Here is a 127,282-nt window from a genome sequence, read left to right on the forward strand (position 1 = left end):
TTTGGTTAGTCAGCATATAGGTGAGAGTATGGATGAGATCCTCAGAGAGCCCGTGCAGCCTGGCTTGGGGAGGGGATCTTGGGAGCACATTAAAACTGTAGAGGGCAGGCACAGGCAGAAAACACCACAAAGTGGCCCATGAATTTAGGAGAACTGGGAGAAAGAGGTGTGTGAAAGCTAGAATAATAGTATTTCAAAAACGGGTGAGAAGTAACTATGTCAACTAGAGCAGAGAGCTCTAGTAAGACAAGCACCAGGAAAGCACCCCCATTGAATCTGACACCATTTGCCAGGGCAGGTTCCGTGGCAGCATGCTGAGCAAAGACTGATGTGCAAAGAGAATCCCAGCAGAGAGAGAAAGAGGACACTTTTAAGTGCCAAGTGTTTTGGGTTTTGACTCATTTTGTTTTAGGCTATTTGACTTAAGCTTGTTTATTAACTGAGGGGGGAAAATGTAATTAAAAAAAAAAAAAGGAAGGTTATACTCTAAAGGGATTTTTTTCCAACTTTTACTTTTCTAGCTTTCATGAAAAATCGTATTTGTATTTAGGTTTTACAATGTCAGTCTTCATTTCAATATATATTGGTTAAAATTCACAGATTTGTTTGCTTTTACCATTACAATTTTTAGGTTAGCTGATTCCTGATTAAATTCCAGAGGGATAAGGGGTGCCTGGCTGGCTCAGTTGGTAGAGCATGTGACTTGATCTCAGGGTTGTGAGTTCAAGCTTCATGTTTGGCATAGAGTTTACTTAGAAAAAAAAGTTGGGGAGGGACGGGATTTTTCTCACTTGGAGCTATCTTCAAATCACAGAGGAAGTATCTGGTGTTCCAAGAGTTCCCAAATGATGCTAAGAAGTGAAATTCCCTAGTCAAGTAAATTTGAGAAAGACTGTACATTTAAAATCTCCCTCTGAGAGACTGACAAAGTACATTAGCATATTAAAGCCCTGAGACATCCTACGTTAAGTAAAACAAACAAACAAAAAACCTGTTTAACGGTTTAACAAATTAATTTCCCCCAGGTAAATGCTTTTTATTTTGTATGTTATTAGCATGGCAGAAGAATTTCCCCTTAACACCAGTTTAGGAAACCCAGTCATAGCAAATTGATTCTACCTATGTTCTGTGGATTCCTGTTCGGTTTTAGAATACAGAAGTTCTTCTCCATCTTATTTCTATATTTAGGGATTCACATTACCTCAGGGACTTAGAGCCATCCCTAGACTTTCTATAGTGAAGAATAGTGGTGACACCACCAATTACCTTGGGGACCCCTTTATAACACCATGGTGAAGGGAATTAACAAAAGATCGGACAGAGAAGGGCCACCTGGGTGGCTCAGTCGGTTGAGCATCTGACTCTTGATTTTGGCTCAGGTCATGTTCTCAGGGTCCCGAGATCAGGCCCCACATCAAGCTCTGCGCTCAGAGCAGCGTCTACTTGTCCCTCTCCCTCTGCTCCCCCCTACACATCCTCCCTTCATGTTCTCTCTCTCTCAAATGAATTTTAAAAATCTTAAAAAAAAAAAAAAAGATTGGACAGAGGATAAAAGTGGTTGAGGAGAGGTCAGCAAGAGACAATATCTTTAATTAATGTTAATGAAATTTCCTGCTCTGTGAAAGGATTGGTAATTTGTTAGAAACTTTTCTAGAAGGATATGATTGAGGACAGGATCAAAGTGCCTCCTTACGTGTCTGGAGGAAGCGATCAACTAAACTACAATTACTTTAAATTAAGACATACAGCTGGAGATGGTAACATATTTTGAGGTTCCAATGAAATAATCATGATATAATCCTCCCAGAAATGGGTGATCTAATTATGGACTGAAAGGGGAAAATGGTGGAGCACAGGTATGTGAGTATGGCAGTGTGCAGGCTCCAGCATCACGCAGAGAAGAGCAGAAAACAATGGGATTCAGGGTGGTCCCAGTATGAACCCTGATGGGGCTAGCTTGAACTGGCAGCCAACCTTATCCTGCCCATCTTTTAAAGTGATTACTTAAGTACAACTAGTTAAGTACAACTTTTTTTTTTTAAGATTGCTATTTCACATATATACTAGTATTTAAATTCATCCACACATCAAGAATTGGAAGACAATCATCATTAACATGAGGCCTAAAATAATGTTTTGGCTCCAGGCTCCCTCTACTGTCTCTACAATAATAGACAAACATTTTATGGCACTCTCCTGACTAGATTCCAATATTTGTGGAAGTTGAATAAACACAATACTTGTGCAATGATAAAGGATATCCTCAGTATGATAATCAGCAAGTTCAATATTTGGAGAGAGTTGGAAAATTATAAACTAGTTAATGAAATATTTACATAGATGGAACCATATAAAGTTGTCATTATTTGACTGTGTTTAATCCACAAATGGCTATTTCATATGGTTCAACCTTATATATGAACATTTAATTGTCAAAGATTAGTAAGAGGTTTGTGTGTGTGTGTGTGTGCTGGGGAGTTGTTACTGCTTTTAATCTCTATTATGAAATTCCCTAAATACATTGGCTAATTTACATGCTTTTTTTTTTTTAAATTTACATGATGCTTCTTGATCAAAATTAACTACAGGATATGTTAAATCCTGTGTCTTATATACAATATAGTATATCCTATAACTTGGGTTTAGAAGAAAGAAATCTGCTTTCAGCTTAAAAAGTGTGAAGATACAAAATGTTTCACACGGGAAAGTAAATGAAACAGATGTAAAAAAGCCTTATGTTTACAAGAGGAAAGCTGGAAATAAAATAGTTAACATTTTAACTGTGAAAGGAGGAAGTAGGGCAATTTGCATATACTTCAAACAATCTCACACTATTGTGAAAACCTGCAAATCCTGGAAAGAATTAGAGGTAGAAGCCAAAGTCAATACACTTCAAATACCCTTGATGTTTCACAGTCACTAATGAGAAAGCATCTTCTGAGTAAGTTCACACTTGGCACAAAATAAATATTAATTCTGTTTTTGGTAATTTTCCAAAAAAGTTAATATTTTACAGTTCAGAGTTTTATTTCTTAAGTCTGCCTTTGAAGCTGGGAAAATGCTTTTTGAAGTTCTGTTTTCATCGTCCTAGGAATTTAGTCCAAGAATGAAAGATGCTATCAAAGATTTATTTACAAAGATGTTAATCAAAACCTTATTTTTATAGTTACTGTCCTCTACTTTAGTTCTATGTCTAGCACAGTGCCTAATATATAGCAAACACTCAATAAATGTTCTTAAAGAATTACTGGAGAAAAGTTGGAAATTTCCACATTGGGGACTGATTAAATTATGAATAAATTGTGGCTTATACGTATTATATAACATCACATGGCCATTAAAAATGTTTTGAAGACTTTTTAAAGGCTTCAGGGAAATGTTAAGACATTGGAGAGAATGTCAAGCAAAGAGAGATGCTAACAATATGTGCACTAATACAAACTTTATAAATATATGCACATGAAAAGGCTAGAAGGAAAAAAAGAAATTACTGACTGATGTGGGTTTTTTTTCTTTGTGCTTCTATGTTGCAAATTTTCTATCATGAACATGTATTACTTTTGTAATCAGAAAAACACCAAATGTTGAACATTTTTTATGATGTTCTGATAACATTCGGATCTGTAATAAAAATTTATCCATTAAAAAACCTGGAGTGTAATAAGAGATAGTTGTTATGGGGTGATTCAGTATTTGGATGGGTGTTTGACTTTGTCCCTTCACTTTGTCAGAACAAATCCTCACTACATAGATACTTTGGGCCTGAATGCAGGAGCCAGAACTAAACTATGCTCTACTTTTGAGTATTACACCAGTGATAACTTCTGCACAAAGGTTATAGAGGGAGGTGAATTATTTCTAAAGTTATGCAAATATGAAATGTGATATTTTTTCATCAGAGAGAAATAAAATAACCAGCATGGGTTCAAATAGGCATTTTACCTAAATGATCTTTAATCCTGGATATAGGCACTTTTATTCATATACATAATATTATAGTATAAGTCATAATAGCGAAGTGTTATTGATCAATTGTCATGTGCCATGCTCTATCAGAGGCTTATTTTCGCTCATTTCATATTCTAAGCTACCAGGGCAAGTAGTGTTATTATCCCCACTTAGCATTTGATGACTCTGAGGCCCAAGGTGGAAGCCAGATCTGTCTAACCCCTTCTCCACGCAGAGACAATATTTTTATTCTCCAAGGTCATTAAACCATTTTTGACCCTTCTTTCAGAAAAAATAAATAAACATTGAAAACACTGCATTCTACAAATGGACTTGAGCTCTTCTGTTGGGGGAAGAGGGGTTAGGAAGAGGAAGTTTAATCAGTTAAATATGGGGTTTCTTTACATCTCTGTGGTGTAGGATAATGGGAATAGCCAGTCAGACATTACTCATTTATCAATACTAAGCAAATTCATCAAACTAATGTTTTAAGCCTATTGATAGAAAAATATAATGACTTTCCCTTTGTCTTGATTGAACAAAAAGTCTTCAAACTTAATACATCAGCGATGTAATGGTGCTCCTATAATAGCAGAGATAGTGGTTTTCTATGTCCTTATCAAACTGGGTATGTATCTGTCAATAACTCATTGAGTTCTTTAAAAAACTTCCATTCTGGGGCGCCTGGGTGGCTCAGTTGGTTAAGTCACTGCCTTCGGCTCAGGTCATGATCCTGGAGTCCCTGGATCGAGTCCCGTATCGGGCTCCCTGCTCGGCACAGAGTCTGCTTCTCCCTCTGACCTTCCCCCCTCTCATGCTCTCTCTATCTCATTCTCTCTCTCAAATAAATAAATAAAATCTTAAAAAAAAAAAAACTTAAAAAAAAAAAACTTCCATTCTGGCTTTCTTCCTTTGGCTTCCTCCCTCCATCCAGGAGTCTCAGGAGATTGAGTGAACATGGACAGATGATTAAGACAATTTAAAGACAACTAAATCTCTATATACCCTTGGTTCCTGAAATGGTCCAAGCGTTCAAATTTGATGAGGATGATGATAAAATTTACCATTTTTAAAGCATCTTCTACATGTCAGAGCTTTATATACTTTGTTATTTGAAGCATCTACCAAATCTACACAGTCTACACAGTCATCTACACAGTCATCTACCAAAGTACATATTCCCAAAAGGTACCTAACCCCAGAGGTTAAATAGCGATTATACCTCATATCATGTGGCTACTTAGTGAAATTCGAATCCGGATTTGATTCCAACAAACGGGCATCCTTCAAAACCCGTTGCCTAGCAACAAATCGATCCTAGAGACTTCCCAAGTGATGAAAAGCAACCAATTCCTTCCTAGAAGCCAAGCGTGAGGGACTATTAGAATTTTCTAATAGAAGTGCTCCCCACCCCCTTTTGTGACCCAAACAGTTATTTAGGCCGTAAAACCTCCCATTGGCCGAGGTCAATTTCACATCCTAAGACCTTCCCCCCCGCTGGGGGAAGAGGAGGGTCCAAGACTCCCAGGAAATTCATAATTTTCTTGGAGCGACCTCAAGTTAGGGACCAAGTCCTGCAGGCGACGTTTGTTCATCCACATCTAGGGATAAACCTCTCTCCAAACTCAAGACTTCTTTTACTTCACAATTTTAAAACAGGAACGAGGCCACCCCGCCCTTCTCCCTCTCCCTGCCAAGAAAAGGATCAGGTATGGACAACGACATTCCAATTCCCCTCCTTTCTTCATTTCTCAAAGTAACGGGTGCAAGTGCGGACGTGTGTCCGAGATTTTATACACCCAAAGCGCGGCGCGGCGGAGCAGCTGCGCTCTCCCGAACCCGGGTTTCTCGCCGCGTCCCCTTCGTGATTCCCCGAGCTTGCTCCGCCCCCGTCCCGCCCCCGCCCTGCCCCTCAGCCCCGCCCCGGGCTCGCCCCGCCCCGCCCCCTCAGCCCCGTCCTCGCCTTGCACCGCCTCCCCAGGCTAGCCTCGCAGGCCGGCGGGAGGCTCGTCTCGTCCGGCCTCTCGCGTCTCGCGCCCTCCAGCGCTACCTGGGCGCGTCCCGCCTCCTCCCCGCCCCTCAGCCGCTCTCCCAGCTTGCCCCGCCCCCGCCCGAGCGTTCCTTCCGCCTCTGCCCTCCACTGCTGCCCGGGCTCCAGCGGCCCGCGGTCTCATCTCCATGGCGACGCTGTGTCTCCGGTTCCTCGCTCCGAACTCCGCGCGAACCGCGAGCGGGGCTGGCCTGCGGTGTCTGCCCTGCGGACCGGCGGTGTGAGAGGACCACGAGCCGGTAAGAGGCGCTGCGGCGACTGCGGGTCGCCCCCTCCCCACCCTCGCGTGCGGACAGACCCAGCCCCGGCCGCCGACTCCCCCGGGCCCCGCGCCTGAACACGCAAACTTCTCTGTCCCGGCTCCGGAGCTTCACGGCTGCCGAGGCGGCGCGCGAGAAGGTAGGCTCCGCGCGGCTGCTGGGGCACCTCGGACTTGGCTTCCTCCTTTGGCTGTAGTCAGGCACTCAGGAAAGGATATAGTATTTGTGTCTACATGGGTGTGAGTGATAACTAGGCAGTTCTGACCACCATTCTCTGACCTGCCGATTCGCATGCGCAAACTGCTCCCCATCCCCCAAAACAGTGAACATAGCCTTGTTGCATCTCAGAGCTTCCAGCTACTTCGCTCCATGCTTGACCCCCACTCCCCTCCTTTTTTAAAAAACATTTTTTCTCTTATTTGTTTTTTTTTCTTACTTTTTTGGGGAAGCAGCTTAATGACCAGTAGGAGCCAGCATTCACTGATTGTACTTAGGATGCCATTACTTGCTAGACATAACTTGCTCGGCCCCCAAAAAATTCTTGTGGAATTTGAACAAATCATTGGATCTCCCCGGGCCGTGTTTTCATCTTGTGTAAAATGAGGGGCTAACAGTGGATCACTTCTAAGGTCCGGTCTTCAGCCTTCTGTGAGGTGACAAAACTGACTTGAGATTTCCAAAATCAAGATGTGTGGCCTTTGATTGCTACTACTACTCTGCTCGGCGCCGCTGTGGCACTTAAGTTAACACAGGGCATAATTACAAATTTATCGTTTGACTTCCCAGAGGGCATAGGTGAGTTGGGCCAATTTGTTCTTACCCCAAGAGACCCCTGGGAGTGGCTTTTAAAAAATAAACCTGAAAAAGACACTGAAAATGTCTTTTGATTTGTTTCATTCTCCTAAAAACCAAATGGAATGACCCCCAAATCCACATTTATCTATTTAATCAGTCAATCTCAGGAAAATAAAGTTAAGATTTTTCCAGAGGTGCATTCCCACACCTTTGTAGGGATTCCACTGCACTACTCTAGAATTCCAGAGCGTCCTATCCCTACCCCTCACCGCCACCGTTTGAGCTAAATGCTCAGTGTTTTCTCCCCCTTATTTGCTCTGTCCAGTCTCAAGTGTGCACTTAGAACTGGCTCTCTTAGAGTTCACCTTCAGCACCGTCCTTGCTAGGTGGTAGGTAATAATGTAATAGGAGAAGGAGTTGTAGTAATTATAATTGTAGTAGGAGATAGGTGTTATTATTTGTTATAGCTATTTATATTAATCTTCCCAGTAACTCTATGAGGTAGGTAGTATTTTTGTCCTCATTTTACAGTTAAGGAAAGTGAATCAGAGAGAGGTTAAAGAACTGGCTGAGTTCACAACAATTTGCTGAGATATGAACATAGACAATCTGACTCTGGAGTCTGGGCTCCTAGCTCTACATTGTACTGTAAAGGAAATACATAAAATTTATATGTTGTCACTTTTAAATATGAATGTAAATGATAGATGATCATTGAAACCATTTTTATACACATTTGAGACTATGCAATGAGGATTGCCCCTGAATCCTTTTGTGTCCACACTAGGCTCCCCGACGTTGGAGGATGGTGCTTAATCAGCTCTGTCTCCTCATCAGTTGCAGGGCCTGAGCATGTAGCTATCTATTTCTTAATTCATTCTTTGCCTAGTAGAATTCTAGGTGGCTTATAAAAACAAATAGTACAAAAGGATAAATTGCACAAATGGGATGGAGGAACATGTATATATCTTCCAGTATTACAAGAGAAACCTAAAATGAGAATTTTGTGAAATCTGAATTTTGAATGCTGGTAACTCATTTTATGAAAGTTTTTCGAAACCTATAGAATCCAAATAAAACCTATTTGGCCCTATTGGCTGCTGGTTAGTGAACATTTACCTGGAGAAGTAAGGGGATGAGATGTGTTACGCTCTTTTTTTAGTACTAAGTCCTTATAATCTGGTGTGCATATCTTAAATTGAACCAATCAGATATCAGGTGTTTAACAGACACATATGTCTAGTGGCTACCATATTGGATAGCAAAGATCCAGTTTAATACTTTATTTTTCTTGCTTTCTTTCTATTTAACAAATATTTATTGAGCACCAGTTTATGTGGTACTTGAGTTTTTCTGTTCTTTGTAGCCAAAAAAAACCCTAGCTGAACTAATTGGGCCTTTGACTGGGGTTTTTGTTGAGTCAATTTTTCCAAAAGGCTACAACTATATCACACAAAACTCATGTTTTGTACCATGTGTATAAGATCTGTCTGGAATGAGAGAAGAATGAGGCCCACCTGGAGGGAGAAGCTGAGATGAACAAGGGAAATCCCATGCCCCTCCTTGAACACAGCTATATCCACTATTCTGACTTAACACAACTTGGCTATTTAACCTTGATTCTTTGAGCCAACCCTTTCTTCTTTTGCCTAAGCTAACTTGAATATGGTTTCTGTAACTTAAAACCAAGAGTCCAGACTAATATAGCTAAGAAGTCAAGAACTAAGCCCTTTCTTTTAGAAATGAGCCCATAATTGGGGCACCTGGGTGGCTCAGTTGGTTAAACATCTGCCTTCGGCCTAGGTCACGAGCCCAGGGTCCTTGATTGAGCCTCACTTTGGGCTCCCTGCTCAGAGGAGAGTCTGCTTCTCCTTTTCTCCCTCTCCCTCTGCCCTTCTGCACACAACCCCTCCCCCCCCCCCCGCCGCTTGTGTTTTCTCTCTTGCTCTCTCTCAAATAAATAAATAAAATCTTAAAAAAAAAAAATGAGCCCATAATGACCCCTACCCTGACCTCCAAAGTACATCTTAATTTACAAAATAAACAGAATATTTTCAAACACATATAATCACATAATTATGCCTTTATAAATCACTTTGTCATATACAGTTTATATATTTAATGAGATACATTTATCTTCTGATTAATACTACCCATCTTTCTATATTAGTCATTCAGTATATTTTTCTTAATAAAAATAAATTTATATCTGCTTGTCCCCAAGTCTTTTCTCAGAATCATCCCTCCCAATTCTATGGGCCTTTCTTTTTAATTTTAAGAGTATTTTAAGCCAATTAAGTTACTTATATCATTCCAGTGGTTTTATTCATTCAGTCAATATCTGAGTGCCTTTAAAATGGTATGAGACCCACACTCATGAATAAGAACAAGTCTGTGCTCTCCAGAAACTTCTATGCTGGTGATATAATCATTCCACCACCCTGTAGTTATCTGTCTACATATTGCTTATGGGTGTTTCCTGGACTGATTCTTTTACTCCACCTGCTTCTTAATGTTGGTATTTCCCAGGATTCTCTCCTGGGCCTTGTCTCTTATTCTACATGGGCCATGCCATCCATCCATCCATCCATCCATCCATCCATTACAGCCATCCCACACGTGATCTTTTCTCTTGAGTTCTAACTCTCTTTGATAGAATTGAGCACCACTTAATTTCAGATGACCTACAGACATCTCCAACTCAGAATTTCCCCCAAACAAACTCATTGTCCACCCCCCAAGAATGTTCCTCCCCTGGTACCCTCATCCTAGTCATCCACACTAGAACCATCAACTTCTTTTCTTCGCCCTCACTTCTATGTCTAATGATCTTCAGTTTTACCTCTCTTTTGGTTCCAAGTGTACCTTCTTGGCTTTGTACATCATCTTTTTTCCCTGGACTAGGGTTTGGCAATTTTTTTTCTGTAAAGGGCCAGATAATATGTATTTGAGGCTTTGTAGGTCATACAGTCTTTGTTGTAACCATTTAACTCTGCCGTTGTAGCCTGAAAGCTGCCATTGACAATGTACAAACAAACAAGCATGTCTGTGTTCCAATAAAATTTCATTTATAAAAGTAGGCAACAAGGGGCGCCGGGATGGCTCAGTCGGTTAAGCATCTGCCTTCGGCCTCAGGTCATGATCCCAGGATCCTGGAATGGAGCCCCACCTCTGGCTCCCTGCTCAGCGGGGGGCCTGCTTCTCCCTGTCCCTCTGCCTGACACTCCCCCTGCTTGTGCTCTCTTTGTCAAATAAATAAATAAAATCTTAAAAAAAAAAAAAAAAGTAGGCAGCGAGTCATATTTGGCTCATGGGCTTTCATTTTCCAGCCCCTGCTCTGGACTGTTACAATGGCCTTGTAACTGGTTTCCCCACCTCCCATTCTCTCAGATTTACCCTCCATAGCATTTCTTTTCTAAGATAGATCTAATCATATGATTGTTTTCAGAGCCTTGGTTTGCTTTCCATTGACTACTGGTTAAAACCCCACATCCTTTGCACATGGTAATTAATGACTTTTCAAGTTTGCTGCCACATACATATCCAACTCCATCTATTGCCATTTTCTAAGACATTGCTGTTCTTCCCCTTCTGTTGACTGTCTACTTGGCTAAATAAATGTCACCTTCATCGTGAAGCCTGACTCTTGCTTCCTATAGCAGGCAGAATAATATCATATTCTAGGGATACTTATAGAAATCATACCTGGAGGAATATAGCAAATGTGGAGGACAGTCCTCAGAACTGGATTCTGGAACTGGAAAGTTGTTCAGTGTCAGCTCTGTTGACTAGATTCTCTCTTCCTTTGTCTTTCCAATTCTGTCTTCACTGCCTGTTGACTCCCCTTGGGTATCCCTAGTCCATGAGCTCAAAAGAAGGGATTTGATTGACCCTGTTTGGGCAGTATGGAAAATTATATTAGAGGGAAGCATTTAGTACAGTACTTTGAAGCTTGGTCTGTCCTGTATATGGGAAGTTGATACTTGTTTCCCCTATAAAATTCTGAGCTTCTCTTATATCCCCAGAGCTTATCACAAACATATCTGTGCTAAGGTACATGGTAGGTGCTCATCAAATATTTGTTGTAAATAGACATTGAATATTGGGACATGAAGTAGACATGGAAGTCGGGAACTATCATAACTGTGTTTTTCCCATTACCACTGGGACTGTTGAAATACATCAGAAGAGGGCGCCTGGGTGGCTCAGTTGGTTAAGCGACTGCCTTCGGCTCAGGTCATGATCCTGGAGTCCCTGGATCGAGTCCCGCATCCGGCTCCCTGCTCGGCGAGGAGCCTGCTTCTCCCTCTAACCCTCCCCCCTCTCATGTACTCTCTCTCTCTCTCTCATTCTCGCTCTCTCAAACAAATAAATAAATCTTTAAAAAAAAAAAGAAAAGAAATACATCAGAAGAGTCTGCCCATGTTCAAAATCCAGAGTCTAGAGACTCAAAGGCTGATTAAATGAATGTTGTGATGTTAACATTAACCATATGCAATGTAATGAATATACAAGGTGTGCATCTCTATACCATTCTTTCTGGATACCATGACCCCAACTTGAATAGCGACCACTGGATGGAGAAGAGAATTAAAGTAGCACAAGGCCAATATACAGCTTAGATACCTGTAAGAGATGGATAAACATAGGGATAAAAATAGTGTTGCAAATTTTAAATGGTATTTTTTTAATAGATAATATATTTATTTTGTTCAAAGATCAAGAGATACAAATGGACATAAAGTAAAAAACTCCCTCCCACCGCAGTCCTGCAGCCATCCCTTTTTCCCACTCACAGTCAACCATTATTATGTTTCTTTTCTGAAAGCATTTCCTTTCAGAGATATTTTTTGCATACTGATAGTTATTTGAAAAATACATATTACTTATACAACGGCTGGACCTCGTTCTGCTCAGCTTATCAGTCACTGCTTTCATTCTACCTGTGTTCTCAGATTACTCTGTTTTTTCCCTGGAGTCAGTGATCTTTTTAAGCAAGTATCATTACTTTGGAGCTTATGTGATTTTTTAATTAATTAATTAAAAGTCTTCAGAGCTAGTCTGCTTGTCTCAATCACAGTAAAACCTTTTTGGCTCCCTAAGCAATCTTAACCAGCCCTATAGGACATCTTCCCAGTTTTTCCTTTAGATAAAACATCACATTGTTTCTACAGCATCCCTCCTGTGTGCCAGGTGCTATGCTAAACACTTTACCAGATCATCCTATTTAATTCTTACACTGATCCAATGAAGTTGGCACTATTGTGATTCCTGTTTTACAGATGGAGGAACTGAAACCTAAAGAAGTTAAGTAACCTACTGAAGCTTACTTGGGAAATGGTAGAACTGGGCCATGAATCCAGTCTCTTCCTCTAAAGAGCCCCAACTCTTGAGTATCACCCTGTACTGCCCCCCACCCCATAGAATTCAATTTTATGAAAGGAGATTAAATGGACATTTCCTAGGTAATGATAAATCCAGACCTAGCAGAGCCTGGGTTTCCATCAAGGGCTGGGATCTGCCCATCCTAGGTTTTTCTTTTACCAGGTGAAAATGGGAGAATTATATGCCCTGATGTTTCATCCAGGTAAAAGGTAGAATGTAGCAATTCATAAAGATCCTAGAGCTAGAAAGGAGAGAATATAAATATAAAGAGGATGTCTACTCAGACATATGGGCTGCGGAAATCTGTGGAAAGTACCTCTCAGGACAGGTCATCTTGGATTTCTTTTGTTAGGGCCTTATTTGGTTCATTATTGCATTGTTTCAGCCTTTGAGCTCTACTGCCCTAGAGAAGTAGGGCATTTATCCTAGAGTCTGGTCTTCTGCAACTTTTTTTTTTTTTTAAGATTTTATTTATGTATTTATTTAGAGGGAAAGAGCGCTCATGTGAGTTGGGGGGTGGGGTGGGGGCAGAGCAGAGGGAGAGGGAGAGAGAATATTAAGCAGACTCTATGCTGAGTACTGAGCTGGACACCACTGGGCTCCACCTCAGGCGACCCTGAGATCATGACCTGAGCCGAAATAAAGAGTTAGATGCTTTACTGACTGAGCCACCCAGGCACCCCTGGTCTTCTGTAGCTGTTTTTCCCGAAAAGATGCCTCGCTTTTTTGATGGACTTCAGCTCTCTCTGAATTTCTCAGAGGGATAATCAGATTAATAACATATATAATGTCTGGCTTGATCAGGATTTCCCGGAAAACAAAGCCTGGGACAAAAGTTTATGTACCAATGCTTTATTCCAGAGTACAAATCAGTACAAGGGAGACAGATTTTAAAAGAGAAAAACTTAATACAAAATAGAAGCTTCTCTTTTATTGTCCACAGTTTTGGCCTTGAATTTTGTATTCCAGAAATCCCTAGTATGTACTTCTACTACTAATTTTTGAAGTCTTGCTTGGGATGTGGGGATAGCAAGTGTTGGGGAAGGAGAGGGCAAGTGAATTGTTATTTATGAAAAATTTAAGTGTGGCCTCTCTCATACTTAAAAACCGTTAAAAGTTGATTTTTGTCTTAACAATTAAAATTAAATTTGCCCAAATATGTGAAGAGCTAACTTACAGGAAAATCTGTTTAGGGTAACCTAAGAAAGGTGAACATTCACAAAGAAAACATTGTAATTTGTAAGTATTAATAAATACATAGGGGAACTTATAAGGTAAGAATTGTATTTTAAAATGTATCTTTGGATAAAAATCAAAGGTTAATTTCTAAATGTATTTATTGAAATAAAAATATTTTATTTAAAATATCTCTTATCTTGAAATACCATGCAAAAATTTCTTGTTCTGGCTTAACTACGCTGTTTTTCATAACACAGATGAACTGGAATGTGGCACAGATGAACTGGAATGTGGTTTATGTTGTTTTATTTTGTTAAAGTAGGGGAGAAACATGGCTTTGGAAGGATGAGCCAAGCTGAATTTATGATTTCTAGGGTCAGCTCAGTAGGAAAGGGGAGTCCTTAACCTACTGTTGATTGTATTTGGATCTGGATCTAGAGTCCAAGTTATGTAAAACCAAAACAGAAGCAGAGAATTAGAGGCTTATTTAATATCTCACTTTTCTAACATGCAAAATTATTCCTATAGCTCTTTTTACATAAGCTCCAAGGTGAAATGGGGAGAAGGGAAGGGCTACTTTCTCTAGACTTTTTTTTTTTTTAACCCAATTTCATAATACAAAAGAATGAGGTTTTTCAGTTAGGATGGCAGTGACACTACTAAATAAAAAAGCCAAAATATTTAATATCCTTCTGACAGAGTTCTGCATTGTTTTATTTATAGTCTAAATTTATACAGTGTTTAAAGACTCAGGAAGTCAATATTTTGTTTTTTGCAAGAATTATCTAGACAAGAAAGATGCTGTAAAGATAAGACTATATAAATTATTTTTAGGATGCTATAGATCTCTTTTACCACTAATTTACATAGTTTCTGAATAATTGGCTTTAGTATAAAATTATATTTTAGTGTAGATAATAGAAATGTTTATATAAAGGCTATTTATAAATTATTTCAAATATCTCAAACTAAAATAATAATGATAATGCTAGTTTTTATTTTTGCTTCTATTTTAGGTACCAAAATATAAACAGAATGGCAGATTGCTAGTGTTTGACCCAAAGGGTAAATGATTCATTACTTAAAAAGAATATGTTTCATCACCATTTTGTCCTAAATATTAAGAAGATAGTCTACTTGAGTGGTTGAATGTGGTTGAAGTCTTAGCAGTTAAATCCTTTATTAGATTGCTTGTCATTCAAAAAATGCTGAAGTGTATTTGCCAATCAGGAATTTCTGTTAGGAACATGACTACAGAAAAAATACTGAGTTGATTTTTTTTCTTCTCTTTCAGAAAAAGTGATAATTGAACCAAATGAAGCAATGTCAGAGTAAGAAGATGTCTCTGGTTGTGCAGCTGATCTATCACATGCCTTTTGAGCAATTAGAACTAGATAATGCAGTCATTTGTCACCCAATTAAATTTGAAAGGCCAGAAATGCATGGATTAGCACTTGAGCTTTTGCTTCAGTCAAAGCAGTTGTTACTTAGACAAAAGAACATTTAAAATGAAAAATGAATTTTGATAAAAATTTAGAGGTATAGATAATAGTCATTTCTACTTTTTAAATGCTTAAATACCAAGTAGTCTGTATTTTACTTACAGAACTTTCATTGTTCATTTTTATTTCCTTTTGATACTTGCTCATGTCTTTCAGAATATCCCTTTAAATGAATATTTACTTTAAAATTAAAGATTTACTATGAGATGAATCATTACTACTAAATAAGGGAAACTGATCACCCCAATTAGTTGAAGGGACTAGAATCATGGTCCAGTTTCAGTATAGTAGCTAAATATTAAGTACCTGCTTTGTTCAAGGCACTGATTATGATAATTCATCAAAACCTTTCCTGATCTGATCATCTCCTACCTCCTGAGAAAAAAATTGTATTATTAATTCCATGAAAAATTGTACTTTGAAAGTTGATCATAAAACACATTCATAGTGATCAATTATTGGCAGATTGGTAGAAGGGTGCCAAACTGATATTACTTTGGTTTATTCTGAATAAAATTGGCTGGGAAATTTTTCACCTCATGCAACATATATTTTAATTTTCATACTGTCAAAGCTAAAAATTAAAATTAGAGTCCACCTTGGCTTTGGTTGTAAATTATATATTAAATACATACTTTTATATTAAAGAGAAAGAATGTATGACAGATCAAAGACAGAGAATCTATGTTTATTTCATATTGTTATAGCTAATCAGAAAAAAATGCCCCATTAAGTATATTAAGCTATATGTAAATAAGTATCTATATCCAATTACATGGTTTGAAACATTTAAATTTTAAAAATGTAAGAAAATTTTTGTAGTCTTTGAAGGAAGTATGATATAACTTTCAATAATAATAATAGTAGGTCATTAATGAAAATAAATTACTATTGTGTCTGTGAATACTGATGTTCACATAGATTGTGATAAGCAGTGTTGGAACTGAAGCAAAGGGTAATCCACATCCTGAGTTAAACGCCAGGGATAAATCAAATGCAGCCTGGGCCAAAATGAAAAAGCAGAGTGATTACTTGTTCTCTTGATCTCATTAATAATTGCATCTGCTTATCAAACTAATTTTTGCAAGGACAAAAAGATCATGTTCCCTTCAGTTCCCTTGCAGAGAAGAATTTGGGTTTGGTTTGATTGTTGTTTGGAGTGAGGGAGGAGGAGGAATGGTTAGTGTAGCCAGTAAGCTTCACAGGTGTGTGACTTTGTCACCTTGAACCTTACCCAGAGTTCAAGGTAAAGAGGGCCAGTCCTGGAAAAAAAAAATGATCAAGTAGGAAAATAGAAAATCAGAGGACCTTTGCTGAAGGAGCAGTGTGACCTGGAAAGTTGATGAATTTTCTCAGTATAGCTTTCATTCTACTCTCTATCTCCCTGCTGGCGGCACCTCCTCCTCTACCCTCCCCCCCCCCAACTCCACTTCCTCCTTTGTCAGGTGAAGCAGTGGGAGTGCATTTGCCTTAGTCTTCTGATTGCTTCTTTAGTCTGAGGCATAAGGAGTGTATGGACTTAGAAACAAAGAGGGGCGCCTGGGTGGCTCAGTCGTTAAGCGTCTGCCTTTGGCTCAGGTCATGATCCAGGGTCCTGGGATCGAGCCCCGCATCGAGCCCCGCATCGAGCCCCGCATCGAGCCCCGCATCGAGCCCCGCATCGAGCCCCGCATCGAGCCCCGCATCGAGCCCCGCATCGAGCCCCGCATCGGGCTCTCTGCTCGGCGGGAAGCCTGCTTCTCCCTCTCCCACTCCCCCTGCTTGTGTTCCTGCTCTCACTGTCTCTCTCTCTGTCAAATAAATAAATTAAAAAAAAAAAAATCTTTAAAGAAACAAAGAGTTTCAAATTGGGGGGCATGCAAAGCCCACATTTATTATTTCCTCTTTTCCCCATGGATCCCATGTGTGAAAGATTTTGTCTACCCAACAAATTGCACTTAATTAATAATTTTCAGCAAAGAAGTACAATATATCTTTAATGCTAGATGAAGTTTTATAGATCTCGGACCTTTGATCTCTTGGGTTTGGGGTCAAGCTTTCAAGCATACTTAAAGATGTTGAGGGGAATGGCTAAAGTAAATCCACAGCATTCAATTGAAAAAAATGTACCTATAGGTTTTCCATAATCATATGTTTTATCTCTTCTAAAATGAATGACAAGCTATTCTTTTAATTTCTGTTTTTATACCTTAAGTAAATGCCTCTTTGGACGTAGAGCAAGATTGGCAAGCAAACTTTGTACCTTACCGACACAAGTCTCTCTAAATGTAGGTAGGACATTCTCAGAAAAGTAAGTTTTAATCAATTTCAGTTTTAAGCCTATGTTTGACAAGTTTAAATGATTTTTTAAGCAAAGTTTAAAATCTAAACTTACTGACAAAATTATTAATTCCAATAGAAATTTGGGGCCACTTCATAAATATGCCTAAAGCTCTTAATAGATTTTTAGGAACAGTCCTAAAATCTAGGTTATCTGTGCTCTAACATAAATATGTTTCAGTAGGATATCTAACTTGACTGACTCTCTGACCTAAGTAGAAACTAAATTAAATATCTTCCATTTCCGGGGCACCTGGGTGGCTCAGTTGGCTAAGCAACTGCCTTCAGCTCAGGTCATGATCCTGGAGTCCCGGGATCGAGTCCCACGTCGGGCTCCCTGCAGGGAGTCTGCTTCTCCCTCTGACCCTCCTCCCTCTCATGCTCTCTGTCTCTCATTCTCTCTCTCTCAAATAAATAAATAAAATCTTTAAATATCTTCCATTTCCAAAGAATATTACATAAAGTAAAAATTTGAATCTTTCCTCAACTGTAACTATTTGAATTAAAGAAAACAAATCTTTTAGAGTATACTAGTTACCTATTTTTCTTAAATGGTTAGAGGCATTACCGTAAATAATATCATTTTCTCAAATGGAAGTCAAAAGATTATAGTTGAAGAGGAGGTTGGACTTTGAGACTTTGATTCTTTGAAACTATGTATGAGAAAGACTACAGAAAGTGAGCAGAAAAGGAATTCATATTTTACTGTTAAAATGATGATTTTGTCAATTCTCATATGTATTTTTGATGGTATGTTCACTGCTTCCAAATAGTAATATCCCATTTAATATTGGGCATTGGCTTCTTCCATGTTGTGTCATTAAGGTTATTAGAGGCATTTCCAATTATCTAAATACCCAGAACTATACCAGATAAATTCCCTCTTAGGGATATAATTAGTGAATATGTAAGTACCATATCTCATAGATTCTAAAGCACACATATTCTCTTACAATTGATGGCATCTTACACTTAAATTCGGCAGTGCTTTTTCTTTCTTAAATAACAGTATATCTTATAGTAAATACATGGTGTCTTAGATTCAACGAAACACTAATTTGTTGTGGGGGGAAGACAGCAAAGTTCTTTGATTTAGATTAGATAGAGCATATAAATTCTAGTAATCACTTGTGGCAAGCTTTGACATAACAGGAATCTCACTAGAAATTAAATACTTAACTGACTTCTCAACTTTTTAGATGTAGAGTTTCATCTTGGATGCTTTTTTTTTTTTTTTTTTTCATAATTAGAAAGTCAAGGAGGGCAGAGGCACAACAAATGTAAATCAACTTTGCATTTTTCATTACTAGAGAGGGGTTTTGCTTTAGGAGCATATACTGAGGAAGTGAGATTCCGTTCCCTCCCATAATATTAAGAATATAACAAGCTATTCAGCCTGTTTGCTAAATCACTATACAAGATCACTGACTTAACTATACTCATGTTCTGGATTCATATGGCAGTGGGTAAAAGAGCCACCATAACTGGGGAAAGAAAATAGTTCACATCTTTTTATATCTTGACATGCAAAGTAGAAGTTGAATTTTTTTAATTTGGTAAAGGAGACTTTTTTTAAAAGAATCTTAAGACCACAGAAAAGAGACTTGGGATTATTTTTTCACCAGCATGAGTACCTGTCTTTGTAAACAGTGCACCACACATGAATCCTCTGTCTTAATGCATTATTATTGACATGAAGTTTCAGGGCTTAAAGGCTAAAAGAGAAAATTAACCCATTTTTATTTCAGCTACTTAATGAAAAAGCAGGCTACTTTATGTTATGACCAAGGTTTGATATTCGTCTTGGACTCTCTCTGTAAGTGTAGCATTTAGCAATGGTGAGAACTGGTCTATAAATCTAGAAAAAACCTCAAGGCTAGTATTCCTAGTTTTATTCCAACATATTACAATGATATGGCAAAAACATTCATATAATTGATTGCTTGTATGCTCTATGTTAAAGAACCCTGAAAAGATTTTAAGGGTCATTACACAATGACAAATGCCAAGTAGAAATAGAATTTTAATCATCAGTAAAAATGATTTTTAATGCTTTTCCACAAAAAAGATACTACATTTTAGCTATTCAGTTTATTGTTGATATATTCTGTGTTTATATTAAGTGTGTGTGTATGAATGCATATGAAGCTTTAAAAAGAACTGTGACCTAGGAAAGTATTTTTTCACTATTTACTTTAACATTTAGGAAGGAAGTCTCTTCAAAAAATATTGAAAATACAGCTTCTTTAAGGAATAATGAAAATAGAGTATCTTCAAAGTGTATTGAAAATAAAGATACAGAAATGAATCTACAGTCTAATCTATGGTTATCTTCCTTCTTAAAGGAAAACACAGGTGATAACATTTGTTTCGTGCGAGTAAATGTAGCTTCTAAATGAGCCCTCCTGCGTGACCTCTGGGATACTGACAACTCTATAGGTCTGGAGTGGGTCATAGGAACCAGTAATTTTTGAAATTCATGTACCACATGATTCTGATATGCAGTCAGGTATGGCATCCATAGTATACATTATATAAAATGATAATGATGAGGTATTAAATTTTAAAATGAATTAAAATACCTATGAAAGCAGTAAGTTCCATTCATTCAACAATGGTTTATTGAGTGCCAGGACTGTTTTAGAAGCTATGGATACAATAGTTGGCAAATAGACAAGGTCCTTACTTTTATGAGGTTCACATTCTAGTGGGAGATAGTCAACTATTAAAAATAAATAATAAAAAATAAAGCAGTGACATGTTGTGGGGGGTGCTATTATAGAAATAAATGGCACCTAGGGGAGGACTATCTTAGCTCTAGGGAATCAGAAAATTTCCCTTGATGCTCAGTGTTTGTGAATTGAAGGAGACAGTTCCTGTGACATCACATGAAGTCCTTAATTCCTTATTATGACCTTCCCCTGATGACATCAGTGTGATGAGTCTGAGCAGGCTGGGTACCCACTGGAAGATTGATCAGGGTGGCTGTGAGGTGAATGGAGATTGTAAATGAAACAGAAGCAGGTAGATGGCCTGAAGAGCCCAGCCATTCTAGGACCGGTATCCCTTTCCAGGGTAGCATTTTTTTTTGTTTAGTCAGGAGTTTCCTTTAGAGTGGGGAGTTTTTATCAGCTTTTCCTTTTTTTTTTTGGCCTGGGTTTTCTTAACATTGTCCTCTCTTGAACTCTCCTGGATTTCCTCATTTTCTTTCTAACAAGTGTTTCTACATGATTTGGAGTAGCTAATGGCCAAACTCCCATGTCACAAGACTTCCCAACACTCAAAATCTTACACAAAAGCGAGGTGTCACACAAGCTCAGTTTGAAACTGTTAAGACGTCGGTAGAGCCAGACCAGTTGACAAGCTCACTCAGTAGTCTTTCGCAAAGAGATAATTTTTGGAAACACACAGTAAACTTTAAAAAAAAAAATTAGTTTAATAGTACTGTATTTCCATATGTGTCAGAAAAAAGTAAGACATGGTTACGAATATGGACTTGAGCCACACTGACTCCCAGATCTGCCACTTAAATTAGTAGTGTGAAGTCGGGTAGGTTATTTAACGTCTCTGTCCCTCAGTTTCATCTATGAACAGGGTGACGACAGTATACACCTCATTGAGATGTTGAGAGAATTAAATGAGTTAACATATGTAATGTTCAGAAGAGTAATGGTATATAATGTTTGTTAAGATTATTGTATGTTACTTTTATTCATACATATATCCGTTTCATGGATAGTAATGTTATGCTCTGATAAAATCTATATGTTAAAGTAGATGCAAGGAAAAATACTGAGTAAATAGTATTGGTGATACTCATATATCGCAAAATGAATGAAGATAGTGTAAGAATTAAACTATTGGAAAATGTTCCAGTAGATTGTATCATGGAGATTTTACTTCTTAAATATTTCTCTAATCTGTCCTTCCTCTCCATCCCTGTTTTACCAGTGCCCTATCATTAATCATCTCTCTCACCTGGACTTTTTAAAGAGACCTATAGCCTCTCTCCTTGCTCTTTTTTTTTTTCAGTCTCCTCTCCACTATACTGTCACCCTGCTAGCCAAGTGTTCCTTCAGAAATGCAGAATTGGTCATACTTGTTTTCCTACTCAAAATCCTTTATTAGTAGCCCCTTTATTCTTAGAATATGGTCCTAACTCCAAGACTTCCGGTCCATAAGACCCCATGATCTACTCACCCTTCCAGACACATCTGTCACCATTGCAGTCTCAATCTTGACCCCCAAGCAGCGTCAGAGTGCTTTGTCGCGCCACACACATTCTTGTTTCTGCATTGGCTCATGTTGTCCCTCTCTCCTTGGAAAAACTGATCCACTCAGACTGGACAATTCCTGACTACTCTCCAGAGTGGCAGGGGGCCCTCCTTTGTGCGCACATTTACCTAGCACACGTCTGTCACTGTACTTCCATACCGTTTTATAGCTATCCATTATGTTTTGACTCCCCACTTAGAGTGTGAATGAGTACCTGAGGACAAGAGCTGTTCATTTTTGTGTTCCTATGACTCCTCATAGTGCTGGGCACTGAATGGGGTAGTCATTAGTGCTTATTTTTATTTTTTAGTCATCTGCGTTTGGTCATAACTCCTGTGTCTTGACATTAAGAAGAATCACTAATAATGTTCTGTAGCCTCTGGTTATATCTAGAATACTTGACATGTCTCTTCCTAAGTTGTCTGTGTGTGTAGAAAAAGAAAGAACTTTATTCTCAAGTATCCAAGCAGTGACCTGACCTGCCTAAGAATTATTTACTGTTCAGCCTCTCCAGTCTTATTTTAGTCTCCAGACTTTATTTCATATTTACTTTCCTATAAGAACAGTTTAGGAAATGTATTTCTGGAGCTAGAATAGCATTAATTTCTTTTTTCTTGAAATCATTACTTTTTTTATAAACAAATTGTTTTCCATATATTAAAATTTTAAGCACCAACCAATTAACACTAACATTTATTCAGTGTTACTGGTTTGGATTTTTTCATCATGGCAGTTTTATTACTTTTTTTGGAAATGGAAATCACATAAGTTTATTGTGGTGCTAGTCATGAAAAAAATAAACTCTAGGAAACAATAGAGTAAACATGTCATTTGTTACATTTTAATTTAGGAGTAACCATTTTTAATGTTTGAACTTTTCAATATTTATTGATTAAATTATGTATAATTTAGGTCAAGTGAGCAAAGATGCAGTCCTTGCAGAGCAGGAGAAAAATAACAAACATTGCCTTCAGGATATTGATGATAAGTTGTCTGAATCAACGGACAATGATGGTGAAGATGATACCAATGATGAAGATAATGATGAAGATAGTAACCCTAAAAAGGATACTCATGCCCCATTAGAATTAATGGCAGAAGTAAGTTTAACTTGCGCATTGTAATTTAAGAAACTTAAAAATATTAAAATTACTAAATAGTGTATAGCCTTGAAGATTTAAAAAATAGTAAAGAGATCCTTGCCCATATACAGATGCTTACCTAGCTACTCATCTCTCTCACTACTTCATGAGGTTAGAGGTGAGAGAAGATTCTGGAAGTGACTTACAGTATTTGGTAAAGGCAGAAGCAGGAATCAAGTCTTGGCATAAAACTCTGCAAGGACTGCTTTAAGGAATGCTTTCTACATAACTGGGCACCATGCTAGTTTTGGGGGATATTTAGAGGTAAATAAGAAAGATAGGTCCTTACCCTTGAGAACTAACAGTTACATATTATGTATATAGTACAATTTATAATAAGGTGAAATGTGTGCTAGCAGAAGGATTTATGAGGTTCTCCGGGAATAAGGAGGATTAAGTGACTAATTGAGAATAGAAGTAGGAGAAACGGGATAAAGGAAGAATTTTTAGAGGAAGAGACATGGAGTCTTAGAATCTTGAAGGAAGAGGGAAGCTCAGGAATTCATCTGGTAAACAAGTGGAGAAGGCATTCCTGGTATAGGAAACAATATATACAAAGGCACTGAAGCCTGAAAGATCACATGCAAAAATTATACATAAACATTTACTGATAATTCTGTGGAGAGCAAAACACTTTTACCCCACTTGTGTCACAGTTAACATTATACAACTTCACGTGTATTGTAAGAACTTCATAACAGTACATTTTAACCTCCCCCTTCTTATCCTTTGTATTATTGTCATACATTTTACTTCCATATATACTGTAAGCCCTATGATATATTGTTATTATTTTTATTTTTAATGGTCAATCTTTTAAAAAGTTTTTTTTAATTGGAAAATATCTTTTTTTGGAATACATTTCTGGTGTTCTCTGTAGCTTTGTGTAGATCCAAATTTTCACCTGATATTATTTCCTTTTACCTGAAAAACTTGCTATAGCATTTTTTTATAATGCAGTTCTGCCAGCAGTGAATACTCTCAGCTTTTGTCTATCTGAAAAAGTCCTAATTTTATCTTCATTTTTAAAGGATGCGTGAGCTAGAGATTTGTAGGTTGCCAGGTATTTTTCGGTACAGATGGTCCCTGACTTACATAGTTCAACTTAGAATTTTTTGACTTTACAGTTATGTGAAAATGATACGCATTCAGTAGAAACTGAATTTTGAATTTTTATTTCTTCCTTGGCTAGCGATGTGTGGTATGATTGCTCTCTCATGATGCTGGGCAGCTGTAACTCCCTGCCAGCCATGCCATCATGAGGATAAACAAGTGATACACTTACAACCATTATGTTTTTCACTTTTAGTACAGTATTCAATAAATTACATGAGATATTCAGTACTTTATTATAAAATAGATGATTTTGCCCTAATATAAGGGTTCTGAGCATGTTTAAGGTAGGCTAGGTTAAGCTATGATGTTTTGTAGGTTAGGTGTATTAAATGCATATTTCAACTTATGATGTGTTTATTGGGATATAACCCCATCGTAAGTTGAGGAAGATCTGTACTTTGAAAGGTTGCTTCATTGTCAAATAGTTTGCATAGTTTCAGACAAGATGTCTGTTGCTGTTACTATTTTTGACCACCTGTATATGTCTTTTTCTGACTTTAAAGTTTTTTTCTTTTGTATTTTTATTTTTGGCAATTTGATTATGATATACCTTGATGTGGTATTCTTCATGTTGCTTCTGTTCATTGAGGTTCTTGGATCTATGAGTTTATAGTTTATACCAGATTTGGAAAGTGTTCAGCTTTTAAGTCTTCAAATAATTTTTTTTGACCTCTGCTCTCCCTCTCTTCTTCTGGGCTACAAGTTACATGTATGTTAGACCACCCAATGTTGATCCAAAGGTCACTGATGTTCCTTTTTTGTTTGTTTTCTCTATGTATTTCATTTTAAAAATTTCTGTTGTTCTGTCTTCAAGTTCTGATCTTTTCTTTGTAATTATAATCTGCTGTTAATCCCATCCTCCCGCCCTTCCTCTCTCCATCTTTTTCTCTCTCCATATGTGTGTATATATATAAAATTTCATATATTTTGTCATCTGTACAGATTTTATTTAAATATTTTTATATCTATTCTCTCCTCATGTTCATATTTTACTTTTGAGCATATGACATATTTATAATAGCTATTTTAACATGCTTGTCTGCTGTGCTATCATTTTTGTAATTCTGGGTCAGTTTCTATTGATTAAGTTTTCTCCAGTGTATGGGTCATATTTTTCTGCATCTTTGCATGCCTGGTAATTTTTTACTGAATCCTAGACATTATAAATTTTATGTTCTTTGATACAAGTTTTGTTGTTTTTCTTTAAATATTTTTGGATTTTCATCTGGGATATAGTTGAGTTTCTTGGAAGGAGGTTTCTCTTTTGGAGTCTTGCTTTTTAAGCTTTGTTGGGAGGGTCCAGAGCAGCCTTTACATTGTAGGGAGACTACTAAGGCAATGCCCTAATGAGGACTCTTCCCAGTACTCTGTGTATTAAGAGGACCTTCCACTCTGGCTGGAGAAAACATGAGCTCTGTTTAGACCCTGTGTGAGATCCAGTGATTGTTCTACCTGATCATTCCAACAATTCTTTCTCTAGCCTCAGTTAGTTTCTGCATACTCATGCAGATGAGTTCCAGCCAAAGACTCAAAAAGACACCTCTGCAGATTGCTGGAGCTCTCTTGAAAATATAACATTGGCCTCTCTGAACTTCAGACTGTCTTATTTCAACTCAGATCACTGGTCTCTGGATGCTCCCTCTCTGTGCTGGTACCTGGAGACAGCCCACAGCTGTAAACTGAGGCAATCATAGGACCCACCTGTTTCCCTTCTCTCAGATCATTCTCCTATGACACCTGCTGTGAATTACTGAAAACTTGTTTCATATATTTTATACACTTTTCTGGTTGTTTTATGAAGGAGAGTAGATCTGGTCTCTGTTAACTTCATCATGGCTAGAAGCCTCAATTAGAGTTTTAGCATAAAGAAAATACTAATGTGCTTGCCTTTTTATATAATTTGACCCAAATGCTAGCCATGGAATCATATAAAGAAATCAGACACATTTCACTGTATTTTCCTCCTAGAATAAAGCATATATAGTTTTGAAACTATCTTAATATTATAAGTTGCTTTTACCAAGGGAGAAAAAAATTGATGCCAAATATTGGAAAGATTTTACTTAACCACATTTCCTTTGACTAAACATCTAAATTATTCATGAATCATAGAGCATTCAAAGACCCTATTTGCCATAACCAAACTCTTTGGAGTTTGTTCCTTTTATTTCTTTTCTATTTGTTTTTTGACATTTAATTATAAAAGTAATCCATGACTTCATTTTCAGATAAATATTCAGACAATATGAGATTGCTTATTTTCATATCTTATCTATACCTGTGCTTAAGCTCTTCTGTTTTCAGAATGCATCCCTTTTTAATTTCTCAACTTATAATTTTTTAATTTTTTTAAGATTTATTTATTTGAGGGGCGCCTGGGTGGCTTAGTTGTTAAGTGCCTGCCTTCGGCTCAGGTCATGATCCCAGGGTTCTGGGATCGAGCCCCACATCGGGCTCCCTGCTTGGTGGGAAGCCTGCTTCTGCCTCTCCCACCCCACCCCCCGCTTGTGTTCCCTCCCCCACTGTCTCGCTCTGTCAAATAAATAAATAAAATCTTAAAAAAAAAAAAAGATTTACTTATTTGAGGGGGGTGCTGAGGCAGAGAGAGAGAATCTCAAGCAGGCTCCCTGCTGATCTTCGAGCCTGGTGCAGGGCTTGATTTCATGACCCATAAGTTCATGACCTGAATTGAAATCAAGAGATGGACCCTTAACTGACTCAGCCACGCAGGTGCCCCTCAACTTTTTATTTTGAAAATTTTCAAACCTATAGAAAACTTGAAAGATTAGACACAAACCAAGAAACAAACTCTGAACTGTAGAGAATAAACTGATGATTACCAGAGGGGAGGTGGGTGGGAGTATGGGTGAAAGAGGGGATGGGGATTAAGGAGTGCACTTGTGATGAGCAGTAGGTGATGTATGGAATTGTTGAATCGCTATATTATGCACCTGAAACTAATATAACACTGTATATTATCTGTAATGGAATTTAAAAAAAAATAAAGGTAGTTAACAAAATCAAAACATGAATTTTCATGGAATCCTGACTGAAAAAAAATCCAGCTATAAAAGCATTTTAAAGACAAATTGGGAAGTCTCAATTTAAATGTAATATTTTATTACAGATTAATTATTAACATTTTTAACATTATTAACATAATAATATTAATTAATAACATTAATTATTAACATTTAACATTAACGTAATAATATTAATTATTAACAGAAAATTCTGTTAATTTTCTTAGATGTGTTAAGGATATGATGTTACATTGAAGGATAAACTTATTCTTAGGAGACCCATGCTTGAATATTTCCGGGTGAAGTTTAACAATGTCTGCAACTTACTTTCAAATGTTTGTGTGAAAAATATATATGTAGGCTATATCTACATCTTATCTATCAAAAGAGAGAAATAAAGCAAATGTAGCACAATGTTAAGAAGCGTTGAATCTAGGTAAAATGTATACATGTATTCATTGTTAGAATCTTGCAATTCTTTTTTTATCATGATAAGTATACTCTTTAATCCAGAATATTCCATTGTATATATATACCACATCTTCTTTATCCATTTATCTATCAGTGAACACTTGGGCTACATCCATAATTTGGCTATTGTAAATAATGCTGCGGGCGCCTGGGTGGCTCAGTTGGTTAAGCGACTGCCTTCGGCTCAGGTCATGATCCTGGAGTCCCTGGATCGAGTCCCGCATCGGGCTCCCTGCTCGGCAGGGAGTCTGCTTCTCCCTCTGACCCTCCTCCCTCTCATGCTCTCTGTCTCTCATTCTCTCTCTCTCAAATAAATAAATAAAATCTTAAAAAAAAAAAATAATGCTGCAATAAACATAAGGGTGCATGTATCCCTTTGAATTAGTGTTTTTGTATTGGGGAGGGGGCAAATACCCAGTAGTGCAATTACTGGATCATAAGGTAGTTCTGTTTTTAACTTTTTGAGGAACCTCCATACTGTTTTCCAATGGCGGCACCAGTTTGCATTCTCACCAACAGTGCAAGAGAGTTCCTTTTTCTCCATATACTTGCTGTTTCTTGTGTTTTTTATTTTATCATTCCAACACGTATGAAGTGATATTTGTAGTTTTGATTTACAGTTTGCATCATCAGGGGATGATGAGTGATATTGAGCATTTTTTCATGTGTCTCTTGGTCATCTGAATGTCTTCTTGGGAGAAATGTGTGTTCATGTCCTGCCCATTTTTAATTGGATTATTTGGGGTTTGGGTGTTGAGTTGTATAAGTTCTTTATTACATTTTGGATACTAACCCTTTATCAGATTTGTCATTTGCAAATATCTTCTTCCGTTCGGTAGATTACCTTTTAGTTTTGTTGATTGCTTCCTTTGCTGTGCAGAAACTTTGTATTTTGTTGTAGTCCCAGTAGTTTATTTTTGCTTTTGTTTCCCTTTCCTCAGGAGGCATATCTAGAAAAATGTTGCTATGGCTGATGTCAGAGACATTATTGCCTGTGTTCTCTTCTAGGATTTTTATGGTTTCAGGCCTCATATTTAGGTCTTTAATCCATTTTGAGTTTATTTTTGTGTATGGTGTAAGAAAGTGGTCCAGTTTCATTCTTTTACATTTATCTGACCAGTTTTCCCAGTGCCATTTGTTGAAGAGATTGTCTTTTTCCCATTGGGTAGTCTTTCCTGCTTTGTTGAAGGTTAATTGACCATATAATTGTGGGTTTAGTTCCTGGTTTTCTATTCTGTTCTGTTAGTCTATGTGTCTGTTTTCGTGCCAGTACCATACTGTTTTGATTACCATAGCTTTGGAATATAATTTGAAGTCTGGAATTGTGATACCTCTAGCTTTGCTTTGCTTTTTCAAGACTGCTTTGGTTATTCGGGGTTTCCACAGGTGGTTGTGTATTTCTGATGAGGGGCAGGGGAGGGAAATGGAGCCTGCCAGCACCTTTGTTCCTGGAGAAGTTCCTCAGCAAACTCTGAGCTTGGTAACTAACTCTCCCTCCCATAAGCCCCAGACACCTTTCAAACTGCTGTTTCCAAGCCTATCTCTGCAGGCTCTTTGCTGTGCTGTCTCTTTAATGGTAGGGGTTCAGCTTCCTATTGCCCTCTGGGCTCTCCCAGAGCCAAGCCTACTGATTTTTAAAGTTTCAGGCTTTAAGTACTGATGGTTGTAAGCACTCACCGATTTCAGCCCCTCTGATTTTCAAAGTCAAATGCTATAGGGATTCCTCTTCCCCTTGCAAGCTCCCCCATGTGATAGTCTTGTTTCTCACCCCTCTTCATGCCCATGGCTTCCTCCCTCCAGTGTTCAGATCCATGGAGTTTGAGTTCCCACCGAGTCCTTGCCTTTCCTATTTTCTTCGATGTGGCCTCTTCTCTACATCCAGTTGTGGAGTTTGTTTGGCCAGTCTTTGGGTCATTATCTCTGTTGTTTGCAGGGATGAGTGTTATCTAGTTGTATTCGTGGGATGAAGTGAGTGTAAGGACTTCCTACTCTGCCATCTTCTCTAAAGTCCCAACTCTTTATTTTGAATGTCACAAATAATTTAAAACCAATTTGTTGAAGCCTCTCTTCTCATTTAACTTTAGCTTGATTTTGAAGTTTTAAGCAATTCTCATGAAAGTCTTTAGCCAAATATCCACTGCATGAATTTCTTAATTTCACTGCATTTTGAACTGTTAAAAGGAAATATGTATATTTTTGTTAACACACACACACAAATAGGTCAATGCAAAGGACACTTATTGATTCCCTGTTCCTTGTCATTTTCTGAGGCTAGTATTATTAATGTGATGCTTTGTTAAATAGACTAGATCTTAGTTGATATTGAGAAATTCTTGTTAATTTTGTTAGGTGTACTAGCCATAGTGTCATTGGGTTTTTAATCTAAAGTGAAATGAGATGATATCTGTAAAAAGCTTTAAAATAATCTAGGCAAAATAATAATAATAAGTAATCTAGGCAGTGGAGAAAAGAGTGTGTGGTGATATTAATAAAATCAGATTGGCAAAATATTAATTTTTGAAGGTGAGAATTGGGGCTATGTACTTCTTACTATTTTTTCTATGTCTGTGTATATTTAAATTTTCCATAAAGATTTCAAAACAAACAATAGCTGTATATTATACTGGTCACATTCTCTGACTCTGATCAATTAAACTACACATTGAAAACAAAAATGACTACAATAACAAATTAAAACTACTTAAAACTAAAAGATACTCTTCTAGATGACATTTGACTTAAAAATCAAAATCAAAACTAAACAAACTATTTAGAAAATAGTGATAACCACAACACCAAATATTGAAACTTTCAAAAAGAGCTCAAAGTTTCAAATGCTTTGATGATGATGATGATGATTAAAGGAGGAATGACAACAAATGAACTAAATATTAATGCTAGAGCCCAGAAAAAGAACAAAATAAACATAATGTAAATAAGAAAAAGAAATAAAATTCAAAGTAAAAACCAAATTAATATATCTGTTTAAGAGCAGGATATTTGAAAAAAGAATGACATAGATAAACCATAAGATAGCATAATTAAAATGGAAGGAAACCACAAATAGGAGTAAAAATGGACAGATCTTAACCTTAGACAAAAAGAGGTTTTAAAAATCTCTTATAAGAGAATTCTATTTAATGAGTTTAATGTAGCATTTATTAATATGGCAATAAGTGGGGATTCTGGTGAAAGTAATGGCTTATAGAAAAATCTTCAGAAGAATTCTGTTTACTTTAGAAAAATTAAATAATCTAATACTCATGGAAGAAACCGAGAAAACTGGTAGAGAACTTCTTAAAATGGTACCTGGGTATGTATCACATGTCTGGAAACGTGTGGGAAGTGTCTTTTCTAATACTCCATGCCCCTGTCTCTTGCCCAGTAAGCCTAGTGTACCTGCCTGGGTTCAGAATATATCTCACACAAGCAACAACAATCATCCAAGTGTAGGGTTATTTTTTAATGGAAGCAGTCTAAATAAGTTAGAATAGGAGATTCGTAAACTGTAGCCTAAGTAAAAAATACAAGAATATTTAATTCTATGGGGAGAAAGAGATCATGATATGTGGTTTATTTTTAAAAAGTTACTGAGTAATCCTAGTTTTTGGAAATATGTGTTCATTGATGGAAAAACACTAAAACAATACACATGAAGATGCTAAAAATAAACATCTCTGGATGGTAGAAATATAAATGCTTTTTAATTGGGGACAGAATGTGTTTATTTAGCTTTTAAATTTCCTACATACAAAAATATGTACTACTTTGTAACAACAAAAATAGAATAAAATAGTAAAACAAAAACTGGATGGTATAAGAGCTGGAAAATATTAAATATACATCATTGTAAATCTACATTTTTTTAAACTTAATATTGTCATGTAATCATGGATGAAGCTTACAAATAAAAGTGTCTGAACCAAAGGGATATTAAGGTGATTAATGTCTTTACTATCTCCGCCAGTTGAATCAACCTATTTATTCTCAAGTTGTTAAGTGGTAGGTACGTAGTCTGGCTGCAGCAACATGGAGGTGTCCTACTTGTTCTCTGTTGCCTTGCCATGGGAAGTCCTTAAATCATAGATCGATTGATTATAGACTCACTCCTGGAAAAACATGTAAATGTTAAAAGCCAAATAGTTCGACATTAATGGAATATTTTTTAGGGAGTTTATAATTGACATTTAAATTCTCTCTGGGGAAATTACTTATCTGAAGAATTTCTTAATATTTTCCAGTTCCTGAGAGCAGAAATGGGCCAAGACTACCATTTGGCAAAAAAATTATGTCAGATGAGTAAGTACAAAATACTTTTCTGTTTTCTAATTTTTTCTTTGTTTCTAAATGCATTCCATAGTATGTAAGATGGTCTGATGATTATAGCCTAGTGAATTCCCTGATACTATCTCAGTTATCAGTTATTTTCTTATTAATAAGTTAAGTTGATTGGTATAAAGACTAATTTAGACTTCTAGAATAACTTTGAGTGGGATAAACTAACAAAAACTAATCACCACTGGAAAATAAGTCAAAATCTTTACCTTATAGATAATGGGTTAGTAACTTTATGCCTTTAGTTTCAAAGAAGTGTGAGGGAGTGCAGCAAACCTTACTTAACATGCATTTATTTCACAACATTTGAGTGCCTACATGTGCCAGGCACTGGTTTAGGCACTGGAAATACAGCAGTCAATAAGACAGATAATCCCACGTTTATATCTAGTATCCAGCAGATAACAAATTCATATATAATTAGCGTGTCATAAATGATAGGTGCTGTGGTGAAAAATAAAGTAGGGAAGAAGGAAGAGAAAGTACTAGAAAGAGGCAAAGCAGTTTTGAATAGGATGGTCCAGGAAGGCAGGGTTCATAGCAAATGTGCCAAGATGTGAGTGTGCCTGAGGAGGAACAGCAAGGAGGACAATGTAACCAGAGTAGAATATGCAAGGGGAAGTGTGACAGGGGTTGAGGTCAGAGAGGTTATGGTTTGGGGGTTCTGTAGATTGCATAGTACCTTTTCACAATTTAAGGACTTTGGCTTTTTCTCTGAGCAAGGTGGGAAATCATTGGATGCTTTTGAGTAGAGGAATGATCTGATCTACCATATTTTTCTTTTTCTTTGATTTTTAGTGATTTGGCTGATGTATCTTATACTCAGCTCTTGTTTTTCCATTTCTTTTTATTTCTATCCTTCATTTTGGAATTTTTCTATTCACCTACCTGTTTTTGAGTTAACCTATCCTATCTTCTGCTGTGTTCAATCTGCTGTTTAAACTATCTAGTGACAGTCGGTTAAGCATCTGCCTTTGGCTCAGGTCATGAACCCAGGGCCCTGGAATCGAGCCCCAGGTTGGGCTCCTTGCTCAGCGGAGAGCCTGCTTCTCCCTCTGCTGTTCCCCCTGCTTGTGTTCCCTCTTCCCCCACCGCCCTGTCCAATAAATAAATAAAAATCTAATATATATATTACATTATATATATATACATCATATATATATATAATACATTAGTCATAATTATTTTGAAAGAGAAAATGGCAACTCTACAATTAAACTTTATTGATAATAGGACTCAAAATATTAGCTAGTGTTAGACCTAAGTCTTACAGTGCAAGTCCTTCAGTGAAAATGTAGTATAGGGCTCGTGAGGACCTACTCTCACTTGCCTCACACAGACTCTCCACTGTGGATACAGTACTTCTTAAATCGTTGGCTGATTTTTAAAAGGGGTTTCTTGAATGCTTTTACACTACTTATTTATTATCCAAAATAATTTGCCTTGTGCAATCCTTTCAAGCATTTTGACCTTTAGAGCCATCAAATAAATATTTGGGTTAAAACTATTTGGGGGTGGTACACAAACATACAATTTCTGATCAGAAAGAATCCTTCCAGAGCACCGTGTCCAGTTGTCTTATTTTTGTAAATAAGGAAGCAGAGAGAGGATAAGCCGCTTGTTTAGCACTCTTCGCGGGGCTAGCGGCACAGCCAGAACCCGAATTCAAGCTGCCGCCTCCCACAGCACCTTTCCTCTTTGCGGACTGCTGTGGAAGGGAGTGAGTCCGCAGCTTTCCCTCTCAGTTCTCAGAGTCTCTTTGGAGCCTAGTGATGGGAAAATGTATATATTATATTTCCATATCCATCGGTCATTTTAGAAAGCCTCTGGCTGAAGCTTACAAAATATATGCCCTGACATCACCACATCTGTCATTCAGTTTTGGCTGTTAGCCCTGCAGTATGCTACATAAACAGTAGGTGCTCAATAAAATGCTTATTGATCTGACTCAAACCAGTGAACACACATTAAGTGCCAGGTCAGTGGGGATGAAAAAGTTCAAGCTGATCTATCCTAATGGGGTTATGTCCCTGTAAAACATTTCCCTCCCTCCCTCCCTCTCTCTCTCCCTCCCTCCCTTCCTTCCTTCCTTCCTTCCAACAACAACAACTACATATCAAGCACCAGCTCTGTACCAGACATTATGCTGGGAGCTGGAGAGAAAGCAGGAATCCTAGCACACATGCTCTAAACCATTTTGGGTTTGACATTAACTATGGTTTGGTTTGGTTTTTACCCCTACTGGCTCATCCAGAAATACTAGTCACTCTTCTCTGTCAGTGTCAAATAGCAGTGCCTCAAACTCAGGATTAGACTATAGGAAAGGACGTGTGGAGAGCCCTAAGACAGGCTCTATGATCCAGGGAGCCAGTTGGGAAAGAACGCTGCTCCCAGGAGGAAGGGGAATGACTGGAAACTTGGGCAAAGAGGCTCAGAGATGGGAGTGCAGGCTGGGTGCATGCAAAATAGGATTGGTTATCCCTGAGGCAGATTCCAGCCAACCGTATGAAATTAGGGAGACCCAGGATTAGCAATGTCAAACAAGTTCAAGAAAGAACAGAGAGTTGGAGGTGCTCTGTCTCAGGGAGGAGAAAGTACTAGTTTGATGCTAATAGGAAACACTTGGCTGAGGACTGCCCAAAGTTCCTCTCTGTATTCAAAACAACAGACAAAATGAATTTTTTTCATCTAGGATGGACCCCAAAATATTTTACATGTAAATGCTCACAGTATACTGTTTTGTCTTTTTTTTTTCTATCTTCTAGCTCTTCTACAGAACACTTACCCTTTTCTCTCTATATGTATTTGTATATTTATGTATGTAAACAGATTATTTACATGTTTATATATTTATATATATATATATATATATATATGTATTGACCACCTACTAATAATGGGAGCATTCTTGAATACCTTGTTTAATTCTTAAAACAATTCTATGAGGCAGATATTAGGAACCCCACTTTACAGATGAGGAAACTGAGTCTTAGCAAGGAATACTAATTCACCAAAGTCACACAACTACTAAGAGGTAGAGTTAGGATTAGATCCTAGGTCTGGCTTGAAAGCCTCTGATATCCTACTATATTTCCATTTCCTCATTTGATTCATAAACTTATATTTCTGGTCAAGGAGGCAGGGACTTGGAAAGGGGGTACTTTTATGGGTCAGTCAGGCTTAAAATGGCTCCTGTGGTCAACTAATATATTTTCTTTGTATCGAAGGCTATTAGTTTATATAAAATAATGCATCCTTGTCCCTTCTAAAATGTTTTGTAAACTCATTTTCTGAATAAAGCTGCTGGTTGCTAGTATGTTTCCTTGCTGTCCAATCACAGTCAAGTCATTTATATCTCCATTGGGCTTCAGGGCTTCCCACCTGGCAGTCCACGTGCCTATGGTTTTTCTCTTTGTCCTGACTTAAAAAAAAAATTTGTATTGGGTTCCCCCAAGAAATTTTATTTGTCAGTGTAGGCTTGAATTTTATCTGTCTTCCACACACAATTTCTATATGCGCCCAGTATTTCCTCAGCTGTTTTCCTGCTATGTTGTGCAGAACTGATATCTCAGCTGTATGCCATTTCTTGCCAGGCATTGGAAGCATCCTGGAAAAGTGGTTTTTATATTAGACAAAGTCAAGAGTTCCAGGTACTTTTCTTAGTTCAGCTCATAATTGACTATGACATTTTGTGCCAATCTTTCTGTTTATTGGTCTCTTTACCTGTAAGAAGGGAACCTGCAGCTCACTCTCCTCAGAGCACAGCAGTGCTGCTCACAGGCAGCCCAACATTTTACACCAAAGAAACATTTAGGCCTGGAAGACCTACTTCATCAATTATAATTTTAAGTGTTTAAAAATAATGGTCGCAAAACCAAAATGTTTCTCATCACTTTGGTCTAACAAAATACAGATGGATATATCTTCAGAAAGGATAGTTACAATGAAGTTTCCTTCCTTTTTTTTTTTTTTAAGATTTTATTTGTTTATTTGTCAGAAAGCGCACAAGCAGAGGGAGTGGCAGGCGGAGGGAGAAGCAGGCTCCCCTCTGAGCAAGGAGCCCGATGTGGGAACCGATCCCAGGACTCTGGGATCATGACCTGAGCTGAAGGCAGACGCTTAACCGACTGAGCCACCCAGGCATCCCATCTTTCTTTTTTTGGGTAAAATAAATCACTTTTTCCTATTAACCTACAGTATAATTTTATCTAGGCATAAAAGGACTGCTTTCTACTATTCACTTATCCCATTTTTTAATGTTTTGAGGGCTCCAGCTCTGTGTCAGGCACTCTCCTAGGCATGCAACAGTGAAAAAGACCAATGTTCTGTCTACCCTAGACTAGCCTCCAGTATGAGGGACTGAGAGCCCTACAGGCAGCAGAATCCCCTGGCTCCTGCCCCAGCTCTTTAGCCAGAAGGAAACATCCACTGAATGTTTGGGAAGGAGCCAAGTCTTTCTCTAGGTCCAAAACCATTTCCGGAAAACTCACCTTGCACCAAGGACTGGATTAAGTGCTTTATCTACATGATCTCATTGATTCATCAGAACAGCCTAATGTGGCCAATAGTTTTATTATAGATAAGGAAACTGAGATGCAGAGATATTAAATATTTTCCCCAAGGAGACCCAACTAGATAGTGGCAGAACCAGGATTCACATCTGAGTCTTTCTTCAGGGCCCATACTGGGATCTGCTTATGGGCTCAGGTTGGGAACAACTCCCAGACCCTAACTGAGTGTGCTAGAGACTTTTCTTACCCTTTTACAAACCCTACTAGCCTGTGAAAGAGTAAGGAGAATTTTGTATTCATCACCTAGAATACATATTTCTGGGCTAAGTTTCAAAGCAGGTACATACCTTTCCCTCACTTTGAAAATTGACATTTGCCAGTGGTTTTTGTTAAACCATAAGCGTAGCAGATTCTATACTCCAGTCCCATGGAATAATCCTAATTCCAACATGAAATTTTCTAAACTGTATTTAAGATTTCTTACTGAGTGTTACATCAAAAAGTATTCCATGGGAATAATAAGTTGGGGAAACCACATTCTCCACTCTATAAGATTCATAATAGTTGTGAGCATATTAGTGGTTCTGTAAAATCCTGCAGTTGCTCCTATTGTAAACTTTCCCTGATTAACCTCATTTGACCTAGTTTCCCAAATATGTATTAACATCTTAAGAACCTAGTATCTCAAGGGGCGAGTTAGAGAAACTGCTCTAAGAAGAGGCTTGGAGAAAGATTTAGACTGCTAATGATAAGCATATTTGAGTCCCACTTAAAATGAATTAAAAGATACTTTTATTAGAAACCTTAAAAGGTGTCTAAATACCTATAGGATCCTTAAAAGCAGCTTCCGAGCAGGTGCACAGTCATGCTAACCCAGATCGATAGTAAATTGTTATGTAGGTAGATTAGGAAAGAAAGACACTGGTTTGGTGTGTCAGGAGGAAAGCCATATGGGATGATGTCCTATAAGCCCCGGAGCCTAGTTGAACCATCCACAATTATTTGTCTTACTCTTAGTCAGGTGAACGGCACACTTGATGTTTCAGTGCCCCCTGGGGGCCATCAAGATATTACATGGGAGTCACAACATTAAACGGATAAAGCAGAATTATGAATACTCCTCAAGGTGCACAGTCTTCTCATTAGCGAAGCCTCCACATTTTGCAGGATATGTCCTTTGTTTGGTTTTAGTCAAAAAACACTTTGGCTACAAGGCCTGTGGGGAAAGCCTCATAGTGATGGAGATTGCATTCTTTAGACAGGATGTAGAAAATATAATGAGAATTATTTCTCTTACAGTGCACCTATGATAAGTAGAGCATTTTCTCTATTTGCACTTGGGTATTCCTGTGGAATAATTGTTGGTATTTATTGCTTTGTGCATTTTCACTTACTCTGACAACTCCAGTCTTATTCTGAGGAACCTGTTTGCTGAAACGCTTTGTTAGTAACAAACCTTCTGTTGTCTATTTTCAGTCCTAATCTATGAACCAGAAAATCCTGAGGCCAAGGAGTTTTTCTTACTTCTTGAAGAAATGTTGCTGATGGGTAAATTTAAAAATTGAAATTCCTTCTTTCTCAAAGAACTATGAGCAGTCACTATTTAGAAACCCATTATCCCAGGAGATTGGTGAAGTACACCCTTAGGAAGTGGTTAAGAAAAGGCTAACTGGTTGTCTTTGGATGGTTTAATGAAACCAGCTTGGTCTTTATGGGTGGTCAAGGTGACTCCCTTTTCTCCGTGGGGTTGTGGAACTGCCCAAGTGAAGCAGGTTCCTGGACACCAGGCATCGGGCACTGACAGAGTCTTCACAGGGCACAGAACATGCTCATTGCCACACATGTTAGAGGAGCTATCCCACAATTCCAAGGAAAACCAGTACCCTCTAAATTACCCTGCATCTCACTCCTATTTAACTAAGAATTATGGTAACAATAGTAAAATATATATATATATATTTTTATAGACCTATGTTTTAAATTTACTCTAAGTCCATAAACATCTTTATACCAGTAAGAATATAGTCTTCTTTGTACTACTACTTTGAATCCTACATACAGTCAGCAAAGTTTGGCTCAGTTCTCATGTTCCAAAGGTGGGTATTTCTTAGTGGAGGGGGAAGCAAGGAGAGTTACAATTTTTCAAAGAGTAGAAATATCAAGAACATTTTAAGCAATTCTCTTCCTTTCCATGGCAGAGAAACCCCAAAATCTTGAGGAAGATGATGAAGATAGTGAAGAAGATAGTAGTGGTGAGAGTGAAGGAGAAAGCAGTGAGGAGCTAAGTGAAGAAAGCTCTGATGAATGTGAAGACGGGTGATGAAAGTTGCTGCTATGCTTCAATCTTCATGTATTTTCATTACTGTATACCATGGAAATATAAAGAACAATGCTGCATTTTAATCTGATTGTTCTTTATTTGTCACACAGTTCTTATAGTTTATCCATATTGGTTTGAGCTCCTTCTTAATATTTAGGTCTTACCTCTGTGAGTTACTCAGAGAGGAAATTAATAATGGAAAATACTTACATAGCACCAACTGTGTGCCAGGTACTGTTCTGCACATATTAGTTTATTTAATCCAACAAACCATGAGGTTCAGCTTAAAACAACACAAATTTATTATCTTACAGTTCTGGAGGTCAGAAGACCAAAATGAGTGTCACTCAGCCAAAATCAGGGTGTCAGCCTGCACTCTTTCTGGAGGCTCTAGGAGAAAATCTCTTTCCTTGCTTTTTCCAACTTCTAGAGCTTATGCACAGTCCTTGGCTCATGGCCCCTTCCTGCATCTTCAAAACCAGCAACATCTGGCTGAGACGTTCTCATGTTGCCATCTCTCTAATCCTCTCTCCCCTGTGTTGTGATGTTTGTTAAATTAACATTTGTTAAGGAGACCCCTGGTGTGTCAGATGGCAAGTGATGCTTCCACAAAGACCACAAGGGAAAGTAAAATAGAGAAGTTTATTACAGTTCCTGGGGAAGGTACATGGCATGCATCAGAGGGGCCACATAGGGAGGTCAAGGCGCAGACAGAAAGTGGAAAGCAGGACCTGGGGCATGCCTTTATTAGGGCCATGAGTGGGTGCTTTTGGGGTTCCCAGGCTAAGGCTGGATTGGCCAGTTCAAACCAAAAAGTTCAGGGTTTTGGTAAGCTCAGTGGGGGTCTTATCTAAGGGGTGCACAGGGGAAGCAGTTGGGAGGCAGAAGAGATTGTTTATCACCAGGGGCATTGGGGAAGTCATATCAGTTTACACTTGTGATTCTGTAGGCTATTATCTATGGGTGGTTATCTCATGAGCTTGAGAGGCTAGTGTGTTTAGGCACACAAAATGGATGCCAAGGCAGCAATAATATGGAATAGTTTAGCTAAACTCTCAACACCCTATCTCCTCCTTCCACTTTTAAAGATTTATTTGGGGGCCCCTGTGTGGCTCGGTTGGTTAGGCATCTGCCTTCAGCTCAGGTCATGGTCTCAGGGTCCTGGGATCGAACCCCACATCTGGCTCCACACTCAGTGGGGAGACTGCTTGTCCCTCTCCCTCTGCCCTCCTGCTCGTGCTCTCTCTGTTTCTCTCTCAAATAAATAAATAAAATCTTAAAAAAAAAAAAGATTTATGGGGGAGTGGCAGAGGGAGAGAAGCAGACTCACTGCTAAGTGGAAAGCCAGACTAGGGGCTCAACATGGGGCTTGATCTCATGACCCTGAAATCATGACCCTGAGATCATAACCTGAGCTGAAATCATGAGTGAGATGCTAGGCCAACTGAGCCACCCAGGCACCCCATCTTCCATTTTTATTTTGTTTTTTATTTTTTTAAAGATTTTCTTTATTTGGCAGAGAGCGAGAGAGGGAACACAAGCAGGGGAGTGGGGGAAGGAGAAGCAGGCTTCCCGCAGAGCACGGGAGCCCAATGCGGGGTTCGATCCCAGGACCCTGGGATCATGACTTGAGCCGAAGGCAGACGCTTAATGACTGAGCCACCCAGGTGCCCTATCTTCTTCCATTTTTAAAGACACTTATGTCTGAATAATCCAGGATAATCTATAATCTTCCCTATTTTAGAGTCAGCTGATTAGCAACTTTAATTGAATCTGTAATCTTAATTGCTCTTTGCCCATGTAACCTCACATACTTATGGGTTCTGGGGATTAGGACATACATACACATCATTGAGAGTGGGGGGAAGTATTGGGTAAGTATTCATATTTTCGAATTCATGGTATGGAGCTTGGAAGAAACACTTTGGTTGGAAATAGATGCCTTAATTAGGACTCATCAGTTTAGACTCAATTAGATAACACATAACAGAAGTATCTCTTTGATTAGAGATAGTAATCAAAGATAAGGAAGTGATGGCTCACAGAGAAAGTATAGTCTGTATAGAAGAGGACTGAAAATAAAATTATCTTAAATGATAAACATTTAAGTGGTAGTCTAAGAAAGAGAAGTGCACAAAGAGACAGAAGAACAGCCAGCAGGAAAATCAAGAAAGTGAATATAGTGGGTGCTATTGGTTGCCCACTCAGCATCTATCCCTCCCTGCATCTTTGCTAAGAGAGCTCTGATTCTGTTAGGATATTCACTCTGCACACACATAGCCATGGGACTCAAGAAAGGTACCCTCAGCCAATCAGTACATGGCATTTCTTTGGTGACTGTTACTGTTCCAAAGGAGGTCATGTGACCTACATTGGCCCAACCAGACCAAGGACTTTATTTCATGATTGGAAGGAGAGATTCCTCCATCCTTCTGGTTAAGAACCAGGAAGGATGCTGCCCTTCTTACTGCTGGCAGCCATTTTATGATGATGAGGGGACTGAATCTTAGGATGAAGCTAATGCTGTGGATGGCAGAGCAAAAAGAACCTAGATTTCTGGTGATGTTCAGCCACGCAGTTAACTGCTCTGGAAGCCAGCCCTCTGTTTGTGCTTATTATTATGTGAGATAGCATTCTTATTATTTAAAATGGTTTGGATTGAGGGTTGTTTTTTTTTTTTTTTTTTTTTTGCTGCTCAAAACATCCTACCTAATAATGAATACTACCACAGAAATGCAGGAAAGCTTCTAGGCCCGGAAAGATCTGCTTGGCCAAACATTGTAAAGAGGACAAGTAAGGTAAAAACGAAAAAAGGTGTTGGATAGCAACAAAGAGGTGGTTGGTGACATTAGGGAGAGCAGGGTCAGTCGAGTGGGGTGGGGGAGAGCCATATTTCAGTGAGTTTGAGTGCACTGGAGTTGAAAAGGAAAGCAAGGAGTTTGATATAAAGGAGAAGATGAAGCGTTGGAAGACAGGGAAAAGGAATATAATTTTTTTAAGTGTTTAAGGTGAGCAGGTTTAGTAGGAAGGATGATTATATGTACTGATTAGCTGTCATGCGTTGTGCATATTGTGGGATGTACTAAGCATGCCGTATGTTAATGTTTTTCATCTTTATAACATCAGTACAGGGTGGGCATTATTATCTCCCATTTACATTTGAAGTAACTGAGGCCTAGAGAAATTGAGAGTATCTTTCTAAAGATCACACACCTGGGAATTAGCAGATTCAAATCTAGGTCTCTTTTTTTGGTGTGTGTGTGTTAGGGTTTCATAACTATTTGACCATCTGGTCATTTCTTATCCACACTGACTGACTAGGTTTTTGAAAGTGGTGATAGGTACCTAAGTGACGTATATAGAGTTTATTTGGCAAATCTTCGTCCTCATTCCATTTTCTGGATGACTGCACGTAAACACAGTATATTCCTTTATGGGGCATTCCCTATTTTCTTTGGCCCAGACAGCTTTGTTGAGCCTGGTGTCAATGAGCACATCTGGAGTTCCCATCTCTTTCATGGCAAATTTTCAGATCTCTGTGAGTGCCTGAGGAGCATACCTCTTAAAGCCTATTCCATGGATGATGCACTTGTGAATGTTGATGGTGTGTTCTCTGGTCTGGTCACTAGCTCACTGGTGACAGAGTGGCCCTACTCACTGCTCTTCTTTGTGAGAGAGCCATTCTGCTGGGCCCAGGTTGGAAAGGGAGAGTGCCAGGTATTCCAAATCCAGGTATTTTAATCTAATGCTACCCTACCCTTCACCCCTGTGCTTTCCTCCCTAAAAGGTCAGTAGAGAGAAACAGATTGAAGAAAGGGAGATGATTTGTCAAGTAAAGCCTATCTAATACCTCAGAAAATGCATGTAACATAACCTTGGTTTGTGGTGGTTGGTTCTGTTTGGACCACTGCCCCAGCAGTCCAAGCGTGGAATCAGAGATGCCTCTCCTTTGTTCCCCAGTATTGGTCTTTATAAAGCCTTCAGTTATCCTACAGTTCTTTATATATTAAACAAGGTGACAACCTGCATTCCCTTTCATTGTGGTGTGGTTTTTCCCTTTAACTTTACCCTGGTTGACCTGTAAGATATCTGTAATTTTGATATTTGCCTAAAATACTGATGTTCAATAAGAGTGAATGCTTGATCATAACTCATAGTGCCAGATGTGAAGGAAAGCCTAGATCTATTGGAAATGTTTTGGGGTTCTGGGCAAGTGTCCAATGTCATGAGGTACTGAGAGTTCACAGTAGGGGTAGGATAAGGCTGCCAAGGCCAGACTAAGAAGGGAAAGGTCTCTCTGATTGGCTTTCCTAATAAACTCACCAGCTGCCATGGGTTATGAGTTATAATGGGGCTAACTCTGGTTTCATACCTGCCCTATCTCTGAATATCCTATGTAAGACAATATATTTTCTTACCATTCAAGCCTATTTGTTTCAGATTTTCTATTACTTATAGTCAAGAGAGCCCTTCCTAATGTCCATGTCACAGCATAGCAAACATGATGACCGATAACATCCTCTTAAGACTGTAAGCCAAACTGGGCTCTTAAGGTTACCCTCAGGTCTCCAAGGGGTCATGGCCACTCAAAGCCAAGGAAGGGGAATTGGTGGACCCTTGTGCCAGTTCACAGTATGTGTAAAATAGAAATATAGGCATACCTCATTTTATTGTGCTTTGCTTTATTGCACTCTGCAGATACTGCATTTTTTTACAAATCGTAGATTTGTGGCAACCCTGCATTGAACAAGTCTCTTGGTGCCATTTTGGTAATTCTCACAATATTAAAACTTTTTCATTATTATTGTATTTGTTATGGTGATCTGCATGTGATTTGGTGTCACTATTGTAATTATTTTCTGGTGCCATGAACTATGCCCATAGAAGACAGCAAACTTAATTGATAAATGTGTGTGTGCTGACTCCTGTACCAACCTACCCTTCTCTCTCTCTCTCTCTCTCTCTCTCTCTCTCTCTCTCTCCCTGTCCTCAGGCCCCCTATTCCCTGAGACACAGTAATGTTGAAACGAAACCAGTTAATAACCCTACAGTGGCCTCTAAGTGTTCAAGTGAAAAGAAGAGTCACATATCTCTCACTTTAAATCAAAAGCTAGAAATGATTAAGCTTACTGAGGGAGGCATGTTGAAAGCTGAGATAGGCTGAAAGCTAAGCCTCATGCACCAGTTAGGCCAAGCTGTGAATACAAAGGAAAAGTTCTTAAGGAAATTGAAAGTGCTACTCCAGTGAACATAAAAATGATAAGAACGCGCAACAGCCTTACTGCTGATATGAGAAGGTTTTAGTGGTCTGGATAGAAAATCAAACCAGCCACAACCTTCCCCTGAGTCAAAGCCTAATCCAGAGCAAGGCCCTAACTTTCTTCAATTCTCTGAAGGCTGAGAGAGGTGAGGAGGCTTCAGAAGAAAAGTTGGAAGCTAGCAGAGGTTTGTTCCTGAGGTTTAAGGAAAGAAGCCTTCTCCACAGCATAGAAGTGCAAAATGAAGCAGCAAGTACTGATGTAGAAGCTGCGGTAAGTTAACCGGAAGATCTGGCTAAGATAATGAATGAAGATGGCTACCCTAAACAATAGATTTTCAGTAGACAAAACAGCCTTCTTTAAGAAGAAGATGCCATCTAGGACTTTCATAGCCAGAGAGAAGTCAATGCCTGACTTCAAATAACAGGCTGACTCATTTGTCAGGGGCTAATGAAGCTGGTGGCTTGAAGTTGAAGCCAATGCTCATTTGCCATTCTGAAAACCTAAGGGCTCTCAGTTGGCGAGGATGCAGATAAAGGGGAGCCCTCTTACACTGTTGGTGGGAATGCAAACTGATGTAGCCATTCTAGAAAACAGTATGGAGTTGCCTCAGAAAGTTAAAAATAGAACTACCCTACAACCCAGCAATTATACTATAAATATTTACCCAAAGGATACAAAAATAATAACTCAAAGGGATACTTGTACACCTATGTTTATGGCAGCATTATCAACAATAGTCAAATTATGGAAAGAATCCAAATGTCCATGGCTGATGAGTGGATAAAGAAGATGTATACACACACACACACACACAGGAATATTACTCAGCCATCAAAAAGAATGAAATCTTGCCATTTGCAATGATGTGGGTGGAGCTAGAGAGTATTATGCTATGCAAAATAAGTCAGAGAAAGACAAACACCATATAATTTCACTCATATGTGGAACTTAAGAAAAAAAAACACAAATGAACATGGGAAATAACGAGAGGAAAACCAAGAACAGACTTTTTTTTTTTTTTTTTTTTTGAGAGAGAGAGAATGAGAGACAGAGCATGAGAGGGAGGAGGGTCAGCGGGAGAAGCAGACTACCTGCTGAGCAGGGAGCCCGATGCGGGACTCGATCCCGGGACTCCAGGATCATGACCTGAGCCGAAGGCAGTCGCTTAACCAACTGAGCCACCCAGGCGCCCAAGAACAGACTCTTAATGACAGAGAACAAACCGATGGTTATCCAAAGGAAGGTAGGTGGGGGGATGGGTCAAATAGGTGATGGGGATTAAGGAGTGCACTTGTGATGAGCACTGGTAATGTATATAAGTGTTGAATCACTAATATTATACTGTATGTTAATTAACAGGAATTTAAATAAAAACTTGGGAAAAAAATAAGGGCCTTTAAGAATTATACTGCAATTAAGAATTCCTCATATCAGTGAGATCATATGATACATGTCTTTCTCTGTTTGACTTATTTCACTCAACATAATACCCTCCAGTTCCATCCACGTCGTTGCAAATGGCAAGATCTCATTCCTTTTGATGGCTGCATAATATTCTATTGTATATATATACCACATCTTCTTTAGGGGGGTGGGGTGGGAGGGATGGGGTGACTGGGTGATAGACACTGGGGAGGGTATGTGCTCTGGTAAGCGCTGTGAATTGTGCAAGACTGTTGAATCTCAGATCTGTACCTCTGAAACAAATAATGCAATATATATTAAGAAAAAAAAAAAGAAGAAGAAGGTAGCGGGAGGGGAAGAATGAAGCGGGGGAAATCGGAGGGGTAGACGAACCATGAGAGATGATGGACTCTGAAAAACAAACAGGGTTCTAGAAGGGAGGGGGGTGGGAGGATGGGTTAGCCTGGTGGTGGGTATTGAGGAGGGCACATTCTGCATGGAGCACTGGGTGTTATGCACAAACAATGAATCATGGAACACTACATCTAAAACTAATGATGTAATGTATGGGGATTAACATAAGAATAAAAAAAATAAAACAAAAGAATTATACTAAATCTACTCTGCCTATATGCTCTATAAATGGAACAACAAAGCCTGAATGACAGCACATCTGCTTACAATATGGCATACTGAATATTTTAAGCCTACTGTTGAGACCCACTGCTCAGAAAAAAATCCTTTCAAAATATTACTGTTCATTGACTGGTTACCCAAGAGCTCTGATGGAGCTGTATAATGAGATTAATGTTGTTTTCATGCCTACTAACACATCTATTTTGCAGCCCAAGGATCAAAGAGGAACTTTAACTTTCAAGTCTTTATTGTATAAGAAATACATTTTGTAGACTATAGTTGCCAGTGATTGTGATTCCTCTGATAGATCTAGGCAAAGTAAATTGAAAACCTTCTGTAAAGTATTCACCATTGTAGATGTCATTAAGAATGTGGGTGATTCATGAAAAGAAGTAAAAATATCTAACAGGAGTTTGAAAGAAGTTGATTCCAAGCCTCATGGATGACTTTAAGGGTTTCGAGACTCAGTGGAGGAAGTAATTGCAGATGTGGTGGAAATAGCAAGAGGACTAGAAGTGAAGCCTAAAAATGTGACTGTATTGCTGCAATTTCATGATAAAACTTGAACTGATAAGGAGTTGCTTTTTTTTTTTAAGATTATTTATGTATTTATTTGAGAGAAAAAGATTGAGAGCACAAGCAGGGAGGAAGGCCAGAGGAAGAGGGAGAAGCAGACTCCCCACTGAGCAGGAAGCCTGACATGGGGCTTGATCCCAGGACCCTGGGATCATGACCTGAGCCAAAGGCAGACGCTTAACCGACTGAGCCACCCAGGCGCCCCTGAGAAGTTGCTTCTTATGGATGAGCAACGAAAGTGGACTCTTGAGATGGTATCTATTCCTGGTGAAGACGATGTGAAGATTGTTCAAATGACAAACAAGGATTTAGAATATTACATAAACTTAGTTGATAAAGCAGTAGCAGGGCTTGATAGATTGACTCCAATTTTGAAAGAAGTTCTGCTTTGGGTAAAATGCTATTGAACAACATTGCATGCTACAGAGAAGTCATTCATGAAAGGAAGAGTCAATCAATGAGGCAAACTTCCTTGTTTTATTTTAAGAAATTTATTTTAAGGGTGCCTGGTTGGCTCAGTCGTTGGGTGTCTGCCTTCATCTTGGGTCATGATCCCAGGGTCCTGGTTTCGCATCGGGCTCCCTGCTCAGCGGGAGGCCTGCTTCTCCCTGTCTCACCCCCCCCCGCTTGTGTTCCTTCTCTCACTTTGTCTCTCTCTTTCAAATAAATAAATAAAATCTTTAAAAAAAATAAAAAAGAAATAAAAATAAAAAGAAATTTATTTTAAGAAATTGCAAACCTTCACCAACCACAGCCCTTATTAGTTAGCAGCCATCAACATCTAGGCAGGAAGCTCCACCAGCAAAAAATCATGACTCACTGAAAGCTCAGATGATGGTTAGTGTTTTTTAACAAAGTATTTTTAAGTTAAAGTATGTACGTTAGATTTTTTAGACATAATGCTAACACTTAATAGACTACAGGATAATGTAAACTTAACTTTTATGTGTACTGAGAAGCCAAAAAATTCATTTGACTTGCTTTATTGTGACATTTGCTAAATTGCAGTGGTCTGGAACTGAACCCTCAATATCTCCAAGGTATGCCTGCATGAAACTGGTTTGAATGGTTATCCCTGGGTTGTGCAATTGAGGAGGGGAGGTAGGTAAGAAAAGTTTATTTTTTAATTTATAGTTTTTATTTGTTCTCTTTTTTTTTTTTGTCATGGGCATGCATCACTTTTATTGTGGTAAAATATTCATAACATACATTTTACCATTTTAATCATTTTTAAGTGTATAGTTGAGTAGCATTTAGTATTTTCATATTGTTGTGATAATATCACCACTATGCATCTTAAGAACTTCATTTTCTCAGACTGAAACTCTATACCCAGTAAACAATAACTTCTATTCCCCCTCCCTCCAGCCCCAGGCAACCATTGTTCTACTTTCTATCGGTATGAATTTGACCATTCTAGGTACCACATATAAGTGGAATCTTAAAATATTTATCCTTTTTTGACTGGTTTATTTCACTTAGCATAATGTCTTCAAGATTCATCAGCATCATAGTATGTATCAATACTTCATTCCTTGTTATAGCTAAATAATATTCCACTGTGTATATATCACATTTTGCTTATCCTTTCATCCATTGTTAGACACTTGGGTTGGGTCCACATTTTGGCTATTATGAATAACGTTGCTCTGAACATGGGTGTACAAATATCTGTCCAATATGAAAATCTTTTTAATTAAGCCTATACATGAAGTGGGGTGGGGGGGTGGAAATCTGGGAAAAAAATAAAATGTTTAACTATGGTTGAGTTTGGGTGATGAGGTTATTTCAATTCATTATAGAGTCTTATACTTTCTTCAACAATTACATATTATCTTAAAGTAAAAATTATGTATTTTTTAAAATAAAGAAACTTTTAAAAAGAGTTAAGGTAAAACTGACCTGAGGTACAGAAAAGTTAACACAAGGCAAAGCAGAAACGAGAGATTAATATTTGTGGAGTGCCTATTATATGTGAGCCATTTTAGCAGGCCTTAGTATTCTTTTTGGTATGCTAGAAGCTTCTAATGAGGATAAATACTGATAAGTAAATAAATAGGCCATTATGTTCAGAAAAGAAATGTCATCTGATATAGAAACTTGCTGATCTTCATAGAACAGTTAATATACTCACAAAGTTGCTTACCCTTACATTTAATTGGATAATTTAAGTAGCAAAAATTGCAATCCAACATCAATAGCACCCCCCAAAGTCCCTATTTTCTTAGAACTTATTATTGCTCCTATTCCTGAATAACTGTACAAATATATTTTTAATTATAGGGGCCAAGGGCAGGCCACCCCAAGAGGCCACTTTGGCAGAAAGATTCTTTTGAGTTAAAAAGAAATAATAACAATAAATTTAAAAAACCCCAGCAGATGCAGAAAAAGCTCTTTACCTCCCCATCAACTGCCTAAAAAGAATTTAGATAGAGGACCCAATCTAAGAAGAGAGCTATCACCATACATAACTACAGTATAATATGAACTAGGTGTGGTAGACAAGGAGGAACCTAACAAAGTCTATTTGATCAAATCCTCTATGTCCCATTGTTCCTGAGTGGCTCAGCAAACATTTGTTGGGTTAAACAGTGTTTACTCTTTTTCATCTTCCTGTGAATTGCATTCCTTCCCTTTGAGGTCCCAGACCCCTAATCTCTTCTCCTTAGTTCAGGATGATATATATTCCTCATTTTGCCTGCCTAGCTTTGGAATTTCATGTCTGTGTGGATTTCCTATGTACAAAATGAAATTTGATTTTCTCCTGTTAATCTGTCTCATATCAATTTGATTCTTTGTCCAGCTAGGAAGACCTTGAAGAGCAGAGAAAATTATTTCTCCCCGACAAATAGTTGGTTAACTTTCATGAGCTCCTTTCCTCCTTTATTAATACTGTAACTTGCCTCCTCTCCACTCTGAAATGCAGTTTTTTTTCTGTTTCATGCTCTCAGGTCCTAAGTTTAGCTTCATCTCTAATAAAAATTATTTTAAATGCCTTTCCATAAAAAGGATTATTTGAAAAGGATCACTCTGTAAAGATGATAAATTTCACAGTACCCTGTCTACCACTGGACAGTGTATTAGGAAAATCTCTTCCTCATCATAACAGGCACCAAGTTCAGTTTCTTCCTATTGGCGTCAGAAGAACTCATCTAAAGGTGAGGCAGAATACACAAATCAGCAGGCAGCAGCAGCATCCCAAAGCCTCCTTCTCTTAGTTTGTAACTCACCAATGAAAGAAAATAAGAAGAAAAATATTAAAAATCATGTACTAAACAGAATTAAAAGAATACTTTGAGAAAGATGTCTCAAAATAAAACTTGCTAAATTGAGCTCTTTTACAACCTGTTAAAGCGATGGCTTAAATACTAATGTAACTGGTGGCTCCGTAGGCTAGTTGAGGTCCTGTAGATGGTTCTGACCTTTTGAGACTTATTTCTTCCTTCTCTACATTTTCTTTTCAACTCATCTGAATCCAGATATAACAAGAAAAACAACTGGTGCAAAATGACTCTGCACACTCATTCCTCAGTTGCTAGGTGCCTTCCAGATGGCCACCTGAAGATTTTAGGAATATATTATCTATTCAGCAGCTTGTCTGTGGCTTGTCCCTGGCTTTGAAGTTGAGATAATGTGCCTATAGCCCCAGTGAGAAGATATTATCATTTAACCCACATATTTAGGCATTGCTTGAGGGGTTCCAGACTTACCCAAAGGCAAAGAAAACAGGACCTCAGTCTTGGAACTGAGGGTAAGATAGAAAGAATGAGCTCCAGATGACTAAGTGCTTTGGGGAAACCCATGGTACTGATTTGCAGATGATACAGGTGAGAAATTTGGCTGTGAATACATTCCAGTGAGCTCTTACATGTAAGTTCTTGACATAAAAGGGATTGAGTTACAACAGCTCAGATGAATCCCTCCCATTAAATTTACAGTTTTCTTCCCTGAGTAACTGGCCAGGATTAGGAAAGGAACCCAATCTGAAACAGAAATTTAAATTCGCAGATTTTCCATGACTGAGTCAGAACCTTCCAGAGGCTTCTCATAAACAATAGTCCAAGTCACCTACATCTAAAAACAAAGGCTAACTTCCTGTTATTTTAAACAGTAAGAGCTTCTACACTGAAATAAATGGATAAAATATTATTGTAGCCACTCTCCCATTCCATACCATTTCACCAAAGCATCTCATGTGGGAGGGAAATCAACTTTGTTGCATCCACTCTTTTGGGAAAAGACTGATTTTGCCTTAGTTTTTGTTGAAAGAAGAGTAGAAAATATAGATACATCTTAAAAGCTCTCAGTCAGAATTGCAGTCCAGATCTGTTATTTCCTTGGTCTCCACTTTTGCAGTGAAATACCTTGCCTCTATCAAAGAGTTCTTTTCCTAAGGCTACCTTTGGGGTGAAGCTCTGTGGGGAAAGAAATGGATATTCACATTCCTGTCTCTTTCACCAAAGGGACAGAGACCCTGGGTGTTTCAGCCCACTTCCGGCAGCATCTCTCAGCATTTTAAACAGCCCTGCTTTGTGAAATATGGCAGGGTATGAATGTGAACGGGGACGGGCCTGCAGTTTTCCTTGAAGAACTGCTCCCTTGTGGGGCTGTTGTTTCCTCTCAGAAATTGTAATCTATCGCCACCTGCTGGTCCCTCGTCTGCGTGTTTGGAATAGCAGGAATTGGGTTTAAGATTTACGCAAGATTTGCCCAAATACAAATCACTGTGTCCTCCTTGATTAATTTCTTTAATATTAGAATATTTTCATCTTTTGAATACCAAGGAGGAAGGGACCATTTGACGATTATCTGAGGAACTCAGCTCTCTTCATTAGGAGAAAAGATTGTAATTTCCGGAGTCCTTTCCCTCGTTCTGGCTGAAATTCTGCCTTCCTCACCGCCCTTGTAACCCTTTCCTGCCTTTCAGGAGTGAGTATGGTGTGATCTGTTGAAGTAGGGGTGTCGATTTAGCGATGGTCCCCAAAGAAAGTCCAGAATAATTTGGGAACTATCTTTAAAGTACTCAAACACACCGAATAGGCTTTAGCCTCGACTTAAGAAAAGCCGAGTGTAAGGTTAACAACCTTTCCCACAGTTCTCGTCTCAGGAGACAGACGTTTAAACGGCGAGCACTGCCATTTTTTCCCCCTCTTTTTTGGTCATAAATTAGGTACTTAAAATAGATCTTAAAGAGCCAGCGGAAATGAACCAACACCGTGGCTCCAAATTACCTTTCCTGGAAGCTAAAAATGCTAAATGCGTTTAAAAGAAAAAAAAAAGAGTGACATTTCTCATTTACTCACCTTGACGTGGACCATATTTTACGCATAAAAATCTCTCCCGCAGCCTGTTTGGGGCCCCTTCCACGCCTTACTCTCCTCCCACCCATTCCCTTTTTTCTTTTGCTGAAAGGCTCGGCTCCAAATCCGATTGGAATATCTTTAAACATCCCTGGGAAAGGGCATTGTGGGCGGAGGGTCGTGTTCCCAAGTCCCAGCCGTCGCTGACCTAAAGGAAGGTTGTCCTGGGTGGACAGGATCGAGTAGCCAGGGCTGCAGGCTCGGAAACCCCTAACACCCAGGAGAGACCGGAGGGCTCGCGCTCGCCCACTCCTTCCGCCTCTGGGCTCCGCGTTCCCATTTCTTCAAAGCTCTAAACCTTACATCAAATGCAAAAGAAACAGCTGGGCGGACACCACTCCTTTCCGGACCACCCCTCACCACCGGTTCGAGTCCCTGTAGAGGATATCTATTTTCCACCCCAATTGTCCACAGCATCTCCCCCTCACCACCCCGGGAGTAATAAAAGATAAAAAGAATAGTGAAAAACAAACAAAAATAGGGATTCCAAATGTTCTAAAGAGCCAAAAGACAAGCACAACAACACTCACTACAAATTCTTACCGAGAAGGAGAGGACGAAATACTCTAATCCCCCAGCCCCCACTCCAACAAGGGGGAAAACACCGCAGTTACAGCCGGGAGGGGAGACGGGCAGGGTCTGTGGGGCCGGTTGGCCGAGAGCTGGTGACTGAAGCCGACTAAAGGGAGGCCTAAGGGACAGAACGGCGGGCGCTGTCCGTGGTCCTGAAACAGCCGCGCCCTGTCTCCCAACTCACTGGCTGTAATTCCAGGCCCTTGGCTCCTTAACATCTCGCTGAGTCCAAGAGTCTAGGTTGGAATGGGAGATAATTGGAAATTAAACCAAAACCATAAGTCCCCAAGTCTGTTACTTTCCCTGCCTAACTGGAATGTCAACTCCATGAGTGCAGAGATAATGTAAGTTGCTGGAACAGTGTAAAACTCCCTAAGAACAGCGCCTGTCGCATAGTAAGTGATTAATAAATATTCGTTTAATTACCTAATTTTTTAATATTTAGTTAAACATTTTTAAATTAAGGACGAGACTTCATTCCCTCCCCCTCCATAAAGGATAAAGGGAGGGATGTCCTCGCAGTTGGACGGATTCAACTTTAATTTGTGATACCTGCTTTTTGTAGATTTTTTTTTTTGCCAACGGGATCATTTTCTTGGCTAAAACGTTAGGGGTGAACGTTTTGGACACTGGGGTCAGAAGAGGGAGTGGCTGGAAATTTCTCAGTCTCAAGCCACAGGTGAAAGTAAATGAATCTTCCTTTCAGGGGAATCTCGGGTCTTGGGAGAGGGTTGAGGAGCCAGGGCGAGCAGGCATCTTTCTGGGACAACGGCCCCTGAGGGGCATCGGGATTTGTTGCCTCCTCCCGCCAGTCTCCTTGCTCCTTGCGTCTTCCATGATTTAGCACGGGCACTGGGCTCTCTGATTGGTGCAACCATCTCATTTAGGGAGGTCTGAGGAGGGGGCGTGGGTGGAATTCCGAGCCTCATTTCGGAGTCAACCGCACATTTCAAGCATAGCGGTGCAAGGTTTTGAAGGGACCTTTCCTTCGCTGAGTGGGCACGCCCACCTTGCCCAGCCTGGAGCTCCTGCGCCCAGAGCTGCGGTGACTGCCCTCCCGCCGCCGTTCAGGATGCTTTTGGGTCCTTAAAAAGTGCCCGAGCTTTTATTGTGAGGTAGAGAGAGGACAAGAGTATTTTCTTCAGTATCAAGGGCAACGCGGTTATTTCAAACCTCAGAGCGCTATCCCTCTTACTAATGGGACTGTGTCTTCTCAGGGCGGAATCTTCGATCTTATTAGGGAATTTTCGGTTATTAGTAAGATTTTCTGTCGTTCAGAGAGAAGGTACGGGCTTCGGTTGGACCAGCAAGGCCGCAGACGTGTCCATAAATAACCCCTGCCTGCTGCACAGTAACAGGGGGAAAAAATCACTGTGAAACGAGTAAAGGAATCATTGGTTACACGGTATCACCCAGCCACACACAAAGATCAACTTTTTTTTTTTTTTTTTTTGCCCTAAAGGAAAAGACACTGAGGTAGACGAAGGAGGAGAACATACATTAGCGACGAGGCTGGCTGAAGGATGGCTTGAAGAGGCGGGAGAGTAATAGAGCCCAGACAGCCCTTCCAGGGGTTAGTTAGCTCCCGCGGGGAGGAAAGACCCCGCCCGCACAGGGCCTCGCGGTCTCTGGGCGCCTGGCGCCCCCTGGTGGAAAATTTTCGGCGAACGCCTTCTTATTGTGAGGTGCTTTTCCGAACGCGGCAATTCATTATAAATATGTTTAAATAATGCAAAGGGAGAATCCTTAAAAAGCGCAAAATCGCAGGGGGGGTGGTGAGGAGAGTGGGCAGAGTAGGGAGGGATGGTCCGCTGCCCACCCCCACCCCGCCCCCTGGGGCCACCTCTGTGCTCGGGTTTCCGTTTGTGTGAAGCCGCGCTCGTGCGTGTTATTAACCTTCAGATGTGATCAATCAGGAGGGCTTCTTTCCCCATTACCAAGAGGACCAAAACTAGCAGGGAGTGCACAGTGGGTGGGAAACGGGACCTTTTCTCTGCGGGTGGCCGTGGGTAGCGGTACTCAGGTAAAGTACTTTGGGGAGGCTCTGAGCTGGATGAAGAAACTGAAGTGAAAGGAGACGGGGTCTCCTCCGGGGTCTGAGTGTTCCCCTCCAAACTCTGCCTCCTTTGCTTTTACAACAGTCCTGGCTCAGTAGAGAGCCAGCGAGGACACAACGCCAGAGCTCGCTTTTACTCAGGTAAGAGTCGCGGGGTCGTAGATCTGGGGGATCCGCGAGGAAAGAAATTGAGGCAAAGCCACTGTTCTAGTCTTCCCGAAAATATGGGAGGGGAAGGAAATGGGGGAGAGGGATGAAGAAGCACTCAACGAGGCAGAACTCTTCGTAGGAATTATCTTTTCCCTCGTCTTACCCGACACCCTCTTTCAAAAATAGAGCATGTTGAGTACGTTCTGGATTACTCATAGGGCCTTTTTTTTCCCGAGCCCCAAACCGTGATCTGGATTTATAATCGCCCTTTAGAGCTCCAGAGGCGATCAGGCACCTGCAAAGGAGCCCCACCGCTCTGCCGACGAGCTGCCCCCGCGAGCAGCGGCCTCGTGATTCCCCCGCCGAGCCGTCCCCGCCTCCCCACTCCGCCCCCGCCTCCCCCGAAGCCTACCAGCTGCCTCTCCCGACCGCTCTCTTCTCCTTCCGGAGCTCGCGTGCGGGACGGTGCTGGCGGGAGCCCGGCGGCAGCTGGAGGTGACGCCGGGAAGATTACGCCTGTGGCAGGGCCGGGGCCGAGCGGATCGCTGCGCGCTGCGCAGAGGAGCGGCAGGAGCGCCCTGCTTGCTGTCGCCTAGCCCAGGTGGGTAAGCGCGCGGCCGCCCGGACTTCCCAGTGCCAGGCTGCAGCTGTTCAGCTGGGTCCTCTTGACCCGCAGTTTCTTGGCCAACCCCCACTCCCAGCGACAGCCATCTACCCTCCCTAGCAGAGCACGTCCCGCCTGCCCTACTCCCGGCTCTCCCTTGGTGCGCGGCGCAGCGACCCCGACCTTCGCGTTCATCCTACCCCCACCAGCGAAATTCACGCCTAGGGATGCCCAGAGGCTGACACCCGCGCTGAAGTGGAGAGAGGATTTTCCCCATCGCTTCCCGGCTGTGAGCGCCCGTCTCACCAAAGGGCTCCTGAGCAGCAGCTGCCAAAGGCACGACTCCGAGCGGTAACCTGTTACTTCCCCAGAAGCTGCGGTCTACCGTGGCCGGCGTTACAGTATGAATGCGCGCGCAGGGCTGGGTGTGGGATCCCAGGGTGCGTGTGAAGGCGGTGGCGAGCAGGTGCTACTCTGCGGGGTCTTAGATCTACCCAGATTGGCCGGCACCTCTGTCCCGGGGCCTTCGGTAGCCATCGCGCCAGCGCCGAGCGCAGTACAGGGGCGTCGCGCACCGATCCTAGTCTGCCGCCTTCCGAGCGCAGAGGGCAAGTTCGTTTCCCCAGTAATGTTCCCCTTTCTTGCCACACTCAACCTCTTCGGCTTTGTTCAGCGAAAAATCTGGGGACCTCAGAGAGTTGGGTGGAGAGGGAACACAGAAACCCGGACCGAGCCTCGTCCTAGGCTTCCAGATGGCTCAAAACGGGGTGGGACAAGAGGGAGACAAGGTTCCGACCCGCTGCTTTCTGGCTGCCTAGGGTGCAAGGTGACTGTAGTTCTTCCCCGCCAAGTCCGAGAGAGAACGTAAAGATATGGACCCTTTTTTTCCTCTCACCGTGTCTCACCAAAGTCCCCGGTCCTCGGAGCAGTTAGCCTCCTTCTTTCCAGGGAATTAACCAGACACAACAACGGGAACCAGACACCGAACCAGACGTGCCCGCCCAGTGCGCACTCCCCCCCGCCTGCCCGCCCTCCGGCTGCTGAGAGCCCAATGGGGCTTGTCGTGGCTCGGCTGGAAAATCGCGCACTGAGGCTCCCTTGCCCTCCTAGCCCTATCCCCCCCACCCCTGCGTCCTGAACTGGCCTTGGGCTCCCCTAGTCTCTGCGCTGCACTTCAGGTCACCCCGCTCCGCCGCCAGACTGGAGAGCAGCCCTGGGCTACGTTGCCCGCGCCGGAGTCCCAGAGCTCGCGCGCACGTCTCCTCCTCCCCTCGGCGCACCCCGACTCAGCCTGTTAGGTGCCCTTCCTCCCGCCTCTCTGTCCCAAGCCCTGACTTCTCGGGGGGAGCGTCCGCGCCCCCGACCGCTCAGTCGCCTCCCGCGCAGGACCCCGGAAGCCCTCCCCGCACTGCTCTCGCATCTCTTTGCAGCCTGTTCCTGCGCCCGACTGGCCGAGGACCCCGGACAGCAGAGGCCCCGGGACGACCAAGCTGATGGCGTCTTCGACCCCTTCTTCGTCCGCAACCTCCTCGAATGCGGGAGCGGACCCCAATACTACCAACCTGCGCCCCACAAGTAGGTTCTGCCCCAGTTTCCTATCGAATGGACTGCGGGGAAGATGGGGGCGCTGGGACGTGAGGAGGCTGCGCTGGTGGAAAGGGAAGGGGGAGCGTGGAGACGATGGAGGCTGGAAAGAAATGGGGCCCTGACCTGGGTCTTCGCCAGAGGTCGTTTGACTGCAGAAATGCTAGGCGATTCTGGGGCGCTGGAAAGTGGGAACCACGCAAGGTTTGAGTAGCGGCGATCGTTGGGGGCTTCGCTTCGAGGGAGGGACGGGCGGCGAGAGTGTTGTTTTTGTTGTGTGTGGTTTCTTTGGCTTGGTGGGACGACGGGGGGTCGGGGCAGAGGGCGGTGTGAGGAGACTCTAGTCTCGGCGGGAATAGAGAGTTTTCTGTCTCCAGCTCTCGCTGAGCTGAGACCTGACCCCCTCCTCCTTTCCCCCTGCGCTGTGCTCAAAGTCTATAATCAGCAGAAATTTCGACGTTAATTGCAGCTTTTAGAACACTCGGGGTCCCTAATTGCTCCAAATTTTCGTCGAGCTATTGACGAGTGAGGGAGAAGCCAGGGGCGAGAAAGGTGCATAAAACGGTTTGAGACTGAGCTTCGACATTTTAGACAATTAATTACATCTCAGACCAAAAAAAAACAAAAAACAAAAAAACAGCAGCGGGCAGCAACCTGAGTGGAGAGGTGGGGAGCCAGGAAGCGGCAAGAAGCTTTGCCAGGGCGGGAGGAGAGAGCACCCTTCTCTTTTCTCCAGGGCAGGAGATCTGTCAGCAATTGACAGGTCGGCAAAAGAGAAGAAAAGGGGAACCAGATAAAAGGGGGGACGTGAGTTCTATGCTTCCCCACCTCTAGCTCAGTGTGCTCTTCAGCCCATTTCCAGAATTTGTCTTTAATTCAGATTTATTTCCTACCTTTCTGTAGAAGTCTGGCGATGGAAGAGTTGTTTTTCTTTTTTTGCAGTTTGGGTTGAAATGAGTCCCCCTCCCCCAATCTATCAGCTCCAGTAGTAACAGCCCCAGATTTTCTATAGAAGAGGGGTTTAGAAATGGCAGTGTGGTTAGGAGGGCTTATTGCTATGCTTTTATGGCACTTTCTATAGACTTGAGAAAATGTCGATCGTTCCCATCAACGAAGATGGGGGAATGTTATCCGGGGAGCCCCCTCTCCAATCCCGTGGCGCAGCCACTGGCTCCCGGGCCCGGAGGCCTTGTCTTAAGTCCTGAGGTTGCGTTTCAGTTCCCTTTGCAGCTCCCTCTCCCCGCCCCCCAGGCGAGCTACAATTACCCACACAACAAAGAGGGGCTCGGGAGAGCCGCCAGCCCTGGTGGCACGTGAGCCGGGCACTGGCGGCCGCTGGCCGGATCAGGCCGGGAGGAACGCGAGGCCTGCTCGCCTTTGTCTGTTGCTCTGGCCTTGATGGTTTTTTTTTCCAGACCTCTCCACATTTCCCGCCCCTTTTTTGCTGCCTGACAGGGCAGGGCAACCGCAGTGTTCACCCACCTCAGAGTCCTGCCCCATCCCACCTCACCCGGGTTAACCTTACCTCCCGGCGGCAGCCCGCGGTGGAGCGCATACGCCCAACCTCAGGGCGGAGAACCAGTGGAGGCGCTGACCTGAGTTCGCACATGGCCTGGCGCGCCCGGAAGGCACCGAGGCAGAGGGAAGATAGTCGAGGACCCTGCCTGGGAAGAGCGTGCAGCACCTGTCCTGAGAACGTCGTCGCCTGCCCCCCCGCCCCCCTCCCCCCGGCAGCCCAGCTGCGGGTTGGGCACCCTAGGCTGCAGGCGCACGCCGGGCTCTCTGCCCGCTCTCGTCCTCCCTTGCAGACACACCCTCGCCCGCCCAGCGGGCTCCGCTTCTCTCTCTCTTCAAGGCCTCCTGGGAGGTGGCCTTGCTCAATCCGCACAACCTTACTCAGCCTCTTGGCTACACCAAAGGGGATCTCTCACTTCCTCTCCCCCATTCCTCTGTCTCTTTATTACTGTAACCCCCAGCTCTGACAGGCAGTGCATTGGGTCTGAACACCAGTGCCCCAGCTGAGTAACCTTGGAAAAATCGCTTAACCTCTCTGAATCCCTATTTTTTATTTGTAAAATGAATCTTAGATAAACACTCTTCTTGTTTCATAGAGTTGTTCTGAGGATTAGCTGAGATGGTGTTTAAAGCGAAAGCACTTTTTGAGTGGAAATAGCTCTTTACCCGCCAGGTATTATTTATTATAAGGGTTTTGCTTTCGCACCGATTTCCTGTCTGTGGCAGGAACTCCATCTGTGACACGCTGTCTCACTGACGTTGGTCTATTTCTTCTCCCCGCTGGGGCTCTGTTGTGCCTCGGGTTTAATGGATGTCACTCTCCTTATCGCCGCCGACATTCGCGCGGAGCTGAAAGCTCGGACCAGGGTGGGGTGGGGGATGGGAGTGATTGGAAGCGCCTTGCTTTGAGAGATACGAAGGGAATTTCACGCTGGGCCCACCGCACCAGCGCGCGCGGGCTCCACAGGCACCCCCGTGCTCCTTCCTGCTAGCTGAAGCCCGAGGGCAGGAGAGACCCTGAGGAGTTTGAGAACAGCCTGGTAAAGAAGGAAAACACAACGGCTCCTAGGTCGGCCATTCGGACCCGGAGGAAAGGCGCCTGATTCCCTTTGCCTTCGCCTGCTCCAGACCTGAGACGTCTGAGGGAAGGGTTAATGAGGGGCAGGTTGGGAAGAGGGGATCCGCGATGAGGACCGGAGGCACACTATTGTTTCCCGACTCTGGGTCCGACTGAAGAGCAGCCATGCGAGCCCGATCATCTAGTCAAATACTATTTTTCACCCAATTAATTCCTGAACTCTTCCGCGACCCCATTTCATGCCGGTTTATTTTAAGCTGCCACTCGGCTGGAGACCCGCCAAGAAATTATGAGACGTTTTGGTCCCAGATGCCTCTGTGTTCCCTTTCCGGGCTGCTGTGGTCGCCCTTCGAGTCTGCAGGGCGGAGACCAAGGGACAGGGCCTGGCGGGTGGGTGCTGGGTAACACGTGCGGCTTAGCCCGGTCTTTTGTACGTGGTCCACTCGGATCTCGCCTCCCCCCCCGCCCCCCGCCGGCGTTGCTTGGAGGCCTGGCGGGCCGCATGGGTGCTCGGCCTCTCAGAGACACCATTCTATACCTGAAAGCGGGAGCAGGAAGGGAGTGTCATGGGCACTCGAAGGGCACGAGTCTGCCCTTCGGCCCACGTATCTGGCCTCTTGCTCCTTTCAGGAAGGAGTTTTTATTGAGGAGCACTGGCGAAAGACCTGCCTTCTCCTCCCCAGAATACCTTTGCCCTCGACCCGGTCCCCCACATGCTCCGAACCTCACTGATCGCACCTCTTTTGCTTTCTAGCGTATGACACCTGGTGCGGCGTGGCCCATGGATGCACCAGAAAACTGGGGCTCAAGATCTGCGGTGAGTGGAAGGGCCCGCTGGGGCCCAGCAGGGCGGCGCAGCTCTCGGGCTTTGAGGGTTTGGGAGAGTGGGGCGCAAGAGGAAGGAGATCCCGGCTCTTGGGTTTGGTTTTCTAAAGTACCTACAGCCCCGACGCCTGGCGAGAAGCCCCTCTACAAGTCTTAAACCTCCTCCGCCTTCCCTTGACCCGGCTGGGGGGTACGTTTTCGGCTGGAGTCCGGGACTCCCAAGAGACAGCGGGGCTTCCCGGGTCTAGGACACAGCGCCCCCGCGCGGCAGCCCCGCTCCTCTTGCCGGCGTCGGGGCAGATCCTAAGCGTGCGCTCTACCTGCGTGGGGAAGGGAAGGTCTGGTTGAAGAGGTGAACTGGTCTGGTTTTCCCGGAGAGCAGGCCTAAGGCATGGTTTCCGCCGGAGGCGGAGGCTGGCACGTCGTCCCCCCTCCCCCGCCAGTCCCCGCCAGCATACGTTGAAAGTGGCCTCCCCAGCTTGAGAATGTGCCCCGAGATGTCACAACGGATTCAGATTTCGTTCTTTCATTCTTTGCCTGCAGCCCTCGGTGGCCTGCCTGGGGGAGGTGCGGACGGCTCGGGCCAGAGGGTTTGCGGAGCTTGCCCTTGAAGGAGAAGGAAGGAAAAGGGGGCAGGCGGGGGCGTGGGGCCTCAAGAGGAGAAAGGGGGTGTCGGGCACGATTTGCCAGAGAGGAAGACAAATAGATCTGGGAGCTGGAGAGGAGAAAGAACCGTTCTCCGGAGACGTGAGGGTCTGAAATGAAAACGCCCAAGGGACGTCATTTTTTTTTTTAAAGGAAAAAAGGAGACTTGTTCGAAGGGACACAGCTGAGTGGCTCCGGCTGAACAATGAGGACTTGCTTTCCTTGCTACATTTCACCGTCTAAAACCTCTAGCCTTATCGGGCCAGAAAATACGGACGTCCCCGGGCAGGGGGTGGAGGGGCGGGGGAAGATTAACGAGGGGCTTATTAAAGAGCCATCCGTCAGCGGCTGCGCGCGGGAGATAGCGGCGGAGCGGGCGCGGGGCACGCCCGCCCCAGCCCCGAGCGCCCCAGCGGGAGCCGGCCACTGAGTGTTCCCTGGGCCTGCTCTTGCAGCTCCTCTGCGTGCGGGGGCCCGAGGCAGGCGGCGGCGGGGCCCGGAGAGGACAGGGGCTACTTAGCGGCTCCGGGGAACCACCCTCCCTTCCCCGCTTTGCCGCGAGACGCCCTCCCAACGCTTCTGGGGCTCTGTCCCCTCGGTCCACGGTGAGGAAGCGTTGCTCAACTCCTGGACGCGGCCATCTCCCAGGGAGAGCCCAGCCCTGCCGCGGGGCGGCCCCAGGTTTGGCCCTCTCTGCGGCCCGCGAGGCCCGCGGGGCTAGGCCCGGGCGGCGTCGGCGGGCGGGGGAGGCTGGCGGCAGCGGAGCTTTGTTCTATAAATAGCCCCCTCCCCCAGCCGCCATTCCCGGCTTAATGGCCCGTTTCGCGCCCGGTCCCTTCGGCGGCCACGGCGCTCAGCTTCTGCAGCCGTCATTGTCATGCAGGCGGGCAAGCAGAACTGAGCAAGCCCAATGCGCCCGCCGCGGTCGCCGGCAGGGTGGGGGAGACTTGGGGTGAGGGCTGCCTTCCCCGCGGCCCTGGGCCTGCCTGGCCGGCAACCTTCGTCCCTCCTGCACTCCCTGAGCCAGGCGTCGCGCCGCAGGCCGTGTCCCCTGTGGCCCCCTTCCGGAGACACGCCCTGAGTGCCCCTAAAGGGTAAACGGGCAAGAAAGAGTTGAGCTTCGTTGGGTCCGCGAATAGGGGTCCCCGAGTTTGCATCAACTTACTATGAGGGAGCGCTCTTGAGCATTTGGGGGCTACCATCCGCGGAGAGTTTCTTCCCTGTTTTAAACACACACACACACACACACCAACACTAATGTCAGGAAAGTTGCAACCCGTTTGACAGGAGGAAAGGGCTGGTAGTCTGTTGAGCTCCCGCTTCTTTTTTAGCTTCTGCTAAAAAGCAAGCTTTGGGGGCCACAGGTTAGGAGGCTTCACATTAGGCTTGATTCTGAAAGGAAACAAAACACCAGGCGGATTTATTTCCCATACCTTGGACCAACTCTGGCTTTCCAAAGTGCAGTCTTTGGTTTGGACCTGAATCCACAGCCTCCCACCCTCCACTCAGGGACACCCCAACTCCCTTCATCCCAGACATTCGTGAGCCTGGAGGATGCCTTCTCCACACTCTCCAGGTTGGTCTGACCTTTCACATTAAGACAGCAGTAGAATTAATTTTCCTCTTCTCACCTACAAATCCATTGCCCTAGGTGACCCCCATAAACATCTTCAGTGCCTTGCCAAGATTCAACTCCCACCCCCTCTCCTACCTCCCTTCTCTGGAAGCCAGGGAAGAAAGCTGCAAAAAGGCTCTGGGTCTCACCAGTGGTACCCTTTGCTTCAGAGGCAGAATCCCCTGGGAAAATAATCAGGTAGAAGAAACCCAGGGTTTGCCAAGAGGTAGAATGGGGTAGCTACAAGCATGGTGGCGTGACTTAAATAGAAGGAGATGCAGGGGCTCTGGGTTCTACTAACTTCCCGGTGTGTCCTTGGCCCTCCATCACTTATATATGCAGAGGTCCCAAACTGGCTGCCAGCTACAGCCTATGAGCTCTTTTATTTAGCCCATGCAGTGTGTGTGTGTGTGTGTGTGTGTGTGTGTGTGTGTGTTTGATTTTGTGTCAGTTGCCATACAACTTTCAAACAGAGAAAGACTTCAGATATTATGTATTTCTGGCTTCTGTTGAAATAAGAAGTTGGGGCGGGGGAGATCTGGCAAGGTATTTTGAGCCCATAAAAATCAGGAAAAAAGTTCCTTCCTCCAGGTAGATGCAATTCCACTCCACAGCTTGCTGAGCAAGAGCAGGGGTTGCGGGGGGGTGGAATGGGCTTTAGCCCTCCTTACCCCCTTGGCCCTGTGCCCTTCTACCATGCACAGCTCATAGACTTGCTCAAACCAAGTGCTCTCTAGTTCCCTACACTCCTCCCCTCTCAATGGGCCCCCTAGGCCTTTGAGTTTGGGGGCAGGAGTGAGGAACCAGCCTCAGGATCTCCCCTCCGCCCAAAGGAGGAGTCATCACAGGGTTTGCCTCCTGTTCTCCCCTTAAAGCTAGCGACAAGCTGACCAAAGTCAAGTGCAGCTTTGGTTTGCCTCTGCTTTTCTTTTTTGCCCTTGGGAATGTTGAGCTGGGTTACCACTCACTGCTTAAACTAGGTCCTCACAGGTGGTATGCGGAGCAAGAGAGAATCCAATCTGCTTCAGTCTCAGGGACCCCTGCTTCCAGGACCCCTTGCTAGCCAGGGAAGTAGTCAAAGCACTGACTTCAATGTCATCCACCACCTGGTCATCCTTGGAGAAGCATACATTTCTTTCCAGAGCCTCTCAGGACCTTGAGAGACCTCGGTCATTTATCTTTTTTGAGGCTTCCAATATTTTAAAAAACAGATACCTTCCAAGATATTGTTATTCTGATAACAATATGCATTAAGTGTTTATATTAGCAAATTAATGGGTTTAAACACAATTTATAATGCAATGTAAGTATGCTATTCAAAAGATAAACATAGGATTTATAGGAAATACTGATTCCTAGTGCACTCCACTCAGTGTGGTCCAGGGATGAGATGCAGATTTAAAGTTGTGTCATAATTGTCATCTCTCCATCCTATCAGGACACCTCTGGAACTGCCTGTGTCAGATTTGAAGATAATATCCAAAGCCTAAATCGAAGTCATAGGTCCTGCCCGCTGCCCAGAGGAAAGGCATTCCTAAGGGGTTTTGAGGTAGAGACTTAAGGCTTTCCCAAGGAGTGAGTCAGAGCCAACCAGAGGTCAGAGACCTAAAGAGTAGGAGTTCAGAGGGCAGGACCTTACCTCCATTAGGCCACATGGATTTGGTCTTTTCAGGCTGGCAAATTCCATAGCTCACTTTTCCAGGACTAGGGGAGCAGTCTTGGAATTCAGGAACCAGGTGCCTCTGGCAAATGAGTGCTGGCTCCTGGTTTTGGACTCTGGGGTTTGTATGGGAAATGAAGAAGGTAGGAGGAAGGGTGAGGGAAAGGATACAAACCCCCACCTTTACACCCAAGTGTGGAGCTCTATTATGGTGTCTTACCCCCTCCTGATGTCCTTTGGGGCTTTAGTGATAAGTTTACAAGGTGCTGGGAACAATGAAAGGCCTGGGGCCTCTATCTTCCTATTCTTCCCTCCAAAAATAGACCCTGCTCCTGTGTGTGAGAGGATTCCAATCCCTGCAGCCTTTCCCCTGCATCCCTCCTTCCTCCACCCCTTGCCACTGAATTGCAGTCCTGGGGAAGTAAAGCCGAATTCCCCAGATTAACTTTGCCTCTCTTTGAACCTCCTGGGACTTTCCTCCAAGCCTGTCTTGTGATGTGCATGACTCCCCAAGGATCTTGGTATCTACAAAGACAGCTTTGGGGTCACTGAGAAGCTTAGAACTTTCTTCTTCTTTTCAGTGTGTTGCATTTTGGGCTAAGATCGAGACATAATGGGAGGAGATGCTGAGAGAAGGAGTGGGTCAGCAGGTCCTGAGCCCCAGAAGGAATGGGTGTGGGTACGAAGGGAAGGAGTGTGCCCCTAGCTGGCAGAGTCCCCAGGCCTTCTGCCTCAGCCTGCTTCTCTGTTTGCCACTGGTGGTGTTTGTGCTGCTCACCGCAGGTACGAGAGATCTCTACTCCTTCCGAGGGGCAGATGTGAGGTGCTTTGTATCCCACCCCGGGCTCACGAGTTCAGCTCTGTGGGGTTCTGGGGTGGCTTTCTGGCTTTATTACAACATGGGTTCCCATCTGCCAAACTGTCAGTTCCTGGAGGGTAGGAGATCTGTCTCATTTATCTTTATCTGTCCCCTGTCCTAGATGTTTAGCAAAGTGCTTTTCCACAACAGATGCTCAGTCAGTATTTACAGGAAGAAATGTCACCACACATAAGGTTTTATGCTTCCTTGTCTCTTTCCCCAATACCTTTGTTCAAGGAGAGGGGTGGTATGGAGGCAGCTGCACTTCAGGTTTGGGTCAGAAAAATTGCACCTACCTTCAGTCCTGTGAGCGTTACCTGATGCCCAAGGAAAGCACCTTCCCTAACCCCCAGTGCTGGTCCTCACCCCCTCCTTCCTCAGGCTGCACAGCCCATAAACCCGGTGCCGGCAGCATCCTCCCCAATAGTGTCCTTCCCCTTAAAGCCCCATCCTGGGGCTGGTCACTGGAGTGGAAGCTGTCCAATTGACTTAATTCTGAGTTCAGAGTCATGTTCAGAGAGGAGAATGGGCTTTGCTTACTGTTTTCCTCTCTTGCATGACCGGGTCTGTACCAGTGATGACACTTGGCATTGCCCCTTCCCCGCCGGAAGGCGAGCAGTGCCACAGCCCTTATACATAAGATGCAGTTACTCAGCTTCTTCTCAGGAGAAGCAGGAACCCCGCATGGACAGTGGAACTGGCCTGCAGCTGACCCTCCGAGGCTGGGAATTTCGTGCATTCCCTCTGACCCAGCGTCTTGTGCTACAGGCTTCTTGCAGAGGACCAACAGCCTGGAAGAGAAGAGCCGGCTTGTGAGCGCCTTCAAGGAGAGACAGTCCTCCAAGAACCTGCTTTCCTGTGAAAACAGTGACAGGGATGGCCGTTTCCGGCGCACAGAGACTGACTTCTCCAACCTGTTTGCTCGAGGTAGTCCCCACCTCCCTACCCTCCCCACACCCCCCAACCCTCCCCAGCCCTGTCCAGTACTATCCAGTAGGTTTCTTGTTTAGGTTTTCTTAACCTTTTCCTAAAATTTTACTTCTTTGACCAAATTGATCATTACTCCTTCTGAACTGTCATGAAATGATTTTTCCAGTATTTAAATATAATATACTCCCTTCTTCCCTATGGCCTAGGACTTCATCATTTTGGAAGCTGGATGAGGGTAGTCAGTAAAAACAGTCAACTCCAAAGACACTTGCAGGGACAAATACAGTTTCATAGACTCTCAGAATCCAAAGGAATCTTACATAAGAGAAAATCCAGTGATTCCCATAATAGCATTCATCCTCCAAGGTCGGCAACAACGACAAAATCACTCTGTGGGAAGCTGTGTGGTTGGGCCTAATGACCAAGTACTGTCCTGAAACTCATTTTCCTTTTGGAGATCTTTCATTATTACTTCTGTCCCCACAACTCTGTCTCAGGAGGAGCTTTCCCCATCTCTCCTGAACAGCTTGAAGGTAAACCCCCCTGTGTCCCCTTCCATTAGCTCCCCACAGGCTATAGAGGCCAGACCCAAACAGTCGATAAGACTTCACTAAACCTCAGAGATAATCTTGGGAATCTACACAGAGCATTATGTAAAGCCAATCTGCTCTTGAGCTATGGCTCACCACTTCAGTTGGGGCCCCCCATAGTTTTCCTCCCAGGTTAACCCAGCCTGACTCTGCCTACCAGAGGCTGGAACCCAAAATCACCCCCCAGACATCCCAAAGCCCAAGCCCAAAGGACGAGGTTGAGAGGGAGAGATGTGGGAGTTTCCTTTCCCACCTTTCTGAGCCCCACTTTCGAGCTCTTGTTTTCTAAGGACACTACAGAGGACCGCTCCACTCTGCAGGGGGGACCTCAGCCTCTACCCACAGAACCCTCACCCTCTGCCATCAACGATCAAGTGTATCATAATGGCCAACCAGAAGGCCAGTGTCTGAACCAGATGTAGAGAGACACACACACCTGGTCACAGGGGAGCAGGGCAGAGGCCTCCTCCATCACATTCTTGACAGGTGCCCAGTCAGCCTACAAGTGGACAACAACAGTGACCAGCTGCTCATGGCTTCTAAGAGCTCTCCGTTTATGAGCAGCCTAACTATCGGAAAGTCTGCCAACCTTCAGAAAGTATGCAAAACCTCTGTGTGTAGGCATATGTGCATTTTTCTGGGGAGACGGTACATCAGATTCTCCATGTGTATACATAACCTGGAGTAAATTAGGTCTGTAAAGATATCATGGCTGGTATTTGGGATTTCTGGGCTGAGGAAACCTAGACACGGGCCAGGCGATAATCCTTTGTTGGCTTTCCCCCCTCAGATCTGCTTCCGGCAAAGAATGGGGAGGAGCAAACTGTGCAGTTCCTACTGGAAGTGGTAGACATACTGCTCAACTATGTCCGCAAGACGTTTGATCGCTCCACCAAGGTGCTGGACTTCCATCACCCACACCAGCTGCTGGAAGGCATGGAGGGCTTCAACTTGGAGCTCTCAGACCACCCCGAGTCCCTGGAGCAGATCTTGGTTGACTGCAGAGACACCCTGAAGTATGGGGTCCGTACAGGTAAGGGTGAGAGCCAGATGGGCATGCAGCAGGAACCTTGCCCTCTCTCACGCCCCTGCCAGTTGAGGATGGCAAACCCGTGTGGAAGGTGGTGAGGGAAGGCAGCAGTGTGTTCAGTGACCACAGAACAACCTTGGGCAGTGCCGGGGGTGGAAGGCCCAACCCGGGCAAAAGCTCATCATTTATTGTAAACATAAATTTAAAAATACAAACACACGGTGCTGTGTTAAGTTCTGTATAAAGAGTTTTCATTCTTTGGATTTATTCACAAGCTAAAAAGAGCAGAATGACCTGCTTCCTACTTCTTTTCTCTCCTCCGTTTCATGCCTATTTCATTCTGATAAATCCTACCCTTGCCTGTCCCTAAAACTGGGGAGAATTGGGCCCATTTCCCTCCCTTTCTGTATTAGTTTTCTAGGGCTCCCATAACAACTTACCACAGGCTGGGTGACTCAAAACAACAGAAATGTATTCTCTCACAGTTCTGGAGGCTGGAAGTTTGAAATTTCGGTGTGCAGGGCCATGCTGTCTCTGAAGACTCTTGGGGAGATCTGTCTTCACCTCTTCCAGCTGCTGGTGGTCAAGGGCTTTCCTTGGCTTGTAGATGCATCACTCTAATCTCTGCCTTCACCTTCCCTTGGCCTTCTCCCTGTGAATGTGTCCAAAGTTTTCTCTTCTTATAAGGACACCAGTCTTTGGATTAGGCCTACTCCAATCAGTTATGGCCTCATCCTAACTTGATTACATCTGCAAAGGCCCTCTTTCCAAATAAGGTCACACACACAGTAATCAGGAGTTAGGACTTGATCATATCTTTTTGATGGACACAGTTCAACCCACAACACCTTCTGCTGGCAAGGCAAAAAGGTCACATACATACACACCATTTGCATCCTACTTCAACTTCTGGAGTTTAGATGCTCTGAGTCACTAAATCCTATCTCTAACAGGGGGCCCTTGAGGAAGCCCTCTTGCCTCCTTTTCATGTTGCAGGAACCCTCTCTAATCAGTGGTCCTGGCCAAAGTGGTTACTTCCCAGGTGCCTCAGGTTCAAGGATTTTTTGGGTTTCTATCTGGCTGTTTCTAAGCCTGGGAGTAAAGTAATTGTTTCTTCTCACTGCTTCTTTCCCCACAGCAGTCTGGCTTGCCTGAGCTCTTGGGCACGCAGTTCTGCAGGAACTGGCAATCCATGGCATAGTTGTCACCACAGGGGATCCCCCGATAACCCCTTTTTCTTTTTTCTTCTTTCTCTCTCCCTCTCCTTTATTATCCCTCTCACTCTTCCTAGTCACCTGAAGAGAGATTTAAGGCCAAGACTAGGGAGCTTGGTGGTGATAGAGCTGAGTAAGACTACTGGGTGTCAAAAACAAAGTGTTATAATGGAATAATGAGGCCGGTCAGAGAGGCATTTTTATTTTTTTTTATTTTTATTTTTTAAAGATTTTATTTATTTATTTGAGAGAGAGAGAGAATTAGAGAGAGAGCATGAGGCGGGGAGGATCAGAGGGAGAAGCAGACTCCCCACCAAGCAGGGAGCCCGATGCGGGACTCGATCCCGTGACTCCAGGATCATGACCTGAGCCGAAGGCAGCCGCCTAACCAACTGAGCCACCCAGGTGCCCTGAGAGAGGCATTTTTAAATAAGGAATCCCAAACAGCTTTTGAGGTCTGCCAATGCCACTGAAATAAGTGTAGCTTCCTTGAATAACTGCAGGATGGACAAAGCCTAATTATGTCATAAAGTCTGTGTTTGATTTTTAAAGAAAAGCACACTCATCAATTTAGTTACTGCTCACCTTGGTCTGATGGCTAACCTATTCCTGATGGAGATCAAGTAGTGTTATATAGCTAGATAAAAAAAGAGTCTGGATCCTCCATGTATGTCTTAGCTGGACTTGGTTTAGGCCACTGTTTGTTATTTTGTCAGGCCTCTCTGTATGCACTTTCTCAGAGAGATGAAACCATGTACTTCTATCATTAAAGCTCAGAATAGTGTTGTCCTTCAAAGAAAAATACATGGGTTCCTCATAACTAGCAGCTTATACTGCCTACAAAACGGAAGCATCACATGGTCATAGGAGCATGGACTCATATGAGTGCAGTGTATGACTCCACTTAGTTAGCCTGCAGCCATTCATCCCTGTTCGTTAACGTAGCATCTGGGAGCAGGTACTTACATTTATAGAGTTCATGATTTCTCGGGCCATGTGAAACCTTCAGTTGCATCTCAGGGTGTTGACCCTGGGAAAGTAAACTGTTGCTGCCATATGAAAACACAGCTCCTGGTTGCTGAGCTGTAATCAGATGTAGATCAGAGCCATAGGGTAAACCCCACAGGTAGCCACACACAGTGCAAGGTAGTTTTTTTGTTTTTTTTTTTAAGGGTATTAATACTCAGCCAAAATAATGAATTGGGCTTTAATAGTGAAAACATTGTCTCTTATCTCTGACTGAGCTGGCTGCAGTTTGTGAAGAGATGATGGTATTTGGAAATTTCTTTACAAAGTAACAAAATATTTCTGAAAAAAAAAAAAAGGAACAAGTACGTATAGATTTTTCATGACCTGATACAGACACTGTTAGCCCTCAACCACAGTAGCTATACCAACTCCCGTAGTTCTTTTTTTTTTTAACTATGTATTATGGAAAAGTTTAAACTTATACAGAAGTAGAATAGTGTAATGAATCCTATGTAACCAACACTCAGCTTCAACTCTTATCAATTCCTGACAACTTTGTTTCACTTTGTCCCCTCCCGCTTCTCTATTATATGGAAGCAAATCTCAGATATACTATTTCATCCATAAATATTCTTTTGGGGGCGCAGGAGGAAGCCACCTTCCCTTTTTTATTTATTTATTTATTTTTTAAAAAGATTTTATTTATTTATTTGATAGAGAGAGAGAGCACAAGCACAAGCAGGGGGAGCGACAGGCAGAGGGAGAAGCAGGCTCCCCGCTGAGCAGGGAGCCCAATGCGGGGTTCGATCCCAGGACTCCGGGATCATGACCTGAGCCGAAGGCAGACCCTTAACCAACTGAGCCACCCAGACATCCCCATAAATATTCTTCATTCTCAATAACTGCTTTCTTTTAAGAGGGGGGCAGGGGCAGAGGCCGAGGGAGAGAGAATCTCAAGCAGACTCCCTGCTCACTGAGATCATGATCTGAGCTGAAATCAAGAGTTGGCCACTTAACCAACTGAGCCACCCCAATGCCCCCTCAAGAACTCTTTAAAAAATAAATAACCACTCGGGGTGCCTGGGTAGCTCAGTCAGTTAAGCGGCTGACTCTTGATTTCAGCTCAGATCGTGATCTCAGCTCAGATCTCGATCATGAGATCGAGTTTGCGGCAGGCTCCACACTCATTGGGGAGTCTGCTTGAGATTCTCTCTCTCCCTCTGCCCCTCCCCCCACATTGGTGCATGTGCGCGTGCGCTCTCTCTCTCTCTCTAAAGTAAAAAATAAATCTTTAAAATAAATAAAGAACCACAATATCATTGTTAGATCAAAAAAATCCAAAATTCACAGTTCCTTAATATCAAGCATTCAGTCAGTGTTCAAATTCCCAGTGGTCTCATGAATGTTATAATTCATTTGAGTCAGGATCCAAGCAAGTCCTCCACATTGTAATTGTTTAGTATATCTCTTAATAGATTTCTCCCTCCATTTTTTTCTCTTGAAGTTTATTGAAAAAATTAACTTTGAAAAAATAACTCTTTCTCCCACTACCTGACTTGGTACCACATCTATCATCTGTTATTTCATTGAATAAAGAGATTTGAAATTGAAATTTAAAAGAGGTCATTTTGTTACTTGATAGAAATTCTGGTATAAGATTTTGGGGACATAATGTTGTAGTCGTAAGATAAAAGTAAGGTTTTAGACAACTTCGTTTCCTTTATATATCCGAAGAACAAAGAGATACTGTTTCATGTTTATTTGAGGGCATTTGTGTCAGTCTGTCTATCTTTGTTCATCTTTTGTCTCTGCCATATTGAGTGGCTTTGATACATGGTCCAATAGTGTGATTCCGTTTAATATATATATATATATATATATATATATATATATATATATATATATATATATATATATGGTCTTGTCTTGAAATGTTTATTGTTATGGGGTGCCTGGGTGGCTCAGTCGGTTGAGTGTCTGTCTTTGGCTCAGGTCAGGATCCCAGGGTACTGGGATCGAGCCCTATATCAGGCTCCCTGCTCAGCGGGGAGCCTGCTTCTCCCTCTCCTCCCCGCTTATGCTCTCTCTTGCTCTCTCATTGCTATCTCTGTCTCTCTCAAATAAATAAATAATATCTTTAAAAAAACATTTATTAAAAGTTTTCAAATGGATATTGCGTATTTTTTTAATGGATAGCAACAACATTTGTTAGGTTGCAGGAGATCTTGTAGATTCTGTTGGCAGTGAGCAAAGTAGAATAAAGTGGACTGGCTTAAGCATTTAGAGTAATCTACATGAATGTCTGGAATCTGGCCCCATAATTACACTAAGCTTACTGTCTATGAATCTTTCATTTTTTTCCCCTGAGGAGCAGGAATATTTTTTGAGGACTCTGGAGGTATGGTGATTAGTATACTCTAAGAAGTCATAGTCTGGATGTTCTAAATGAGTCTCCATTACATCCAAGGAGGAATAGACATTTTCAGAGAGGGGGCTCAGACCAGGAACATTCAAACACCAGCTCTCTGACAGTTATTTCAGAGGCAAAAGCAATTTCTACTGGAAACACAGCAGTCAGCATATCTCCCTAACACCAGTTCTCTGTCACACACCCCTAGATAATCTATTGCATTGACACCTTCGCGACAGCCTAGCCAAGCCTGCTGATGTGGGATCGAGATTTCCTGTGCACGCCAAGTTGGCCAAAACTTGGCAACAATCCTGAATTTGCTGAGAACAAAGCTTGTTAAAGCATCCTCTGTGTTGCAAAGGGTTTCAGAGTTATAAAGTAATAACAATTATTTTACCAACAACTTGATGAGTAAAGGAGGCTATATTTGCCTCAGTTTCACAGAGGAGATGCCAGGTCATCTATCTCAGCAATAAATTTAGTTTAATGGTCACCTGACTATATATGGGCAAAAGACACCAATGCTTGACATCATATTTGAGTGACACAGAGATCCAGAGACGGCATGCCCTCAAAATCAGCCTCAGAGCTGGCACTTTTCCCGGGCTTGGTTTGGTCCACAGAGCCACAGACCCTCTCTGAGGCCTGTAGGCTCTCCTCCATCAGTAAATGTTGATCTACTTGATCTTGAACCCTTGAGATGTTAAATTGAAAGTTGAAATATTTATAAATAAAACTAGGATCACCACATCCTGATTTGTAATTTAAAAGATTATTATGACAGAGAAGTTCATCTGAAAATCAACAAATTAGATACCAGAAAGATTATTAGTGTCATGACATAGGATTTTTTTTTTTAACTTTAAAAGCATTCTGCTTCAGAAGCATAAGTTTGGGGAACATCATTAATGCTAAAGGTTAGTATAGCAAGGGTCAACCCGCCCTTCCTTCCCCAATATCCTTGGGCAGTCCTGTTAGACTGCTGGGATGGAGGCACCATAAGTATGGCCAGCCTTTTGCTTTGGAGAGAGCTTAAAAAATTTGGGTTTGCCTTGATGCTTGCCTGTTACTCATCTTCCCAGGTCATCCTCGATTTTTCAACCAGCTCTCTACTGGATTGGATATCATTGGTTTAGCTGGAGAATGGCTGACATCAACTGCCAATACCAATATGTAAGTTCCACATATTATTTTCATATAAGCAACCATGATATGTGATTATGGCTTGTTGCTTTAAAAGTGCACTTCCAATGGTTCTATAATAATTTATTACGGTTTTCCTAGTCATCTTTTCTCTTAAAATCTTTTAGCTTTATCACAGTTCTGATTTAATAGTAAATATTCGGGTGCCTGGTGGCTCAGTCGTTAAGTGTCTGCCTTCGGCTCAGGTCATGGTCCTAGGGTCCTGGGATCGAGCCCCACATTGGGCTCCCTGCTCGGCGGGAAGCCTGCTTCTCCCTCTCCCACTCCCTCTGCTTGTGTTCCCTCTCTTGCTGTGTCTCTCTGTCAAATAAATAAATAAAATCTTTTAAAAAAAATAATAGTAAATACTCAATAAGCTATTTTTAATGAATAATGCAATTTAATAAGAACATGGTCATGAGAAAGAATAATTCTAGCTTTCAGAATTTAGTGTGAAATTTCATGTTAAAAGACTCCATGTCCCTTAATGATGTATCTAAAGTGGTCCATTCCATATTTTGGAATATGATCTTGGTCCGTTTTCCTATCTAAGTAGATTGGTCCTCATCATTTAGGGCTATATTTCCTTCACAGTTAAAGCTGCCAGAGAGCCACAAACCAGTTTGATCAACCTATTGCTTACCTAAAAATTCTAAAACAAAATTCAACTGATAGTGATATATATTCCTTTCAAAGTAACTCATTGTTTTTCTAAATTTGACATTTTTTTCCATACTTGTTTGGGTTGACAAAGCCTTCATTCATTTCCAATTTCTTATACATTTATATGAAAGTGACTCTAAGGTCCTGGGGTGCAAGTACTTCCTGGGTAGTCTTGCAATCACCCCAGAATTTCCTCTACATACACATGCCCTCTTTGGAGACAAGGACGGGTTACAAGTTGATGGAGGGTCATTATAGCCTACTGAGTACTGTCTTTTCTCTCAACACTGTGATAATATTTTAGGATTATCTATACACCCAGCCCATGGAACCACATTCTACTAAAGTATCCAGGGGAAAATAATAAAACAAGTTTCTAACAATAATTCTTTAAATAGCTACATAAGAATTATATAAGTTTTAGTTACTGTAGAAATACTTAGAAAATAACCATCCACTTTTTAAGTTCATGGTAAAGTAGATTTGAAAAACAAATTTAGGTGAAAGGGGGATATTGTTTAAAATGAGAAATTCCATTTGATATCAAGATAGAATGTAAGTTATTGAAGTTCCAGGTATTCTATTTTTCTTAAACAAGCTACTACCAGCCACAAAACCTGAAAAGTCACTTTAAATTATACATTGGGGTGGCTGGGTAACACAGTTGGTTAAGCATCCGACTCTTGGTTTCGGCTCAGGTTGTGATCTCAGGGTTGTGAGATCAAGCCTCAAGTAGGATTCCACACTCAACACAGAGTCTCCTTAAGACTTTCCCTCTCCCTCTACCCTACACCTGCCCCTCCTGTGAGTTCTCATTCTCTCTCTCTCTCAAATAAATAATCTTTTTTTAAAATTATACATTGATACATGTGTGTGCCAAAGCTATTTAATGCTGTGACTCAAAATATCTAACTGCATTCAGAAAAGTTTCTACTGGGGCACCTGGGTGGCTCAGTTGGTTAAGCATCTGCCTTTGGCTCACGTCATGATCCCAGGGTCCTGGGATCGAGCCCGCATCTGGCTCCCTGCTCAGTGGGGAGCTTGCCTCTCCCTCTCCCTCTGTTCCCCAGCTTGTGCTCTCTCTCTCTATCTCAAATAAATAAAGAAAATCTTAAAAAAAAAAAAAAAGAAAGAAAGAAAAGTTTCTATTAATTAAGGATTCCTGCTTTGTTTGCTAACTTAAAACAACAGTGACAAATTTTTTAAAAGCAAATGTGACAAGTGAAGCCTTTAGTGCTAAAAGGCACAAAAGATTAAATTAATTGGAAACAAAAACGATTTTCATGCTCCCTGTTTGCAAGTCATGGTTAACTTCATGGAGTGTCTGTGTTGGAGCACTGAGGCTATGAAGAGCCAAGAGGAATTGGGGTCAAAGATACAAGGGCTTATATGGCCTCCTCTAACAAAAAACTTGCCTTTGCAACCTTTACTGTGGTATGATTTGTGAGATAAAATATATCAGCAAGCCCAGACATCATAATGTACTAATTATAACTTGAAAAAAGACACTAATGCTTAATTGGAGCATCTCACACTAAGGAACAATTTTAAATTGGGAAGTACAACTTTTTAATGAGAAAAGTAGAGCGAAAGGTATATATCCATTAAAGCCCAAGTACTCATATTAACATAGGCTCTGAATTCACCCAGCGTCTTTAAGTGCATATATCCCAATCTCAAGGTAAATAAAAGGAACTCACTCTTTTGAACCGTTCATGACCAGATATTCTCCTAAAAGGCTTTTCTTCAATCCGAGAGATCTCACAAATTCTCCTTTTTGTGTGTGTTCATAAAATCAAGACCCTTACTCTTTCCTTACCTCAGCTCAGCCATGAAACACTAAAATACGTCCCAGCCATCTGAGGTCAAGGCCAGTCCAACTAAATGGCACATAGTAATTGCAGCTGTACTGAACACAATATGACCCAATTCCAGCAGATCGATAGAGAAGGTTATTTAAAATAGTGAAATAGTTTCTGTCAGTTCTAGAGACAAGGCATTGTCTGAAGAAGTAATAACTATTATCTAGAAATTGTTCTAAGTCCGTTCCCCTGGAAGATCATGAAATGTGGCAGCACTGTTAGAAGCTGATGCAGAAATTTGCTCCCTCGGGACAGTTTCTTCTCCAACTGGGGACAGTGTTCAAAATAAACCTGGGAAAGAATGACAAAAGGATTTGTCTTTGGCAGAGTAGGATTTAATTAGTGACATACTCATGTTGATAACCTGCACTATCATTGCATTTGGGTGGCACTGGAAATAGTAACAACTATATTCCTCAGTATAGTCTTTCAGAAAGAACCATCCAGGCTCCCAATTCAAGTAGCAAAGCTTAAGGGATCTGACTGCTCACAGAAAGCAGAAAGAACGTTGATGTTCATGCTTTTACACCTGTCTGTGCATATAGCTTTGAGATCTATTCTTCCAAGCAAGGACCCAGTGAAGACCCAAAGAAGACTTCACAAATATGTAGTTTTTCATGGCATGTCCAGCTCTTTTCTTCCAAAACAGGGCTCCTGAGCACAACTGTGCAGGCTGAGCAGTGCCCAAGTGCAAACAACAGCCTTCCCTCAAGCACCTAATGACAATACATAATCTCAGTGGCAAGATCTATCACAGCCCTTTGTTATGAGGTTATGGTTTCAAGTATCCCGTGCTTTATTTTTCATAGAAATTACACAGGAGAAATTTTCTTTGGGAGTTATCAGTCATTTTGTACTGCTAGGCAGGTTGTTAGAGAGGAACCTGCAGTAAGCAGATCTCGTTTGTCATAGAAAAGCATCTGGGAGGTAAAAAGCCTGGGAATTCTGACTCTGAAACATACTGAGATCTTAAAGCAAATCACTGGATTTCTTTGAGCCTCCGTTCCTCCTTCAGAAAATGAGAGATAATAATATCCATCCTATAGAGTGGCTCTGAAGACTGGAGAAGGCACCAGTCTTAAGTGCCCAGTGTATGCAAGGTGCAATGAACACACCTAGGAGGGGCAGCCACCACACAGGTCACTGTCACCATTTGAGATGCCTCCCAGCCCTTTTGTTTCTGTATGTCATTATCTCTGGAAACCAGAGAGCCTCACTAAGTTTCCCCTCAGACATGTTATCTTTTAAGGTGAAGATGGGCCACCTGCCACATCTGTAAGAAGGAGAAATCTAAGAGGAGTGTATAGTTAGAGAGTCCACATAGAAAACTATTTCTTTTTCTGATTAAAGAAGTTCCCAGTTTGACAGTCACCAGGGATCCAGGTTCCTTGTGACTTTCCAATCCATACTATAGCACATGGCTCTCATACTCAGAGTCACCTCATGGTGCAGGCTGGCTGCTGGAGCTCTAGCCATCACTTATGTGTTCCAGAATTAGGAGGGAGGGAGGGAAGGAGGGAGAGAGGGAGGAAGGAAGGAAGGAAGGGAGGAAGGAAGGGAGGGAGGGAGGGAGGGAGGGAGATGGAGGAAAGAAAGGAGAGGAGGGAGGGAGGGCAAGCGCTCAAAAAGGGAACACACTCTTTCCTTCTAAGAAACCTTTTCAGAAGTGACCCACACAACAGTTCCCATAGCATCTCTTTAGCCAGAACTTAGTCCCATGGCCACACCTAGGGAGGCTAGAAAATGTAGTCTTTGATCTAGGTGAATTGCAACCCCGAATGAAGCAAGGGAAAATTGATACTGGTTAGCAACCAGCAAACTTTGCCACAAGAGAAATACAGCTTCTTAACAATTTGCCTTAGTTTGGAGTGAATCCCACTAAGAAGTTGAGTTGAACCACTAAAAAGGGCAGACCCACTACCCTACTCAGAACATAGAAAGTCTCTGAACTCTCCTTTAGAGTGTCACTCATGATCATCACCATCCTGTTTTGAGCCCTTACTTCCAATCCCATGTTCTTAACTTCACCCCACAGCCTTTTGCAGTTTTAACTTCTTGTTCTCTGATTCTGAAATGTCATCTTGTACTCTGGCTTTAGCATCTAACCAGCTTCTTTTGAATCCATATTTGACCTTTGATCTCTTGGCTTTATTTACTTTTATCTGTCATTTAGGGAAAGGGTACCTAACTTGGAGTTCAGGTTGCAAGAAAAGAATCTCCTATAATACAAAAATGATGTCCATATCCTCATTTTCTTCCTGGAGAGAGGGACCATAGCTTTCCTAGGATTCCCAGAGGCTTCCATGACCCCAATTAAAAACCACTGCTCTAGGGTGAACTTCAAGGCCTTCTATAAGGCTTTGGGTATAGGCAGACTCCCAGTTGTTAACATGGTCCAGGATGGGAAGGAAGGATAAGAAAAGTGTCAGAAACAGAGAACGCTATGTTAACCCATTTGTCAGGCTTGGCTGAGGATCAACAGCCATGGACCAATCTATCAGCTTCCAGAAGAGGATGTCAGGACTAAAGCCGTGGATCAGAATAAGCTTGGTGTTAGCTATGGGATAACTGGTCCTTCAGACCCCAGCAGGGACTGTCAAACAGGATGCTGCAAGGCCAAGAAGCAGACTGGACTCATCCTAGTAAGTTTCCTCCTCAAGGCTGGGAATGGTGTCATAACATCTTCGTCTCCTCAGTACGTAAGATGCCACCTAGCAGAGAATAGTCACTCAATATGTATTTATTGAACAAAACTGAGAGACAAATTTAGGAACTGGGTACCTGGTACAGATGAGAAAACTGAAACAGATGAGATCAAATAGTCTCATGGTCAAACTCTCTAGACTCTTCCGCCTAATCCTGAGAGTAGTGGCCATGTTCCTGGTCCTTACATAGAATCACTAATTCATACAAACCTAGGATCTAAATTGATTTAAATCATGAAGTGGACCAACCCCCTGGCCTTCAGTGCCATCCCTTCTCCCTTCCCCATGTGGTTCCTGCCTGGCCATCTAACACTGACTTGACTCCCACTCAGCTTTCGTCTAATCCTTGATAAGGTTCTGATATTATGGTGTGTGATTCCATTTGTTCCTTGCCTTTTCCCAGGGAAATTCCAGCACGCATGCCACCAGTACCTCTCCACCACGGAAACATTTTTGCCATTCCAACATTTCCAAAACTCAGTGGCACTATTAATACCACGTTTGTTCGAGAATGGTTGGAAGCACATCATGAGTTTGCCTCTTGGGTGCACTCAGCAGCACAGGCTAAACCAGGAATCCTTCTCTTCTTCTTCCTTTATCAGGCCATCAGACATGAGGGAGTGTTGGTTGCTACGGTGATGGGGCTCAGAGCAGAACCAAAGCATGATTGTGACCTCCAGAGGTGATGGTAACTGAACACACGATTTCCAAGGGTCTTCCTCCTAAATTTCAAGGGTCCTCCCAAGGAAAATGGACATATTCTTTTTGGAAACAAAATTCTTCTACCAACGGATATATCCTGAGTGTCCTCCAGGATCTCTTTGTCCTCTTTTACCACCAAGTGATTAATTTGATGGCTTCCCCCCAACTCCATGATTAAAACTTAGTAGCTTCACCTGTGTCTTATTGTACAATTGTTACCTCATCCTTGCAAATAGCTTTTCTAAATCATGAAGCCAGCAAGAATTCCCATTAGTCCTCAGCATTGGTGTTCAGCCCAAACACCCTAATCAATGGTAAAGTCTCCCCATATCACTTGGCTGAGTCAATCTAGGAATCTCTCTTCAGCAAGCATGGTCTGAGCCGAGCCCACTGGCTTTAATGCTTAAGAAGACCAAACAAAAAGCAGAAAGACAAAGAGCCTCAGAGTCAGTAAATATCTTTTTGTTTCCTGGCTTAATTTTCTATGGATGGGCCTTCTTTGAATTCTCTTAAGCCCTATCCTTGGTAACACAATCTTGTTTCAATGACTAGTCTATTTGACTGTGCTTCTGTTCTCAATTGCTTTGAGAAGAGTATGGCTTGCTACTTCTAAATCGGTTTGTTAGAAGACAAAACTAGCCTACCAGGATATCTGATAGCCTGCAGTTAGCTGTGTATGCCAGTTGACTATCTTCTTATTATTTATAATTGGTAATTAGAAAATCATCACTTATAATTATTCTTGACAGATACTGACTTCAGAAATTATAGAAACATAGCTGTCCTTGGGGATTATCAGTAGAAAAACCATGTAGATAATTATATTGAGATCTTTAAAACCTGGGTCAATACTTCCAATTAGATTCACAGTTAGCGTTCAGATGTTTACATTGTTTTTAAAAGATAGATTTTGGCTCTGGGTTTTATAGATTCTACAAGTATGAAACTGGCAGTCGGTTTCGGTCAGTTGCAAACCAATTTTATGTAGATCTTAGAATACATTTTTTCAATTAACATTTGCATCATCTTAGATCTTAGAGGTGAAGGAGACCCAGGAAAGTCATTTTCTTTCCTTCTATTTTTCTGGGTGGACCACATCTAAGACATTCCATTCAGATAAAAATCTATTTTGTTGATGAGAAAGCACAGAGCAGGCACTTCCACCACCTCTCTAGGTAACCCCGGCTGGTTTCTGATATTTTATGATTGGTGACTTACTGCATTTCCAGGAAATAAATGTTTTAGGGGTTTTGAATACACCTTTTTTTAGAACCCAAGTACAAGTACTAAACCTATCATCTGTGTTCCCCAAACAAGTGGTATGACTTCTGTATGTTCATTTTTTTTCTCACCACCTTTTCAGGTTTACATATGAAATTGCACCAGTATTTGTCCTCATGGAGCAAATAACACTTAAGAAGATGAGAGAGATAGTTGGATGGTCAAGTAAAGACGGTGATGGGATATTTTCTCCTGGTATGTTTCTCTTCTCTTTCCCTGACTCTCCTCAAGATTTGTAGAACACTAAACATAAAGTGAGTTTGTGAAAGAATACCGACCTTAAAAGATATTTTTTGCAATACTCCTGCCCTGTCTTTGTCAGGGCGAAGGCTAGCAAGAATACTGCATACTGCGTGCACTATTTAACAGAGCTTGTGCCTCAGCCGTAAAAGCTGACAAAAGTTGTGTTCAGCCGTAAAAGCTGACAAAAGTTGTGTTCAAATCATGCTAAACAACTAGTCCATCAAGAACAATTTGCTTAGTCTGGGAATCAGTGAATCAACAGTATCAACTGACTAACCAATTTCAGCCAAAATAGTGTATCTACTTTGACTCTTTGGTTTGATGTAAATACAATAAGAATCTTCAAAACAAGGACAGATATTCTTGAAGGTAAGAAGCACTGTGGGGTGGTGTCAAAGCAGCATGATTGTGTACAAGGGGAAGAAAAGAAATAAGAATTACAATTGTCCAGGCAATTCAAGTTGGCCGTGAATTTGCCTGTTTAATTGTCAAGGAATTGCCAGACATATCTAGTTACCTCCATTCTCCTTGTGATCTTTGTTTAAGTAAACACAAGTTTAGTTTTATTTTAACAAACTTAGAGCTCTCCCAAATGACTCAATAACTCAGTTGAGCTGTTCTTTGAGGAGAGTATCCAGGCAATGTCACTGTTTCCTTCTGTAGGCTCCGTTACTCTCCCTTTTTCTGTCTTTCTGACTCAGAGAATAGATTCATCTTTGTTCGGTAAATAGATGGAGCAGAATGTCAAAGCAGGAAAGTTGTAACTCACCCGTCTCTTTGCAGCCACTGCCATTGCCACCTCTTATATCTCTGTCTAGGCTTCAGGTGGAATGGGCCTTGGAGTACATGAATCACCTCCAGCCAAATTGCCTAGATGGCTTTGGTAATGAGTGTGACTACTCGTATTCCCAAGGACCAGAGGGAAGCCTGGCAATAGGGAAGCCAGCAAAACCTATCAGGATCTTGTCCCTCCCCTTTCTGCCTCCTTTGTCTCTTAAGACACCAGCTCAGTCTTCGTTATTAGAAACAATAATGATGGAGCTTCACACCTCCCAATGTATCCGCTTGCTCATAGGGGGAGCCATCTCCAACATGTACAGCATCATGGCCGCTCGCTACAAGTTCTTCCCAGAAGTTAAGACAAAGGGCATGGCGGCCATTCCCAAACTGGTCCTCTTCACCTCAGAACACGTGAGTTGGGTGCTCTTGCTTGTGGATTATGGTGTTTTACAAGGGACTGTCTAATTTCTAACCTCAATCCTCTGTTTGTTGCAGAGTCACTATTCCATAAAGAAGGCTGGAGCTGCACTTGGCTTTGGAACTGACAATGTGATTTTGATAAAGTGCAATGAAAGGTAGGCAGGGGAGAGTGAATATTAGGTTCTTGATGTATTAAATGTGTTCATCTGTTAAATTTGTTTTATTGTGCTTAAGCACTGACTCAGTACAGTGTGCCAAGCTGCTAATGGTCTGTTGAAAATGTCCGATTAAATTACTTTTTGCTGCTGCTGAAGTTTCTTTCATGTGCAGTCTCATTGATTCTTCATTTTAATTTCTCTTCCTTTTAAATAATTATAGAGGGAAGATAATTCCAGCTGATTTAGAGGCGAAAATTCTTGATGCCAAGCAAAAGGTATGTACTCTGTGGTGCACCAAAACTCTGGTGAATACAAATTTTTAAAAATATCTTCTTTCTGCCCTAGACAATAAAAGTCTTTGATAATATAAGAGGTAATTTTATTGTGTTTCTAAAATTACAATGTCAGGTATTTGCTTATTTCCAATTTGAGATGATTCCACTTTAAACCTGTGTCTATACAATGTCATTTTTTTTTTAATGAGAAACTCAGTCTTAATTAAGCCACTTGTCCTATCTTTATTATGCCAAGTGATTAGTTCGATGTACTTCAATAAATCCACTACCCAATCATCATGAAGATACAGCCTAATTGAGCTTTTTACTTGCTACTTGTTAGGTATAATCTCATTTTAACAAATACCATTTTAGCTTAGGCTTCTGTTTAGCAGAGTGCTTCCATGCCTTGGCAGATGGCCCATGGTACTTGGTGAATCTAGCCTCAATAAATTCTATTAAACAACAACAACAAAAACCTGACAGAACAGATGTATCCACAAGGCACTGCCAGGTAGCTATCAGGCATTTACCAACTCGTTGTTTTGGTTACATCCTTGTACCTCATTCTCTAGCCTTAGCTGTTTGCTGGTCAGTAGAGGAGATGGATGGAAATGTCAGTAGGATTGAACAACGGGCATGGGTGGAGCTGAGCTTGAAAAAAACCTAGGACTCCTAGATTCTCCCAAGCCTGTCTTAGCCCTATTACTCCACTCACTCATGTATTTCTTGTTCACATGAAAATTTTACTGTGTCGACTATTCGTGAATGTTTCAGCTTCCACTGGGTTTTAAATAACCAAACAATGCCTCAGTATAATTATTACATCAATACCCTTAGAGCAACACAGCTTCTAAAATGTATAATACCCAGATGATGTTCAGAGCTACCCGCCCATCACTTCAAACACTTATTATTATTCTTTCCTGCTTTCCTCTTTGCCATAGAACTTACCGCTGTTGAACATACTGTGTATTTTGCTGCTTTAATTTTGTTTGTTGTCTGTCACTCCCCACTAGAATGTTAGCTCCATGAGGACAGAAATCTCCATCTGTTGTGCTCACTGCCGTAGTCCTCTACAGCTCAGCAAACAGGGCCTGGCATGTAAATGTTGCTCAAAAGCTATTTGTTGAACGAATGAGTAAATGGACCAACAAAGAATCCTCCCAGATACCGTATCTGACAGCACATCGGCTTAGCTGATCTCTGTTAGAAAGAAAGGCTATTGCAGCTCTTCTACTTCATGTGGAAAGGAGAGGGTTAAGAAGACTCATCAGCCTGTCTTTCTTCCCTTGTAGGGATTTGTTCCTCTCTATGTCAATGCAACTGCTGGTACGACGGTGTATGGAGCTTTTGATCCAATACAGGAGATTGCAGATATATGTGAGAAATATAACCTATGGCTACATGTCGATGTAAGTGCTATCACTCACAGTGTAACCAGTCCGTTAGGGGGTGGAAACCGCTCTGCTTTACAATTTGCTGCAAGCTTCTCCCCATGCCCCAGCCAGCCCTCTCTCTACGTCCCATCAGCTCGCCCTCCTGTGGCCTCCAGCCGGCCATTCATGATGGGTACATACTATAGGCCTGTACATCATCTAGGACTCATCTGGCTCCTCCCTGGCCCACCGCTGTCTTCTGCGGTCTTTGTGAGAATACAGTCCCCCTCACCCTTCCAGGAAGCTTGTGTCTAGACAAATGGCCACAGAGTGGAATATAGCTGGTTTCAGAGGGGAAAAAAGTATAAGCTACAACATATAGAAAGTAGCCGTGAATCCAGACACTCAGCTGCCTGCCTTCAGTCTAGCCATCTATGACCCTTTAAAAAAAAAAAACCCATGTATCTGCATGTAGGAAAAATATGGCCCTATAGGAAGGTGTTATCAACAAAGAAATTTAGTCCCAAATTTTCCTAGGAACATAAAAGGTACATTTTCCACATGTGAGACTGGGTGTATTTTTTCCTTTTTCTCTCTCCATTCTCTTACGGCTATAACTTCTCACAACTGGACAGTTGGGTAATTTGCCCGACTGTTGAGCACATGACCAACAAAGGCTGTTGTTGTGGCATGTGGTGTCCCAAGCCGTTCAGTAAACACGCATCAACATACCCACAAAAATGTCTCCCTGTTGTGGGACCTCCGAGCCTGGCAGAGTTGCTGCTTTCTGACTTTTTTTCAGGAGCCCTTAGAATTCTACCCGAGGGAGAATTGGATGGCAGGCTCCAGTCCTTTGGGTCACTTCCAGAGCCATGGTGGGGCTCACTGAGCGTCCTTGGCTTTCCACAGGATGCTGGGCCTTTGGGTCTTGGCACCCCAGGCTCAGACCCGATTTATCTGTATCATTCGCACAGCCCCTCTGCGGTTAACCTGGAGGAACTTTTGACGAAGAAGTGACAGATGATAAATAATTACAACTGCCACTGGTTGAACAATCAGTTGTGGGTTCCTTTTGTCAAACAAACTCATGCTTTTCACCATTTACGTTCTCTTTCATATTTTACTAGAGGTGTGGAGTGATTGGTTTGTGAGTCTTAAATGTCACTGCTCCCCCTCCCTCCCCTGTCTCTGTCCTCACAGGCTGCCTGGGGCGGCGGGCTGCTCATGTCCAGGAAGCATCGCCACAAACTCAGTGGCATAGAAAGGTAAGGGCCTGAACTCAGGGCCGCCTTTCATCCAGGCCATCAGACGTGCTGGGCCACCCCGTCCGCTGATGTTCCCCACCCTGATTCCCAACATCTTACTTCCATCGGACTAGGTCCACCTTAGTTCAGTAGGCATTTACTGAGCAATTATTGTATGCTAGGCCCTGGGAAATCAAAAATGATTCCCAGTCAAACAAGTCCTCAGTGAGTTCACCATTTAGAAAGAGAGAAAGATAAGTAAACAGTGACAACACAATGTGGTAAGCACGACAGACGTGATTGCTAGGTGGCCAGCTGGTAGAGAAGAGAAAGTAAGCAGTGCAGGGATCTAGAGGCTAAGGGAGAGTTTGCCAAGGGCACAGAAAGGGGCCCGGATTCAGTCCACTCTTCTCTCTCATTAAATTTACTGCTGAGAGTGGGGTAGTTCTAACTAATGTAGTTGATCTAACTCAGTTGATCAGTTGATCTAACTAATTTATTTTCTTGCTTGCCATTTAAGTTCAGTGGGTGGTTCTAAGCTAAATATGATTTTTTTCCCCTAACCCATTCTACTTTTTATTTTTTCTGGCCCAGTATCAGAGCCATTTCTGCACAAGCTCCCAAACTGAAGCCCCCCCTTTGTTCCCTGTTCTTCTCAATCACTGAGTTTATTTGGTTGGCGGTCAAAGCCTTTGGCATGTTTGGATCTTGCACCCATTGCAAATGGCAGTCCCCTCTCCTGTCACCTACAGGGGCTGAAGAGGCAAAGAAGATTACCCAGAGGAGCACTGAGGCATCGAAACCCATCTGGGCTTTTCCCAAGTCATTCATTGCTGCCAGGACACCCCTACCTTGACCTAGGAGAACCAGGTCCCTACCCCACCAGCTAGAATTAGAACCATTTCTTGTGTTCACTTGCTAACCTGGCACATTTCGTGTCAGGAACAGAAGCTTCTGATCAGAGAGAATGTAGTCATAAACCAAACATGATCTTAACCTGACTCCAAAGATTTGATCCAAAACGAGCTCACTTCGATTCATTTATTCATTAAGCAAATATTACTGAGCACCTGTCATGAGCCAGGCAGGCATGGATGTGAATACTCAGTTACCTGCCTTCAGTCTAGCCATCTATGGCACTTTTCTAAAAAAAAAATGTGTATCTGGTACACGTAGGAAAAATAAGGCAGTATCTAGAAGGTGTTATCAACTAAGAGATTTACCTTCCTGAAGCTTACCATCCAGTGAGCTAGCTGTTCATAAACAAGGATATATTCAGTCTGCCTCATAGTAAAGAAAAATAAAGGAGGGTAGTAAGGACAAAGGCATGCCATTTGAGACAGGGTAGTCAGAGGCCTTCCTGAGGATGTGACATTGCAGTGGATACTGGGATAAAGGGAGACAGGAAGCAAGGATACATAAAAGAGTATTCCAGGTGGTGGAAGGGCAAGTATGAAGGCCCTGGGGTAGGACTGTTCTTGGCAAATTGGAGGACCACCAAGAGGCCAGTGTGGCTGGAGCAAAGTAGAAGAGGTAAGAGCAGAGTGAAGTGGAGAGGTGGGCTGGGAGCAGGGAAAACCCACCAGTGGCTTCTCTCACAGCAAGGACTCTGGCTTGAGTTTCAGTTACCTCTACTGTGCCTCTTCCCTTCAGTTTTGGAAGGCCAGGGTCAAGGTGAGTAGGACGGACTCTTTGAAGCATAATTATACGACCCTGTGACTTGGAGGATAATATACTAAATGTAGATGAGCCAGTCAAACTCAACTTTAGATTTCTCAGGCAATTTCCATTTTCCATCTTTGAGTCCAGGAAAACCTGAAACATTGTGCAGAGATCTTTCTAACATTTTAAAGCACATACGTCTTCTAAAAGAAATTGAATCCATATCATGTCTTGTTACTTTATACTTGGAACAGCAAAGAACCATTTACTTCCGACCTCTAAGACATTCAAAAAACCATTTAAGACATTTTATGAGATCTAAATAAAAAATTTTAGGGCACCTGGGTGGCTCAGTTGGTTAAGCAACTGCCTTCGGCTCAGGTCATGATCCTGGAGTCCCGGGATCGAGTCCCGCATTGGGCTCCCTGCTCAGCGGGGAGTCTGCTTCTCCCTCTCCCGCTCCCCACTCTTGTGCACGCACGCTCTCTCTCATTCTCTCTCTCAGATAAATAAATAAAATCTTTTAAAAAATATTTTAAAAAAATTTTAATGACTCAGTGAATGATAGCTATGAGAAAATTGATTAAATCCACTACCTTTTAAATATGGCCCGACACTGATGATTTTTACTGTGATAAACATTTAGTCACCTTTTTAAAGAATTCTTCACAGGTCTCTTTCACAAAGGTTATCGTACTATGTGCAAAGGCGAAAAGTACTTCAGGCTTACTTCTCCATCTAGAGGACCTCACCAAGATGAAGTTCACAGCAAGGATTTAGCTCTAGGGAGAACAGAGGCAGTATAATTCAGAGCTGTATCTGGGGAAAATATCCTTCACAGGTATGAAAGTGGGGCCAGGCTGTAGGCCAGGCCATTGGGAAGGAGTCTGTAAACCACTGAAGCAAGTTACCCCGTTTTAGTCATCAGGCACTTGACTTAGTTGTCTCTGGAATGGCTTAGCCAGCGTGCTCCTCAACCGTTTTATTGTGTCTGAACGACTGATGTGGTTGCTAGGAAACCCTGCTTGTTCAGCCATCATTGCAACCTACACTGGCAAGATCCTGCTCATTTGGCACTTCAGCAATGCTGCTAAGGAGTCAAAATCTAGAGTTATCCAAGTGATCCCTGCTTTTAGGTGTCACTCTTCATGCTTCCTCATCGCCAGCCCATTTGATAAATAAGGACAGGAAGGCAGAGGGAAGCCAGGGTCCGCTGCCAAGAGGGAGGCAGGCTGGTGGAAGGGTTATGAGCGCTGGCTCTGCAGTCCGACTCCCTGGACTTGAATCTTGGCTCTGGCACTGCCCGGCTGTTTGACTTTGGGTGATGCATTTAACCCTTTCATGCCTCGGTTTCTCCATGTAAAACCCTACATCATAGGGTTGTTGTGAGAATTAGATATTCCAGGAGTGGTTATTAGCGTTTTGTATGTGTCTACTCATTTATCCTTTATGAACTTCTGGGAGGGAGACACTATTCCCCCCCGCCCCATTTTACTGATGGGAACACTGAGGCACAGAGGAGTTAGGTTACTTGCCCAAACTCGCCAATGTCAAAGCCAGGATTCAGGCTTGGACAGTCCGGCTCCAAAGCCTGAGTTCCCAACCACCATACCATACTGATATAATGCCTGTAAAGCTCTCAGAACAATAGGACACATAATAAACGCTCTTCATGAATGTTAGCTATTATTAATAGCGGTTATTTAGAAGAGGCAGTCTGCAACGTAGGACCCTGAGACTGCCTGCAAAATATTTGTTTACTGTTTGATTAGCCAATCTGGGGGAGTAGGCATCGAAAACGTATATACCGACTCCAGTTGCAACAGGCGGCGTTTTCCTCAAGAGGACAGTTGCCTCTCGCTGACTCCTGCACCTTCTCCTCAGAGTGCATCATGTGCTTCTTTCAGGGCCAACTCAGTCACCTGGAACCCTCACAAGATGATGGGCGTGCTGTTGCAGTGCTCTGCCATTCTTGTCAAGGAAAAGGTCTGTACCTCCTCCAAAGATGAGCTGGCAGCCTGAGTGTCCTTTACGAGGCACAAGAGGAGAAAAGCGTGTTTTCGTTCTGTTTTGGATTTGGTTTCCTGTACTTGACAAACACGCAAGATTGACAGCCCCATTGAAACTACCATTGCAGTTCTTTCCTGCCCTTGTCTCTGAACCTCCAGCCAGCTCGTGCCTCCTCTTGGCTCTTGCCCTCTACTGCCCTTCCTACTGTTCGGTGCTCAGGGCCTTTTAAGTGACGGAAACTGTAAGGACGTTATTTCATTGCTCATTCCTTCCTGTTTGTACAAGCAAAAGTGAGCACCATTGGGTGAGCCACCAACCCTCACCTCAGTGAACACAAAAAGTGCTCCCTAAACATACTACAAATTCTTAGCATGCGTGTGTGGTCCCAAGAGCTGAAGTAAATTAGGCAGAACAACAACTGCAAATGTCAACTTAGGACAATAAGGAATGTTGACTAAAAAGCTTCTGTAGACAAGTTAGTTCTTTAAGTGTCTAATAATAGGACCCTGCTTTCAAAAGCATTGTTGCTCCAATAAAATGTGTGTACACTGAGGCATTCCAAAAATCTGTCTCCAGCGTGTAGGAGCCAGAACCTGCCCAAGCCCTTTACTACTTTCCTAATAGAGTGTCTGTTAACATTACAGGAGATCCTGGAAAAGTCTAGAAGACTTGGGGAGGGGGGCACTTTGGGCGAGGGAAATTCTTCACAGCATGAGACTGTTCCATCCGCTGCAGGGAGTTTATATCCCCAACCCTTGTCCACTGAATGCCATAGAACTTCCCAGTCTTGGAAACAACCCGAAACACCCCAAATGCTCCCTAGAGGGGACGGTGGGTCCCTTCTTGTAAGCATTTGAGACTAAAAAATCATTTTCTGGTCAGAGTGTCAGAGAGAAAGGGACAGAAGTTTTTCCAAGGGTGGTTTTCGAAAAAGATATCAGAACAAATGCAAGGTCTTATGAAGACATTAGAAGAAAGGTTGCATGCGATCCCAAGTCCCTCCTTCCCACCAGCCCTGTTTCAAAGCCATTCACATCTCTGACCGACGAATACAGATGCAAGCTTGTCTTGATTTTCATGATAGGGTATACTCCAAGGATGCAACCAGATGTGTGCCGGATACCTTTTCCAGCCAGACAAGCAGTATGATGTCTCCTATGACACCGGGGACAAGGCGATCCAGTGTGGCCGCCACGTGGACATTTTCAAGTTCTGGCTGATGTGGAAAGCAAAGGTACAAAGGAGAGAACTCAGGACATAGAGCAGAAATGCAATTTGCAGAGGCTGGCTGGCAAAAGAGAGGCAAAGATATATCACAGATAATTTAATATGTGTGTAATCAATATCTAGATAATTGAGCTAACTGTATTTTCTTTGTTTGCAAATGAGATCACTTTATCCCTTATGTCAGAATCTCCCTCCTTCCATTCAGTCTCCTCAATTTGAATTAACATGGAGTTTTCTTGTAACTTTCTCTTGTAACAACTAAAAATTTTGCCAAGGTAAGGACTTTCTCCATAATCCTTAGGGATGCTGAAATTATTTAGTGCAGATGTAGAGAAAGAGAGATAAAATTACTGCATTATTCTATGCAGAACCCTGAATTTCTTTATGAGTCTTCAAATCATGGGAGATATGCGACAGTTTTTAGTTCTATTAAATAATGGCTTTCCCATTATTTGTACTTTATATGCTATTCTGGAAAACTGCATACTTTATTCTGAGAAATCCTATTGCTAGACTAAGGCATGCTGCATCTGCATTCATCAACCTTTCGGATTGCATTTCTGTGTCTAAAAAAAAAAAAAGCAAACTATTGGAATCTCCCCCTAAATATGGGTGAGGGAGAGGATTGCCATTTCGACTATTTGTTTCAAAAGTATGCAATCAACTAAGGCAATTTTGATTTCACAGCTTTATTATGCAACCATTGTTTTTATTTACCTACTGTAGAGTAATTTTAATAATTTCCACATTTAAGATTGTATCTACTAATACCAAAATAACAAAGTTTTCCAGCAAAACATCTAATCAAATGTTTTTTCTGTAGGAAGGATTTGATGGATTATTAGTTTTCTTCTTCATTAAGTCATTTTGTCTTAATATAGAAATAGTCTGATTTCTACCACAAAGTAATCATAGGTATTTTAAGCATATAAATAGCCATGAATTGCAACAAGAGAAAGAGCCCTATCATTTAGAAATATAATGACCATGTGGCCTACATCAGTAATTTATGTCTTCATTTTGCCTAACAATAACCTCTTGAACCATCTGCCAGGAGTTTGGCGCATAGTGAATTGGTTGCTGAGGTGGGACCCCAGTGCGGGCTTCTTTCTCAAGTGGAAAGTGGACTGGCCAAGGGACGCCTGCGTGGCTCAGTTGGTTGAGCATCTGCCTTCAGCTTAGGTCATGATCCCAGGGTCCTGGGATCGAGCCCTGCATTGGGCTCCCTGCTCAGCGGGGAGTCTGCTTCTCCCCCTGCCTGCCGCTCCCCCTGCTTGTATACGTGTGCTCTCCTCTCTCTCTCTTTCTCTCTCTCTCTGCCTGACAAATAAATAAATAAAATCTTTCAAAAGGAAAAAAAAAATAAGAAAGTGGACTGGCCAAGGTATCACACTCAGCAGTGACTACTTGGGGAGGCTCATGCTTTGCCTGTGTTGGATTCTGCCCAAGTCCATTAACAAGCCACAAGCCAGCCTTGTGCATCTGCTCACCTTGCTAACACCGACCCACTCAACAACCCCCATGCCACTGTTATTAATCAGCCATGCTGGCCTTTGAAACTTGAGCTCAGCCAGTTTGTCAATAGCTAGAGCTACTACTGCCATCTCAGGGCATGTACTCAAACCAATGGCTTCCCCACCTGCCTGCCTGCCTGGCACCGAAAAGAGATGATACTGTGTTCTGTGCAAGGTAGCCTGCCAGGGAGTATGGGGACATGCTTGGCTAGGACTTACGGTTGGGGAGGTGGGTTCTAAAGTAGTATTTCACAAACTCTGTGGTGAAGAACCAGTTGTTGTTGTTGTTTAACCTATCATGGACCAATACAATAAATGATGATGAATTGCTGGAAAAATGAAAAAACTATATAAAGTTTAAACATCAATTTTTAAAACTAGAGTCAGTAGACATAAAATTACTCTGTCAAAATGCTATTAAAATTTCTTACTGCTTAATCTCATTTCTGTTCTCACATTTGCATGCGCCAGTTACAGTTTGTGGACAGCTACACTTTGAGGAGCACTATCCTAAAGCAAACTAACAATAGGCTTCAGGTCCCGGCTGTGAGTAACTAGAAGGAAGATAAAAGTCCTATTGAGACTAACTGCCCAGAGCTAGAGTACCTTCCAAAGAGAGTAGATGTGCTTCCTTTTATTGTTTTCGGTGCTGTGAAGAAACTGTACTCATTTAATTAGGTAGCTCTTCCTAACCATCTCCAAGAATACTCTTATGTGTAACTCCAATAGACAAGGTCAGCATAGCTTTCTCAATTGCTCATTGCAGGAAAATGCAACCCATCACCAACCAACATGACTTTTCTTTTTCTAAACCAGGGCACAGTGGGATTTGAAAATCAGATCAACAAATGCTTGGAACTGGCTGAATACCTCTATGCCAAGATTAAAAACAGAGAAGAATTTGAGATGGTTTTTGATGGGGAGGTAAGTTGTCATCATGGACTAGATATACAGCATTTCCAGAAAATCTAATGAGGGATGCTCCTGAAGCCATATTTTCCCACATTGCCAGAAGCTGCTACTGAATTTTTATTTTTATGTACTCTTCATTTATTTCCCTCTGTGTCTATGAACTTCTCTTTTGATAGCATTGGGATGACTTTTGCCCTTTGCCTTTTCTAAAATGGTACAGCTCTTGGCCAGCCCTTTGCAGAGAAGAGCTCTTTACTTGGCATGTTTGAATCCTTTATCTTTCCTACGTATGTCTTATTATTGTGTCGAACCTCCATGATAAAGTATTTCTCAGTTCCAAGAAGTTTATAGGATGGGTATAACGTTGTCTCCCAAGACTGGTTCTAAAATGAAGTTCTACTTTACATAGATTCATTATGAGGAGAGCAAGATAAAATTGTTTCTGCTCTGAGGCACCCGGGTGGCTTTGTTGGTTACGCATCCTACTCTTGATTTCAGCTCAGGTCATGATCTCAGGATTGTGAGTGTAAGCTGTGCATCAGGCTCACGCGCTGGGCATGGAGCCTGCTTAAGATTCTTTCTCTCCCTCTCCCTCTGCCCTTCCCCTCCCCCACACCCCCTCTCTCTTAAAAAAATTTTTTTTGTTTCTGCCCTGAGTTCATATCCACATTGCCCACGATAAGCTACTTGTCATACTAGTATTGACTGAATGCTTGCTATGTGCTAGATCCCATGCCATGAACTAGGTTATATAGTAGTAACCAAAACAGCCACTGTGTCTGACTTAATGGAGTTCACAGCTGGATAAAGAAAGTTAGAATGGGAGCTAGTATAAACCAGTGTAACACCACCTACATTCAACTTAGTCTATTTAACAGGCAGTCTAAACTATTAGGAACGTGCTGGAGGGTCACCCAATGAGGAAGAAAAAGCCCTGAGCAGTTCGACTTAATGACACAGTGCTCATGCATTTCACCTATGGGACTGCACTTGGAGTATTTACACTATTTTGAATATTCTAGCAGTTTAGAGACAAATGTGATATCTCAAGCCAGGTAGAGGCAGGCAGAATGATAAACAGCAGTGTGGAAGGAAATTGAAAAATTATGGCAAGAATACAGAAGAACTGGAAAAGGATAGGAGGTTTTAGAGCAGAGACACTAAAGAGTTCTAGGCACCTCAGTGAGACCTATCTTATGGTTTAGACATGGTATTAGTGTCCATTATAATAATCCCTGAGTCATCAAGATTCAGTATCAATATAATAAATTCATAATATATTCAGTATTCAGATAAACTGTGCTGAGCCTCTTCTATATATGAGGTACTACAAAATGGCAAGATGGATAATACTCTTTTTAAAAACTACCCAAATGTAATAATTTTTTAACATTTCAATGTTTAAAGGTGGTAACTTTGAGATCATGAATGGGGTGCCTGGGTGGCTCAGTCAGTTAGGCAGCTAACTCTTGATTTCGGTTCAGATCATGGTCTTGTGGTTGTGAGATCAGGTCATGGGTCTCAGGGTTGTGAGTGTGAGTCCTGCATCTGGCTCTGCACTCAGCGCAGAGTCTGCTTGTCCTTCTTCCTCCCTCTGTGCCCCTATCCCCACTCGTCCATGCACACACACACACTCTAAGATAGATAAATAAAATCAAAAAAAAAAAAAAAAAAAAGGTGATGGGGCACCTGGGTGGCTCAGTCGGTTGAGTGTCTGCCTTCGGCTCAGGTCATGATCCCAGGATCCTGGGATCGAGCCCCGCATCGGGCTCCCTGCTCAGCGGGAAGTCTGCTTCTCCCTCTCCCACTCCCTCTGCTTGTGTTCCCTCTCCCGCTGTCTCTCTCTGTCAAAAAATAAATAAAATCTTTTTTTAAAAAAAAAGGTGGTAACCTTTGGTCATCTAGAAAATTGGTTATAGGAAGCAGCTCTCTTGCTAGATATGACTAGATAAATGAGGCATTGTTCTTCCTAGTATAGAAGTAACATTGCCTTCAAGATGGACTTGAAGACCTTTATGAAAAAAAAATTTTTTTTGGTCTGAGAGCCTTCCACCAAGGGCACATAGGGGTTTGGGAATAACTTTCTTTCAAGTTCTCATAATTTTCTGGTTTGTTTGTTTGTGAAAATCTCTGCAGCCTGAGCATACAAATGTCTGTTTCTGGTATATTCCACAAAGCCTCAGGGGCATTCCGGATAGCCCTGAACGACGGGAAAAACTACACAGGGTATGGAATCTCTCCTTGTCTCATCTAACCCTATGCAATTTCTCTAACTGGTCAGAACATCCACACTTTAATGTGTCCTTCTAATGGAGGAAAAATAAAAAATAAAGACTTGGGGTGGTAGGCAGCCATCTTGTTATATTCTTTTTGAATCTGGGTTGTCCCTTTGCTGTGATTCAGGTACAGGGGGAACCTCTAAAGGACGATATACATATTCCTAGGAACATCCATATTAAACTCTGTCTATTAAAATGTCTTTTACTAAGTTCAGGTCCACTCTAACGCTGATTCATTCTAGTTGTCGATTTCTATATCCAGTTTATTATTTGTAGTTGTTGGTATTAGCATTGAATTTATATAATATTTGATTCATCTAACAAATAGTCATTGAGCACAGCTCTATGTGCCAGACAAGATCCTGGGTTCTGGATTATTCAGAAGCCTTAATTTGTGTTGCAGCCTATAAGAGTTTTTTGTTTTTGTTTTTTATTTTAGCACTGTTCTATGACTGACTTTCAAAATTCAGTCGCACAGTAGTTTCTGAGGGAATTTATGATTGGGTAGTCTCAGTCATTGGACATTAACCCCTGAAGAAACTCAGGTATAAAGTATTTGCCTTCGTGCCAGTATGGATACAGATGGTAAAAAGCAAATGGCTCTTTTTTCCAACTAAGAAATGGGTTGCATTGTTCAGAAGAGAGTGGTGTTAATGTTGGTCTTGAGTTTTGTTTTGTTTTCCATCACAAGGTGGCCCCCAAAATCAAAGCGCTGATGATGGAGTCTGGCACGACCATGGTTGGCTACCAGCCTCAGGGGGACAAGGCCAACTTTTTCCGGATGGTCATCTCGAACCCAGCCGCTACGCAGTCTGATATTGACTTCCTCATTGAGGAGATAGAAAGACTGGGCCAGGATCTGTAATTGCCCTCCACAGACCATGAGTTTATGGGAATTCCTTTTCCTTCTGGCACTCTAGAACAACCTCTATAAATGGCTAAACCACATAGGCTATTTCATTGAGGGGAAATATAATATCTCAAAGAATACTGTTTAAACCTTACTTAAGCTTGTTATAGTTAGTAGGAAATAATGTTCTTTTTAAAAAGTTGCCCAATAGGAACACAGTATATATGTACAGTTATATATACGTCTCTCTCTATATGTATATGTATGTATCATCGTGAGTGTGGCTTGGTGATAGATCACAGCATGTCTCCCACTCCAAGAGAATTAACTTTACCTTCAGCAGTTACTGAGGGGCCAAACATGCTGCAAACCAGCTTGCCCAACAATCCCAGGAAAGATGTTTTTCAAGATGTTGTGTCATAGGGACCAAGGGACATCCTGTTGGCGAGAGTTGACCTCGTTGTCAGTGTTTCTCCTACCTGAGGTGATGACAGATGAAACGAAGTACCACTAGGTGACAAGAGTCACACCCTCTCCATTAGTATCCTGTTAGGGGAAAATCATAGCAGAGTCATTGTTACAGGTGTGTTGTTGTTGTATTTTGGGGGACTAATTTGTGTAGATTGTGTATATTTCTGTTGTCTGACCTTTGGGGGGTAGGGGAAGAACACATGTAATGATTTCAATGACTGTTTAAATTGTAGGTAAATGACAACTGTTTAAATTGTAGGTAAATGAAATAATTGCTTATTTATATTCAGAGATTTACCATGCTAAAGAGGCGTCTTGTATTTTCTTCCCATTTGTAATGTATCTTATTTATATATTAATGCAGTAAGTTCGGGAAATTGTTTATGGTATTTTCGTGCATTTGTGAGCCAAAGAAAAAAGATTAAAATTAGTGAGACTTGTATTTATATTAGAGTGCCCTTAAAATAATGATCAAAGCATAAGTTTACTGTCTGTAAGAGAATTCTGATACTGTACATAGAATCATCTGTATGGAAATCCCATGACTTAAATAGCATCTGCTCTTCTATTACCCTCTCTGTCTGGCTATATGTCTGGTGTTCTCAATGCTTTTCTAGTAACTGTTGGATAATAACTAGATCTCCTGTAATTTTGTAGTAGTTCATGACCAATCTCTGTGACTCGCTTAGCTCAAACCTAAGGCAACGTTTCCGAAGACCTTCTGAAGAGCTCCCATAAATTGACCAGGCTCACAACTGTTTTTGAGGAAAGGAAATTCACACTGTGCATTTTAGAGTATGCAAGACGAATATAAATAAATAAAAATATTCTCCATGGAGAATTTGAACAAAATTTTCTTCTAGTTTGTGTTTCATACACAGAGCTTTCCAGTGATGGTTACAGATCAGGGCCCAGCCCAGCCCCTTTCCACCAGCTGCCTTTAGGTGATGCTCACTACCCTTCTTAAGTTGGGACTCAACGCACTGTCATAGGTGCCCAAACCCGATCTGTAAAATCATTCTGATTGCAATTAAATAAAATTTGCAGTTCAAGCCCAGAGAAAGAAAAGCCATCCCTGTTTCTCATTTTCCTACTTGCATCTTGGAGTTCCATTCATGCAGCCATTCAAAACCTGTTTTCTTCTTCTGTCGCAGGCACGGCACTGTTCTAGGCACCGGGATTACAGTGATGTGCGTGGCAGACAAATTTTCCTTCTAATGGGGATCTTACAGCATTTGGCATCTGTAGTATCTGACTACCTCTACGATCACGGAATCATGCCTTGTTGCTGCTCATGCTTGAACAGTGGGCCTGATTCACTTTTTCAGGAAATATGTCTTGGTGCTGGATCATCAGGAAATAGGTCCCGCTTTCTACATTCTGTTAAGCTATAATAATACTATTTCACTCATTTGGAATACAAGGAGCTCTCTATTCAGCATGTGGAGGGATTGGATAAGAGTCCTCTGTAATTAGCATACTGACCGCATGATTAACTGTTGAAGTAAGACCAGGTTCCCAGGGAGATGATCATAAAGTCACTTTATTCTTTCTGCCACTGTTCCTTCCAATCCCCTCCGTGGTATGATTCTTTCCCCATGCCCCTGTTTGAATTCAGGTCAATCCCATAGCTTTTCTGGCCTCTCAGTTACAAGAACAGTTTCATTTTAGCAATCAAATGTCCAGCTCAATGTAACAAGGGAAGACTTCAAGTTTTTATACAACAGAGAGTTTCTCCCCTCCCTTGGTCCGGCACTGTTTTAGGCTGCCATCCTATAGTGGTAGGGGGAGACAGGCTGGTGGTGGGACAAGGTCAGCTTCTTTTTTTTTTTTACTCTTTTAGCTCATCTCTGCTCCCTAGCTACTGCATTTCCCCGAGAGGCAGAGGGGTTAAAATAAAAAAAGCACAATTTTAGGTAGCTGATAAATTCTCATCTAGCATCAGGGCCTCTGGTCCATGAGATTTTTTTTCTCATGGTACCATTTGGACGGGGGGGTTGGTGGGGATTTTTCTTTTATTAAGGTAAAATCTAAGATACAATAAAATTCATTCTTTATAGTATACTGTGTATAGTATTCTGTGAGTTCTAATGAACCCATTACAGTCCTGTAACCACCACCACAATCAAGATATAGAACAGTGCATCACACCAATAAATGTCCCCCTGTCCCCTTATATGTAGCACCTCTCCTAGTCTCTAATTCCTGGCAACTTCTGGTTTGTTTTCTGTCCCTAGAGTTTTGCCTTTCCCATCATGTAAATGGAATCATATAACATGCAGCCTTTTGAGTCTGGTTTATTTCACTTAACACAATGCATTTGAAATTCATCCTTGCTGTTGTCTGCATCAGTTGTTAGTTCCTTTTATTACTGCATAGTGTTCCATGTGTATGGATGTACCAGTGTGTTTATCCATTTCCTCACAGAGGGAAATGTGGCTTGTTTGCACTTTGGAGCAATTAAAATTAAGTCGCTATAAATGTTGGTATGCAGACTTGTGTGAACATAGGTTTTCATTTAACCTGGGTAAATACCTAGGTATAGAATTGCTAGATCATACGGTATAGAGTGTGTTTAACTTTACAAGAAACTGCTATACTGTTTTCCAAGGCGGCTCTACCATTTTGCAGTCTCACAGCAATGTACAAATTTTCCAATTTCTCTGTATTCTCACTGATAGTTGGTATTACCAATTTTTAAAAAAGTTTAGCCTTTCTTTTTTTTAGTTATAGTTTTATTGAGATATAATTTACATGACCACATAATTCACCCATTTAAAGTGTACAGCTCCCTGGTTTGTAGTATATTCACAGAGATGTATATCCATTACCACAATCAATTTTAGAACATTTTTATCATCCTACAAAGAAACCTTATACCTATTAGCAGTCTCTCTTCATTCTCACACAAACACTCCCTCTAGCCCCTGGAAACCACTCATTTACTTTCTGTCTACGGATCTGCCTTTTCTAGACACTTCATATAAATGAAATCACACAATCTGTGGTCTTTTGTGACTGGCTTCTTTCACTGAACATGTTTTCAAGGTTCATCCATGCTGTAGCATTTATCAATACCTCATTCCCTTTATTGCTGAATAATATTCCACTTGGAGATATACTACATTTTATTTACCCATTCATCAATTAATGGACATTGGGGTTGTTTCCATTTTTGGGTTATTGTAAATAATACTACTATGAACCTTTGTGTACAAGTGTGTACAAGTTTTTATATGGACATATGTTTTCATTCTAATAGTCATATCTTGCTGTGTGGTTTTTTTTTTTTAAGATTTATTTATTTGACAGAGAGAGAGACAGCAAGAGAGGGAACACAAATGGGGGGAGTGGGAGAGGGAGAAGCAGGCTCCCCACAGGGCAGGGAGCCCGATGCGGGGCTCGATCCCAGGACCCTGGGACCATGACCTGAGCCAAAGGCAGATGCCCAACGACTGAGCCACCCAGGTGCCCCATCTTGCTGTGGTTTTGCTTTTTCATGAAGCACTTTTGACGCATCCCATTGAGGTCCTCCCGCCTCATTACACATGAGGCAGTCAGCGTCTCCCCTCCTGTGGCTTACTTAGGACTCAGACCCTCAGCTCTGGGCCCCTTGGCAAGCTACCCTGTCCAAACCTTTTGTTGGGAGCCCTTCTCCTCAGGCAGTAAGTACTCTTGGGTGGAGTGCCTTTTATTTAAAATCATTATGTGGAATATATAGGAGGTTTTTAAAAAAAAAAAAAAACAGGCGTGTAAAGGATAAAGAATGACAACATGATACGCGAGTACCCACTACTCAGCCAAAGAAATAGAATATTATCTATCTTAGAGCTGTCTAACCCATCATGAACCCTTCCTAACTGGATGCTTCCCCTTTCCCAAGAAATAACCAACTATTCTGAATTTTGTGTTAATCACTCTCTTGTTTTTCTATATAGTTTTACCACATATATATGAATCATTATTGTTTAGTTTTACCTGGTTTCACACTTCATAGAAATACAATAATACAGAATATATGTACTTCTCTGATTTGTCTTTCTATTCAACCTTATGATTTTGTGGGACCAGAGCTAACCTATAGAGGGTCTTTGTGCAGTTAAAAAAATTAAAAAGACACCCTTCCTTTCAGGGACAGGCACCCCTGTGCCAGTGTGTACAGCTTGGCACATGGAGCATAGAATAGACTGCAGTGCCTACTGAACCCATTGCCACAGCCTGCAATCACAGCCTTATGTGGTGGCCTCATGTTTTTGAGATTTACCTTTGATGATGGTTCCAGCCAGAATTCATTCATTTTTTACAGCTATTCCATTGCATGAACATACTTCAGTTGGTTTATCCATTTATAGGGGGTGGATATATTAATTTTTTTCCAGTTTCCTGCCTTTAAGACCAGTGTTGCTATGAGCATTCTTCTACTTGCTGGCTGGTGCACGTGTAAAAAACATATTTTTCTAAGGTTTATATCTAGAAGTGAAATCGCTGGGTCATGTTGTTGAACTTCACTGAGTAAAGCAGAGCGGTCATACCAAGTTGCACATTAACCAGCAGCACGTTGTTCCATGACCTCACCATCACTTGGCTTAATAATTTTGCCAGTCTAGTGAGTATGAAATAATATCTCATTGTGGTTTTAATTTGTCTTACCCTGATTGAAAATGAGGCATCTTTTCATACTTTTATGAACCATTTGTGTTCTCTCTTCTATGAAATGCCTAAATCATGCCCTTTGTCCAACTTTCAATTGAGTTGTTTGTCTTTTTCTTATGATATTTAGAAGTTCTTTATACATTGCAAGTACTAATTATTTCTGATTATACGTTTGGCAAATCTTCTCCTAATTTGGAGGTTAAATTTTCATCTGTTTAATGGTCTTCTTTGAAAACATAAGTTCTTAAATTTAATGTAGTGGACTTCATCAGTTATTTATCTTTACATTTTCTGCTTTTTTGTGTGTCTTAATAAATTCTTCCCTACCCTAAAGTCATAAAGATATTTTCCTCTATATATTGGCTTCTAAGTTTTATGGTTTTATTCCTTTCACATTTAAGTCTCTATTTGTCTTGAATTGATTTTTTTGGTATTTGGTTCTTCTTCAAGAGTGAGAGCTATTATTAGCCCTTACTCTTCCATATAAATTTCCATATAATTTTAGAATCAATTCATCAACTTCCACAAAAAAATCCTATTGGAATTTTATTGAATCTGTGGATCAGTTTGAAGAGCATCAGCATATTTTCAATATTGGATATAGTAATCATAATCATAGTACGTATCTCCACTTAACTAGGTCATCTTCAATGTCTTTCAATAAGGTTTTACAATAGATATGCACAATTTTTGATAGATCTATTCCTAGGTGTCCTATATTGTTGTTATTTTAAATGGCATTTTTTATTGAAGTACAATTAACAATTAATTATAACAATATAATATACAATATTATATTAGCTTATATTAGCTTCAGGTGTACTATATATGATTCAATAATTCTATATGTTACTCAGTCCTCACCATCGTCAGTGTATTCTTAATCCTCTTGATCTAGTTCACCCCAAAATGGCATCTTTTAAAAATTACATTTTCCAGGGGCACCTGGGTAGTTCAATTGGGCATCCAACTCTTGATTTCGGCTCACGTAATGATCTCAGGGTTGTGAGACTGAGCCCCACATCGGGCTCCATGCTCAGCACAGAGTCTGCTTTAGATTCTCTCTCTACCTCATCTGCTCTCTCTCCTGCTCATGCATGCTCTCTTTCTCTCTAAAATAAATAAATAAATCTTTTTAAAATATTATATTTTCTAACTGTTGCTGAGGTATGCAAATGTAATTGTCTTTAGGGTAATGATTCTGTATCCAGAAAGCTTGCTAAAACTCAAAAAATTTTGGTTCTTTAGTGTTTTCCAAATAGAGAAATACACCATCTACAGATAATGACAGCTTTATTTATTCATTTTTGATTCCGATACCTTCCTCCACCCCTTTTCCTTGATATGCTGCACTGGTCAAGATATGCAGTACAATGCAGAAAAAAAGTGTTGGTAGCAGGCACCCTGGCCTTAATCCTGATATTAGAGGGAATGCTTTCACCAGTAACCATTCAGTTTTATGTTTCCTTTAGGTTTTTTCATAGATCCCCTTTATTGGGATGAAGAAATTTCTTTTTATTCCTAGTTTGCTAAGTTTCTGCAATAAATAAATGTTTAATTAATATAGTATTACTCATAAACAATTTGTTTTCCATGCCTTTTTTTTAACTAAATGAGTTGACAATTTTATTTTCATATTTCACAAATTGCTTTTTTTTTTTTTGGTCCCACTACCAAAGTGGGCACCATCATGGTACGGGTGGGAGGTCTTATCATTGGCATGTGACCTCCCATAGGCAGCCTCATTCCAGGAGCAGGTCTCACTGGCATCATCCCAGAAGGAGGAGGACCCATCATTGGCATCATGGGAGGGCCCCCATATGGGGTGCTGGCATCCTACCAGGGAGAGGAGGACCTGGGAGACTGGGGGGAGGTGGGATCATTGCCCCTGCAGGAGGAGGAGAAGAGAATGGAGTAGGAGGTATCTTTCCTTGTTGAAATGCTGCGGTTGTTTTGTTGATCGTGCTCTGAGCCTGCTCTTCCATCCATTTCTGATAGTTTTTCACATTCTCTTTCTGTTTCCTACCATTGCAGTGTGTCTTCCTCACAGATGGAGAGTCATGGGTGAGGAATGTGTCACAGCAGTCACATTAAAACTTAGACATGTTGCTCTACAGGCCATTGGCCACTCTGTCCTGCCCCATCTGGAAATGACCTCCCTGTCTTTTTGAGTCCGTTTTTGCAAGTTACATTCTCTAGGAATTTTTACATATTTTTAAGTTTTCAGATTTATTGGCATAAAGGTGTCCATAATAACCTCTTCCTTTTTTTTATTATGTTAATCACCATACATTACATCATTAGTTTTTGATGTAGTGTTCCATGATTCATTGTTTGCGTATAACACCCAGTGCTCCATGCAGAACGTGCCCTCTTTAATACCCATTACCAGGCTAACCCATCTGCCCACCCCCTCCCTTCTAGAACCCTCAGTTTGTTTCTCAGAGTCCATAGTCTCTCATGGTTCATCTCTCCCTCTGATTTCCCCCCCCTTCATTTTTCCCTTCCTGCTATCTTCTTTTTTCAATCTGTTGCATCCATAGTTACAGTCTTCACTTTTTCCTTATAATGGTAATTGTGTTTGCTTTCTTTCTTTTTTTAGATTTTATTTATAAGTAATCTCTACATCCAACATGAGGCTTGAACTCACAACCCCGAGATCAAGAGTCACATGCTTTTCCAACTGAGCTAGCCAGGCACCCCTGTTTTCCTTTTTTATTGATTAATCTCAGCAGAGGCTTGTCAGTTTCATTAAACTGTTCAGAGAATGTCTTGGTAAATGCTCTCTACTGTATGATTGCTTTTACCTCATTAATTTCTGCTTCTGTGTTTATGATTTCCTTTCTACCTTTTTTTAAAAGTCTTATCTGGGGCGCCTGGGTGGCTCAGATGGTTAAGCGTCTGCCTTCGGCTCAGGTCATGATCCCAGGGTTCTGGGATCGAGTCCCACATCGGGCTCCCGGCTCAGCAGGGAGCCTGCTTCTCCCTCTGACCCTCTCCCCTCTCATGCTGTTTCTCTCTCGCTCGCTCTCTAAAAAATAAATAAAATCTTTTAAATAAATAAATAAATAAATAAAATAAAAGTCTTATCTGTTGTAACTTTTTCTAACTTCTCAAGTTTTATGCTTAGGTCATTAATTCTGAGCATTTCTTCTTTTCTAATGGAAGTATCTAAGGATAGATATTTCCCTCAAGCATCTATCCCTTTAGCTATATACCACAAGTTTTGACACACAATTATTTCGTTGTCACTCAGTTCTAAATGTGATGGATTTGTCAATTTTCCTTGTAGTTTAATTTTTGCTCTGTTATTGGGTATAAACAAATTTATAATTGTCATATTTTTCCGATGATTCATAACTTTTATCATTATATGCTGACCCACTTTTTTGCCTTCTTTTCCATTTTGTCTGATATTAATACAGCTATACCACATTTCTTTAGTCTTTGCCTAATATAAGCTTTTTCCTCTTTGGACTATATTTATGTATCCTTATGTTTTAGGTGTGTCTCATATAGCTAAATTTTATTATCTTTTCCATCTTTGTCATTTAACTGAAGGATTTCATTTATTGTGATTACTGTTATATTTGGATTAATTTTACTATGTTATTTTGTGCTATTTGTCCTATCCTTTTATGTTTTTCCCCTTTCTTGTAAAAGATTTTAATTAATTGAGGTTTGTCTTTGTTGTTCTTCTCTTTTAACTTATGAGAATATAACTGCTCATAAGTTACAGTCTTAATGTCTGTTTTTCATTGCTTACCCTAAATATATTAGCATGAATACTTTACCATTTCATTACTTTACAATTTCAAAAGTTAATAATTTTACTTTCCTCATAAATCATATAAGAACCTTAGATCACTTTGACTCTGATCATCGTCCTCCCAATATACATGCCGTTGTTATCCAGTATCTTAGGTCTCTCTTTTTTAACTGTATCATCTGTTTATTATTAATAGTTTTATTCAATAGATTTTTGCTTAGTTATACCCACAAATTTACCACTCTATTTATGCATGGTATGTTCTTACATCTCAGACCTTCCATTTGGGTAATTTTCTTTTTCCTTGATCTGCATGCATTTGAACTTTTCTTTACTGAAGCCTTTTAATAGCCCCTCTCTGAGAATGAGCTCTCTAACTTTAATTCCTGGGCATCATTTGTGAGGCTGGTTTGAAAGCACAATGATCCAGGTGATTTGCTGCCTTGAAGCTGGAAAGGGTAACTATTAGATAAGGTGACTTTGTTAAACAGGAAATGTTTCAGTCACATCAAGGGGCCCTGCTCCTAGGCATTATGGGGATTCTGTTGTCTCTTACAGATAAAGGAAACCAGATACATGCATCAAATTTACCTGCAAGAATCTTAAAATCCTTTAATCTGACCAAATGATGTAAAGCAATTTAATGAAAGGGATCTTACTATATTTGGGGATGAAGACTGGAATTTTTTATAATACAAGGTTTGCTTTAATATTCTAATAAAACCACTTCCAAAGCTTCTTCTTATTCCCTCAGCCTCCATAATAAACATCTGTGTTTTATGCCTGCCTGGCATCTAGTCTTCCTTTTTCTGATCACATTACTCTAATTTTCCTTTAACAGAATAGCCCAGTGTAATTTGAAGGGATGAGCCCACTCCCTGAGTCTAGAGATCACCTGACTCAAGTGTGGCAAATCAGGACATTCCATCCCCTGGACCATAGGGCTGGACACTTGACCCTAGACAGGCTGAGGATATTCCTGAAGTGAGGTCATAAAGCCATAGACAATAAGGATTCCATGAGTAAAGCAACATGTGAGAAGCCTAAGCAATCTTGGCCTTGACATAACAGATGGAACAGGGGCCCCACCTTGGAAGCCTACACTATGTTCACCCTAAGATTCTTTAATAAGGGCTCAGCTTGTCCAAAGGGCTATGTTAGTTTCCTATTGCTGCTGTAACTACCACAAATTTAGTGGCTTAAAACAACATAAATTTATGTTGTTAGAGTCCTGGAGATAGAGCTGAATTCCTTCTGGAAGCTCTACGAGAGACTCTATTTCCTTGACTTTTCCAGTTGCTAGAGGCTGTCTGAATTCCTTGGCTCATAGCCCTACTTGGCATCCTCACCTTGGACAGTCCTGTCCCCTTCTTTCCATTATAAGTACCCTTGTGATTACATTGGGCTTACTTAAATAACCCAGCATAATCTCCCCATCTCAAGATCCATAATCTGATCACATCGGCAAACTCCCTCTTACCATGTAAGGTAACATATTCATTGGTTCAGGGATAAGGCACAAGAACATCTTGGGAGGCTGGCAATGGGTAGGATCCACCATGAGTTAAATTCGCACTGGGGGCCAAGGTACCTCCTGACAAAAACTTCATCGGAGGAAAAGAGACAGTTAAGGGTCTAAGGACAATGATTCGGTATGAACAGGAATCCATTAAGCTCAGCAGGAAATGTCTGGTTGAGATTTTAATTTTCGAAGTGGCAGCCCTTGGATTATTCCTGAGAACTAGTGTCAGAAATCTGAAGAAGAGGCGGTAAGAAGAGAAGTTGTTTCACTACAAACTGTGAGACACACAGAACACAAGCTTTTATGGCTTTGTAGCCACATAACAGAGTGGAATCCACATGGGAATTTTTTGGGGAAAGGGCCATGCCTTATGTCTAGATCTCAATTATTGGATCAAGTTTGGCTTGAAAAAAGACTTGAATGATGATATCTTCCAAGTGGTTAACTTTCGAGTGTATTTTTTTTCCCAGCCATAAATACATTTCAAGGACTCAAGGGAAGAGAGAAGGGTGAAAAGGACAAAGCTAGCCCGCTGCCTGGGCTGCAGATGATTCTGCTCCAAGGCCAGGACGACTTGGCCATCAGGGTGCTCCTTGGGTCACTCCAGCAGCGCGAATGCAGGAACAACAGGCAGACCAAATGGCAGGAGGATGTGGCTTGGTGAGCTGTTCCAGACTTTGCCTGTGCTCCTGGTCCTCAAAGCGTGTGTGTATGAGGGAATGAGGGCATGAGGGATGGTTCTGTACTCTGTAGTAGGCTTCTGAGTGAGGCTTTTCTGTTTGTCCCCAAATTGGTGCTTAGATCCGATTACAGAGTCAAAACGCAGTAAGACCACATTCTAAAGAGAACTGACCACCATTGAGTTGCTCGCCCGGCTCACAGCTTACTGCGAGGTGCTAGAACTGGCCGTTCCAACACTAGTCGTGGCCTCGAACCAGACTTCCAACCCCACCTCCTCCCCAGAGAGGACAGAAGCGTTTGGTCAGGACTGTGAGCTGGGGCCCAACACCCCAGAGCCGCTGGAGCCTAGCGGTCAAAGGGGAGGAGGCATCCCAGAGCACCTAGCGCCCCCTCCACTAGAGGAGCACCCCAGTTCACGGCCCGCCCCTCCCGCCTCAGGTCCCTGGAGGCACAGCTGCGGGCGAGCTGGGGAAACGGACTGGAGAGCTGGAACTGGGGACCTCGGGGCGTGCGTCCCAAGCCTGGGAGGTGAGGGAATCCGGGCATGAGTGTGAGGGGACCGGGCTTCCCTGACCACCCCAGGCCTCGCCTCGGGGGCTGGGGGCACGGGAGGGCCGCTGTTGTGCAGTCACCTGAAGGGTGCCCGCAGCAAGCCCACGTGGAAGGTTCTGGAAGCCGCCACGGAGTGTGCGCGGATGGCGCGATGGCGCGTAGGGCGGGCCAAGCCTGGCGGCAGGACGCGCGCGTCCCCGCGGCGTCTCGCTCTCGGGAGCGACTCTGGCTGGCGGTGCGAGTGTGTGGTGTGTAGGGAAGGTGGGGAGGTTGCTGAGGTCGTGACGCCTGCTGCGGATTAAATAAGGGTTTTAAAACGGCCCTTGCGTCTCAGTGGTGAACCCTAGTTGAAAATACACGACCGTGTAAAATAAATTCTCTGGGGAAAAATATGCCAACTTGTAAACAGTGGTTATTTTTAGATGACATTTAAAAGTGACCTTTTTAGTGCTTAAAAAATAAATAAATAGGGGCGCCTGAGTGGCTCAGTCTTTAAGCGTCTGCCTTCGGCTCAGGTCATGGTCCCAGGGTCTTGGGATCGAGCCCCGCATCATTGGGCTCCCTGCTCCGCGGGAACCTGCTTCTCCCTCTCCCACTCCCCCTGCTTGTGTTCCCTCTCTCGCTGTCTCTCTGTCAAATAAGTAAATAAAATCTTTAAATAAATAAATAAATCAAGCAAGCAAGCTGGACTGTTAAGGAATGTAAGCTGCCCCTAAAGGGTTCACTGCGTAGTGAGGAAAAGAGGTTCAACAATTGAGACCAGAGACTGGAAGACAAAACAGTTTCATGTTTTACTCCACTGAATTAGGATTGTTCAAAAATGCTTACAATGAATTTATAGTAACAGATTAGGCACCAAAGATCTTATGTTCTGCTAATAGGAGGCAAGCTGCCCTACCCTTTCGTAGAAGAGAGAAGCCACCTGGAGAGATTACTTTTTCCCCGAATGACTTTGGAGAACCAAAACGAAGGAAAAGGCATGAAGCTGGCTCAACCAATTTGTGAGCAGATGAAGTCAAAGAACTTCAGTAGATTTCTTAAGTACTTACACATTGGAAGGAAGGAACAAAAGGAATCCCCATGGGGCCCAATCAAGGAAATGGCTCCATGTGCCTGGGTGATTTAGTGAAGTGGGATGGCCTGCAGATGTAGGAGAGCATATCCCACGCCCCGGCTTGCTGGGGCGGCCCCTACCTGGGCCTTTGGTACGTCCCGGCAAGAGCTGCAGCAGGAAGGAGGCAGTGGAGAGGGCATCCCAGCTCGGCTGGAGGAAATGGTGAGCTCCCCCTGGTACCTGAAGGACAGCACCGCCACTTGCACTCCTGGGGCTTTCTGAACAAGCTGGGGAGAATTTGAGCAGGCCTGGAGTTCCCTCCGATAGCAGATGGGGGTAGCCCCAAAAATACAGGGGTTTGCTCCTAATGCTATGACCTTATTTTTACTTCCATGCACATGTGGCCTGGGAAAATGGGTTATAGACAATCAGCTGCTATAAAGAACTCAGAGGCACAACTCCGACCTCGAGATAGCAATGTCTTTTATCAGCATGGCTTCAGTTTTTACTTTGTGGGGGCAAATTCACAGGCTGAACCCCAGTGTACGTGTGCCTGCGCCAATACTAATGTCCCCCAAAGTCCCTGTAGTTAAGTCCTGCTGAATTGATAGTAGACATTTTCTTCTGCCCCTGCACTGCCTTCCAAAGTAAATTTAAAACGGAACAAAGGTAAAAGAGAGAGAAAGGGGGAAAGAAGAAAAGAGAAGAAAATGAAACCCCGGGCTAAGCTCGGTTGTGGGCTTTGGAGAAAATCAGCGGAAAGGAAGGAATGGGATGAGGTAAGGTTACTGGCCCTCCGCTGGCTCCAATTACGACCCATTGGCAAAACTAGTTTGGCAATCGTGGCGGACTTAAGGTAAAAGCACCGCCTTCTTGCCTTACTCAGGTCTGGGGAGTCCGAGAGAAGCCAGAATCCTCCAGGGAGGAAGAAGTAGAAAGGTGCCTTGTTTTAGTTTTACTTTTAGGGTTGGAGGTAGTGGGGATGGTGATGGTGGTGAGTGGAATAAATAGAAAGGAAGAAGAGAAGCACAAGAACACTTCCCTTGTGCTTTTAACAGGAAAGCTTTCTCTTCAGGCTCGGTAGACGCCACCTAGTGGGGGAACAGTCGGCTCCACTGAGCCGCAGTTGTGGCCCGCCCAAGTTTATTTCATACTTAGTTCGCTTCACCTGCCAAATGCAGGGGTGTGAGTGGTGTTTTAGTCCCTCAAAGGAAGCCGTCACATCGGGGCAGAGGCAGCAGCTGATTTACGCTGGTGGAAAGTGGCCAGGAGTGCCAGGGCCCCCTGAGAGCCGGGATAGATCAGGGGAACTCAGCAGCTGCCGAGCCTTAGGAGTCTGGAACCAAAGAGGCAGAAGACTGGGGGGTGGCCTACAGCGATCGGTGGTTAGCAAGAAGCTGAGGGCCTGGAACTGGGGGCATCTGATAAGGCAGGTTGGAACTCTTTGGTCCTTAAGACCGAAGTCTGACATTTAGAAGGTCATTATTCAAGACACCGGCTAGCAGAAATGCAGTGGTGAGATTCATTCTAGGCAGAGACCATCTGTCTTCTGATCATTCTGTTTTTTATTACACTGTGGGTGCATTCTGGGCCTGGAGAAGATTTGGGGGGACCACAGGAGTGTGGGTATAAGGAATATTTCAGTCTGAATTTTTTTTAAGTTGAGGTATAATTGACATATAACATTATATTAGTTTCCGATGTAGCACATGATTTGGTATTTGTATATATTACAAACAACCACCACAGTAAGTCTAGTTAACATGTTATCTTACATAGTTACAATTTTTTTCTTGTGACGAGAACTTTTACGATTTATTCTCTTAGCAATCTTCAAATATGCAATACTGTATTATTAACTATAGTCACCATACTGTACCTTACATTCCAAGACTAATTTATTTTATAACTGGAAGCTCGCACCTTTACCCATTTCTCCGCCCCCTGACACCCTGCCACTGACAGCCACCAATCTATTCTCTGTATTTATGAGCTTGGATCTTATTTTTGTTTTGAGTCCACATATAACTGAGATCATACAGTATCTTTGTCTGACTTATTTCACTTAGCATAATGACCTCAAGGTCCATCCATGTCATTGCAAATGGCAAGATTACCTCTTTTTTATGGCTGAATAAAATTCCATTGTGTATATACACTACATTTTCTTTACCCATTCAATTTGTTTTTTTTTTTGAGGAAGCCCCATACTGTTTTCATGGTGGCTGTACCAATTTACATTTCCACCAACAGTGCACGAGGTTTCCCTTTTCTCATATCCTTGCCAATACTTATTTCTTGTCTTTTTGATAATAGCCATGCTGATAGGTATGATGTGATCTCTCATTGTGGTTTTGGTTTGCATTTCCCTCATGATTAGTGATGTTGAGCATCTTTTCATATACCTGTTGGCCACCTGTATGTCTTCTTTGGGAAAACATCTCTTCAGGTCTTCTGCCTATTTTAATTTTATTTTTTATTATTTTTTTAGATTTATTTATTTCTTTAAGAGAGCGCATGTGAGTGGTGGGGAGGGGCAGAGGGAGAGAGAGAGAGAGTGAGAAGCAGACTCCCCACTGGGTGGGGAGCCCAATGCAGGGCTCGAGATCATGACCTGAGCTGAAATCAAAAGAGTCAGACGCTCAACTGACTGAGCCACCCAGGTGCCCCTCTTCTGCATAGTTTTAAATCCGATTGCGTTTTTTTGCTATTGTGTTGTATGAGTTATTTATACATTTTGTATATTAACCCCTTATCAAATATATGATTTGCAAATATTTTCTCCCATTTGGTAGGTTGCCTTTTTGTTTTGTTGATGGTTTCCTTTGCGGAGCAGAAGCTTTTTAGTTTGATACAGTCCCGCTTTGTTTTTGCTTTTGTCACCTTTGCTTTTGATGTCAAATCTAAAAACTCTTTGCCAAGACTTATGTCAAAGAGCTTACTGCGTATATTTTTTTCTAGGAGTTTTATGATTTCAGGTTTCACATTCAAACCTTCAATTCTTTTTGAGTTAATTTTTGTGTATGGTGTAAGAGAGTGGGCCAGTGTTATTTGAATTGAGTTTGACATTTACAATCAAAAGAATCCTAAATAATACAGTTGCTCAATCCTATCGCAAAGGACTATGGAGAGTGCCAGTGGTCAGAAATAAAGTGGCAGTAAACATGATCACTCTACCTACCTGCCCATAGCCCCTTCTAAGGGACTGTCCTGCCTAGAATATCCTGATGAAGGTATGGATCTAAGCATGTTATTCCAACCTAAAACTTGGCCAAGAGCAGATGCTTGACCCCAGGATAGTCAAGATAGGTTAGGTTATGTTGCCTTAACAAGTAACACCCACAGTATTAATGGCTTAGAAGAATATGGTGGGGAGAGGGGTGATGATCATACCCATGTCCATGATATGCCAGGTCGGGTTCCTCTCCAAACTGTTTTCAATTCCAGATAGGTTGAAGGGGCACCACCTACTGGGGCATTGCTGGTTACACAGCAGAGGAACAAAATGGCCAAGATGATACAAAAGGTTGAATTGTCACATCAGACTCACAGTGCTCATAGATCTTACCAGGTACTAAAATGTATTAATAATTCAAAAGATACAGGCAATCCCAAGATACAAATGAAACATGGAGAAACTCGGGACCACCAGTGTGGTTCTCCCTTTCTGCATTAGAACACATTCTTTCTTATTCAGATTTAAAATTTTAAGGAAGGCTTCACTTAGAAAAAGGGAGACTTTCGGTTATGAAATATCTAATTTATACTCTAATCATTACATAGCTGACTGACAGTTTTCCAGTGGGTCATGCCCCATAAATGCATAAATTTCAAATTTGTTTACCTTAAGCCACATAGATAAGTGTCCGGCTGAAAGCATTTCCTAGGTGATGATTCCCTATTATCTGTCACCAGGAAGTGTACTTAGCACATTTACAAAGAATAATTCCTTTCTTTTAATCCCACCTACTACCTGTTGCTATCCCACGGAGAAGAAGAACTGGTTGCTGGCCAGTTGCTAACCTCTTCTTTTCTAGTAATGAATCATCCTTTGGCTTTTAAAGGCTTCTATATGGAAATTAAGCATATCACTTCTACTCACATTCCACTGGCTAAAGCAAGTCACATGACCAAGCCTGGGATCAAGATGACAGGGAAGTATAATCCTTCCTCAAGGAGGGGAACCAGATATAATTGTTGAGCAGTTCAACATCTACCACAGGCAGCCAATCCACAGTCAGAAAGGGGGACCCTGGCATATAGATTTGCCTTGTATTAGGGTAATGCTAATTCCTGAAACAGAGAAATCTCTCAATTTCAGGTGTTTACACAAAGAATGCTTATTTCTTTTTCACCTTATAATTCAACATGATATTTGGCAGGTAGCTTTCTACATGGTAATTCAGGATCCCAGTCTCCTTCCATAGAATTACTCCACTACCCCTTATGGCCTTAGAGTTCTCTTCCAGCTGGCTAACGGGGAAAGAGAGGATGGAGAAGTGAGAACAGGTGCTTCTTAAGAGCTTTGGTTCATAAGTGAGACACACAGTTTCACCTACATGCGAGGTTGACTGTATTCCTAGACTGTACAACTACTTCCCAAGCACGACTCTACACAGTAGAAAGGGAACCAAAATCTCTGGTGGAAGCCAGCCATCTCTGCTGTAAGCATTTAAAAAATGAGGCTAGAAAGCTCTTTCTCTTGGAAGATTTCAGCTAGCAAACACTAAAGGAATTTTCCAATTTGTGATGGAGCTGTAAGAGCTAAAGGAATATACGTTAGAATTGGGGTGAGTTGTGAATGGGGGAGGGGGTAGCAGCTTTAAAAAGAAAGGTTTTTTTGTTTTTGTTTTTTTTATGTTAAAGTCCAAAAATGAGCACCCCAGGGCTAGTACTGCGGCTTGCTCCATAAAGATCTCAGGGATCCAGGCTCCTTCTATCTTATTTTAGATAGCATGGCCTCCATTCCCAAGGAATGGCTTCTTCCTAAGCCCCAGTGATGATTCTATGTCCAGCTATCTGTCTATAACCAACAAGACAGAACAAAGAAGAGGATAAAGGGTTCATATCTCCTGTCATTTTCCTTGAAAGGTTACTGGAAATCCCCCTAAGATACTTATGTTTATATTCCACTGGCCAGAACATAGTCATATGGCCAAATCTAGATGCAAGAGAGCTGGAAAATGTGGTCTTTATTCTGGTAGGCCAGACAGTTAACAAGTTAACTGGTAGGGAAAGAATTGTGCGCTCTCTCTCTCTCTCTCTTTTTTAAGAAAGCCTAATGAATGGGATTGGTCATGAACAGCTAGGCTCCTTGAAGATTAACCTCGATGAGAAAGAGTTAAAGAGCATTCAGTTGCTTTTCACAATAAAATCACAGAAAATTTGAATCTTTCCCTGTTATGCAAAAGAGCATGATAGTGGGAATACAGGAGAGAAAGAGAAAGGTCTTGGTGGCATGGGGATCTGGGTACAATGGGGTATTGGTTTCCTAGGACTGCTGTAACGAAGTACAACAAACTGAGTGGCTTGAAGAACAAAAATGTGTTGTCTCACAGTTCTAGAGGTTAGAAGTCCAAGATCAAGGTGTAGGCAGGGTTGGTTCCTCCCCAGGGCTCTGAGGGAAGGATCTGTTCCAGACCTATCTCTCTGGCTTGCAGATGGCTGTCTTCTGCCTGTGTCTCTTCTTATCATCTTCCCTCCACATACGTCTGTCTCTGTGTCCAAATGTCCCCTTTTTTATAAGGATCTTGTCACATTAGATTAGGGCTTATCCTGGTGACCTCATTTTAACTTGATTTCTTCTGTGTAGACATTATCTTTAAATTAGATTACATTCTGAGGTACTGGGAATTAGGATTCCAACATATCTTTTTTGGGGGGACACAGTTCAACCCGTAACAAACGGTGAGGGGAGGGATGGCAAGGACCTTTACAAATAGCAATGTTCACTATTCAGTTTAAAAGTTCATTTAGAATGAATTTTTTCATTTAGATGTAAATCCCCTCTGTTACCCCAAATCTTCAGTTAATAGTCTGCCACATGTGTTAGGGGCACTTTGGAGAAAGTGACTCTGTCTGAGGAACACACTTGGCCGCTTATCCACTCTGCCCACTCTCAAAGCAAGCCTGAAGAGTAAATGCCCCTAAAGCATCCCTCAGCCATTTCCAGATGATGACATGTGGGTGGGTAAATACAACTTCCTCAGCCCCTGGTTGGGACAATTCTGAGGTGTATCCCTCGTGTCATCTCCAGATTCCCCAGCAGCACTGACCACCAGTTGCCCACAGTGGTAATACATGCCTTATTGGCTTCCTTCCCCTTCTGACCTCACATCCCCACTCCCTCATTGGTGTTTCTGGGGGTTACCTCCCAAGTAAACTACTTGTGATCAAGCCCTAGCTTAAGGATTTGCTGCTAGATGATCCTCAACTTAGACAATGACCTCAAATCTGACACCAGACTGAAATCCAAGAGCTTTCTTAGTATGCTTAGGAAAATATTCTTAATTAATGTCTATTAATGTCTTTGAAAACCCCTTGCGGTGGAGAATAATCTGTATCAAAGTCTCTTGTTTCACTCATGGGCTTTCAGCATTAAATTTGAAAAGGTGGAAACAACAAATAATTGTATTTTCAAAGTTCTTTTTTTTTTCTTTGCTCCCTACTAGCACCTGAAAACAGATGGTATCCATTCAAATGAAAATGAGGTATAAAAGTTATTTTTATTAAAATTAACATTCAATTTAAGTTTTGCTTTATTGTGCATACCACAAATAACTGTGTGAGTTCCCTGTAAATAGATTGTATACATGACATAATTCATAGTTATTTGTGCTCTACCAATTACATTGAAATTATGACTGGAGTTACCACAGAACCTCAATAATCATTACTATGTAATTTGCAGTTTTCTGGATTGGGGAGCTCTTTGGAAGCTATAAGTAACTAGCCAATTGTTTTTAGAGAGTACAGTAATGACTGTTATTACTGAGGAGTTGAATGAAGCTCCTTTTTATGCCCTGAAGATTACTTGATAATTACACTTGATTCTATCATTAAAAAAAAAAGTTAGCAACAGATAAACAGACAGCAAACTAACTATAATAACAGTCCAATAATGTGGGCCAATATTGTTGGCTGTGAAAATTAGCACAATCTGCCATTGATTTTTATTTCTCTAATGGGAACACCTGCATATACAAGTACACTTAATTAGATGGATTGACTTGCCTCATGAATGGCATTAGAAGAACAATAAGTGAAATTAAAGGGAAGATTTCTGAGATTTCGTTTATTATGTGAAAGTACAATAGGCCACAAAGATGACTCAAAAGAAGGCAGCCCCCCTAGTCTCACCCACACCAAACCTAGCTCCATCTTCCCTTCAAAGTCTTCCTTGAATATGGTGCTCTGATCATCCCAACATCTCCTTTCAGTAACCTGAAACTAGACCCTGGACTAGAATGTATTACTGTGGCCCACTTCTCAGAAAATCTTTATTTTCTATAGATGAAGCCCATTAAAAGATTTCTTATGTGTAAGTACTTGAAAACAGTATCTTTCCTCTACTTTTTTCCCTTTTAAACTAGGCCATAGTAAGCTTTTCCCAGACATTTTTTATGCAGGGAAACACTTCTCCTAAGAACTGACCCCAGGCTAAAGTGTCAGGGATTCAAAGTTTGCTTTCAGTCCCATTAACCTCCTTTTCCCTTTCTCCTCCTCTCACCTTTAGACATTCAGAGTGTGTCTGAGCAAAGCTTATTTTTATGTGCCATCCCTATGTTACCTTTCCCAGTGATAATTGCTCTGTAAATTACCTTTAGGGAGTGAATGAAAGGTTTTCTCCCCATCTTAAATACCTCAGGGCAAAGGCCCAGTGGCTTCTGAAGTCCTAGGCTGCACCTTGTCAAGTCACCCTCCTGCAGCTGTGGGTATAGCCAGAGAAAGTGCCCACCACCCTGAGTTCTCTGCTGGACGAAGGGAAGTCCCTGCCTGAAAACAGGCACAATGACAGCTTGAAGACCGCCTTTGACACACTCATTTTCTGCATCAGCTCGTCCAAAGTAACAGCTCCTGCTTTTCACTGGTATGTTGCCCTGGGAACCACCTTATGGAAGTCTATTAAGATCTTTGTTCATATTTTCTCTCGCTGCTAGTATTGGCTCCTATTGCTCATTTTAATAAGACTTCTACCAGCCGGCTCATGGAAATGGCCCTCTTACATTTTTATTCAACTGATAAACTCCCAACTGCTTTATGACAAAACCATTTTATTTAATGGTCTCCAAAAGCACCCCATAAAATGCTTCACGAGTCCTTTCTTGGGGCCAGTATAGCAAGACCTACTAGACTTTCAAAATTCCTGTGGCCAAAGTCTCATGTACTTCTAGTGGACTCCAGGTGATGGAAATACTACCTGTAGAAACTCTATGGGCTGTATGGATGAAATGACAGACTGATAAGATGGATAGAAGGGTTCAAGTAGACACACGGGGGGTACTGCCCAGCTGTCCCTCTCTCAGGAAACTTCCTTCCTCACCCTTTTCCACAGAGTTAGGCCACTGAGAGCTGGATCAGTTCTAGCACACCGTCCGGCTGGCCTCAGTGGTTGGTGCAGAAGTGGATATGTGACCCCCAGAGTACTCTCTAGAGTCTTTTCTATGGTAGCTAGATCTTTTTAAACTAGCAAGCCTTCTTCCCATCACATGACAAGGCCTGCAGGTGGCCTGAAGAACGGGAGGTCCTGCAGAACAGAGAGAGGGAGAAAGAGAGAGTACCTTGATAATATAGTTTGACCTACCGGCTTTAACTGTGCCCAAAGAAGCCAATGCATGTCTTTCTTTTTCTTTTTTTTTTTTAAACTAATTTGAGTGAGTTTCCTGTCACATGCCGTGAACAGAATTCGAGCTAAGAATCCCATTTGTTTTACAGATGAGTCCACTCATCTAGTTAGTAGTGTGGATTCAGGGAGTCCAAGAGGTTACCTGATTTACCTGAGTCCACTCATCTAGTTAGTAATGCAGTCAGTTGGAAAGCAGGCTTTAAAAGAATGTGACATGAACCATCTCTTCTTGCTGGGTCAGAGAAGAAGGCCCTGTTGAGAGCTATTTGGATGCTGATTCTGTCGTCAGCTCTTCCAGTTTCACGTCAACCAGCTCTCCTTATGTCCTCGGAAAATTGGATAAGCAGCTAGGAAATGTCTAAGCCACTATTAATATTCTTAAAACTATATCCCAACTGCAGAAACCTTCCTCCAGAATGACAGTCACCCATTGACCAATCTTCTTTTTATTTAGATTTATTTATTTAAGAGAGAGAGAGCTTGAGAGTGCACAAGTGGGGGGAGGAGCAGAGGGAAAGAAACCCAAGTGGATTTATCACTGGGTGTGAAGCCCGATACCGGGGCTTGATCCCACAACCCTGAGACCATGACCTGAACTGAAACCAAGAGTTGGATGCTCAGCCAACTGAGCCACCCAGGTGCCCCAATCTTCTTTTGATATAGCTATTCAGTTGCTTACTAATCCACCTAACTACTGTCATGCAGTCTACACTCTTGCTACTCAAAGTGTGGCATGTGGGCTAGTGCAACACTGTGGAGCTCAGTAAAAGGCAGATTCTCAGGCCCCACTCTAGACCTACAGAATCAGAATCTGCATTTTAACAAGATGCTCAGGGGATTCACTGCACAATAAAATTTGAGAAGCATGGATCTTGGTTCCTTAACACATACACACACACACACACACACACACAATTTTGCCACATATAGTAGTCCCCACTTACCTGAAGATTTGCTTTTTGTAGTTTCAGTTACTGGCAGTCAACTACGGTCCAGAAGCAGATGACCCTCCTTCTGACATATTGTCAGGTCAATAGCAACCTAAGACTGTCGCAATACCTACATCATTCACTTCACTTCATCTCATCACATGGGCATTTTATCAGCTCACATCACAAGGGTAAGTACAGTACAAGAAGATATTTTGAGAGGGAGAGGGAACACATGCACATAACTTTTATTACAATGTATTGTTATAATTGTTCTGTTTTATTATTAGATATGTTAACCTTCTATAGTACCTAATTTATAAATTACTTTTTATCATAGGTGTGTATGTATGGGAAAAAAACATAGCCTATATAGGGTTCAGTACCACCCACAGTTTTGGGCATCCCCTGGGGGCCTTGGAATATTGCCCTGTGGATAAGGGGGACTACTGTACCTTTAGTGAATTTATACATTACATGCCCCTTATCCAGAAGTCAGGTACTTTTGTTGAAGTAAGGAATACAGTTAGTTTGATGTGTCTCTTGTTGAACCTGTGCAAGCTCGTATTGATTGCTATTGATAAACCATATTGTAATAAAAAGAAATATTGCCTGGGCTTAATGCCAAGTTGCTAGAACTACAGATTAGAGTACCTTTTTTTTTTTTTTGACTTTTTTGAAAATTGGGATCATATTTGCCCATCTCGAGTCTTTCCAAAGCCACCCCAAATATTCTTCCAACACATTCTTCACAGTTCCTTAAAGATGATCAAAGGGGTTCAGCGATTTCATTTGCAAGTGTTTTCAATACTCTGAAACTTATCCAGGTTAGGTCACTCAAGCTAATTTAGAACATCTAGGTCACTGGATTTCAACCCTGCCTGCACATTAGAATCACCTGAATCATTAGACGCACAACTTTAAAACTACTAGTGTTTGGGTCCCTTCACAGGCCAATGGAATCAGCATCTCTGGGGTTGAGCACCAGCAGGGTATTGCTTCTTTAAGCACCCAGGTGATTCTAGTGTGCCAGCGAGTTAAGAGCCATTGAAGAGCGGGTGGAGGTTTTTTAAAATCTAATTCCCAGTGCCCACAGAATCAGAAGCTCTGTGGTTGAGGCTCAAGCATCAATAATTGTAAGCCCCTCAGATGATACTCAGGTGCAGCTGGGACAGAGAACCACTGAGCTGGGTGAGCCCATAAGCTCTTCTCCCCTATTTGAACTCATTTCCTTATGTCAGAACTTGCCCCATTCTTCTTTTTCCTGTCTGAAGGGAATTCGCCCTGACAAAGAAATTCAAAACAAAAATAGAAGTTCCTGATGCCTTTCACAGAATTTGTTTTACAGTTTTGTCTTGGCTTTTCTTTCTTCCCCCCTCAGTACAGTTTGAAATCTTTTTTTTTGTTGAGAAAGAAAGAGCACACACGCGTACCTGTGCCAGTGGGGGGAGGGGCAGAAGGAGGGAATCTCAAGTAGACTCCCTGCTGAGCTCGGAGCCCTGAGCCCTACTGGTGCAGTGCTGAGGCTCGATGTAGGGCTCCATCTCATGACCCATGAGATCATGACCTGAGCTGAAACCAGGAGTCGGAAGCTCAACCAACTGAGCGACCCAGGTGCCCAATGACTGAAATCTTGATTTGACCAGCTTGACCCTAAAAAAGACACTGTCCAATCCTCATGAAGCCTACCATGTCCCTAGTTTTCAAATCTAGAAACGTTTATGGAGTAAACAATTTACAGTCTACCAGCTTAGTGCAATATACCTCCCAAACTTTTGCCCCCGACCTGCAGGACAGGTATGATTGATACCATTAGGCAGATGAAAAAACCAAGGCTCAGAAAAACTAAGTGACTTCAGAACTATATAGCCATTAAGTGACAGAACTAGGATTTGAATCCAGGTCTCTTTGGCTCTATAGATCATACTCTTTTTCAATATGGCATGGTTCCTCTCAAGTTTTTTTTGCTCCTCAGAATTTTATTTTTAATTAAAATCTTAGATTTACAAAGGGTTAATTCAGGTATTGAGAAATTTTCTGGTATACTAAATTCTTATCACAGATAAACAAGACCAGGCATGGAATATCTGTCACTGATTCCTAGAGGAGTTATATTAGCATGACCTTGAAGTAGGCAGTCTAGCCCTTTCTACAAGTCATAGCCACAAGATTGGACCTTGATATCTTCAAATGTTTGCATGAGTTTTTGAGCCATGGAAGTACAGTGCTTATAGACACTATATTTCCAACGTATTTTCTAGCTTGTAAAATAGTATTTTTTTTAAAGATTTTATTTATTTATTTATTTGAGAGAGAGAGAATGAGAGACAGAGAGCATGAGAGGGAGGAGGGTCAGAGGGAGAAGCAGACTCCCCGCCAAGCAGGGAGCCCGACGCGGGACTCGATCCTGGGACTCCAGGATCATGACCTGAGCCGAAGGCAGTCGCTTAACCGACTGAGCCACCCAGGCGCCCCTGTTAAATAGTATTTTAAAAATACTACAATTCCTGGGGCACCTGGGTGGCTCAGTTGGTTAAGTGTCTGTCTTTGGCTCAGGTCATGATCTCAGGGTCCTGGGATGGAGCCCCGCATCGGGCTCCCTGCTCGGCAGGAAGTCTGCTTCTCCCTCTCACTCTCCTTCTGTGCGCTCTCTCTCAAATAAATAAAATCTTTAAAAAAAAAAAAATACTACAATTCCCTGCAATCCTCTCCCCCCAAATAGAAATCTAAATAAATCCACCGTATCTCACCTGTTAACTAAAGTCTTATCTTATTTCTAAGATTTAGATATAATACAAACCACTGAAAGTATAGTCTTAGATTTAGGTCTAATAGAGCTAATTGGTCTCCATTTCCAAAGTAGGTAAAACATAAAATGGGTTCGAGTTATATTTGAAGCACTTAGATTAAATATGAGGAAGTTCTTTATAATGTTAAGTATGGGGAAAAGTCTCTAAGAGACTTGATCAGTAAAATCAGGACTTAAAAGTGAAGAGAGGAGGAATAACAGGCTACTTCTTTAGGGATATTTTGCACTGGCAGATCTGGGCTGTTTGAGATGCATTAGGACAAGTTGGAGGAATCCTGGCCTGGAACTTAGAGAGAGGTAAAAGGAGATCATTTACTCTAAGATAATCCTGGTTATAATAGTTTAGGACTACAGTAAGGTGTCAGAAATGGGAAGTGAGGGAAATGCCTGCCTCTTAAAAGTTAAAATGCCAGAGAAATACATTCTGGATCAGAGTACGTAGGATCAAAGTCACCTTAAGAAGACAATGCCTCCCAGGAGGGGAGGACATTGGCTCCGCTGGAACTTTTCATGTAATTTCGGCTCTTCATCCTTTCTGCTGCCTGGAATGGGTCGAAATGGCTGGAACTCTCAGTATCATGAGATGGCATTGGGAATAGAAGCCACTTTGATCAATATAGCAAATAAAAAAAATAGCAGGCTGAGTCTCTGAGGACACAGAAAGCTGCTCTAACACCACACCTAGGGGGTCTACTTCCAGACCAGAAACTGTTCTCCATGTTAGCCAGATGTTATGCATTCTTCCGTGATACACAGCCCAACCCAATCCATGCCAATGGAAGTACGGTTCACATTTTGATAAGCTCTTGAGCCGTCCTAGCCCAGGACCCCCTGGAAAGCAAGGAGAAAAGATGGATTCAAGGAAAAGGTACCTAAGACCAGTTCAGGAAAAATATATAGCTGCCAGATCAACTTAGCAGCTGAGGGTGTTACCGAACTGAAAATACTCTGCTGACCAGCTCAGAGATGCTAATATGGCCCTTGGCCTGACCAGAAAAAATGATTTTAAATCTGACTGGATTTTGATCCAAGTCTAAAGGAGGCTGGGTGAAGGGACCAGGGGAGCGAGCACTGTTGAAGAGCTCCATTGCACGAGGGCTAACTGCCTCCTAGATAGATGTAAAGATGCAGGAATCAATCCAGAGTGTTACCCAGATCCCAAAACTGAAGAAGCGAGGCCTCTCAATGTCACCTCAAGAACTAACCTTGTGGCAAGGGCAGCACACATGAGTAAGAATCTCTAATTACTTTTTTAATTGATCTCAGCTGATCTATTCATCTGGTACAACCTACACTGAATGGAGGCTCTGCATTAGTCCTCTCCTGGCTGTGGGGCTTGCTTAATTATTCCTGGCATCCAACTGATCACCTCAGAGCCTTCCTCATGAAAGATGTCACTCACACCTCGGAGAAAGGTGCTCTTTATAGTGTAGCATTTTCTGTAGAGGATTTCACCTACCAAATGGGAAAATACAGCTTGTCAGGCAGACTGGTGGAACATTTTTCATGCTCTGAAAGTTTTCTTTCAGCTGTTCAGCCGGCCATGCTCTGGGCCATTTTCAAGACCTACTGAGAGCCAGCGACTGGCTGTGCCCACAGACCGGCTGCCATTCAGCCCTCCTGGTAACACTTCTGTGCTTGAGCCCCCTTCAGAAGGACCGTGTTGCTTGAGAAAGCGCAATGAACTGCTGTTCTGGGTTCAGATTCTGACTCTGTGCCTCGCTCTGAAGTGGCCTGGGGTGACATCTTCGGGCAACTCAGTTAATCTCCCAGGGCTTCAGTCCACTTATTTGTAAAATAAAGGGTTAAAGTAGTCTTTAAGAACACTTTCAACTTAAAATGTTATAATTTTTGTGGGTTTTCTTACTGGGAATAGAAAAATGAAAACCTCTCTTTGTTTTCTTACTGCACATGAGCAATTATTTTTTATTGCTGAAATAACACCCTTACTTTGCCAAAAAGCACAAATGTATATTGGAAGAAAGATTAAAATGTAGATCATCTGTGTTCTTACCACTGTTACTGTTTTGTATATATCCCTACAGACTTTAAGCGTAAGCATGTGAGAAATCTTTTTGCAAAAATATCACATCCAGTCACCTGTCCTGTGGTCTGCTTTTTCACTGAACACAATATTCAAAAATTCCTATGTCAAATATTTATATCTATATAGCTATATCTATATATATATACACACACACACACACATACACACAAACACACACATCATGTTAATGATCACACAGAATTCTAAGAATGGAGTACAATTTATTTTACCAAACTCCTGCTTCTGCTATTATAAATATTGCTATATTGAACATCCCTGGATATACAGTTGATCCTGACCAATGCAGGAGTTAGGGGCACCAACTCCTTGCTCAGTCAAAAATCCACATATATAGTTTCTGGTTCCCCGAAAACTTAATTACTAATAGTCTCCTGTTGACTGGAAACCTTATTGAAAATGTAAACCGTCAGTTAACACATTTATATTATATGTATTAGACACTGTATTCTTATAATAAGGTAAGTTAGAGGAAAGAAAATGTTATTAGGAAAACCATTAGGAAGAGAAAGTACATTTACAGCGCTGTACTGTATTTATAAAAAAACAACAACACACATGTAAGTGGATCCACGCATTTCAACCCTGTGTTATTCAAGGGTCAACTATACATCTTACCTAATTTCTTTTTCCTTTGGAAAATTCCTAGAAGTGAAATTCCTGAATTTGACACTATCCTTCCTTTTTTTTTTTTTTTAAAGATTTTATTTATTTATTTGAGAGAGAATGAGAGAGAGCACATGAGAGGGGGGAGGGTCAGAGGGAGAAGCAGACTCCCCGCCGAGCAGGGAGCCCGATGTGGGACTCGATCCCAGGACTCCAGGATCGTGACCTGAGCCGAAGGCAGTTGCTTAACCAACTGAGCCACCCAGGCGCCCGACACTATCTTTCTTTTAAGGATTTTATACGTATTCCGAATTGTCCTCCAGTAAGTTGTATGGATTTACTTTCCCCAAACAGTAAGTGTGCCTTTCCCAATTCCTTTTACTTTTTGTTGTTCTGCTAGGTATACCCTAATCCTTTTCATTTTGTATTCTTTGGCAACAAGTGGGATTTGTTCTTTTTGTTTCTTTTTCTTGGAGCTTTGTGTATTTTCCCTAGAAAAGTCTATGTCGCGTGTCCGTTTTCTCTGTTGGGACTGTCTCTGGACTCTCGTACAGGAGTAACTGCTGCCACCTGAATGTAATGGATGGGTGACACATGACAAGGGGCGAAAAGAGAGGGGTCCCCTAGGAAGGCCTCTAGGAGTCCCGGGAGCTGGTGGACAAGCCCACGTGCTCCCACATGCCCACCCCACACCCCCAGCCCCTAGGTAACATGCTGCAGACGCGGAGAGGAGGGAGATCTAGATCATGTGCCCCTAAGAATGTGGAGGGAACTGAAACAGCCCTCGGGTGACTACTTGCACCTTGGTTGTCACAGTAGGGTCAGGATATGGGGAGATCTAGAACAGTCCAGGAGCCAAGACGTAGAAAAAGTGACCGGAAGACAGTGACTGATAGCATGAGGTGGGGGAGGTATACAAAATGTCCAGCTGCATTCAATATCCACCACATATTTATGCTTTAGTTATTTGATATTTATTGAGTATTTACTATGAGCCAGGAACTGCGCTTGCCAAAATAAATATACTACAATAATATTGTTATTTCTATCGTGATTTGGTTTTTGTTTCTTCAAAAGGACTCCATTTTTCAGCATTCAGCAGACTAGGGGTTATTTCATTTGAAATAGTTAGCATGTATAGTCAGAACACTGAACGGGATAGGATCCGAATGGATGAGTTAGAATACTCTCCAAGTGATATGTTGTCTTTATGGAACCACGTGACTAAACAGGGCCTGGCGTTGACAAGAGGATTTGCAACAACGCCTTAAATGGTTTCCTTGGCGCTGGAGAGAGTGATGTAACGCTATGGCCAGCCAACTTACCTCATGGGAATGTGTTTTCACAAAAGGCAAGCTATCAAGAGACGGTTTTGAGTAGTGATAGAAGTAGTAGGACCAGAAATGGTAGTGGAACATCTATCAGTTTTTACAGTAATGTGTATTAAAGCATTTTTATGTGAAAATCTCCAGACCATTGACACGAGAGAAGTGGAAATTTCTGAATATGATGACCCTGTGGCAGCTGGTCAGTCATTCACTACAGCTGACTCAGAGAAGACTTCAGACTCAGTAGAATCCAGCTGCTCGACCTTGCCTGTCCCCAAATACCACTTTCTGGTGCCATCAAAAATCAGTAATTCAGTCATGTGGATTATCTCAAAGGTAAGAGGTAGCACAATAAATAAGTCCCTCCTCCTTTATTACTTGCTCAACATTATGCGTGTCTTCACTTTTCACCTTGGGCATATCACCTACTTGCCCAGCCAGTTTTTCCTTTCTGTGAGTTTTGTTCCATAGGACCTGGGGCTAAATACCACAACTCGCAGCTTCCAGGCAAGGGGGTTGGGGAAAGGAGCAGATTTTGCAGTATTTCTAGCAATTTTCCAAACAATAGCTGTTCAGGAACACAGACCTTTGTTTCAGCGGTTCAGGAGAGTTCATTCTGAGGAGAGAAAACTCATTTGCTGGTGGCAGTGATTCAAGCTGCTAACTTCACAGAGAATATCACCAGAGCCAAATTCTTTCCCAGTTATGGAGGTCAGAGGTGAGCAACTGTGCTTACAGGGCAAAGCTCTTTTATGGATCCCCTTGGCTTTCTGCTTTCTTCTTTACAGCTGATTAACACCCAATGGCCATTTCTTTAAAAAAGAAAAAATTTATAATTCCTTGGTTTAATTAGCTTTCCTAACGCAGTACTCACCACAGCCTGCCGGGATCCAGACCAGACAATGACAAGACTTCGTGATACTTGATTTCAGTTCAAGGTAATTCATTGTTGTAGCTCCCTTAATTCCAAATGTTGTCTCGGGGTTGTGTGGTCAAAATAAGGCCTGAATTTAACCCTTGACCGGCACACGTGAGGACTTTTACACGCTGAGTTAATGTATCCGCTGTAGGGGCTCTTTGGAGAGCCTGAAACTTCTTGCTTTGGTTTGACATTTTGCCTCAACTTCACGGTTACTGTCTTAAGATCAGTCCTCCCTCCCCCGCTTCAGAGCATTTGTTGATTGTGTGGGTTTTGCTACTGTTAATTTTAACATACCGTGGAGTACTTCTTTCTGCCTCATTCTTTGAACAACCAATAAACAAATGTTTATTGAAAATCCAGAGAGCATGGTTTATTTATACATTTACTACATATCTGCAGATTTAGATAATTATATTTGTTTTTATTCTTTTATGACAACTTTTCAGTATTATATGGTAGAGACAATAACGTTAGGTGCATGAATGCTAAGCCAAATTGCCTGAGTTCAAATCTGGCTCTGACATTTCACAACTGTGTGATCCTGGGCAAGTTAAGTGACGACGCCATGCCTCAGTATCCTCATATGTAAGGTCAGGATAATAACAGTATCTACTTTGGGGCTTGTTAAGTAGTAAATTAGTTAAGCGAAGTAAAGCAGTTAGAACAGTGCTTGGCTGATAGCAAGTCCTCATAATGCCATTCATAAGCAGCATTTATTAGCGGATATCACTACTGAGAGATCAGTATTATTTCACTGAGGAATGAGATTGTAAATTATCTACAGTTCGCTGTCCTGTCAACTGTCTTTCATCTATAACCTGGTTTGTGCAAGGCATGATGGGTAAGGAAGCCACAGAGGGGAATCCTACATAAACTCTACTCTTGACTTGATTGGGACTGTTGCACATAGATCACAACTGTGTGATGATTTGCTGCGTGAAGAAGTCGCCTCGTTGCACCAGCCTGGCTAGTGACTGAGTTAGGACCCCGTACAGCACAGGACAGTGTGAAATCTCACAGCATTCCGATATCCAACGCCTTCTTTCCTCTAAGGCTTTCGAAATGACCTCACATTGGTTGGTGATCTCTGCTCCCGGAAGAGGCCCAGGACACAAGAAAGGAAACAATCCCCGGTGACCTTTAAGAAGACCCTTGAAGGTGGTGTTATTGTACGTTACTGATTCTAAGACGCACATTTTTTCCCACCTTTTTATTCTTCTGAAATCAGAGGCAGCAAAAAAGTATTGTGGGCGCCCTTGCCTCTACATGCGAAAATGTGGTCATAGGTGCTCGGCTGCCACTTCATTTGAGTTATGCGCAATGTCAGTACCACGGGACTTGAGCTTTAGTGTTGTTAAAATATCTTCAAAATGATTCCACTGTGCTATGAATTGAGATGCAAACTTATTATATGTGCAGGAAGGCACAGAAACAGAGCACTATAATATGTAATTAAAAAAAAAAAATGATGACTGTGCTCACTTTGTACTAAAATTGGAATGATACGGAGAAGATTAGCATGGCCCCAGAGCAAGGATGACCGGCAAATTCGT

General features: G+C 42.0%; 2 protein-coding genes, 1 non-coding gene and 1 pseudogene across 3 annotated transcripts in view; 3 read left to right on the forward strand and 1 right to left on the reverse strand.

Annotated features, from left to right (window-relative positions):
- Positions 1–6,241: 6,241 nt before the first annotated feature.
- On the forward strand, positions 6,242–38,703 carry ERICH2 (glutamate rich 2; the record flags this gene model as incomplete). Its single annotated transcript, XM_064586671.1, has 9 exons — positions 6,242–6,397; positions 14,634–14,682; positions 14,912–14,948; positions 17,314–17,409; positions 19,645–19,793; positions 22,626–22,813; positions 31,707–31,764; positions 37,788–37,859; positions 38,510–38,703. Coding segments are annotated over 9 exons (927 nt in total), but the record flags the coding sequence as incomplete, so codon positions are not given.
- Positions 38,704–56,637: 17,934 nt separating this feature from the next.
- Positions 56,638–96,815, forward strand: GAD1 (glutamate decarboxylase 1). Its single transcript, XM_045867407.2, has 16 exons — positions 56,638–56,826; positions 60,183–60,245; positions 65,801–65,959; positions 67,343–67,585; positions 73,258–73,348; positions 80,653–80,765; positions 81,889–82,004; positions 82,089–82,168; positions 82,392–82,446; positions 83,745–83,861; positions 85,026–85,090; positions 88,639–88,717; positions 89,826–89,975; positions 92,299–92,406; positions 94,531–94,620; positions 95,365–96,815. The coding sequence occupies exons 1-16, from the start codon at positions 56,745–56,747 to the stop codon at positions 95,536–95,538; spliced, it is 1,785 nt and encodes a 594-aa protein (XP_045723363.1). The 5' UTR covers positions 56,638–56,744; the 3' UTR covers positions 95,539–96,815.
- Positions 96,816–102,115: 5,300 nt separating this feature from the next.
- On the reverse strand, positions 102,116–102,752 carry LOC123839103 (U1 small nuclear ribonucleoprotein C-like; annotated as a pseudogene).
- A 24,444-nt stretch (positions 102,753–127,196) lies between these two features.
- The window catches only part of LOC123840010 (U6 spliceosomal RNA), a 104-nt gene continuing 18 nt past the window's right edge, over positions 127,197–127,282 (forward strand). Inside the window, exon 1 of the small nuclear RNA XR_006789841.1 lies at positions 127,197–127,282. This exon is cut by the window's right edge and continues 18 nt beyond it. This is a non-coding gene — a small nuclear RNA (U6 spliceosomal RNA).

This window comes from Mirounga angustirostris, unplaced genomic scaffold (genome assembly GCF_029215605.1).
Source record: "Mirounga angustirostris isolate CCGP_5_RB_7025 unplaced genomic scaffold, mMirAng1.0.hap1 SCAF_3, whole genome shotgun sequence".
Taxonomy (NCBI): Eukaryota; Metazoa; Chordata; class Mammalia; order Carnivora; family Phocidae; genus Mirounga; species Mirounga angustirostris.

Excerpts from the sequence above, each read along its gene's own strand:
- GAD1 (XM_045867407.2), top strand. The coding sequence starts at position 56,745 with ATGGCGTCTTCGACCCCTTCTTCGTCCGCAACCTCCTCGAATGCGGGA. Across the intron at positions 60,246-65,800 it reads ACTGGGGCTCAAGATCTGCG|GCTTCTTGCAGAGGACCAAC; the intron begins GTGAGTGGAAGG and ends CTTGTGCTACAG. Across the intron at positions 80,766-81,888 it reads TGATGGGATATTTTCTCCTG|GGGGAGCCATCTCCAACATG; the intron begins GTATGTTTCTCT and ends GCTTGCTCATAG.